Below are 110,000 nucleotides of genomic sequence, written 5' to 3'. Positions count from 1 at the left end.
TGAGAGAGGGAGAGAGAGAGAGAGAGAGAGAGAGAGAGAGAGAGAGAGAGAGAGAGAGGCCATTACAAGGGGTCAAGGTGGTAGCAATGAAGACAGTGAGTAAGGAAGAGGAAGACGTGATGTTGTTGTTGTCGTTTGTCTTCAAGGAGAAAACTTTGACTTGAATCTTCCCTGCGCCCATACCTCCCAAGGTACAACGCCAAGGATCACTGACATTACTATCATTATTATTATTATTATTATTATTATTATTATTATAGTGGTAGGTGGGGGCGCTCACCATCCACTCACTCGATGTAGTGCTGCTCTCGGGTGTCTGCCCTTTCCTCTCTTCCATCCTTCTTTCCTTCCATCCTCTTCTGTCTTTCTTTCCTTCATTCTTTCCTCTTCCTTCTGCCTGTGGGTGACTTTACACTCCCTCTTCTGTCTTTCTTTCCTTCATTCTTTCCTCTTCCTTCTGCCTGTGGGTGACTTTACACTCCCTCTTCTGTCTTTCTTTCCTTCATTCTTTCCTCTTCCTTCTGCCTGTGGGTGACTTTACACTCCCTCTTCTGTCTTTCTTTCCTTCATTCTTTCCTCTTCCTTCTGCCTGTGGGTGACTTTACACTCCCTCTTCTGTCTTTCTTTCCTTCATTCTTTCCTCTTCCTTCTGCCTGTGGGTGACTCTACACTCCCTCTTCTGTCTTTCTTTCCTTCATTCTTTCCTCTTCCTTCTGCCTGTGGGTGACTTTACACTCCCTCTTCTGTCTTTCTTTCCTTCATTCTTTCCTCTTCCTTCTGCCTGTGGGTGACTCTACACTGAGTGACAAGCCAAATGGTTTCCTGTACACCAGGAAATCATTTACTACGCTGGTTGGTAACCATATAACCAAATTATGGCGCCTGGTGGTTTAGTGGGTAATTAAGGCGCTCCAATCGGATTGAGCCGGTGAAGGTTTATATCCAAGGGATGGTTGGGGTTGATTGCTCACGTAATGCCACTCAGGGATGAGTGAGGCTGGTCACTCTCATCTTAAATGTCAGGACCAACTTGCCTAGCCCCGGCCTCTTACGCTCCTCATGGGGCAATGTAGGATTGGATGATGGATGGATGGATGGATTATTATTATTATTATTATTATTACTATTATTATTGTTGTTGTTGTTGTTGCTATTATTATTATTATTAATAGTAGTAGTAGTAGTAGTAGTAGTAATAGTAGTAATAGTAGTAGTAGTAATAGTAGTAGTAGTAGTAGTAGTAGTAGTAGTAATAGTAGTAGTAGTAGTAGTAATAATAGTAGTAGTAATAGTAGTAGTAGTAGTAATAGTAGTAGTAGTAGTAGTAGAATAGTAGTAGTAGGATAGTAGTAGTAGTAGTATATAATATCTCCACTATACAGTACATTAACACTGCCTCTTTTTTTCAGATCTAACATTTCTTCAAGATGGTGGACACGCCCAACACTGATAAACAGGTGGGACAACTCTATTTTCTATATTTATTTTCAAACTTGCTATTGACAGGCGAATTTTGAGTTTTTTTAAATGAAGGAGCTTAGATATAAACTTTTAAAATTCTGTCTATCTATCTATCTATTGCCAGACGCCATAATCCCGTAAGGGGTGGCCATTTGACACTGAGTTAGTTGTTTTACGTGGAGGGGCACTAACCCTCCACCAACCGACTTGTTGACACGTAGGGAGCACGTATGGTTTGGTTATATGGTTACCACCCAGCGTTGTAGATGGTTTCCTGTCTTACAGGAAACCATTTGGCTTGTCACTGAATGTAAAGCCACCTGTAAAGGAAAGAAAAGCAATAAGAAGTGACAGGAAAGATGGGAGAAATAGGAAGAGAGGAGGACAGGCACAGAAAAAGAATGATAAAGGCTAAGGAAGAAGCAGGCAGCACTACATCAAGTGAGTGGATGATGGTGAGAAATAGGAAGAGAGGAGGGCAGGCACAGAAAAAGAATGATAAAGGCTAAGGAAGAAGTAGGCAGCACTACATCAAGTGAGTGGATGATGGTGAGAAATAGGAAGAGAGGAGGGCAGGCACAGAAAAAGAATGATAAAGGCTAAGGAAGAAGTAGGCAGCACTACATCAAGTGAGTGGATGATGGTGAGAAATAGGAAGAGAGAAGGGCAGGCACAGAAAAAGAATGATAAAGGCTAAGGAAGAAGTAGGCAGCACTACATCAAGTGAGTGGATGATGGTGAGAAATAGGAAGAGAGGAGGGCAGGCACAGAAAAAGAATGATAAAGGCTAAGGAAGAAGTAGGCAGCACTACATCAAGTGAGTGGATGATGGTGAGAAATAGGAAGAGAGGAGGGCAGGCACAGAAAAAGAATGATAAAGGCTAAGGAAGAAGTAGGCAGCACTACATCAAGTGAGTGGATGATGATCGCCACCACCTACCACTAAAATTCCGTTGTTTTTATTATTGTGGCTCTAAGTTCGTTTGGATTTGAATTCGGTTGACTGTAGGCTGAATTTGAATCTTCAGCCGTTAACCATTCCCCTTTTGGCGGTTAGGGAGGGACTGAGTTGAGGAATATTGAGAGAGAGAGAGAGAGAGAGAGAGAGAGAGAGAGAGAGAGACGTCTTTTCAAATTTATATCCGTCATATATTAACGATTTTATTTACGACAGAGTGAAAGACTGACGAGGAGAGTGTATGTGAGTGAGGTGGAGGGGGGGGAAGAGGGAGGGGAAGGCCAAGGATGAGATGGAGGGATGGAGTGGAGAGGTATATGAGAGAGGGGATGTGACCTGGGGGGATGGAGAATGTGAGACTGACGAGGAGTGTATGTGAGTGAGGTGGAGGGGGGGGTAGAGGGAGGTGGAGGCCAAGGATGAGATGGAGGGATGGAGTGGAGAGGTATATGAGAGAGGGGGGTGTGAGCTGGGAGGAGGGCAGTGAAATGGCGGGGGGCAGGGCGACATGGAGGCGATTTGTCTGTGGCCACTCCTTACGGGATTAAGGCGTCTGGCAATAGATTGATAGATAGACAGATAGATAGATAGACTTTTTAAAAACGTAAATGAGTTGAAGTTTATAATAAGGAAAACAAATCGCTAAGGAAGTGGTGCTACGGTGCCTCCTAAGCCCACGAGACGCCGCCGAAGGATAGTGAAAGTTGTTCCTCATACACACTGTCCTTCCTCTTCCGCCCTTCCTCCCTTCTTCCTCTCTTCTTCCCCTCCTCCTCCCTTTCTTTCTTCCTCCTCTCTTCTTCTCCCTCCCCCTCCTCCTCTTCTCTTCTTCTCCTCCCCCTCCCTCCTCTTCTTCTCCTTCCCTCTCCTCTTCTCCTCTCCTCTTCTCCTCTCCTCTCTTCTTCCCACTCCTTTCCTCCCCCCCTCCTCCTCCCTCTTCCCTCCTCTCATCCCATCGTCTCCTCTCCTTCCCATTTCCTCCATCCTCTCTTCATCTCCTCTCCTCCTTCCCCTCCCTCTCAACCCTCCCCTCCTCCCTCCTCCCTCTCCCACCCTTCCCTCCCTAACCACGCCCAACATAATAATTCTTTTACCTCATCATACCGAGGCTGTCTTGTTTATGTTAATCTCTCTCTCTCTCTCTCTCTCTCTCTCTCTCTCTCTCTCTGTTGGGGATGGCGAATATACACGTGGAATAAAATGTTTTACGCCTGCTTCCACTGTATATTCGTTGTAGTTTACTTCTCCACCATCCACGCACTTGCTGTAGTTCTACCTGCAGGTGATTCAGCACTGAGTGGCGGGGTAATGGTTTCCAGGCCGGACACCACTGTGGGTACTCTTGTTTGTGGTGAGCCTGGCCTGAGGCGCCTTCACCACATGTGCCACAATAGGGTTGAAGTGTAAAGGAAGGTTGGGATTTAGTTTTGTTTCAACGTAAAATAAGGAGGAACCCAAGGCCAGGAGCCGGCAAATTATCCCCTGCTCAGGGAAGAGAGATTGGTCACTGGTGCCCTAACTACCTGTATTAACTAGCCCAGTCCCATGCCTCTACTTGTATGCTTCTGGAATATATATATATATATATATATATATATATATATATATATATATATATATATAAAAAGAAAATCATTTACTTTATATATATATATATATATATATATATATATATATATATATATATATATATATATATATATATATCAAAGAAAATCATTTGCTTTAAACCATGATTTTTTCAAGTTGACTAAGGCCATCAATCCTGCAGCAACTGTTAAACCCAAACTTGAGAGGACAGTTAGCCTTAGTGAAACACAAACTGGCCTGCATCACATCAGCCAAACACTGCACTGCAATGTGTCTCATGGAATGGCACTGGACTGGAAAACTTGAATATTGCATTACTGGCGTCCCCTGGAAAGTTAGTATTTTCACTTACCTTCCACTTTTCCCTTTTATGGTCAGATCATGACAAATTTTGATGAACTTAAACTGCATGGCACATTTTAGACTGGTTTAGCCCACACAGTCCACGGAACCTGAACTGGACGAGACCAGTTGTGGAAATCATTATGAACCAGACGGCTAGACGCAGATCATGCAAGACTTTCACCACTGGGGGATAGTGGAAGAGCAGGGATTGGTGTGGGTGAGGGAGGCGCTGAGCAGATGGCTAAAAAAATTGAGCTGTTATTAGACACGTTAAATCGCAGTCCATCTTATGCCGCGTGATTTCATGCAGCTGAGAGTGTGTCGCAGGCGCCTGAGAGTGTTAATGAGGTGTTTCTCTTCCTCAGGTGGATGTGGACACTCCAAGGCAAGACATATTACGGAAAACTCCACCAGAAAATTCCTCAAACGGCAACACCAGCTTACAAGACGCATCTACTAATGGCGACGGCAGCTGTCAGGATGGAGTGCGGTGGGGCTCGAGTCCTGTGCAGAAAAGGGCAGTCAAAAAACCCGTGTGTACCTGGTCCTGGGCGTGGAGTCCTACCATGGGCCGCGTCTTAGTCCCTGGAAATAGTTGGTCTTGGAGTCCGGCCCAGCGCCTGCAGTGGAGTCTCTATCAACAAGGAAGATGGTCGTGGAGTCAGGGGCGACTGAATCTTCCATATCGCGGTGCCTATGCCGGATCACCGCTTAATTACATGTACAATTTACCCAGAAGTTCAACCATTAGCCAAAGAAAGCCAACATGGAGGCCAGGACATCACGGTACGGGTGCAGGGAGCCAGACTGAACTCAGTAAACAAGAGGAAGAAGAAGACGCACAGGAAACAGATTGCACGTCCAGGGAGAAACACACCAACACTTCGTTATTACCCTCAGATGAACCAAGCTGCTCTACCACATCCACAGCTTCCAGTTCCGCGGTAAATTCAAACGCCAAGGGAATTTCAAAAGAGGAAACTACAAATACTGAGGTAAATTCAAATGCCGCGATAAATTCAGATGAAGAAATGTCTGAACCCTGCGACCGAGACGTAACTCAAAATACAAACTCCTCCACAAGCAGCAAATTTACAAGATACAATGACAGTCCTGAAAGAGAGAGTGAGCATAGTGACTCTCCACCACCCTCTCCTGTCTGTCCAAACCCAACCACCAGGACAGAAACTCCAGCATTTAAACCAAACAACGTGTCAAGCCCTGAAGACATTGAAAACATTGATAAAGTTAATGGAAGTGTTCAAATGGAATGTATGCGCCCAGAACTAAGACTGGAGGGCGGTTCTAATACCATGCCGAAAGATTTTGAAAAAGATTCGTTAAGTCAGAGTTCAGACGATGACGCAGGCCGAAATACACACTCAAGCGCATCCTCAATGACCAACGATGAAGCTCCCAACAGTCCCATATCAGTAAGTGCAAAAAGTCCCAGAAGTCCAATGTTAGGAAATGAAACTGACCAAGAAATGCAAGATATTCTACCATCGGACTGTGACAACGATCCGTCCAGTCCACCCGAGGAAGATGATTGGGCAAGCTCTCCGTCTCGTCAATCGCAACAAGGGGATGACCAGATGGAAACTAGTGACTCAGAGGAAGCAGAAGGGAAACAAACTTGTGAGGAAAGTATGAAAGAAGATTTATTACTATTGGTTAAAGAAAATCAGTCCAGTCCACCCGAAGAAGATGATTTGGCAAGCTCTCCATCTCGTCACTCGCAACAAGGGGATGATCAGACAGAAACTAGTGACTCAGAGGAACCAGAAGGGAAACAAATTTGTGAGGGAAAGATAAAGGAGGATTTACTACTATTAAAAAAAGATAATCAGTCCATTCCACGCGAGGAAGGAAAGACGTTGAAGGCTGCCGTAAATCCGTCTTGCCACGAACCAGATACGTTAATATCCAGTGGCTCAGACGAAGAAGAAGGCAGCGAGATGTGTGAGAGGCACGTAGAAGAGGATCCATTAGCATCAGATAGAGATACACGTGAAGATCCTCAAGAATTATGTATAGAGGCCTCTGGAAATGCAATGCCAGGGGATGAAAGGGGAAAAGTGGGACAAAAAGATATGGGCAGCGCAACAGTACCAAACTCAGGACTGTCTCGCTCAAAATGTGAAACTGAATTAACGTATGAAGAGGAAGAGGAAAGTGTAGAGGAAGAAGAAAGTGTGCAAGAAGAGGAAGTAGTGCAAAGGCAAACTATAGGAGTAGTAGAAAAGGAAGGTGAAGAAGAAGAAGCAGAAGGAGAAAAGGAATATGAAGAAAGAGAAGTAGTAGGCGTAAAAAGTGATGAAGAAACAGAAGCTGTGGCGGAAACAGATGAAGAGGCAGAAGTAGAAGACAAAGAAGATGGAGAAATTGGAGTGGAATTGGAAGAAGAAGTTGAAGGAAATGAAGTAGGAGGAGAAACAGACAATGAAGAAACAGTAGGCATAGAAAGAGAAGAAGAGAAAGTAGACACAGAAGGAGAAGAAGAAGAGAAAGTAGACACAGAAGGAGAAGAAGAAGAGGAAGTAGACATAGAAGGAGAAAAGGAAGAAAAAGACGATGGGGAAAAAGTAGACACAGAAGGAGAAGAAGAAGTAGAAAGAGAAAGAGAAGAAGAGAAAGTAGACACAGAAAGAGAAGAAAAAGACGATGAAGATAAAGTAGAAACAGATGAAGAAAGAGTAAACGGAAAGGAAGAATATCAAGAAATTCATGTACATAAATACACCATTGATTCATCTAAAAGTATGGAACACGAAATTAGCATAACCAAAAAACGAAGATACGCCGAGGATGATGATTTTGAATATCTGGCGGTTAGCAAAAAGAGGCAACGGTTTTATACTCAATCAACAGAGCCAGATGTATATATTAACAAGCAAAGACCTCTCTACAAAGACTCGGTATTTCGTAAACAACGTACATCTCTCTCCGAAGACTCCAGGCTTGATAGAGTTCTCCCGCAAGATGGTGCACTAGCTGATGATTCTGAAATTTCTGTTGTTGATGAGGAAAATACATGCGTTCGTAAACCAGCAACAGAGATGGATGTAAATGATGAGGAGGATATGCCACTCTCCGAAAACTTTACAGAAGAAGCGCTCCTCTCAAATGAAGAAATAATGGACACCGATTCTGAATTTCCCGTACTTAGAGACCAAAGTGTATGCATTCAAAGGCCATCACCAGAATACGATGCACATTATAAAATGCAAAAGCCTGTCTCTGGTAGCTTACCACAAGGAGAAGTAAACCCAGAAGAAGACATGCAGGATATAACTTCTGAATTACCTGTAGCTGGCGAAAAGGAAAGCATTTGTAAACCAGAAGAGCCTCACGAGAAGACTGTCCATGAAGCCGTTGCACATGACAAAGAAGACATCATGAATTCTGACTCCAGGAATATTTACAAACCAGCATTAGACTCTGAGGACATGCCTTTCTCTGGTGACTTAAAACTTGAAGGAGCTCCCTCAACAGAAGGTATAACAGACGCTACTGACTCTCCTGTGGTCAGTGAGAAAAAGAAGAGAATGCGCATCCGAAAGCCAGTAAAGAGACTCCGCAAGGCTCTACACAGAGGAGTTGGTCCGGGTACTGAAAAGAAGAAGCGTATTCGAAAGCCAACCAAAAAGCTTCGCAAAGATCCAGTACCAGGCTCTGAAGACCTTGCAGATGAAGGTGAAGGCTTCCCGGATGAAGAAGAAATACTGGATAACGCAGAGGCCGAAGCGATGTTGTCGAAGGAAGCCATCTTAGCCTACGTCAAGAATTTTGCCGTCCGCAGTCAAACCAACCAGCTACACAGGGCCCGCATGGAGACCCGCGCCATGACACAGCAGCTGGCCAGACGCACGCCCAACCACGGCTTCGACTATGTGTCTGGAAAGAGGGTAGGGAGATGAGCAAAAATCCTTACTTTGACAGCTTCCAGTAACCATAACATGTCTATAATTTTTGCTACCATTGAGCAGTATTATTATGCGTCCTTTATTTTGTTGCTGCTTGATTGTTTGTTGTCAGATGGCTAATTTATTTTACAACTGCTGTACGGTTTCATTTAGTGCAGTGACATTTTTTATATTCTATTTGTGCTGTTACTAGATGTATTTTGTTGGCTTGAGGGAAACCTGCCTTTGTGAATGAGTGAATCAAAGCTGCAAGTAGCCTATAGAGTAATTAGACTCCTCCAGTTTGAACAGAAAGGAGAGTTTAAGAGAATGATGGATTAATGCTGAGCGCTTGTTTCAGCTTTGTTTTATATGTATTCCTGCTTGTTCAGTTTTTTTTCTCTCTCTCTTACACACTTGTAGCTCATTTCTGCCCACCTCGCTACTACAAGATTTGACCAATACTTTCAGTCGTCCATGTACATATCAGGTTAATTCTGGAACTCTCTTCTTCAGTCTTTTTGTCCATATCGTATACTGTAATCTCAAGTCTTTTTAGTGATGTGTTCAGGCATCTCAGAATGATTGGATCTTGAATCTGACTTTTATTCATGTTCAGTTTCACTTGGAAAGAGTAAGCTTTGCTGATTCTACACCAGTTTTTTCCTGCATCAACTTTACAAGCAAAATAAATCATTAAATAAAATTATCTGCAGGATGAGGTGTTCAAGGCAGCAGAGGAGGGGCTGGTGGAGCGTGTACGTGAACTGGTGCAGGACACGGGTGTGGCCATCAGACACGGCGCTGGTGGTGGTACGCTGTTACACGCTGCGGCAGGACGTGGCCAGCTGGATGTGGTGTTGTCACTGCTGCCCCTCATCAGCCCCAACACAGTGGACCATCTGGGACGCACACCGGCACACGTAGCGGCTCTGGGCGGACACACGCAGGTCCTCAGGCTGCTGCTAGCGGACCAAGACTTTGACCTCACCATCTGCGACAACACTGGCAGGACGTATAAACACCTGGTTAGTCTATTGTACCTCTTGCCCTAAACAGTACACCAATCCCGTATGAGGCAGCCCTAGCATGTATTCAATATGGATGGTGGGTGTTAGCGCCGAAGTGGTGACATGTGGAGGTGTAGGAGGACTACTGGGCCCCAAGGAGAACTACTGGGACTTGGGAATAGGCCCTGAAGTCTTTGCCCAGAGTCGGACACGTAAAAAAAAAAATAATAACTGGGACTCTTAATAAATGATGTGACCAAGAAGCAGCAAAGGCTAATTATTGGATGGTTCAAGAAAAACTATCTTTAAGGTGACTAATGAGGTGGACAGGCATATTTCAGGGGTCAGTGCCACCCCCGCCACTCCATTGACTATGCCACTGCTCTTGCCTCACAGACTTCAGTTAGCTGTTCCCAGTTTTACATTACAAACATTGATCAAATTGTTATTTACCATGATTGTGATGATACTGATGATGACGTTATTATGACTTTTTTATCACTCATTTTTCTACTTATTTTCCAGCTGAGTCGGTCACTGGCAGAGGCCGTTGTGCAGGGACAGAGAGGCCGAGCACTGGAGCTGCTGAGGCTGGGTGCTGACCCTGACAGCCCTGACCTTGACAGTGTGGCTTCCTGTAGTGCTGATGTCGATGGTGCTGATCCAGGCAGTGCACAGGACAGTACTACGGCCAGCCACGGCACCACGCCCCGCCAGATGGCCGAGGTGCTGCAGCAGGAGGCCTTGGTGGACCTGTTTCAGAAGGTGAGGCTCAATGCTGCTCTAGGGACTGTGGTCTTGTGGGTCTGCTCTAGGGGCTGTGGTCTGGTAAGTCTGTTCTAGGGGCTGTGGTCTGGTGGGTCTAGAAGGTTCTCTGTGCAGGTGTTGCTGGGATTTTAAAATGGGATGGCCATACCTACGTAGAGAGGGACCCAGGTGTCATCACCATCATCACCTGCCTGAGTCCGTCCACTGCAGGATACACATTCTCTCCCACATTTTTCCACTGTGACCTACTGGCTGTTAGTTTGTTTCATCCAGGCCGAACAAAGCCCAAAATCTCATACTACTGCTACTACTACTACTACTAGCACTACCACCATCACTATTACTGGTAGCTTACTACTATTACTACTACTACTACCACCACCACTATTACTGGTACTACTACTACTAGTGCTATCTACCTATCTACTGCCAGACGCCTTAATCCCGTAAGGGAAGGCACAAACAAATCGCCCCCATGTCTCCCTGTCCCCCGTCATTTCATTGCCCTCCTTCCAGCTCACCCCCCCCCCTTTCTCATTTACCTCTCCACTCCATCCCTCCATCTCATCCTTGGCCTCCCCTTCCCTCTTCCCCCCCTTCACCTCACTCACATACACTCTCCTCATCAGTCTCTCACTCTCCATCCTCTCCACATGACCAAACCACCTCAGTGTGTTCCTCATAACGCTTCCTATCACATCCACATCCACACCACAACGCTCCTTCACTTCCTGTCAGTCTGTCTCTCCATGTGACTCCATATTTCACCACCACTACTGCTGCTAGTAATAATAATAATACTGTAATAATACTAATACAGTAATAATAATAATCATCATCATAACAACAAAAATAATAATAATGGTAACAACTGCATATTTCAGGTGAAGCCAAGGGACAGGGAAGCCAAAGAACACGAAGAGTCCAGCGAAGGGGTAAATCTTCAGTCCCTTGCCGAAGAAAGAACACACACAAAGGTACGTAAATAAAGACGGCAGAAGCTGTGGGCGTCGGGCTATATATAGACAGACAGATGGATAGACAGATAGAAGCTGTGGCACCCTTGTTCTAACCTGATATAGATCCATCACCCATTTCAGCTCAGATGATTGTGAAGTGTGCATAGATATAACCAGGAAGTTTACTGTGGTCGCGGTGCCAAAATCTGAGGTTGTTATCGTACCTTGGCAACCTACATTCAAAAGCGCATCTGATTTCGTGTGTAATATGAGACGCTTGTGATTCGTGTATAATATATTCGTGTATAATAATGATTCGTGTATAATATGATACGAAATCGGACGCACTTTTGAATGATAGGTTGCCAGGGTACGAAATGCCAAAATCGTGCGCCGCGACTATAGTGCCACCGCGTGAAGGCACCCCTCTCTCCCAACACCCTATGTGTGGTAAATGCCTTGTGGAGATGAATAAATATGGATAACTTATTCAAAATCTCAGTATTAAGAATACTACTGATTTTTCTTCATTTTTTCAAACCATATAGCATTGCAGTCTATTACATCCTACAGACTGTGACTAGCAAACTTACAGCAGTACCATTGTTATTATTATTACACTATTATTATTATTATTATTATTATTATTATTATTATCACTATTGTTATAATTATTATTATTATTATTATTATTATTATTACTCCACAGGTTGAGCCCCCACACTCACCTGCCACAGTGCAGCCCAGTGGGCCTGACGTATACCCCATGACATCTGAACCAAGAGGCTATGTTTGCATCCTTAGCTACGGGACCTTCAAAGATCGGCCGGACCTTCATCTTGGCGGGTCTCGCTACGGGGCGCGGAATCTCGCTGGCCTCTTCTGTGACATGGGGTACACAGGCGAGGCGCATTTTGACCTGACGGCGGAGCAGACGAAGAAAGAACTACTCCACGTCAGAAGCAAAGGAGACCTGGAGGGGGTGAACTGCGCCGTCTTCTACATCTCCAGTCACGGCACATCATCTGGCCAGTTTTTAACGAGCGACAGGAAGGTGGTGAGTAACGACTGGGTATACAACGCGTTCCAAGACTCCTACTGCCCCGGACTGAAGGGTAAGCCGAAGTTGTTTATCTTTGACCTGTGCTATGGCCACTGCAATGGTGAAGGCAGCAGGGAGGACGGTCTGGGAGTGAGGTCGAGAGTAACAGAGCCGCTACGAGACACAGCAGTCCTATATTCAAGCTGCGGCGGCGTCACGTGGTACACCTATAGCGAGTGTGGGAGTATGTTCACAGCCACACTATGCGACACACTGGCTCAATTCGCCCCACACAAGGAACTCTATGACATTTACCGCCACCTAGTGATTCAGTGTACCAGCACAGATCCAACGGCCGCTCCACATCTCCTCAACATTGCCTTCACCAAGAAGTTTTATTTCAGCCCAAAGTACACAACCAAATGATAATATTGGTAAGTTAATAATACTACAGTACTTTGTTCATTCCTGTCAAGGCTACGACAGCACTTAAAAAGGACAGGGTTCCCAGTTTTGTGTCGTATCAAAAGTGAGGATGTAATGTTTGGTATTTTTCGGCTGGTGCTGGAGACGGATGCTTTCGTTAACGGCAAAAATATAATCAGGCAGCACCACTACCCACGTCCATAAATATCCCTCACCTCCTTCCCATCAAAACACTGAAACAGAACAACACTTTGAAACACTAAACAATACATCCATCACAAACATCAACACCGCTGTGCACACTTTCAATACAATCATACAAAACGCTGACAAAAGACACATCCCTAGAGGCAACAGAAAGAGACACAACCCCAACTTCACACCAGAAATTCAAGGCCTCATCAGACAACGGGACACACTGCGACACTCCCCAACACCCCATACACAAGACACCGTACAACAAATACAAGAACTCAACACTCAGATAAACAGTAAAATATCAGAACGACAAATGCTAAACTGGAATAATTGTCTCCAAACACTTGACCACAGAACAAACATCAGCAAACTCCACAAAACACTAAACAGCATCGCACTCTCCAACAGCAACACTACACAATCACACGCTGCCATCACAACAACAGACACCATACCCTCAAACAAACAACAAGCAAACACTCTCATCAATCACTTCTCGCACGTCAGCCATCTAAACCCCCATCGCGACGACCGACGTATCATCCGACGTAAGAGACTGTTCCCCACAGACCTAGACTTCGCACCTTTCACTTACAACCAGACGAAGCACATCATTACCAACCTTAAGCACTCATCTGCCTGTGGACCAGACAACATAAGCAACATTCACCTTAAACACCTAGGACCACAAGGCATACAAGCACTCACCAACATATCAAACTACAGCTACGCACACAACATAATACCCAACATCTGGAAGCATGGCAATATCATCACTATCCCTAAACCCAACAAAAACCCCACGTTACCCTCCTCACATCGCCCCATCACACTCCTCTGCACCCTCTCTAAAGTCACTGAACGACTGGTACTACAACTACTGTAGTCACACCTCACATTCTCCTAGCCCAGTCACAACATGGCTTTAGGCCACTACACTCCACAAACACCCTTCTTACAGCCCTTACACAGAGTTTACGATGGCATGAATTCAGCTAGGCCACCACACAGAACACTCCTAGTCACTCTAGACATTAGCAAAGCTTTTGATGCCATCCCTCGCCACAACCTCACAAACAAAATATTCAACACAAACATGCACAACAACACAAAAAGATGGCTGGCAAACTACTTAGCAGGCAGATGTGCACACGTAACATTTGCCGGTCAGTCTTCTAACATCAGAAACTTCACAAATGGGATCCCCCAAGGATCTGTTTTGTTCCCTACACTCTTTAACCTATACATACACGACATACCCACAGCCCACACACCACAGATACACATAGTTTCCTATGCAGACGACATAACACATGTACACACCAAAACACGAACACTGCTGCACACATCCTCCAACCTTACCTCAACACACTACACGAATGGTTGACCACAAACAGGCTCAAAATAGCCCCAGCGAAATCTACAGTGACCGTTTTCACAAACTGGACAGCAGAACACAGTCACCTTCCGAACGTCACCATAAACAACATTCCCCTACCACACACACACACACACACACACACACACACACACACACACACACACACACACACACAAATCCTTGGTGTAACATACAATACATCAATGTCATTTAAACAACACACCACAAACATTAAAAATAAAATAACACCAAGACTCAATGCCTTGAGGTCACTTGCCCATACAACATTTGGACACAAAAAGAAACCTCCACCACAGTATACAAACAATATATACGTTCACTGATGAATTATGCAAGCCCTGCTTGGGTTCCTAACCTCACTAAAACACACTACAACACTCTACAGACCATACAGAACAAGGCCCTAAAAATAATCACAGGCTGCACAGCTACTACACCCACAGACCACCTACATCAAGAAACCGAAGTCCTCAAAGTCAAGGATCATCTAGACATGAGAGGCATCCAAATGCATGTTGCAGCCTCCACAAACCCATAACATCCACTACACTACATGGCAGCACATCCACCCACACCAAGGAACATCAAAACAACACCCAGCACACGATACCATACACAAATACTGTCATCTTTCCCCCCTCGCCCCCCTCAGACCATCTTCCAGAAACATATCCACACTCAGATTACTCGCCGCTCCATTCAGTCACTTAAAGATAACACACAGCTGCATGCATGGCCTCCTGATATCCACTCTTCTGAATCCTACCTCCCTTGTGAGGACAGGGTCCACCTGGCCAGGCTGAGATATGGGCATCATCCAGCCCTCTTAAGTTACCAGAAGAGGCTGATGCATGTCCAAGATGCAACACAGCACCCCATACTATTAAGTACATTATAGAAGACTGCATTGCACACAATCTGCAACACAGTACCCCATACTATTAAGCACATTATGGAAGACTGCATTGCACACAATGTGCAACACAGCACCCCATACTATTAAGTACATTATGCAAGACTGCACTGCACACAATCTGCAACACAGCACCCCATACTATTAAGTACATTATGCAAGACTGCACTGCACACAATCTGCAACACAGCACCCCATACTATTAAGCACATTATGCAAGACTGCATTGCACACAATCACCTACGCCAACAACACAACATACACTCCTTGAGAGCTCTGTGGGAAAGCCCGGTCTCGGCCATGGCCTTCCTTAGGGACTCGGGGCTGTTCGGCCAGACTGCCTAGGGAACAACTACTACTACTACTAATATTTCAACACAAAAACACCTCATAAACAATCCACTCTGCCAACACTGCAATACACCCACACCACACCACACCACATTCACCACACCACACCACACTATAACGACACAAAATACACCTTACAATCCTCTCTGCCCACACTACAATACACCCACACCACACCACACTCACCATACTATAACAACACAAAATACACCTTACAATCTACTATACTACAATACACCCACACCACACCACACCACACTAACAACACAATATACACCCACACCACACCACACTTACCACATTCACCACACTATAACAACACAAAATACACCTCACAATCCACTATACTACAATACACCCACACCACACCACACCATACCACACCACCACACTTACCACACCACACCACACCACACTTACCACGCCACACCACACCACACTACACCACACCAAGCCACACAACACCACACCACACTCACCACATTCACCACACTATCACCACAAAAAATACACCTCACAATCCACTATACTACAATACACCCACACCACACCACACCACAACACACTTACCACACCACACCACACCACACTTACCACACCACACCACACCACACCACACCACACCACACCACACTCACCACACCACACCACAGTCACCGTATTCACCACACTATCACAATACAAAATACACCTTACTATCCACTATACTACAATACACCCACACCACACCACACCACACCACATCATACCACACCACACTTACCACATTCACCACACTATAACAACACAAAATACACCTTACAATCCACTCTGTCCACGCTGCAATACACCCACACCACACCACACCACACCACACCATACCACACTCACCACACCACACCAGTCCTGACGGACCCAGGTTCGAATCCCGGCTGGGGCAGGGAACAGTTTAAGGATTTGAATTTCATTAAATCAGGCTTTACTGATCTACCAGAAGACCCGCCGACATGTCGTAAAAATACCCCCGCTAATACCAATACACCAGTCCTGCATGAGACAGCCCTAGCATGTATTCAATATGGACGGTGGTGTCGTAAAAATACCCCCGCTAATACCAATACACCAGTCCTGTATGAGACAGCCCTAGCATGTATTCAATATGGACGGTGGTGTCGTAAAAATACCCCCACTAATACCAATACACCAGTCCTGCATGAGACAGCCCTAGCATGTATTCAATATGGACGGTGGGTGTTAGCGCCGAAGTGGTGACATGTAGAGGTGTATGGTATGTAGGAGGACTGCTGGGCCTTGATAGCAGGCTGTAAAGCCTATGCCCAGAGTCAAAAAAAAAAAAAAAATACCACACTATAACAACACGATATACTGTACACCTCACAATCCACTATACCACAATACACCCACACCACACCACACCACACCACACTCACCACACCATGCCACACTCACCACACCACACCACATTCACCACATTATCCATCCATCCATCCATCATCCAATCCTACGTTGCCCCATGAGGAGCGTAGGAACCCGGGGCTAGGCAAGTTAGTCCTGACATTTAAGACGAGAGTGACCAGCCTCACTCTCTCATATACTTTTTCTCCCTGACACACTCTTCATTGGTAACATATAAGAGGATATATAAATGATTTATTTGAGAGGAGCCTGTGGAGTCCCGTGGAGAGATAGGCTGACAAATGAGGAAGTGAAGAAGCGTTGTGGTGTGGATGTGGATGTGATAGGAAGCATTAAGAGAAACACACTGAGGTGGTTTGGCCGTGTGGAGAGGATGGAGAGTGAGAGACTGACGAGGAGAGTGTATGTGAGTGAGGTGGAGGGGGGGAGAGGGAGGGGGAGCCCAAGGATGAGATGGAGGGATGGAGTGGAGAGGTATATGACAGAGGGGGGTGTGAGCTGGGTGCAGGGCGGTGAAATGGCGGGGGACAGGGCGACATGGAGGTGATTTGTTTGTGGCCACCTGTTACGGGATTAAGGTGTCAGGCAATAGATAGACAGAGATACATAAAAGCATTGTGATTAAATTGGTGAATGACAGTGGCCTTCATTTCTTCGTATGTGATAAGGACAAGACTGCAGCCTGAAAATTTTCACGTTTCCAAGCAGTGTTATTTACCGACTTGCTCCTCGTGACAGTCCTATTGAGTCTTTGGTCTCTCTCTTTTTTTTTTTTTTTTAAATGCGAGGAGGAAGGAACCAAAGGCTGAGCCCGTGAAACGTTCCCTCCAAGAAAAAAAACAAAAACAAAACAAAAGAGAGGAGCTGAGGGTGTTGGTACAGATGACTGATGAAGTGGGATGGTGGAGAAAATAAGACGTGCCTAAAGATTTCCCGTTTTTCTTGTAACGCCTCTGAAGACTTTTCGTTTTTCTTGTAATGCCTCTGAACTACCACTTGTTACTGTGCAAATGACCACCAAATGTCCACAAGATCTACTCATATATATATAGTAAAGCTGAGTCGATCTTTTAGTGGTTGGTGGTCTGGCAGTAATGACTCGTAATGGTTCTAAACTACTGCTTGTTACTGTGCAAAGTACCACCAAATGACCACAGGATGTACTCATAAATATAGTAACGTTGAGTCGATCATTTAGTGGTTGATGGTCTGGCAGTAATGACTTGTAATGGTTCTAAACTACCACTTGTTACTGTGCAAAGTATCACCAAAGGACCACAGGATCTACTCATAAATATAGTAACGTTGAGTCGATCATTTAGTGGTTGGTGGTTTGGCAGTAATAAGACTGTCTCCTACACGGAAGGTTCGGGTCTGAATCCGTGAAGGAACGCTGTGCAGTAAACAAGGTGGTGGAAGGCTCGTCAAGGCATAATGTAAACGTTCCTTCGTCTCCTTCAGCTCAATGATGTGAAATGGCAGGGGACAGGGCAACATGAAGGCAATTTGTTTGTGGCCACCCCTTAAATGATTAAAGGCGTCTGGCAATACACAGATAATTCATTCTTCATTCATTCATTCATTCTACCAGATAATTTATTTAACTCAAGAGACGTGTATTTAACCTGCTGAATCCGGTGACCTATTTCTCATTTTATTCTTGCTGTCTCCAGGCATTTTTGTTCAGGAGGTATTTTTGCAGCTGGGAAAATTAGATGTAGGCTTCACTAACCCCTTCACTACCAGGGGCTGTGCCAAGTTGAACAGAATCGTGTGGTGGCACCAAGAATGTACTACAAAAAGACGTCAACCGGCTTCAAGGTGTTAATAGAGTTGCACCAGCAGTGACGGATACTGGACTGAGCCGGATATTGCACTGAGCTGGATATTGCACTGAGCTGGATATTGCAACAACGGATAATTGAGAGTTCACTGTAATGAACACTGTATCCTTCACTGTAATAAATTCTGTATCAAAATGGGTCCAAATCTGAATAGGGCTACAATTACCAAAGACTTGATGGATGAATTATGATAAACAATATTCATTCATAAGGTTATTCAGTATACTATTTTGACTCTAAGCTGGCCTGAAATTACCCTTGTTCCTGAATGATGAGTTACAGTAAATTAAGGCAAGATGATGCTAGTCATGAAGAAGTGCTATGGGAACGATGCAGAACCACAGCACTGTCTATTTCTACTACCAAGTTAAAGAACATAGGCCACAGATGGACGAAAATATTGGACAAGATTCTGGCCAAGTTAGAGTGAAAAGAGTATAGTCATTTTAGCTCCATCATGGCTGAAAATCAAGACCATATGAAGAAACATTAATCTGCAAAGCGAAATACAAGATCGCTATTTTTTTAAATAATTTTTGAATAATTTCTAGTTGTATATGAGGGAGGGGGGAGTGAGCTGGGGGGAAGGCAGTCAAATGGTGGGTGACAGAGCGTCTTGGAGGCGTTTTGTCTGCGGCCACCCTTTGTGGGATTAGGGCGTCAGGCTATAAACAGATAGAATTTCTGAAGCAAGTGAGTTAGATGGAATGTGTTTAGCCTTCCCCTATCACTGCTAACTGCACTCTGTCATGTGGGATGCAGGCTAACCATACCTAATAACCACAGGCGTTCAAAAAATGGCAGTAGAGAATTAGGGGTTTGCGTTCCACTTTGCAGTTTAAGGTTTACACATACAGCCTTCAGTCTTGTGTTGATATGGCATTTAATATTCATGATTTGTTCACAAATAGTCTTGAAATTTGACAAGTTTTAGGAGACACCCTGTAGAACTTCTCCATAAAGGGGTTAACAATGTAAATAAATAAATACATACATAAATAAAATATATATATAAATAGCAGGTACTTCTGATTGTATTTATATTGCTAACTTAAAAAATAAAACCGTTCGCTCTCCCAATGTTGTATTTTTTTACCTACGTCCACAGAGAAATTCATACATACATACATACATAAAGAAATAAATAAATAAATAGCAGGTACTTCTGATTGTATTTATATTGCTAACTTAAAAAATAAAACCGTTCGCTCTCCCAATGTTGTATTTTTTTACCTACGTCCACACAAAGGAATTCATAGCAAATCTGAATCCATCCATCCATCGTCCAATCCTCCTCCTTACTCCTCAGCAGCATGGTGGTCTGAGGGAGGTGGTGGCCAGGTGGTTACAGAATGTGCTTGTGGTCTGGAAGGATGTGGGTTCAAGCTCAAGGTGTTGCTGAGATTGATTTGGTGATCTGGATTTCAATAACACAGACTTAATTCATCTGCCACAATATTCATCAATATGACATGTACAAGGCAGCCCTAGCATGTCTTCAGTATGGTGAGTGGGTATTAGTGCCAAAACAGTGACATGTAAAGGTGTGTGTGGCATGAATCAGAACACACATAAAGGCAGCCGTAGCATGTCTTCATTATGGACAGTGGGTATCAGTGCCAAAACAGTGACATGCAAAGGTGTAAGGGTAACTAGTCCAGATATTTATGGCATGAGTCACCAGCCACTTGTCTTTAAACAACATTAAACAATAAACATCAACCATTCCTTAGAACTAAACCCACATTTGGGAAGAATCCTTTGACCTGCCTCTACACTCACTCCCTCTGATACCAAACACAGACACAGGCATGGACTACTACTACTACTACTACTACTACGAGAGAGAGAGAGAGAGAGAGAGATTGATTATTTTCTATAGGACTGACCAAGGATATGATAACAGACATTTTCATTGCCTTTATTTCCCTTTGTATACAGGCAAGCAATAATAAGGAACATGTTCAACAATTTATAAAGGATGGGAGTGACTGTGACAACAAAGGGGAATGTTCAACAAAAGTTTTCATTATTCTACATATTATAATTTTCACAGTTTGTATGACTACACACACGACCTGACTGTTGTTACCAGGGTTGGCTTGAACTGTTGCCGAAATTATTGTTGCTTAACCCCAGTCTGTCTGGTTGAGCAGACCAGTCAACCACAGGTCAGCAACTGCCTCCGTGGGGTCATTCAACAGATACAGTACAGCACATACACCATGTGGGGATCTGGTGCCCCCCTGTGCCTCACCAGGGTCAGACCTGGGTCTTTCCCATGATGAGATACATGAAAACATAAGGAAGTTTGGCTCCCGGGTGTACGCTGCAAATGCTATCCCCAGAGTGTACCACACCACCAAGTGTAGGCTCCTCATCAGTAGCTGACCTACAAGGCCAACTTGTATCCACATGCTGACATTTACTTCAGTAGTCCAGTACTGTGCCATAATTCATGGCTGTCTCTCTAGCCATCAATTACCGTTGCAGAGTGGCCAGAAGGATGGAGTGGCATTACTGTTGTGGCCCCAGGTTTATCTGGACTGGGACCTGGTGGGCCGCAGAGTGATGATGAGTGACAATTTTATGGTGATGCTTTGATACATGAATTTTCAACTTTTCCCTCCGGCTAAATGTCTTTTCACACTGGTCACATTTGTACTTAAACCCTTCATGAATCAATATGTGCTTCGAGAGGTTACATTTTCTCAAGAACATTTTCCCACATTCTGGACACTCAAATTTCTTTCCTTCAAAATGTATGGCCATGTGCACCACCAAGTTACTCTTGGTTCTGAAAAGCTTATTACAAACATCACACTTATATTTCTTTAACCCAGAATGTATGGTTGAATGTTTGAGCAGGTCACCTTTACTGGTAAAACATCTCCCACATTCCAAACATTCAGCTTTCTTAATCCCGGAATGAATTAAGGAATGCTTGGTTAAATCACTGTTCGTGGCAAACATTTTACCGCAGTCCAAACACTTAAACTTCCTCACTCCCGTATGCACTACTGAATGTCTCGTGAGTTCCCCATTACGCGCAAACAATTTACCACACTCGGAACACTTGAATTTTCTTACTCCTGTGTGGATTATCGAGTGTTTGGTCAGATCGCTGTTCGTAGCAAACTGTTTACCGCATTCCAAACACTCAAACCTCCTGACCTTAGAATGGCTGAGAATATGCTGAGTCATGTTACTCTTTGTCCTAAATTGCTTCCCACACGTATCGCACTTGTATTTTTTAATCGGCGAATGCATGATCGAATGTCTGTTGAGATCGTAGATGCGTGAAAACAACTTTCCACAGTCCGCACACTCAAATGTTTTCTCTCTGGAGTGGGTGAGTGAGTGCTGACTGAGTGCATTTTTTCTTACAAACAGCCTACCACATTCCAAGCACTCCAACTTCCCTCTCGAATGGATCATTGAATGACGAGTGAGGGTGCTTTTATATTCAAATGCCTTGTCGCACTCCACACACACGTATTTCTTTTTCTTCTTTGCCTTCCGTGGATCTGAGTGAGGGACGCCATTATCCTCTCCAATACTATATATTTTTCCAATCTCCTCAGGGCCAGGTATGCCAGCTCTCTCACCCTCTAAACATTTCAGTTTTTCTTTATTTTCTTCCCCACTCACCTCCACCATAACATTTCCTTCTCTCTCAGTCACTGTTAAGTGTGCACTATGATTTTCTTTGATATATACCTTTGCAATATTTTTATAGTCAGCTTTTTCACTACCGGTACTTTCTTCCTCACTCTCCCCACAGTCAAAAATTTCAGCTTTTTCTTCCTGACTCACCTCTGTTTTAACATGTCTTTCTCCCTCACTGACTGTCAAATATTCACCACTATTCTCCCTGATATACACTTTTTCAATCTCTTTACAGTCATGGTTTTCAATCTTTTCTCTCGTCTCAATGTTGGACTTTTCAATTTTTTCTTCCTCATTCACCTCCACCAACACATTTCTTTCTCTCTCAGTAACTACCACACATAAACCATTTTTCTCTCTGATATACAGTCCTTCAGATTCCCCAACTTCCATGCTCTCCTTGCGGTAAGAGTTGTCAATTTCTTCTTCCCCAGTCATCTCCATCACATCAGTTCTTTCTCCCTCAGTGACTCTCAAACATTCATCAATATTTTCGTTTTCAGTCTCTTTACAGTCAGGTCTGCCATCTTTCTTATTTCTCTCATATATAAATTTGTCGGTATTTTCTTCCTCACTCACTTCCACCACTGCATCTCTCTCTCCCTCACTCACTATCAAGCTTACTCTATGATTCACCTTGATATAAACTTTCCAACTCACCTTACAGTCAACTTTGTCAACTGTCTCATTTCTATTACCATCAGATTTTTTCAGTTTTTTCTTCCTCACTCACTCCCATCACAACATTTCCTTCTCTTTTAGTAACTGTCAAAAATACATCTGTTTTTTGCACTACTCCATATCACAGTTTATTGATTCCATTTCTAAAGTTTGTTCACATTCATTTGGCCCACATTTTTATCCTTCTGCTTCTTATTTCACATAGATCAGTGGCACAATGAGGCAATATTACAGGTCTATATCCTTCGCACAGCATTCTTTGTGACGGGAACCATATGTGTTAATCTTTTGTTACAACTTAGCATTCAAGATGGTAAGATGGCAAATTTTAGGCCAAGTTTATGTGGAAAGTACAGCGACATGCCACACTAATCTGCAACAGCTCTGCATTCTAAGATGGCGGGATGGTAATTTTGGTCCAATTTAAAGTGGAGAGAGTATAGTTTCAACACATAGCACACTGTACAATGGTTTCCACAAAGGACGTTACAAAACTTAACCCCTTATTATTATTTTATCCTTGCTGTTTTCCTGATTATTTCATTTACCTTGGGGTATATTTTTCAAACTGGACTTCAAACAGACTTCAATAACCCCTTCACTACTGTAGCATATTTAACCTGTCAAAGATCCCAAACACTTTTAAGGTTGGTTGACGGTGAAAAATGGTCAGAATTATTACATCACTTTGACTAGTAACCAAGGAGACTCATTACCACCACAACACCCAAGCACACTGAGTTTTATGTAACCACAATAGTTTTTCCAGTGTAGGAGTAGCTCAGTTCCCTCAAATGAAAACAAACAGACTATAGCAATGTCTCAAACACAGAATAGCAACACCTGACAGCAGCAAGCATGCCCGGTAATATACATGTGATATACTCTGACTGAACTAGTTATATGACATACCAACTCTCTACTTCCTTGATCAAAACAAACTTAAAAGCACATTGTCTTGCACTGAGTTGTTTTACTGTGTTGTGCTTCACTCTTGTTTTCTGACCATCCATCCATCCATCCATCCATCCATCTGTCTGTCCATCCATCCATCCATCCATCCATCTGTCTGTCCATCCATCCATCCATCGCCCAATCCTTTACTGTCCTGTCGAAAGTGTTAGGGCCTGGGGTAAGATGTGCTTCAGCTAAATGCTTACTATGGTCACTTTACCTTTACTTGGCCCAGATTTTCATCCCTCTGCAGCTTATTTCATGTTGCACTGTCAAGGAAAAGACAACACTGGCTCTACATTCTGTCAATAGCACTTCTTTGTGACTAGCACCAAATTCTAGTTAATCACCTCTTATAACTTGGCATGCAGGAATGAGAGCACTTTTAGGCCAAGTTAGAGTAAAATGAGTATATCATAATATTTCAGTGTTATCTCCTGTTACAAATCAGCTTTCAAGATGGACAGATGGCAATTTTAGACCAAGGTGAAGTGAACAGAATATAGTGTCAATATTGCAAATGTTTCTACCAAGACCACAGTGAAAGTTTAATATCCACATCTTACCTCTAACAAAAGTGACAAAAAAATAAATAAATAAAAATAACAGGTCTTCCACTGACTTGCTTCACTGCACATTTTACCTCAGTCTTGTAGGATGTGGTTCAGTTTAGTGGGTATTGGCGCCACAACTCACTCTGTGGCGTCACTTGCGTATAGATAGTTCCTCCGTGCTGCAGTAGGTCTTGGTACTCACGGATCTGAGATTTCGGATACGTTCTTGAGCTTCGAGTTGTGTGTCATTAGTCTGGCCTGGAATAAAATGAGACATTAGACAGTTACCTCAGCCTCACACTGTGTCAAACTCAGCATATACACACTAAATACAGGTGGGATTCTGTCTATCTATCTATCTACTGCCAAATGCCTTAATCCCGTAACAGGTGGCCACAAACAAAACGTCTCCATGTTGCCCTGTCATCCGCCGTTTCCCTGCCCTGGTCCCAGCTCACACCCCCCTCTCTCATATACCTCTCCACTCCATCCCACCATCTCATCCTTGTCCTCCCCCTCCCTCTCCCCCTGTCCACCTCACTCTCATACACTCTCCTCATCAAAGCTCTCACTCTCCATTCTCATATATACAACTGATTCCCCAGCTGTAACTTGGATACGTTTTTCTGGGATAAACTAGACAGGGAAAGACGTTGCACTCCTCTCCCTGATCTTCCCACAAAGTTATAACCTCCAGTAATTTTCGTCTCACAACTTCTATTTAGGAAGATTGGCAGCCCCTTGTCCTTGCTCTAAATCAAAACAAGAGTTATGACAGGGAATTGAACATAAGTGCGCTTCTGTATCTCCGCCCTGGACAGTACTGTAGTTTACTGTAGTCCCAAGTTCATCTGTAACATGGACCCAGTGGACTGCAGGCTGAAGTTGCCATTTTGTGATAGTCCGCCATCCTCCTTTGTGGGGATAGGGAAGTAGCAGAGGGACATTTGTATAACCATCTGAGCCAACCAGTTATATCAGTGCCACCACATGAAGGCATCCTTCTCCCACACTGGTCCAGGACAGACTGGTTTTCTATCTACCTCTCTATTGCCAGACGCCTAAATCCCGTAAGGGGTGGCCACAAACAAATTGCCTCCATGTCGCCCTGTCCCCCGCCATTTCACTGCCCTGCTCCCAGCTCACACCCACCTCTCTCATATACCTCTCCACTCCATCCCTCCATCTCATCCACCTCACTCACATACACTCTCCTGATCAGTCTCTCACTCTCCACATTGCCAAACCACCTCAACGTGTCCAACAGGGGTACGGAAAGCTGATGTCACATTAAATTGGCCCAGATTTTTTCCTTTTGCTGCTTCTTTCACATAGCTCAGTGCCAGAATGTAATACCGTAGCTCTACATCCTTTCCATAGCACTTCTTTGTGATGAGCATCTATTCTAGTGTTAATTTCTGTATTCAAGAGGGAGAGATGACATCTTTAGGCCAAGCTGAAGTGAACGGAGTATAGCAGCCTATTACCACTAAGGTCTGATGTCTTTTCCAAGCTGACAGTGAGTGAGAACATTCTGAAAGTTACTACTGATGAACTGAGTATTTAACTGATGGTAGCACTTGAAGATTTTATTCACCTGAGTGAGTCATAAGAGCAAAGGTTGCTTTTCTTGTCTGTAAGGTTGCATCCACACGTGTGTTCAAACAAGTGCTGGCAACATGTAAGCAGCACAGTAACAAACACACTGCAAACATACTGGGAACAGCAGCGTCCAGGTCATGTTCGCAACATCATGATGAAGTCTCAGCTGCCTCATATGGACACAATTATTCCATCATCTCTGCTGCCAGTGTTCGAAGCTGCACTGAAACATGTTTGCATACATCTGTCCAAATACTGCTGCAAACATGTTCCTGAACATGTTGCCAGCTGTGTTGCCAACACGTTTGAGTACACGTGTGGACGTGCCGTTACAGAAACTCCCTAACATCTCTTCCTAAGTGATTTTTTTTGCTTACTACACCCTGCTGTCCTCTTCTGTGTTATACTGTATAAATCCTTCAAATATCACCATACTCTACATAAACAATATACAAGGGGATATTAACTAACCATAGCAAATAATAAATTGGTAAGGAAGAGGCGTTAGGGAGCTTCCTTATCATACCAGCCGTAGGAACTAAGCCCACTATTATCATCAGTGCTCCTTTACACCTCTTCTTAAGTTATTTATTTTGCTTACCACACCCTGCTGTCTTCATCTATGTTACACAAATCCTTCCAATATAATCATACTCTGAATAAATAATATACAAAATGATATTAACCAGCCTTATCCAAAAATAAACTGGTAAGGAAGAGGTGTTAGGGAGCTAAGAATACAGGCCTTGGTGATAATACACACTGAAGAAAGGATGTGAATGTGATAGAAAGCATTAGGAGAAATACAATGAGGTAGTTTGGCCATGCGGAGAGGATGGAGAGTGAGAAACTGATGAGGAGAGTGTACAGTATGTGAGTGAGGTGGAAGGAGGGAGAGGGAGGGGGAGGCCGAGGATGAGATGGATGGAATGGAGAGGTATATGAGATAGGGGGGTGTGAGCTGGGAGCAAGGCAGTGAAATGGTGTTGGACAGGGTGACATGTAGGCAATCTGTTTGTGGCCACTCCTTCTGAGATTGAGGTGTCTGGCAATAGATAGATAGACAGATAGACAGTCAGATGGATAGACAGATAGATAAGATAGATAGATAGCTACATAGATAGACAGATAGACAGAGGAAAGCATTAAGTAAAGACATATATCTTGGCTACATTTTATTTTCTCTCTCTGCTTACTACAAAAAATTATGTACAAAAAAGTTGATTCTATATTACCCCCTCTGAGGTATAGGGTGCTGAGGCTAGGCTAGGGTAGACCAGTAGATATAAAGGTAGATGACCAGACTACTTCCCCTGGTGGCATTACATGAGTGAAAAACCCTCCAGTCACCTCTTGAGGCTTCAACCTACGCCAGGCCATCACTCACACTGGGGTATTCCAACCACTATACCACCAGGCACCTATAACAATATTTAATACTGGGCACCCATCATCCACTCACCAAATGTAGTGCTGACTCTCTCTGTCTCTGTCTGTGTGTGTGTGTGTGTCTCTCTCCTGGTACCTCTACACTGAATGACGGGTGATATGGTGTCCTGTAACCCAAGAAACCACTTCCTATGCTGGGTGGTAACCATATAACCAAATGATGCCTGGTGGTTTAGTGGGTGAAGGTGCTCCAGCTGGATGAAGCCAGTATGGGTTCCATCTAAGGGGTAGCTGGGGTTAATCACTCACATAATGCCACTCAGGGAAGGGTGAGGCTGGTCATTGATGCCTTAAATGTCAGGACTGTATCCATGCCCCGGGCCATCTGCTCCTGTTTATATGTTGTTGTAATAACCACAACATAATAATAACATCTTTAACTTTTCACATCGGGTGGCACATCAACGTGCCACTAATCAAGTGTCTGTAACCATCAGGTGGCACGTATGCGTGTTCTGGACTATTTATATTTGTGTGCCAGTCCTGGGGCCCAACAGTGGTTCAGTATCAGCAGATGGCAAGACTGAGGCATTGCCATCATGGGAAGACTATTTCATTGTCTATTATTTTCGTCATGTACCGTAGGTACCGCTATGTTGAGGTGCGCGGTACAAAATGTTTCGCTGCCGCAGCATCCTACTTGAATCTGATGGAAACAATGTCTGATAACTCAGATTATGTTGTCAGATGAAAGTGAGAGTGAAAATAAAAGTCCCATTAAAAACAAAAAACAGCTTTGAGTTTATCATTATACCAAATGGTATACATCTGGCAGTGGTGGAGCTCCAACTTTGCAGGTTTTGACAGGTCCACACAGGTAATAATTATTATTATTTTTTAAACATTATGTTAGACATCATTTTACTCTGGAAATTATGGTCTACTTTTTGGTGTGGAACATTTTATCAAAACAATATCTTTACCGATATACAGTATATCTCAAAACCGCCGTGTGTAAGACATCCAGGGGGGGTGGAAAAAAAAAAAAGAGTGGAAGGACTAATCCCCGCCCCGCTAATTCTTATTAAGCTAATCACCTTCCCTGAGTCATTTTTTTCAAACTTTTTATTTTAATATTAAGTTGAGTTTTGTCATCAGATCAATTGTTTATGAGCTCAAACTCTTCATCAGCCTCGTATTTTTGTAATTTACGCCTTTTGGGTGGGTGTGAAGGCAGATATTAATCACCAGCACTGTGGAAGGTAGATGGGCGTGGTATTTGGCAACTGCGGTGTGGCAGGATCTGGCAACAGCTCTGATATGGAGCAGAGGGAGACTCAATGTTCCCATGGAAACCACTGACACTTCCATGCGCTTGAAATTATGGCGCCGAGACCTTCTGCCTCATACGAGTGATCAGCATGGCCAGGGGTGTACTGCATATCGTGGTGGGGTTAATAGCCTAATATAATTATTGTATATAGTACTTGTCCTGGTCCAATTTAGCAAGTCTAGTGTATTAGAAATAAATACTGTAAATAAGTATATTAAATACTATGGAATCTTATACAGTATTTGTGTCTGATTATCAAAAACTGTCAGCATTTTGTACAGGGGTCTCTCGGTCTCTCTCTCTCTCTCTACAAAAACACTGATAAGGACCCTATTCTTTGAAGTGCTTAGCAACATGAATGGCCAAAGTCTTTTTGGTGGAGAGCCATTTATCACAAACATCACACTTGAACTTCTTAATCCCAGAATGAGTGAGGGAGTGACTGGTGAGGCTCTCCTTACGAGCAAATGCCTTCCCACACTCCAGACAGCTGAATTTTTTGACATCCGAGTGAACCACCGCATGTCGAGTGAGATGACTTTTACTTATGAACATTTTCCCACACTCGTCACACTGGAAGTTTTTCACACCAAGGTGGATTAACGAATGCACTGTGAGGTCTCCATTGCGTAAAAACAGTTTGCCGCATTCTAGACACTCAAAGTTCTTCACCCCCGAGTGGATGACCTGGTGTCTGGCCAATGTTTTCTTATTAATAAATGTCTTGCCGCATTCCAGGCATGTCTGCTCCCCTGGGTGGCTGGAAGAGTGTTTGGAAAGTTCTCCACTTGAGGCAAACAGCTCCCCACACTCCAAACACTCCAAGCTTTTTTTTCTCGAGCACACTCTAACAAGATGCCTCGCCAAGCTATGCTTGTTGATAAAAAGTTTCCCACACTTACAGCACTCAAACTCTCTTTCCCCAGTGTGAGTCACTGAATGTTGGGCCAAGCTCGTCTTTCGGGCAAATCTCTTCCCGCACTCGGAGCACTGGAACTTCTTTATCTTAGCATGACTCCTGATGTGCTGGCTCAGGTTGCTTTTTGTTCCACACAGTTTGTCACAAAGGTCACATTTGTACTTCCTCTCCCCTGAATGGCTTATATAATGTATCTCAAGCTGACTTTTGTACAGGAACCATTTATCACATTCCAAACATTGAAATTTCTTCCCCTTTGCTGCAGGTTCACCTAATTTATCATCCTCTTCCCTGATGCATTCTTTTTCACCGTCTTCACAGTCAAGTATTTCATATTTTTCGTCCTTATCCTCCTTCCTGGTGCATGTCGCTCTATCCTTCTCACAATCAGGCATCTCTTTTTCCTTTCCATTCTCCTTACAATTTAATATTTCATCTTTTTCTTCTTTAATTGATGCCATAATGATGCTTCTGTTTCTTTTAATACACATCAATGCATATCTGTTCTCTGCACATGATTTTTTTTTTTTCACAGCTGAACTACATAATTCTAATTATAATTTCCATTCTCCACGCCCTCACAGCTGACACAAAGATAAACCACATCCCTCACTGTGCTCCACCTTACACTGCCACTAAACAACACTCCTGTGCAAGTCATAAGTACTATGAATCCCATAACTGTTGTATAATCCATGCATGGGATGGACAGAAGGCAGCCCGATGGTGGTGGCAGATAGGGCAACATGAAGTGATGTTTTTGGCCACTCCTTCTGGGATTAAGTCCTCTGTTTACAAATAGGCAGACAGACTAACTTCTGCTTCCCATGAATTTTTTTTGCATTTCTTGCACTGATCTAGTAAGTAGCACTGAGAACATTATGGTCTGTTTCACTCTCTCTCTTGGTCAGCAACGCAGGTGTGACATCACTTGTGTCTGCATAACAGATCCTTTGTGACTGTGTCTAGTAAGGCATCAGCAAAGTGTTTACATGCCTCGGATTGTCTGATCTTTCCTGATGTGTTTAAGTCAGTCCTCACTCTTGACAGCCACCAGTGTCTAGTAAGGCATCATCAATGTGTCAACATGCCTCGGGTGGTCTAATCTTTCACAATGTGTTTAAGCCTTGGGTGGTCTGATCTTTCCTGATGTGTTTAAGTCAGTCCTCACTCTTGACAGCCACCAGTGTCTCGTAAGGCATCATCAATGTGTCAACATGCCTCAGGTGGTCTAATCTTTCACAATGTGTTTAAGCCTTGGGTGGTCTGATCTTTTCTGATGTGTTTAAGTCAGTCCTCACTCTTGACAGCCACCAGTGTCTAGTAAGGCATCATCAACGTGTCAACATGCCTCGGGTGGTCTAATCTTTCACAGTGTGTTTAAGCCTTGGGTGGTCTGATCTTTCCTGATGTGTTTAAGTCAGTCCTCACTCTTGACAGCCACCAGTGTCTAGTAAGGCATCATCAACGTGTCAACATGCCTTGGGTGGTCTAATCTTTCACAGTGTGTTTAAGCCTTGGGTGGTCTGATCTTTCCTGATGTGTTTAAGTCAGTCCTCACTCTTGACAGCCACCAGTGTCTAGTAAGGCATCATCAACGTGTTAACATGCCTCAGGTGGTCTAATCTTTCACAATGTGTTTAAGCCTTGGGTGGTCTGATCTTTCCTGATGTGTTTAAGTCAGTCCTCACTCTTGACAGCCACCAACTTGTTGCTTCTGAGGCATTACTGGTCCTTGTGTGGTCTGCCTTCACTTGGACCTGCAACGAGAGCTGTCATTAGACAATCATTTCAGCCTCGGCACACAATGCAACAATGCACTGTACTGTATTTTATGCAACAATGCACTGTATTGTATTTTATGCAACAATGCACTGTATTGTATTATCATTCTTTTATGTGTATGATTCTACACCACAGACTTTACAGCTCATTCTCTGATGCCCTGCACATCCTCACACGCCATTACTTTGGAGCAAATATCCACTGTCCATACTGAACACAGGCAACATTTCAGATTTTGCACACAATGCAACAATGCACTGTATTGTATTTTATTATTATTCTTTTATGTGTATGATTCTACACCACAGACTTTACAGCCCATTCTCTGATGCCCTGTACATCTTCTCATGCCACTACTCTTGTGCAAATAACCACTGTCCATGCTGAGCACCTGCCGGCTCCCTCAGGGCTGGTGGGACAGAATCTGCAGGGGTGTTTTTATGTCAGCTTGTTGGGTCTTGTGGCAGATCAGTCAAATTTGTTTTAATGACATTCATACCATTACACTTCACTGGGTCAGCCTGGGATTGAATCCACGTAGTTCTGAACATCAAACCACCAGATGGCATACACTTGTCCCATCACCTGCCAACATAATCATTAGGTGCCCACATACAATGCACTCCCACAAACACCGTTACACAGCAAGTCAGCAGAAGTATAAACATTAGGTGCCAAGTACAATGCACTCCCACAAACACCGTTACACAGCAAGTCAGCAGTAGTATAAACATTAGGTGCCAAGTACAATGCACTCCCACAAACACCGTTACACAGCAAGTCAGCAGTAGTATAAACATTAGGTGCCAAGTACAATGCACTCCCACAAACACCGTTACACAGCAAGTCAGCAGTAGTATAAACTTTAGGTGCCAAGTACAATGCACTCCCACAAACACCGTTACACAGCAAGTCAGCAGTAGTATAAACATTAGGTGCCAAGTACAATGCACTCCCACAAACACCGTTACACAGCAAGTCAGCAGTAGTAAGCCAGCAGCAGGTCCACAGCACAAATTTCATGGCTCCACACCATGCTATGAAATTTTACACATTTTTCAAGAAATATTTTGAAATCCGAAGAGAATTCTAATATTTCAACATACATGACAGTTCCTTTCTCCTTTCCAACTGACTTTAACTCCTAAAGTACTATGACTGAAGATTGTCAGTTTGCAAGTTTGCCATGTAGACTCCTATGACTAATGACTGAGGAAGGTCTGTCAAAAACTGCCGAGCATTAAGCCAGAATATTTTATGATGTAAATGGTTCCTACCCAATCAGAACTAGAGGATGAGGTGGTGGGAGGGAAGATCCCACCCCCTCACCAGGTCTGTGGGAGGACCCCCCTCCCAGCCACTTCTCCATCTCCCTCTGGCAGATTGGATACAGCCCACTCTGGCCCCTCCCACCCAAACTACCCACCAATACCACATCTACATCGTATGGTGAGGTGTTTCATGCCTGCTCACCCCTCAAGCTCCCCCACCTCCACCTCCCTCCCTCCCTATCCTTTGACCCGAATGTGACATGGTAATTTCCCTGCCATGATCGGCCTGTGTTTGTCTACTCACAACAAAATTACCCTCACACCACATCTCTCTTTCATTGAGGGTATATCTCATCCCTGCCTGAGACCCCCCAGCCCACCTCCACCTCACTCCCTCCCTAGCCTAGTGTCCCAATTATGACGCTGTAAATTTCCCTGCTATGATCCATTTCTAATCCTTACCAAATGACTCTGACTGATGCCTTGAAAGGTTTGTTATAAGTTTATAATAATATATGTAAGGTTATTGGCTCTCATGCTGACTCCTGCACCTAGTTTCATCAACAGAAAAATATTTTACATTGATTTCATTGATTCTGCTAAGGTTTTCTAGTGAAATTAGGTTTCTGCCAATTCTTTTGGTTTTCTCTTACTGTGAAGGGGGACTTCTATAATCACTGATGGGGGGGGTTTGCGGTAACCATCAGGCCTAGGGGACTGAGACTGGCATTTTCAGGTGTATAAATTCAAGCTCTTCAAATCCTTAAGAAAAAAATTTACCTTGGTAAATGGTGAAAAATTGACCCCCAGTTGCAGCTGGGGTGGAACATAGCCCCAGAAAATGCAGTCTTTAGGGGTTGTGCCCCTTTCACTTTAACTTGGCCTAAAATTGCCATCACTCCATCTTGAATGCTTAGTGGTAACAGATTAACACTAGAATACAGTGCCAGTCATGCAGAGGTGAAATGGAAAGGACACTGAATTGTAGCAGTTGCTTATTTTACCAATGTACTGTGTGAAGTAAGTTGTAAAAGGATGAAAATCTGGGCCATGTAAAGGTGAAAAGATTATAGGTGATTTCAAATGGTAAACTCACATCAATGACAAGTTTCACTCCATTTACCTGGCACCTTTAGGATGTGGGTGTCATACATTTTTTTTTTGCCGCTTAAAACCCCTAAAATTAAGTAAATACTGTGCTGTAAAAATTATGAATATGGAAGGTATAACTCTAATCATCATTATCATCACCATGTTCGTCATCATAATCGTCATCATCATCATCATCCCAACCCTAACTCCCAACAAAGAGATGAGGTGAGGTGGGATCCAATAACAAAGACACAAGAAAGAAACACAAAGAAAGAATTATCATCATCATCACCACCCAAACCTCTTTTTGTCATCGTCATCACTATCCAAACCTCTTTTTGTCATTGTCATCACTATCCAAACCTCTTTTCTCGTCATCATCATCTGAACCATTTTCTCTCATCATAATTATCATCATCATCATCTGAACCCCTCTTCTTCATCTATGTATCAGGAGGGGTAGGGTTCAGAAAGTGAAGGAAGAGAAAACACAATAGGAAAACTAATCAACCGTATGCCAAGTGAAATGGGCACTGGAGACCACCATTGAGGACACTGTGGACCACACTGAACAGCTCATCCCAGGGCTGTAAGGACTAGGACACAGTCAGCTAACCAACAACATCATTGCGCTCCAAGCCTTGCCTCACATCCCACACTGCTGCCAACCAATGTAATGACCGAAATGAAATTTTACAAAATCATCTCTGGTCCTGACCGAGATCCAATCTCAGACTCTTGCGCTCCACACACGCACACATTACCACTGAGCCAAACAGAGAATCCCCGCTTTGCCTCTAAGCAACGCAGGCTTTTATTTATAGACCCCACAACAGGTGAAGGTGCTCCAGCTGGATGAAGCCAGTATGTGTTCCATTTGAGGTATGGTTGGAGTTTATTGGTCACATAATGCCACTCAGGGGCAGGTGAGGCTGGTCACTGATGCCTTAAATGTCAGGACTCAGTATCCATGCCCCGTGCCATCTGCCCCTGTTTATATGTGACAAAATGGAACTGGATGTTGTTGTAATAACCACAACACAACCTATCTATCTATCTACTGCCAGATGCCTTAACCCCATACGGGGTGGCCACAAACAAATTGTCTCCATGTCGCCCTGTCCCCCGCCATTTCACTGCCCTGCTCCCAACTCACACCCCCCTCTCTCATATACCTCTCCACTTCATCCCTCCATCTCATCCTTGGCCTCCCCCTCCCTCTCTCCCCCTCCACCTCACTTACATACACTCTCCTCATCAGTCTCTCACTCTCCATCCTCTCCACATGGCCAAACCACCACAATGTGTTTCTCCTAACGCTACCTATCACATCCACATCCACACCACAACGCTCCTTTACATCCTCATTTGCCAGCCTGTCTCTCCATGACTCCTCTCAAATAACTCATTTCCACTGCTCTCACTCTTGACTTGTGTCCCTCCAACAATGTCCAAGCTTCACTTCCATAAGTTAGAGTTGGTACCACAATACTGTCATGTAGTAACCTTTTCATTTCCATGCTCACTTCCCTGTTTCTTATCACTGCTTTCAAGGAACCAGCAACATAATAATGTCTTTAATACAGTAAAACCTCAATAAGTCAACTCTGCAGAAGGTGGAATTTCCGTTAAGTCAAACTCTGACCAAGGTGTGGCTTAGTGTTTATTCCAAGGGTTACATTTTAGTTTATTATATTCCAAGTGATACATTTTAGATTAAATGATTGTAAAGTGAAGTAAATAAGTGCAGAACTTTATGTAATTAAGTAAGTTACACCCCTCCACTTATGCAACCTCCTATCCTAACCTAGCCTATGACATACACTGAATTGTTCTTATTGTTTATTTCTATTGCTTTATAAATGCTTCTTTAGTGTTCACAAACAAGTAATCATACATAATTTGGCACTACTGAGGGGTAATATACTTTTTTGGCAATTATTTCTGGTAGCTAAGTCGGAAAATCTGGTAAGTCAAAATACCCTTGAGCCACATATAGTTTGACTTATGAAGGGTTTACTATATCCTTATGGAATTATCGTATATACACTCAAACCTCGATTTAAGGGACTAAATGGGGAATCAACTTGTCCCTTACTTGAAAATGTCCATTGTCTTACAACATATAAAGTCAGTCTTATTATGAAATGCAATGATTGTTTCACTTATCCTACTTATTTACATGATTATGAATATTATTTTACAGGTACTGTATAAAGAAACATATTAATGTTTTAAGCAGCCAACTTTTTGAATGGTCCTGTTCGTTTGTCATTTAGAATATGAAGTCCCTTAAATCAGAAATCCCTTAAATGGAGGTCCCTTAAATCGAGGTTTGAGTGTACTTCTCCTGGTCCAATTTATTGAGTCCAGTGTATCAGAAATAACTACCGGTAAACAGAATAAGTAAATACCAAGGAATCTTATAATTGTGTCTGATTATCAACAACTGCCAGCATTTTGTACAGGGGTCTCTCGGTCTCTCTCTCTCTCTCTACAAAAACACTGATAAGGACCCTATTCTTTGAAGTGCTTAGCAACATGAATGGCCAAAGTCTTTTTGGTGGAGAGCCATTTATCACAAACATCACACTTGAACTTCTTAATCCCAGAATGAGTGAGGGAGTGACTGGTGAGGCTCTCCTTACGAGCAAACGCCTTCCCACACTCCAGACAGCTGAATTTTTTGACATCCGAGTGAACCACTGTGTGTCGAGCGAGGTCACCGTTGCGCAGAAACAGTTTGCCGCATTCTAGACACTCAAAGTTCTTCACCCCCGAGTGGACGACCTGGTGTCTGGCCAGTGTTTTCTTATTAATAAACGTCTTGCCGCATTCCAGGCACGTTTGCTCCCCCGGGTGGCTGGAAGAGTGTTTGGAAAGTTCTCCACTTGAGGCAAACAGCTCCCCACACTCCAAACACTCCAAGCTTTTCTTTCTCGAGCACACTCTAACAAGATGCCTCGCCAGATTATGCTTGTTGATAAAAAGCTTCCCGCACTTACAGCACTCAAACTCTCTCTCCTCAGTGTGAGTCGCTGAATGTTCGGCCAAGGTCTTTTTTCGGGCAAATCTCTTCCCGCACTCCAAGCACTGAAATTTCCTTATCTTAGCATGACTCCTGATGTGCTGGCTCAGGTTGCTTTTTGTTCCACACAATTTGCCACAAAGGTCACATTTGTACTTCCTCTCCCCTGAATGGCTTATGGAATGTACCTCAAGCTGACTTTTGTACAGGAACCATTTATCACATTCCAAACACTGAAATTTCTTCCCCTTTGCTGTGTGTTTACCTAATTTATCATCATTTTCCCTAATGCATTCTTTTCCATTGTCCTCACGATCAACTTTTTCATATTTTTTGTCTTTATCCTCCTTCCTTGCGCATGCTGTTCCATCCTTCTCACAATCAGGTACCTCTTTTTCTTTTCTTTCTTCCTTACTATTTAATATTTCATCTTTTTCTTCTCTAACTGATGCCATAATGATGCTTCTGTTTCTTTTAATAAACAACATTACATACCTGTTCTTTCACATGATTTTTTTTTTTTTTTCAACAGCTGAGCTAATTCTAACTATAATTTCCATTCCCCACACCCTCACAGGAAATAGCTATGTCTTTGGCCACCCCTTCTGGGATTAAGTCATCTGTTTACAGATGGGCAGACAGATTAATTTGTGCTTCCCACAAATTGTTTAGCATTTCTTGCACTGATATAGTAAGTACCACTCAAAACATTATGGTCCGTTTCTCTCTCCGTTGCTTAGCAGAGCAGGAGTGACAACACCTGCGTCTACATACCTGGTCCTACGTGACTGTGTCTAGTAACTTTTTATAATTTGTTGCACTGATCTAGTGAGTATCACTGACAACATTACGATCTGTTTCACTCTCTCTCTTGGTTAGCGAAGCAGGTGTGACATCACTTGTGTCTGCATAATAGGTCCTTTGTGACTGTGTCTAGTAATTTTTAAGCATTTCCTGCACTGATCTAGCAAGTACCACTGAGTCTGGTTCACTCTCTCTCTTGGTCAGCAAAGCAGGTGTGACATCACTTGTGTCTGCATAATGGGTCCTTTGTGACTGTGTCTAGTAAGGCATCAGCAAAGTGTTTACATGCCTCGGATTGTCTGATCTTTCCTGATGTGTTTAAGTCAGTCCTCACTCTTGACAGCCACCAGTGTCTCGTAAGGCATCATCAACGTGTCAACATGCCTCGGGTGGTCTAATCTTTCACAATGTGTTTAAGCCTTGGGTGGTCTGATCTTTCCTGATGTGTTTAAGTCAGTTGTCACTCTTGACAGCCACCAGTGTCTAGTAAGGCATCAACAAAGTGTTTACAAGCCTCAGGTGGTCTAATCTTTCACAATGTGTTTAAGCCTTGGGTGGTCTGATCTTTCCTGATGTGTTTAAGTCAGTCCTCACTCTTGACAGCCACCAACTTGTTGCTTCTGAGGCATTACTGGTCCTTGTGTGGTCTGCCTTCACTTGGACCTGCAACGAGAGCTGTCATTAGACAATCATTTCAGCCTCGGCACACAATGCAACAATGCACTGTATTGTATTTTATGCAATAATGCACTGTATTGTATTATCATTCTTTTATGTGTATGATTCTACACCACAGACTTTACAGCTCATTCTCTGATGCCCTGCACATCTTCACACGCCATTACTTTGGTGCAAATATCCACTGTCCATACTGAACACAGGCAATATTTCAGATTTTGCACACAATGCAACAATGCACTGTATTGTATTTTATTATTATTCTTTTATGTGTATGATTCTACACCACAGACTTTACAGCCCATTCTCTGACGCCCTGTACATCTTCTCATGCCACTACTCTCGTGCAAATATCCACTGTCCACACTGAGCACCTGCCAGCTCCCTCAGGGCTGGTGGGACAGAATCTGCAGGGGTGTTTTTATGACAGCTTGTTGGGTCTTGTGGCAGATCAGTCAAGTTTGTTTCAATGACATTCATACCATTACACTTCACTGGGTCAGCCTGGGATTGAATCCACGTAGTTCTGAACATCAAACCACCAGATGGCATACACTTGTCCCATCACCTGCCAACATAATCATTAGGTGCCCACGTACAACGCACTCCCACAAACACCGTTACACACCAAGTCAGCAGAAGTATAAACATTAGGTGCCACGTACAATGCACTCCCACAAACAACGGTACACGCAAGTCAGCAGTAGTATAAACATTAGGTGCCACGTACAACGCACTCCCACAAACACCGTTATAACAGCAAGTCAGCAGTAGTATAAACATTAGGTGCCACGTACAACGCACTCCCACAAACACCGTTACACAGCAAGTCAGCAGTAGTATAAACATTAGGTGCCACGTACAACGCACTCCCACAAACACCGTTACACACCAAGTCAGCAGAAGTATAAACATTAGGTGCCACGTACAATGCACTCCCACAAACATCGTTACACAGCAAGTCAGCAGTAGTAAGCCAGCAGCAGGTCCACAACACAAATTGCATGGCCTTCATGGCATTCTATGAAATTGTACACATTTTTCAAAAAATATTTTGAACTTTGAAGAGAATTCTCATACATTTCTACAGACATGACAGTTCCTTTCTCTTTTCCAACTGACTTTAATCTCTGTGCCCTTTCACTTTAACTTGGCCTAAAATTGCCATCACTCCATCGTGAATGCATAGTGGTAACAGATTTAACACTAGAATATGGTGCTGGTCATACAGAGGTGCAATGAAAAGGATATTGAATTGTAGCTGTATCTTATTTCACCACTGACCTATGTGAAATAAGCTGCAAAAAGACGAAAATAAGGGCCACAATAAGGTGAATGGATTATAGGTGATTTCAAATGGTAAAATCACATCAATCAAGAGTTACATTCCTTTCACCTGGCACCTTCAGGATGTGGGAGTCATATTTACATATATATTTTCTGGCTGCTTAAAACACCTAAAATTGCATAAATATTGTACAGTACTGTACTCAATGGCGGATTCAAGTGGGGTGCGTTGGGAGCAGATGCACCCCCATTTGGGGGGAGAAGAAAAAAAAAAAATTCATTTGGATCAAAAAATATAAAATTGAAAGGTAAATTTCTTGTGGATTTTGGTAATGCTTTCAGTCACACAGACTGCACCAAATGCCACCAAATTGTGTTAAAAATGTGAAAATATTCTTGGGCCCTTAAACGGGACCCAGACCCCCGTCTGCAAGCCTCTGGCCCTTTCACATGCATGATCATGATCAAGGGCCTCCGGCAGCCCTTCAGGCCCTATGGGCCAAAAAAGCACCCACCTCTTCAAAATCCTGGATCTGACACTGGTACTGTAGAACATGATTATGGAAATGAAAGGCATAACACTAACCATCATCATCATCATCATCTGAACTTCTTTTCTCATCATCATCACCATCACCATCATCCCAGCTTCTTTTCTTATTCATCACCATCATCATCATCATCCAAACCTCTTTTTCTCATCATCATCAACTGAACCCCTCCTCTTCATCTAAATATGAGGTGAGGCAGGGTTCAGAAAGTACAGGAAGAGAAAACACAACAGAGAGAGAACTAATCAACAGTTTGACGCGCAAAAAGGGCCACACACTCGTTCACTCACCAATCAAGCCCCTGGAATCCTGACATACCCCTGGGCACCACAGAGAACAATGATGTACAGTACATATCATCCCTGGCTACACCAATACTGTTCCTGTAGCATATTTACAATCTGAATATCACGCTCTCATCGGAAGAATTACATTCAGCTCAGAGGAACATTATTAAAGTGGATGGTTTAGATGTAGCCTTGACTGCCTCCTTCACTGCTACTGACAGACATTTTCCTGTTGTGCCACTAACACCTGCCTGCTTATACAAATGCCTCTCAACCCTTCCCTATCATCCAAAATGAGAATAGTACCACAGGGGACAGACAGCCTTAGCAGGTAGTTCACTGGGTTCAAGATAAGCCCAAGAACACATCATCATCATCATTATACGGACCTCCTTTCCCATCCTAGGGCAGGGTGAGGAGTAGCAGTGTCCTGACAGCCAAAGTCTGCTTAATTCAATGGGCCATGCTTCCATTCACTCATCAATCAAGGCCATGTAATCCTGGCTCCATCTGATGGGCCAAAAAGGTTTCCACCACGTACTGCAGCTTCACATATACCTATACGATCGAGTCAATGGAAAACAACATCATAAAATTAATTCTATGATTACCAGGTTCATCTTTTCATGGTGTATACTTAAGCCTTAAATTGCAGAGTGAAATGCCAACCTCTAATTACTGTAGGTCATTTATGGAACACCTGTGGTTATTAGGTATGGTCGGCCTGCATCCCATATGCGAGAATGCAGCCAGCAACCAGAGAGGGGGGTGTGAGTTGGGAGCAGGGCAGTGAAATGGCGGGGGACAGGGCGACTTGGAGGTGATTTGTTTGTGGCCGCCCCAAACGGGATTGAGGCGTCTGGCAACAGATAGATAGATAGATAGACCCATACAGGATGAAGTTCCATCATTGTCAAATCCTTTAAAAAACTGTAATAAATTTCGGGCTTGCATCCCACTTTACAATTTCAGGTTTACACATGACCCTTATTACACACACACACACACACACACACACACACAAAAGTACAGCAGCAATAAAATAAATACATACGGTACACGAAGAAATGCCGAATCCAAAGGTAGATAAGATGGAGGTCCACACGGCTGTTGATCTGGAAGAGATGGAGATTACTGTAAATGAACCAGCGTATTAGTTTTTGTAAAAGGTGATACAGTTTTAGTCTTGTAATATCTGCTATAATTTCAGTTCTGTAATATATGCTATAATTTTAGTTCTGTGATATTTGCTATAGTGGTAGGTGGTGGTGACCATCATCCACTCACTTAATGTAGTGCTGCCTACTTCTTCCTTAGCCTTTATCATTCTTTTTCTGTGCCTGCCCTCTTCTCTTCCTATTTCTCACCATCATCCACTCACTTGATGTAGTGCTGCCTACTTCTTCCTTAGCCTTTATCATTCTTTTTCTGTGCCTGTCCTCCTCTCTTCCTATTTCTCCCATCTTTCCTGTCACTTCTTATAGGTTTTCTTTCCTTTACAGGTGGCTTTACACAGAGTGACAAACCAAATGGTTTTCTGTAAGCCAAGAAACCATTTCCAACGCTGGGTGGTAACCATATAACCAAACCATATGTGCTCCCTACGTGTCAACAAGTGGGTTGGTGGAGGGTTAGTGCCCCTCCCTGTAAAACAAATAACTCAAAGTCAAATGGACACCCCTTACGGGATTATGGCGTCTGGCAATTGGTAGGTAGGTAATATCTGTTATAATTTTGCCTCTGTAATGTTTGCTATAATTTTAGTTCTGTAATATCTGCTGTAATTTTAGTTCTGTAATATCTGCTATAATTTTAGTTCTGTAATATTTGTTATAATTTTAGTTGTGTAATATCTGCTATAATGTTAGTCATGTAATATCAGCTATAATTTTAGTTGTGTACTATCTGCTATGGATGTAGTTCTGTAATATCAGCTATAGGCCTACTGTAATGGTTCTGTAATATCTGCTACACTCTTAGTTTTGTGCTATCTGCTATGATCTGCAATAATCTTAGCTTTGTTATACTGTATCTACTATAAATCTTAGCTATGTAATATCAGTTATAATTTCACCTTTGTATTATAGGCTACAATAATATTTTAGGTGTGTAATATCTATCAATTTCAGTTTTGTAATTTGTGCTACAGCTTATAGTACAAATCATCAATATATGTCACAGTAAATAAGTACTCCACATATCATTTATTTTTTCCCCAGTACAAATACAGTTTTAGACAAGTGTTTTTGAAGAATTTGCTGCTGGTTAAACAGAAATAAAACACTTCAAACTACCTCTCTCTCTCTCTCTCTCTCTATTTTTTTGATGTGTCTGGCTCTGGGCACTAGCTTAACTGTCCATTCCTTGAGGCCAACCAGTCCTCCTACATACCACACACCTCCACATGTCACCACTTCAGCACTAACACCCACTGTCCATACTGAATACATGCTATTTGCCAGATGCGAGACTGGTGTACTGGTAATAGTGGGGATATTTTTCAAAATGAAATTCAAGGGGAAAGAGGGAGTGGGAGGCCAAGGATGAGATGGAGGGATGGAGTGGAGAGGTATATGAGAGAGGGGGATGTGAGCTGGGACCAGGGCAGTGAAATGGCAGGGGACAGGGCGACATGGAGGTGATTTGTCTATGGCCACCCCTTATGGGATTAAGGTGTCTGGCAATAGATAGAAAGACAGATAGAAATTCAAGTCCTTCAGCTGTTCCCTGCCTTCAGATTTGAACCTGGGTCCACTGAGACTGCAGGCCACCTCTCTACCAAAATGGCCACCTGAACTGCAATTCTGGCCTCTCTTAAACATTTAGCCAAAAAGCCAGTCCAATATTTCTCCCTTTTTCAGGAGTAGGGTCCCGAGGATAGGCTAAGTTAGGATAATGGACTGATACTTCCCCTGAGAGGTATATGAGAGGGGGTGGGGTAAGCTGGGAGCAGGGCAGTGAAATGGTGGGGGGTCAGGGCGACATGGAGGTGATTTGTTTGTGGTCACCCCTTAAGACAGGACTTCCCCTGATGGCATTATAGGACTTAAAAATCTCAAAGCACACCGTGGAAATACGACTGACTATATGAAAGCCAGTCAACCCTTGGAAATAAAATCTTTGCATGGCCATTGCTTGGAGTGGGGGGTCTGAATCACTAAACCACCAGGCGCATCAGAAGGGGAAAAGGGGGCGTAGGTCTAGCTCGCCTTTAATCCTAATTTCGTCGCGAATTTTGATTGGAAAGGCTTCGATACTGAGCATTTGAGAACATATACATAGAAAATCAACTCGAACTGTGATAAAATAACTGAGAAATACCTTATATAAGCACATATATTGGGGAAAAGTGGAGCAACAAAACTATACTCATATTTTGATGATAAAGGCTTGGATATTGAGTATTTAAGATGAGATTATTAGGAAATGTACTTATATACCATCAAATGTTAATAAATACGCTAAAAATACCTTACATACGCAGAAATAGCGGAAAAAGTGGAACCAAGCCAAACGACTCGGGTATTCTCCTTCTTCGTAGTGGAGTTGGTTGCCATATCCAAAGCCATAAATTCCGCTAAATATTCTGTAAAAAGAGAACGCTAATGCTAACAGTCTCCATACAATAGCATGAAAATGGCCTCTGAATACTGGTATATCGCCAATAATGTAGAAATCTCTATAAGGGAGCGAGATTTCTGACCAGCAAGGTGAAAATTTGAGGCTAAAAATTTGTTATAGTAATCCCACTACTTTCACTAATTATAGATCCATACAAAAAAGATGATGATTAATTGAAAATGTTTATTGTATGAGGACTACATATCCAATAAAAGGTACCAAATAGAGCCGTAAGAAGATAGTCACGAAATCATCACTTAGCGGAAGACATCAGGGTAATAACAAACTATTGGTAATTTGAATACGACAATCTCTTATTACCAAAAATAAAATATAAAATACGTTATCGGTAAACTTCATTCGTAAAATTGAGCCGTAAGTGGTTAGTTCCGAAATCGTCAACACGCGGAAAACAATGGCCAGCCTGCCAGAGCGTTTGACCAGCAGTAATTTCAAGCTATTTATTGACAGTTTTGACACGGTTTTGACGGACTGTGACGGTATGTACAGTTAGCAGCCTCTCATAGGTATTACGTCTGTTAATTTAAGCGTTATTCATGACATACATAACGCCATGTGGGCATTCCTAGAACCGGCATTCTAATGACATTCTGAGGTCACGTCATTGTCACCTTCGTTATGTATTTCCCTTGAGTCATGTATTTTATTAATTTATATGTACTGATTCCACACGGCTGTATTAAACCTACAAAACTCACGTATTTCATAACAGATCCTGAGGCAAATAGTGGTGGATGAGGATACTGAGAATACGGAGAATAATGATGATAAGGAAATGGTGATGAACATTTATTTGCAAATGTTTTCCATACTTTATTGCATGGAAGGTGTGTTAATGAGTGGGAAACAGTGATATGGGTTATTATTATGATGGTGATGATGATGATTTTGGTGTGGTGATGGTGATCTATCTATCTATTGCCAGACGCCTCAATCCTGTTCGGGGTGGCCACAAACAAATCGCCTCCACGTTGCCCTGTCCCCCGCCATTTCACTGCTCTGCTCCCAACTCACACCCCCCTCTCTTATATGCCTCTCCACCCCATCCCTCCATCTCATCCTCGGCCTCCCCCTTCCTCTCCCCCTCTCCACCTCACTCACATACACTCTCTTTGTCAGTCATTCACCCTCCATCCTCTCCACATGGCCAAACCACCTCAGTGTGTTCCTCATAACGCTTCCTAAGGTCAGACTCAAATATGAAGTCCGTTTGAGTGGGGCCCGAGAGTGGATTTCCCTCTCTACAGCTCTGCCGCATCAACCCCAGTACCTATCTCTCTCTCTGTCATATGTCAGCTATTTACTATTTGAAATTGTATATTAAATACACTGTACTTATTAAATATATTAAATAAGGCTATATAGTGCTATGAATGTGTCGCTTTTTAGGATAATAGCAATGATTTGTATAAATTCCACACCACGTGACAACGTCGCTTTCCGACGTTGCCAGAGGTCAAGGACACCCACCTCAGACTACAGGTGACTGGTCACTTCCTCCCTGATCCCCACCCACGATGGCAGCTACTCCGACTCGCTCTTGTGTGCTCCACAGTCGAGAGAAAGAACTTATTTACAATGTGAACAAGTATTTTTGAGAAGAAAGATCAGAGAGAGGACTTATGCCTACTGGGGAAACCTCTATAAAAAAAAAAAAAAAAAAGTGCCAAGACTTTTACCTCAGTGGTGATGTGGAAAAAAGGTCGAAACAATATAGAAGAAAACAAAACTTATAAATATATAAAAACTTTCTCAATCAGCTGAGAGAGAGAGAGAGAGAGAGAGAGAGAGAGGAGGTTTGGCAGAGCTGTAGAGAGGGAAATCCTCACGCGGGCCCCACCCAAACGGACTTCATATTTGAGTCTGACCATATCACATCCACATCCACACCACAACGCTCCTTTATATCCTCATTTGTCAGCCTGTCTCTCCATGTGACTCCTCAGGCTCCTCTTAAATAACTCATTTCCACTGCTCTCACTCTTGACTTGTGTCTTTTCAACAATGTCCAAGCTTCACTTCCATACATTAGAGTTGGTATCACAATACTGTCATGTAGTAACTTTTTCACTTCCATGCTCACTTCCCTGTTTCTTATCACTGCTTTCAAAGAACCAGCAACCTTTCTTCCCTGCAGTACCCCTTCAAGCACCTCACCCTCCAAACCTCCATCCTTACTCATCACACTACCCAACTACTTAAACGTACTCACATTTTCCAGTTCCTCACCATCCAACCTTGCTGTACATTCACTGACTTCACCTCTCTCAAAGACCATCACTTTACTCTTCCCTACATTCACCTTTAGATTCTGTTTCCTACACACTCTCCCAAACTCATCCACCAAGCCTTGCAGCTCCCCTTCGTCTTCATTCAACAACCCAGTATCATCTGCAAACAACAGTACAGGGAGTTTCCAAACACTATCCTCTCTCACCAGGGCCACTCCAACATCCACTACCCTACCTTGTACCTCTTTTATTACCCCATCCATGTACAAGTTGAACAACCATGGAGACATGACACATCCCTGTTTCAACCCAACCTTCAAAGAGAAAAATTCACTTAGTTCACCATCCACACGCACTGCAGCCTTAGCACCATCATACATACTCTTCACAGCATTCAACAACTTCCCATCTACTCCATATATTCTTAATACTTTCCACAATCCTTGTCTATCCACCCTGTCATATGCTTTCTCCAAATCCATGAAAGCTGCATACAACTTCTTTCCCTTCTCTAGAAACTTTTCCACTAAAGATCTAAGAATGAATATCTGATCTACACAACTTCTTCCCTTCCTAAAGCCTCCCTGTTCTTCTCCAACTAATTTCTCTGTTCTTTCTCTAACTCTGTCAATAAGTGGTATCCTACCATACACTTTTCCTATTATACTAAGAAAACAAATGCCCCTGTGATTACCACACACTTCTTTTTCCCCTTTTCCTTTGTACAAGGGAATAATTATACCTGACTTCCAATCCTCCGGGACTCTACCTTCCTCCCAGGCCAATCTGCACATCTTCCACATCCATTCTACTACTATCTCTCCCCCATGCTTCAACATTTCACCACACACTCCCTCAATTCCTGGGGCTTTCCCCAATTTAACTTTCTTCATTGCTTCCACAACTTCTATCCTACTGATTTCTTCCTGTCTTCTCACCTCCCTCCTTCTCCCAGCCATTCCCCAGCCACTTATACTCACATCACTTCCATCCTTTATGTTCAACAATTCCTTAAAGTGTTCTCTCCATCTGCTCACTTTTTCTCCCTTCTCCACTAGTAATCTACCATTTTTATCTCTCACTCCCCTGCTAACTTCACTTCCACCCTGTCTTACTCTCTTCACCTCTTTCCAGAACATTTTCTTACAGTCCCTCCACATTACACTCAAATTCCTTCCAAATTCCTCATCCACTCTTTTCTTACTCTCTCTTACTAATCTTTTCACCTCTCTCTTTCTTTCTGCATATAACTCTCTCTTCTGCCTCTCAACTTCTTCCACGCCCCTATTTCTCATCCATTCATTGTATGCTTTCTTCTTTTGTGCCACAGCCTGTCTCACCTCTTCAGTCCACCACACTGTTCCTTGCACCCCCCTCTGTCTTCTCTTCATGGTGATGATAATGATTTTGTATGCTGATGGTGATGATGATGATGATGATTTTGCATGATGTGGTGATGGTGATGATAATGATTTTGTATGGTGATGGTGATGATGTTTATGATGATGATAGTGGTGATGATGATGATGATTATGATGATCTATCTATCTATCTATCTATAGCCCGACGCCCTAATCCCGCAAAGGGTGGCCGCAGACAAAACGCCTCCAAGTCACTCTGTCACCCACCATTTGACTACCCTCCCCCCAACTCACCCCCCCCTCCCTCATATACCTCTCAACTCCATCCCTCCACCTCATCCTCGGTCTGCCCCTCCCTCTCCCTTCCTCCACCTCACCTACATACACCCTCTTAGTCAGGTTTTTATTCTCCATTCTCTCCACATGTCCAAACCACCTCAGTGTATTTCTCCTAATCTTCTCAACCACATCCACATCTACCCCACAATGTTCCTTCACTTCTTCATTCGTCAACCTGTCCCTCCACGTCACTCCACATGCTCCTCTCAAGTAACTCATTTCCACTGCTCTCACTCTTGACTTGTTCCCCTCTTGCAAGGTCCATGCCTCGCTTCCATACGTCAGGGTAGGGATCACAATACCATCATGCAGTGACTTCTTAACTTCCATACTCACCTCCCTATTTCTCATCACTGCTTTCAGTGTACCAACAACCTTCCTTCCCTGCTGTACCCTTTCACGTAATTCATCCCCCAAAGTTCCATCCTTACTCATCACACTACCCAAGTACTTGAATGCACTCACATTCTCCATATCCTCACCATCCAATCTCACTGCACACTCTGTGACTTCATGATACTGGTGATAATTATAATGATGATGATGATGGTGATGGTGATACTGGTGATGATGATGATGATGGTTATACACTGAACCATATCTGTCTGTTTATCAATAGCCAGACGCTTTATCCTTGGAAGGAGTAGCCACAAACAAACTGCCTCCATGTCACTTTTACCACCAACAAGCTGCCCTTCCTCCATACCTCACAACTCAGATTCCTATGCGTCTGCCTCACCACTCCACCTCATCCTCGGTCTCCCTATGCCTTTCAGTCCCACACTCACATACATGGTGGTTATTGTGGTAATGTTGTGTTGTGATGATAATGGTGTGTCATGATGGTGGTGATGTGTTGTGATGGTGATGGTGTGTTGTGGTGGTGATGGTGTGTTGTGGTGGTGATGGTGTGTTGTGATGGTGATGGTGTGTTGTGGTGGTGATGGTGTGTTGTATTTCAGGAGTGATATGGGTTGGCAGCAAATTAATAGGGGAAGCCAATGTCGCCATCAACATGCTTCAGGATCTGGGTAAAAAGGTCTTTTACGTCACCAACAACTCCACCAGGTCGCGTGACGAGTATGTTACGAAGTGCGACACCCTCGGATTCAAGGCATCGAAGGTAAATGCTCGTTGGTGGGCGTCAGGCTCATTGGGAACCCAGTGGACTGCAGGCTGAAGTTGTGCGTCTGCAGGGAGGTAGTTGAGGGATGTTTGTATAACCGGATGGCAGAGCTGCCCAGTTATAAACATGCCACCACATGAAGGCACCCCATTTCACTACCTTTAGCCTGTGTGCTTTGCCTTCATATATGTATGTATGTACTGTATGTCTGTATGTACCAGTATGTATGTATGTATGTTTGTATGTGTATATATACTGGTATGGATGGATGTATGGTATGTACTGTATGTGTATATGTACCCGTATGTATGTATGCATGTATATCTATATGTATATGTTTTGGTATGTATATATGTGTGTGTGTGTGTGTGTGTGTGTTTGTGTGTGTGTAGATAGATAGATAAAGAGATAGACTAATATTCACTGTGCATTCTTGGGTAAAAGTAATTGTAGTTGTGGTGAAACAGTGGTGTGAAATGTTACCAAATCACAGTTTTCTTCTTCTTCTTGGTGATGTGTGTTTCAGGACAACATCGTGAGTTCAGCGTATGTGTTGGCTGAATACCTGAAGCAACAGAATTTCGAGAAGAAGGTGTACATTGTTGGCAGCAGCGGCATCTCGAAGGAACTGGAGCAAGTGGGAGTATCGTATGAGTACAAGGAGGTGAGAACAATACATGGTTGTAATGATGGTGAGGGGGAGGAAGGATTCTGTGGGCTGGAATGATGAGTGAATGAGTGTGTGGCCCATTGCACTGGAGAATGAGGTTAGCACAACACATGCATATATTGATGGTGAGGGGGAGGAAGGATTCTGGGGGCTGGAATGATGAGTGAATGAGTGCATGGCCCATTGCACTGCACAACACACACTTGTATTGATGGTGAGGGGGAGGAAGGATTCTGTGGGCTGGAATGATGAGTGAATGAGTGTGTGGCCCATTGCCCTGGACATTGAGGTTAACACAGCTCACGCATGTATTGGTGGCGAGGGGAAGGAAGGATTATTGTTATATTGTTACAACTCAGCATTCAAGATGGAGAGATGGCAGTTCTAGTACAAATTAGAGTACAGCTATAGAGTGCTATCTATCTTGAATGTAACTGAGTGGTGATAACAAGAGTAAAGTTAACAGTATATTCCCTTTGTATAATCACCTGCTTTAATCTCATCAGGGGTGGCCACAAACAAATCACCTCCATGTTGTTCTGGCTTATACCATTTGGCTGCTCTCCCCCCAACACACACCTCCTTCCCTCATATAATCTCTCCACTTCATCCCTCCATCTCATCCTCCGTCTGTCCCTCCTTCACAGATCTCTCCACTCTGTCCCTCCTTCTTATCCTTCGTCTCTCCCTCATGTTTCTCTCCACTCCGTCCTGCCATCTCATCGTCGGTCTCTCTCTCTCTCTCCCTGACACATCTCTCCACTCCATCCCTCCATCACATCCTTGGTCTCTCCCTCCCTCATGTATCTCTCCACTCAATCTCTCCATCTCATCCCCAGTCAGAGATCTCTCCACTCCATCCTTCCATCTCATCCTCGGTCCGTCCCTCCCCCTTCCTTAACCCAACAGGAAGAGCCGTGCAAGAACATCCTGCAGTTGGTGGATGAGATGAAGCTGGATCCTGAGGTTGGTGCGGTGGCGGTGGGGTTTGACGATCACTTCAATTTCCCCAAGATCATGCGAGCTGCTTCGTACCTGAACAACCCCGACTGCCTCTTCATCGGAACCAACACAGATGAGCAGTTCCCCGTACCCCAGTCGAACCTTGTGTGCCCAGGTTTGCTATTATGGTGCTTTTTATCGGGTGGATTTGCTGGACGCTGGACACTTTAGCAGGATTCACCCAGAGATTTTATGTGGTTTGATTGATGCCTAATATCTTCCTTGCCACTAACACAGATGAGCCATTCCCTGAACAGTATGTAGTTCGGTGAGTTTAGAATAGTTTTTACTCTGAATTGTCGTTGTGGATATCAGCACTGTACACACTGGTCACTTCAGCAGGAGGCACCCAGGGATTTCATGGTAGGTGTTTGTGTATGTTCATCTCATCTTACATGCCAGGACCAACATGCCTTGCCCTGGGCTCCTGTGTTCCTCGTGGGGCAACATAGGATTGGATTATGGATGGATGGATAAAGAAGATATACCAGGTAATTGTTGATGCTGTAAAGTTGGTTTTTGATCAGCACTTCAGCTTCTTCTGCATTCAAATCAGCTGCCTCATACCTCAGTAACTCACACTGTCTCTTCGTTGGCACCAACGCTGACGAGTGATTGGATCTGGTTTGCCCAAGTCTTTCTGTGCAGTGTTTGTTGTTGTTGTTGACATAGTGGACGGCACAACACTGGGTAATCCAACACTGCACACCCGGACAACAATTATTCTCTCTCCATTGGCACAGCTGAGTAAGCCAATCCCCGTGTTGTGTCAGATTTGGTGTGGTCAGGTCAATTGTTATGCTGGTGGTGGGGAGGTGATGGTGTTATGCTGGTGGTGGGGAGGTGATGGTGTTATGCTGGTGGTGGGGAGGTGGTGGTGTTATGCTGGTGGTGGGGAGGTGGTGGTGTTATGCTGGTGGTGGGGAGGTGGTGGTGTTATGCTGGTGGTGGGGAGGTGGTGGTGTTATGCTGGTGGTGGGGAGGTGATGGTGTTATGCTGGTGGTGGGGAGGTGGTGGTGTTATGCTGGTGGTGGGGAGGTGATGGTGTTATGCTGGTGGTGGGGAGGTGATGGTGTTATGCTGGTGGTGGGGAGGTGGTGGTGTTATGCTGGTGGTGGGGAGGTGATGATGTTATGCTGGTGGTGGGGAGGTGGTGGTGTTATGCTGGTGGTGGGGAGGTGATGGTGTTATGCTGGTGGTGGGGAGATGGTGGTGTTATGCTGGTGGTGGGGAGGTGGTGGTGTTATGCTGGTGGTGGTGTTATGCTGGTGGTGGGGAAGTAAAGCCTTCACACACTCTCACCAATACAGTGCAGTATAACTAAACTAAACCATTGTGCTGTCCTGTTATACAAATGTCCTCCTGACTTCCTACCCACTGAATATGGGATGGTGGACTGCAGGAGATGGACAACTTCAGTCTGTAGTGTACCAGGTTCATATTCAAATAAGTCTTCAGTTACAGCTACTATTACAGCCACTATTACTGCAATGTGGTAGGTGGGAGTTACCATCCACTCATTTGATATAGTACATCTTCCTTAGGTATCTCAGGAAACTGTTTACAGTGCTGGGTGGGAACCACAAAACCGAATGACAGGCTGATGTGGAGCCTACTATGGTGCCCCTGTTTTGGTGAAGAGATGCAAATGCAGCATCCATCCAGGAACCAAAACCTTCACATTCTTTCCCATACCTTGCTTTGTGCAGGTGCTGTCTGCATCAGGGAAACACTAGTTTAATGCATGAGACTGCCTTGCAGGGGTGATTGCATGCCATGGCTTGATAGGTCTGGATGTCCAGATGCACTGGGGTTGATATATTACTGCTACTCCTACTGCTACTACTACTACTACTATGGTTACTACTACCACTGTTACTGCTACTACTACTACTATTACTATTACTGTTTTGTGTTGAATGTATTGAAGTACTGGTTATGGTAAGCTGTGATGTACAAGAGCATCCTGTATCTAAATATTCTCCATTTCATCAAAATGTAGTTATTGTATGCATAATTGGTATTAGATAATCTTTTACATGATTAATCTTCACTCTCATCATAAATGTCAGGACCAGCTTGTCTAGCTTCAGGCTGCTACACTCCTCATGGGGCAACACAGAATTAGATGATGGATGGATGGATAATAATTGTTAAAGAACTTATATTACAGCTGTATTAGATCATGGCAAAATTAGAAATGGTACCCAGATGAACTCCATTTGACATATTACCTAGCTGTCTGATCATTACATCCTGACAAGCTAACCTGGCACAGTCTAACCTAACCTGTCAATCTGTCTATACCCAGACACTCTAATCCTTCAAGGAGTGGCTGTTTGTCTTTGAGTTAGTTCTTTTACAGGAGGGGGCACTAACCCTCTGCCAACCCACTTGTTGACACGTAGGGAACACGTATGGGTTGGTTATATGGTTACCACCCAGCACTGTAAATGGTTTCATGGCTTACAGGAAATCATTAGGTTTGTCATTCGTTGTAAAGCCACCTGAAAAGGAAAGAAGAGTAATAAAAAGTGACAGGAAGGATGGGAGAAATAGGAAGAGAGGAGGGCGGACACAGAAACCTAACCTAACCTAACCTAGACCTCCCCGAAAATTATTATTATTATTATTTTTTTTAATGCGTGGAAGAAGAAGCCAAAGGTCAGGAACCTGTAAATTGTTCCCTCCAAAAAAAACAAAAACAAAAATAAGATAACAGAGAGCCAAATTCAAGATCTGTTAAATTCCCAGAGTCAGCGACAGACAGCGTAGATGTTTACACCATCCCAGGTTACCGATACTACAGTTAAGGTGTTTGTTTGCAGGTACGGGGTGTTTGGTGCGCTGTGTGGAGACCGTATCTGAGCGTCCTGCGTTGATCATGGGCAAACCTTCGGAATTGATGTTCTCCGTCATCAGCAAGAAACACAGCCTGGACCCTTCACGTACCCTTATGATTGGTGACAGGTGTGTGTATTGGATTGAGTGTTAAATGGCTGTCTATCTATCTATCTATCTATTTCCAGACGCCATAATGCCGAAAGGGGTAGCCACAAACAGATCGCCTCCATGTCACCCTGTCCCCCACCAGTTCATTGCCCTGCTCCCAGCCCACACCCTCCTCTCTCATATACCTCTCCTCTCCATCTCATCCTTGGCCTCCCCCCTCCACCTCACTCACATACACTCTCCTCATGAGTCTCTCACTCTCCATCCTCTCCACATGGCCAAACCACCTCAATGTGTTTCTCCTAATGCTTCGTATCACATGTTAAATGACATATGAGGCAATATACTTCTTTCACCTTAATATGGCCCAGAATTTTGCCCTTTTGCAGCTTGTTTCATGCAGCTCAGTGGTTGAAATGACAATGCTACAGCTCTCCATTCTTTCCATTGCACTGCTTCATGACTAGCATTTTATTCTATACTCTTTTCACCTTAACTTGGCCCAGATTTTCATCCTTTTGCAGCTTGTTTCATGTAGCTTAGTGGTTGAAAATGACAATGCTATGGCTCTCCATTCTTTCCGTTGCACTTCTTCATGACTAGCACCATATTCTGTACCCTTTCCACCTTGACCTGGGCCAGAATTTTGCCCTTTTGCAGCTTATCTCTCATAGCTCAGATGAAGATGCTGACGATGATGATTGATGATGATTGATGATAATAGATGATGGTGGTGATGATAATGATGATGACAACTAAGACGATGACGATGATTGATGATAATGATGGTGATGATGATGACGATGTCTAATTATTTACCGTTTTTTTTTTTTTTTTTTCCCCAGGTGCAACACTGACATCCTGTTTGGCAAGAACTGTGGTATGAAGACACTGGTGGTGCTCAGCGGTGTCACTCAGCAATCTGACCTGGATACGTGGGCCACCAGCTCTGACCCGAACCATCACCGCCTGCTGGCCGATTATTGCCTGAATGAGATCAGTGAGCTCATCCCTTTGCTTAACTCACTTGGCTCACAGTAAATCCTTCTGTATACCAGCATCACAACACCCACACAAATACCGTCACACCACCCACACCCACACAAAAATCATCACAACACCCAAACAAATACCATCACACCACCCACACAATTACCATTACACCACCCACACAATTACCATCACACCACCCACACAAATACCATCACACCACCCACACAATTACCATTACACCACCCACACAATTACCATCACAACACCCACACAAATACCATTACACCACCCACACAGTTACCATCACACCATCCACACAAGTACCATCACAATACCCACATAATCACAGTCGCAACACCCACACAATTACCATCACAACACCCACACAAATACCATCACACCAGGAGTGTGGCTGGGGTTATGCAAGTGGAATGACAAGGTACACGACCAAGTCCAGGTATAGGCTAGCCCAACACAAGCTCTTTAGGGCATTGAGATACGCTCAGACCTTGATTTAAGGGACTAAATGGGGAATCACTTGTCCTGTACTTGAAAATGTCCCGTACTTGAAAATGTCCTGTACTTGAAAATGTCCCTTGCTTGAAAATGTCCCGTACTTGAAAATGTCCTGTACTTGAAAATGTCCCTTGCTTGAAAATGTCCCTTGCTTGAAAATGTCCCTTGCTTGAAAATGTCCCTTGCTTGAAAATGTCCCTTACTTGAAAATGTCCCTTGCTTGAAAATGTCCCTTGCTTGAAAATGTCCCTTGTTTTACCACATATAAAGACAATCTAATTATGAAATGCAATGATTGTTTCACTTACCTTACTTATTTATATGATTATGAATATTATTTTACGGGTACTGTGTAAAAATCCATACAGTATTAATGTGTATAATCTAGACATTGCGTATCATTACAAAACACCAACGCCATGAAAATATATTGTTGTTGTTTTATATATTGTTGTTGTTTGTCAGGTAGAATATGGAGTCCCTTGAATCCAAAATTCCTTAAATGGAGGTCCCTTAAATCGAGGTTTGAGTGTATATTTACCTGGAAATTTAGGTGGCTGTGAGAATGGTCAGGTGTATTTCACAGGTACACATGGCTAAATAGTTGTGAAAAAAACACCCCTTTGTGTATCCAGTATCCATGGCAGGCGACAAGGATCTGTTTTCATGTTGGTTGAAGAAGCTCCCTAACACCTCTCCCTTACTGATTTATTTTCTGATGTGGCTGGTTAATATTGTTTTGTATGTTACTTATGCAAAGTATGGTGAAGTTAGAATGATTTAAGTAGCACAGAAGTGGATGGTAAGGTGCAATAAGGAAAATAAATAGATGTGGAAGAGGTGTTAGGTAGCTTCCTTAACAGATGAAAATATGTACCAAAATGTGTGGTACATGAGAGGTCTGGTGAGCCTCAGGGAGTTGACTATCAAGCCTGTATCCAGTGTCCAAAATTAAAAATAAATAAAATAGGAATAAATGTGAATCAAAAGTAATTCTGTAGTTACACATCTTCACCAGGGTATTGTGTTGTATACGGTATACCTATACTCATTTTCTTTCTGTCTTTTTTTTTTTTTAATTGTGGCAAAGATGCACTTGACAGGTTGATGATAATTGGCTGAATCCAACATGTCTGAATAACATTTACTAACCCAAATTTCCCCCTCAGATATGTGTTGTCAATTAATAATGCTAACGAGTAAAGAGATTATGAAGTATTGTTGCATCCAGCCTGTCATAACCAGCCTGTCAAGTGCACCTTTATGTCATTAAAAAAAACTGAGTATAGTATTACAAAGTTGTGATATACAGGAAATGAGCAACACTCGTGGGGTCCCGTCTCCATCTCTCAACCAGTCAAACTTTGCCATAAACTCATTCAAATTTTTGGACTGGATGATGTCTTTGCCCAGGCTGTTCCACAGGTCAGTGCATCTATATGGAAAATTGTATTTCTTGATATCCTTCAGGCAATTTCGTCCTTCAATTTCTTATCGTGTCCTTTTGTTGCTTCCCCATCCAATACAAATAGATCATCTTTGTCAGTTTTGTCTACTCCCATCAAGGCCCTGAACACTGCAATCATGTCACCCTTCTCTCTCTCTCTCTCTCTCTTTAAGACAGACCCATCTTTTCTCATCTTTCCATGTACAATAGATCTGCCAGGCTAGGGACCATCTTGATTGCTTCTCTTTGTATTCTCTCAGTCTTGTTTATATCTTTCTTTTTATGTAACGTTTGTAATTGGTGTTACTTAAATATTTGGTAAGACAGTCCCTTTGTGTTACCGGCAGTGCAATATTCACCATTATTGTGTTAACAGCAGTGCAATATTCACCATTATTGTGTTAACAGCAGTGCAATATTAACCATTATTGTGTTAACAGCAGTGCAATATTCACCATTATTGTGTTAACAGCAGTGCAATATTCACCATTATTGTGTTAACAGCAGTGCAATATTCACCATTATTGTGTTAACAGCAGTGCAATATTAACCATTATTGTGTTAACAGCAGTGCAATATTCACCATTATTGTGTTAACAGCAGTGCAATATTCACCATTATTGTGTTAACAGCAGTGCAATATTCACCATTATTGTGTTAACAGCAGTGCAATATTCACCATTATTGTTACCAGCAGTGCAATATTCACCATTATTGTGTTACCAGCAGTGCAATAGTCACCATTATTGTGTTACCGGCAGTGCAATATTCACCACTAAATTATTAAGTATCTCTTGTGTAGTATTATAAGATTCTTTGAACGTTCCCTTCATATCACACTGCATCGCGAAATATAAGTATGGTAAGATGATATTCGGGTCAGAAGAATCTGGCTTTCTTTTTTTTTTTTCTTCTTCTTTTTTTTGTGCAAGGAAGAAGGAACCAAAGGCCAGGAGCCCAGAAACCATTCCCTCCAAGAAAAATAAAAAACAATACAAAGCCAAATTCAGGATCCATTTATTTTGAGATGCCTGGACACACTGCATTTGAAAGACTGGAGATCATAGGCAGTAGGACAGAGGGAGACAGTTCCAGAGTTGGCCTGTTGCATACATGAAGGACTGGGAGTAACGGTTAACTCTTGCATTAGAGAGTTGGACAGAAAAGGGATGAGAGTTTGTTGCTAGATGGGTGCTACATGCCCGTCATGGAGGTGGAGGGATGCAAGCAGACAGTTCAGAGGAGTAGTGTGCGGCAATAGTTAGAATATTGCTGATGGTAGAGTGTTCCCAACCTTCAAAGGGTTTGTGGGGACAGTGGCAGTGCTGTCCAGCCATTATGACCCCCTCTCAGCGGAATTAAATCATCTGGCATTTGTCTGTCCAGAACATGAGCATCCCAACCATCAGAGAGTGTGACGATGGCTGTACCTAACACCACCAGTTTAGAAAGTCTACATGTAGGTGAAGAATATCTGTTTGTTTATGCCCATGTAGTGTTCTTCTTTGTTTTTATGTTTGTTTAATTGTACCATTTTATATATTCTCTGTAGTTATGTTTCATTGTTCCCGTGTAGTGTATTCTTTGTATTTGCTGTCTATTTTTTTTTAATTATGGCCATGTAGTGTATTCTTTGTGTCCATATTTGTATTCCTTTATGTAACTTATATATACAGGCTAGTACATATATTGTGGCCCTCTCCCCTCCCTAACACCTCTTTCTAAGCTATTTATTTCCCATATTACTCCTTACTGTCCTTTTCCTTGTTACATAAATCCCTCCAACATCACCTTACCCTGCATACACAATGTACAAAAGGGTATTAACCAGCCATATCCAAAAATATATCTCTAAGGGAGAGGTGTTAGGGAGCTTCCATAACCAACGAAAGTAAAAGCCTAAGAAAGAATAGATACAGGTAACCCTCGTCATTTTGCAACTTATTTCACGTAGCTCAGTGGCTGAAAAACTGCTACTGCTCTACATTCTTTCCATGTCACTTCTTTGTGACTAACATCATATTCTACACTCCCATCACCTTAACTTGGCCCAGATTTTTGTCTTTCTCCAGCGTATTTCCCATAGAATTTAGGACTTTTTTGTTTTTGTTTTTTTTCTCATTGTGTTCCCTGAGTTTTTGTTTTGATTATTTTGCTTGCTTGATGTTTTTCTTGCTTGTATGTTTGCTGTGATGCCCAAGGGGTGGTTGGGGTTTATTTCTCACGTAATGCCACTTAGGGATGAGTGAGGCTGGTCACTCTCATCTTAAATGTCAGGACCAACTGTCTAGCCACGGGCTCCTACATTCCTCATGGGCCAACACTGGATTAGATGATGAGGATCATTATTATTATTATTATTATTATTATTATTATTATTTATTATTATCATCATCATCATCATCATCATCATCATGTCCTCCTTTCCCACCCTAGGGCTGGGTTTATTATTATTGTTTTATTATTATGAGTTATTTAAGAGGAGCCTCTGGAGTCACATGGAGAGACAGACTGACAAATGAGGAAGTGAAGGAGCATTGTGGTGTGGATGTGGATGTGATAGGAAGCGTTAGGAGAAACACACTGAGGTGGTTTGGCCTTGTGGAGAGGATGGAGGGTGAAAGACTGACGAGGAGAGTGTATGAGTGAGGTGGAGGGAGGGGGGGGCCAAGGATGAGATGGAGGGATGGCATGGAGAGGTATATGAGAGATTGGAATGTGAGCTGGGAGCAGGGCAGTGAAATGGCAGGGGACAGAGTGACATGGAGGCAATTTGTTTGTGGCAACCCCTTACGGGATTAAGGCGTCTGGCTATAGATAGGTAGACAGATTATTATTATTATTATTATTATTATTACAAATCATGAAAAGGGGTGTTGGAGGCAAAAAACAGTGCAGGATAGACACTGGTAACTGACTGAGCCTTCCCCACAACACACGAGGAATGCTGTATATTCAAATCTTGTATATGTAAGTTGTGTATATTTAAATCCTTTATATTCAAATCTTCTATAAGTCTGTTTAAATCCTCCATATTTGTCTTCTGTATTTAAATCCTGAATATTCAAATCCTCTATAAGCCTGATTAAATCCTGTATATTTATATCTTCAGTATTTAAATCCAGTCTATTCAGCTCCCCTATAAGTCTGTTTTAATCCTTTGTATTTGTATGTTCTATATTTAAATTGTGTATATTCAAATCCTCTTGTATTTAAATCATCTATATTTATATCTTCTATATTTAAATCCTTTATATTCAGATCCTTATCTATATGAAAGTCTTCCATATTTCTATCTTCTGTATTTAAATCCAGTACTGTATATTCAAATCCTCTTGTATTTAACTCTTCTTTATTTTAATCTACCATATTTAACTCTTCTATATTTTAATCCTCTATATCCTAATCCTCTATATTTTAAAACCTTTATTTTTTGTAAACTAAAAAAAAAATGTAGTTTCATAAGGTTCATAATTGTGTTGATTACATTTATAAATTGTACTTTATTGAGTCTATCGATTCTCTTTATTGATGCTTAGTTGATTATAATGATGGTCTTTATTGATGCTCTTTATTGATGCTCTGTTGATCCCTGTATTGATGTTCTGTTGATCTCTTTATTGATGTTCTGTTGATCTCTTTATTGATGTTCTGTTGATCTCTTTATTGATGTTCTGTTGATCTCTTTATTGATGCTCTGTTCCTCTTTTATTGATGTTCTGTTGATCTCTTTATTGATGTTCTGTTGATCTCTTTATTGATGTTCTGTTGATCTCTTTATTGATGCTCTGTTCCTCTTTTATTGATGTTCTGTTGATTTCTTTATTGATGTTCTGTTGATCTCTTTATTGATGCTCTGTTCCTCTTTTATTGATGTTCTCTTGATCTCTTTATTGATGTTCTGTGGATCTCTTTATTGATTCTCTGTTCCTCTTTTATTGATGTTCTGTTGATCTCTTTATTGATGTTCTGTGGATCTCTTTATTGATGTTCTGTGGATCTCTTTATTGATGTTCTGTTAATCTCTTTATTGATGTTCTGTTGATCTCTTTATTGATGTTCTGTTGATCTCTTTATTGATGTTCTGTGGATCTCTTTATTGATTCTCTGTTCCTCTTTTATTGATGCCCTGTTGATCCCTGTATTGATGTTCTGTTGATCCCTGTATTGGTGCTTTTTATTGATAATTTTTATTGATTTTCTTTATTGATGCTCTTTATTGATGCTTTATTGATACTTTTTATTGATTCTCTTTATTGATGCACTTTATTGATTCTCTTTATTGATGCCTTTTATTGATTCTCTTTATTGATACTTTTTATTGATACTTTTTATTGATACTCTTTATTGATGCTTTATTGATTCTCTTTATTGATAATTTTTATTGATTTTCTTTATTGATGCTTTCTATTGATGCTCTTTATTGATAATTTTTATTGATTTTCTTTATTGATGCTCTTTATTGATATTCTTTATTGATGCTCTTTATTGATGCTTTATTGATTATCTTTATTGATGCTCTATTGATGCTTTTTATTGATACTTTATTGATACTCTTTATTGATGCTTTATTGATGCTCTTTATTGATTCTCTCTGCTGATGCTTTATTGATCCTCTTTATTGATGTTTTCTCGCCTGTATTTTAAATGTTGTATGTATTTTAAATTTGTATCTCATCATGTCCATTACTCACGATTTTATTTTTTGACAATTTTCTAACTATTAAAACCTAACCTCTTCAGTATGAGGATATGATTTTTTTTTTTTTTTAATTCACAGGTAATCTTTTTATAGTACTTTTGCCTGGTAGTGAAGGGGTGAATAGGAGGTATGTTAATTTTGGCCCCCCTCCCCCTCCATTTGGCCATGTGGAGAGGATGGAGAATGAAAGACTGACTAGGAGAGGTGAGTAGGAGGTTATGTTTACTTAAGAAATGGTATCACTGACTGGTGCTTCATTTTTTTTTTTTTCCAAGGAAGAAGGAACCAAAGGCCAGGAGCCACAATTTGTTCTCTCCAAGGAAAAACAAAAACCTGATAACAGAGAGCCAAATTCTAGAGCCATTCATTTTGACATGCCTGGACACACTGCCTTTGAAGGACTGGAGATCATAGGCAGTAGGAAATAAGAAATAAAGGTTGATATGGTGAAAATGGTTACTTGGTCAATTTTAAACATCTTCTTTTAAAATTATATTAAACATTTTACTACAAGCCATGTTTAAAAGACATTGCAAACACCCCATTAATATTTTATGTACCTGTGTGTGTTTCAAAATATCTTTCTTATCGTATCGTATAATTGTGAGGAGATTAAAGAATACAGTAATCCCTACATCGAAACATACACTCCATTTATTATTATTATTATTATTATTGTTATTATTATTATCATTGCCAGATGCCTTGATCCTGTAAGGAGTGGCCACAAATAAATTGCCTCCATGTCACCCTGCCCCCTGGCACTTCATTGCCCTGCTCCCAGCTCACCTCCCCCTCTCTCATAAATCTCTCCACCCCATCCCTCCATCTCATCCTTGGCCTCCCCCTCCCTCTCCTCCCCTCCACCTCACTCACATACACTCTCCTCGTCAGTCTCTCATTCTCCATCCTCTCCACATGGCCAAACCACCTTAAGTGTGTTTCTCCTAACGCTTCCTATCACATCCACATCCACACCACAACGCTCCTTCACTCTTTACTTTCACCTGGCCTAAAATTTTCATCTCTCCATCTTGAATGCTGAGTTGGGAGAATAGGTTGATGCTACAGTATGATGCTAGTCACGAAGAAGTGCTATGGAGAGCATGTAGAGTGGTAGCATTATTTCTTTCTGCTTACATAAAATAAGCTGCAAAATTATGAAAATCTGGGCCAAGTTAGAGTAAAAACAGTATGGTCTGTTATATTTTTACTTATTATTTAATTATTTATTTTTACTTATTATTTAATTTTGTAATGAAATAGAGTGCAATGTGTATTTTGTGTATGTAATAATCAAGTTGTGTAGTACAGAACAATACTATCTATCTATTACCAGATGCCTAAATCCCATACGAGGTGGCCACAAACAAATCGCCTCCTTGTTGCCCTGTCCCCTGCCATTTCATTGCCCTGCTCCCAACTCACACCCCCCTCTCTCATATACCTCTCCACTCCATCCCTCCTGGATATAACGGACCAATTGGAGGACGGCCTGATCCGATAAAACCGATAGTCTGTTATATCTGATGGTCCTCCTCATGTGGTGGAATTTCAAGTATGTGTTTGAAAATAAATGAGTACAACAGCATATTCTATAGTCACAGCGCACAACTCTGAGGTTCTCATTATCGTACCCTGGCAACCTACTGTTCAAAAGTGCTTCCGATTTTGTATATTATACATGAATGTTATTATACACAAGCATATTATACACGAATCACTTGCGTCTTATGTTATACATGAAATTGGATGCACTTTTGAATAGTAGGTTGCCAGGGTACGATTATGACAACCTCAGAGTCGCCCACCACGACTATAGTACTGCAAATGAAAACTATACCCATTTTACACCAACTTGGCCCATAATTTCACCCTTTTGCAGCTTTTTTCACATCCTTGTCCTAGTGGGCTCCTGGCCTTTGGTTCCTTCTTCTTTGCATTAAAAAAAGAAAATGAAATAAGCTTCAAAAAGGGCAGAAATTTTGACCAGGTTACAAAGAAAAGGATATAGATTTGTAAACCTGGTGCCTCTTACCATAGAATTTTCTGTCACATGTAGTTCTATGTATTTTCAGAGCAATCACTAAAATATATAAAGAATAATAGTGTGTACTTTTAGAGTGACCCCATATCTCAAAAGTGTGGTAAGGAGTGTGATATTCTCTCTCTCTCTCCTACAGCCATGAGAAAAAGTCTGCCAACAGTTTTCCACCCTCTGTGTTGCTAGAAATTATTAAAGGAAGGCTATATGGGTAACAGCACTATGAACAAGTCAGCAAAAAGTATGAGGAGGAAGGATACTGTGTTGTTTGGGAAGGAAATAGGAATGGGGAAGGCAGGACACAGCTCTGGTGGGGGGATTGGCGGCTAACTTTTCCTCCTGGCCATTCATTACCAGCACACTCCATCATAAATGTTGGAATAATTGTGTTTGTGTTGGAAATACAGGTGGTCCGCTACTTACGAACAGTGGTTACAATTTTTTTGATGTTATGAATGTAGAATGTAGTTTGTGGGCTCCTGGCCTTTGGTTCCTTCTCCCCTGCATTATATAAAAAAAAAAAAAAAAAAAAAAAAAAAAAAAAAAAAACTGTGCTTTAAAATTCAATAAATAACATGAGATTTTCAACACTATTTTAAAATAGGCTTTGTGTTAATGATTTTGCCCAGCTGTAGGCTAATGTAATGTTCTAAGCACATGTAATGTAGGCGTGGCTAGGCTTTGATGTTTGGTTGGTTAGTTATATTAAATGCATTTTTGACTTACGAAAAAATCAACTTACGAGCAGTTTCTTGGAACGTAGCCCATTTGTAAGTACGGGACCACCTTGGTTTTGTTTGCCTGTTTTTGATGGCATGTGTTAGTGAAATGTGCTGTTGGTGATTGGATCGGCCAAACTTGGGCTGTCTGGACTTTGCCACTCCTCACCCTGCCCTAGGGTGGGAAAGGAGGTCTGCATGATGATGATGATGAGAAATAAACCAGTAAGGAAGAGGTGCTAGTAATCTTCCTAACCGTACAAGAATGCCAGTCTTGGTTTACCCTACAGTCCATAGAAAACATCATCTGTATCATGGCCAGTCTCAGTATTGGGATTTCTCACAAAGGAACATGGTGTTCTTTTATGTTATGTTATGGCTATAGTTCCTTCTGTAGAATTAAGTTTCATTCCAGTGATGATGAAAATGATTATGATGATAATTTTATAGATGGGGCACTCAACATCCACTCGCTTAATGTAATACTGCCTTCAGGTGATTCTGCACTGAATGACAAACCAAATGGTTTCTTGTAGCCCAGGAAACCATTTACTGCATTAGATGGTAAGCATATAACCACAATGATGCCTGGTGGTGTAGTGGATTTAGGTGCTCCAGCCAGATGTGTCTTGTGTTGAATTGGTGAGAAAAACCATGATTTTTTTTGTCTTTGTTTTAATGCAAGGAAGAAGGAACCAAAGGCCAGGAGCCCACAAATTGTTCCCTCCAAGAAAAAACAATAACAAGATAACAGAGTGCCAAATTCATAATCTGTTCATTACAAGTTGATTCAGTTATAATTAAAAATACGTGACATTACTTGATTATTGACTCATGTCCAAAAAAATATGATAAATATAGAATAATTATTTTGAATAAAAGTGTTGAATAAAGATGATAAACAAAGACTTAATATGTTGCATGAATAATAAAGATGTTGAATGAAATATTACTTTTTAAAACTGTCCTTTTTTACTCAGCCTTTCCTGTTCATTGACTTTTTTTTTTTTTTTTTTTTTTTTACACCAGACAACTTTATTTTCAGAATGAAAGTCTCTTGAACTGAAGTTAGACACAGCCTTTGTTAATGAATTCTATAGTCCTTTTGCCTTAACTTGGCCCAGATATTTATCCTGTCGCAGCATACAGTAGAAGTCCGATTTTTCGGCATCTATGGGACCAGGCAAGTACCGAAAAATCAAAATTGCCGAATTATCAAAAACCCTACCCACTCAGTACCTTATATGTTTCGGTGAACACTATCATCACTACTCATATCATTACAAATGTGTTTGGAGAGAGTACTGTATACTGTTGGATACTGTACAATACTGTAATGAATACAGTACTATACATGAATATGAAAAATAAAGAAATTAGTGAGCATACTGTATATAAATGTAATGGTACAGTAGGCCTACATGTTCACATGCGCTTACCTAAACTTATAGTAGGTTCCTTATTTACATATGTACAATAGAAGGGGTTGATTGGACTCTGCTACTGCTGGAAGAAGTCCCCAGGAGTAGAAGGTCCTGCAACAGGCTCTAAGGACTCATGGAGAAGTTCAAGACTGACGAAGAAAATCGGAAACTCTGCCGAATGATCAGAGATTTTCATAAATGGGACTATTTCTCAAAACTGCTGAAATATCAGATTTGCCGGGGAATTGGATGCCGAAGAACTGGACTTTTACTGTATTTCACATAGATGCAGAATACCACAATACTATGGCTCTGTATCCATTCCACAGCACTTCTTCATGATTAGCAGCATATTCTATGTGTTAATCTACTTTCACAGCTCAGCATTTGAAGTGGAGAGAGGCAATTTTAGGCCAAGTTAAATTAAAAATGAGAATATTGGCAATAAAATAACAGACACATCAAAAATTCAATATGGATAGATAGACAGTAAACATGGTGGTTCTTAGATGGTCCCTCGGTCATATATATTGGGGAAATTTTTGACCCTTTAACTCCTCCTGCAACAACAAAAAAAAATCTGATAATCATCCATGTGATTGAGTTTTATTGAGAGAGAGAGAGAGAGTGCCCCGAATAGCATTTATGTTATCTTTTAGGTCATTGACTCCCTCTTCTTTTTATCAGTGTCCTCATTACTTGTTTTAATCTGTCAGTCTCGTCTCCAAATCTCTATCTGTTGGTATCTCTTGCTGTCTGTCTCTGTTGGTGTCTTTCTATCTGTTGGTATCTCTTGCTGTCTGTCTCTGTTGATGTCTTTCTATCTGTTTGTATCAATATCTATCTCTATCATTCTGTTTGTCTATCCATCTACAGTATTTATCAATCAAGCAATCAATCTTCCTATCTATCTATCCATCAATATCGAATCAGTCTTTCTATCAATCAATCAGTCTTTCTATCAATCAATCAGTCTTTCTATCAATCAATCAGTCTTTCTATCAGTCAATCAGTCCTTCTATCAATCAATCATTCTTTCTATCAGTCAATCAGTCTTTCTATCAATCAATCAGTCTTTCTATCTAAGTTTTCCATCTCTGTCTACACATATTTCCTGTCCGTCTATCAATCCATCGCCTCTATATCCAGTCTAATCACACTTTGGCTGCTATGACTTACGCTCAGCTGAATGAAATAATCCGATATGAACAGGATGGAATGAATACTAGATTTGTTCCAGTGTTGTGAGGAGTTTTCAGTTTGTTTTGTTTGCAGTGTGTTTAAGTTCGTGTAAACTGGAATGGATGTGTGTTTGATGGATTGATTTGAATGTTTATTGTTATTAAGTACCCTCGGATTGTCCTGATGAGTAGACCCATCAACCACAGGAAAGCCAGCAACCACCCCTGCCATACCGTCCCATGCAGTGAACTGATGCTTTCCTTGTGGTGGGATTTGGTTCCTGGATGGACGCCACATACCATAGTAGGTTCCACATCACCCTGTTCTTTGGTTATATGGTTACCACCCAGCAGCATAAATGGTTTCCTAGGTTACAGGAGATCATTAAGCTTGTCATTCAGTGCAGAGTCACCTGAAGTGGAAAGAAGAGTAGTAAAAGTGACAGGAAGGATGGGAGAATTAAACTGGATGAGGGAAGGACAGACATAGATAAAGAGTGATAAAGGTGAAGGAAGAAGTGGATGATGATTACCACCACATATACAACAAGAAAGGTGGTGGTCTTGCCACAAGCCTCCTTCAGCAAATGGAGATCCAGATGCATGGAGTCAGAAGTTACTTGCAAAACAAAGGATTCTTTATGTATTTTACCTACACAATAAATAAAAATAGCAGCAGAATATTATAAAAGTATAAGCTGGGAGAGACAGAGCAGTTAACAGAATAAAAAGGATACATTTCCATGACTCAACCAAGCTAAGTAAATCCATCGGTTGCCATGACCCAGCAACACAGGGGTCACTCTAATCTTGGTACAAAGATGAAATATTTACTGAAATGTGTAATTAACACAATATTTAAATCAGCAACCAACTTTATGTTTAACTACAAGTAATGAATATAGGGCTTTCTACAACCTTAGTGCCGATTCACAGTATTCATGATGAAGTGAAATTAAGATATCAAATAACTAAGAAATTTGCTCAGAGCACTGTATTGTTGGTTCCTATATTTTGCAATTAAGGGACATTCCAGAATATAGTGATGCAGGGTGTGTGATATTGGTGCATTATAAACTAAACCAGGCTAGAACAGGTGCCACCCACCACCAAAGCAACAATATTTTCTTTATTGTTAGCAGTGGTGGCAGATGGTGCAGAGGAAATTTCAGGAGAAAATTGCCAAAAAATTCAGTAGATATAGGTAAAAATTCGGTAGACACACACCAGTATATATATGCACCATATTGGTACTTAACATATATATTTCTGGAATCAATTTAATGAAATTAAGGAGAAGCTTTTTATATATTTAATATCTTATTACAATAGTTGGTGAAATATTACAAAATATAATTATCTTCACAAACTAAAAATTACAAAATCATTCTTTTATAAGCAAATCAGAAGGAACCAAAGGCTAAGGATCCCACAATTTTGCTCTCACTTAGGGTCTGGTTAGTACTTGGATGGGTGACCGCCTGGGAACACCAGATGCTGTTGGCATCCCTATGTGTCAAGTGGGGTTGGTGGAGGATTAGTGCCCCTCCCTGTAAAACAATTAACTCTAAGCCCTTGGCCACCCCGTTTGGGATACATGGCGTCTGGCAATGAATGAATGAATGATGAAATAATTATTAATCACCATCATTTTGTTCACACAAAAAAATGAATATAATGAATATCGAGTAGCTTTTTAACGACCGTAAATGACAGTAATTCGGACATCTAGTTGTTTTTTTTTTTTCAGAAAAAATGAACTGATAAACTAAGTCAGTATAGGCCATCGTTTACTTTAAAATATCCCCAAAACATATTATGATCTATTAAAACTTCTCACCTTTCAATTATGGCGAGGCACAACTGGGTACTTGTAAGATTTGCTGCACTAATGTCTATCTCCCTGCATGTCGTCTCGTCCTCAGCGCAACTGCCAACTGTAGTGCCGAATTTCTGACTGACTAGGAAAAGCAGGGCTGCCAAATATTATGTCAAGGCACTATACCGGTATTTACAAATAAAAAGCAATAGAAAAGCGTTGGATTCGATATTGGCATAGTTGACCTTACAAACATAACATCCAAATAAATCAACAAATATTTTGAGCCTTTAGGCCATTATATTAGGTCTTGTGGATGTGTGTTCCTCATTGTCTTCAACTCATCCCCGAGCGTTCAGTTTCGTCGCCTTCCTGTACACACCAACGTGTTTAATACGAACGGGTGGCAGTCGGCAGTGGCACACGTATAGAAAACGTCACAACACCGGCCATCCAGTCCTTCCTCACTCCTCCCCTGGGCCTCTGCCTCTCTCTCTCTCTCTCTCTCTCTCTCTCTCTCATATTTAGCTTTTAAGGATTTTCAGCTGCCGGGAAGCAAAATTTCTGTAGATTTTCTGGAGAACCTTTCAAAATTCAGTAGATTAGAGCAGTAATTCGGTATTTCTTGAGATCCATCAGAAATTCAGTAGATCTCACGATATTTCGGTAGATCTGGCAACACTGATTGTTAGTATTTCTCTCACTTCAGAAAATTCTCTTGAATTTAACTTGAATGAATACCCAAATAAAAGTTTTAATTGAAGTTTCCGGGTTAAATCCACAGACCGGTTAAATCCCGTCGAAGGCTTAAAGCAGGATTTAAAAGTACCGCCACCTTCCTTGACTGCATTCTGGAGCAGCTGAAAAGGTACATTTTAATTACGAGGAAATTATCGTCAGCTTTACTTATAAATCTATTTCTTAATTCATTTATTCATAATTTTTTTGCAGAAAGAACAGAGGAGGAAGTACTGTATGTAAATTTAAATCGCCTGTTATTTAAATCTCCCTCCCCCAGCCTGTCGGCCATATTGGAACAGCTGTTACCCACCATAACAACAACAATGGCCGAAGCTGTGGCAGAGGAGAGCCAGCCACTCAAATATTCCATCCATAAATACTCCACCTTCTCCTCAAGTTATATCCCCGAGTGAGTATATTATTGATGCTATAGGTGGTGCGATATGTGAGGTAAATTTTGGTGGTATATTAAATGGCGGAAGTCGGTATATGAGGGAAGTTGGTATGTGGAACTCGTGTCTTGTGATATTTTGGTCTCGTATTCACTTCATGAGTATTGCACCATTTGTATATTTATTTTCCTGAACAAGTGGATTATGGACAGTATAGATGGTGTGATATATGGGTAAATTGGCTTGATATATTACTGGGCCAGGGTGGGTTTATGGAATTTGTGTGTTGTGGGATATTGGTTGTTACGGTAATATACTTTAGTTACTGTTTTGTGTATTTGTTTTGTTAATTATTACATTTTGTCGAATTTAGAAAAATAAAGTTGAAGTTTTGGAGTGCCAGCATGGAACAGTTAAGAGCTTTGAGCCATGTTGTGATTGGTGTAAGGGAGGTGAGCATGGAAGTGAAAAAGTTATTATATGACAGTATTGTGATACCAACTCTAACGTATGGAAGTGAAGCTTGGACGTTGTTGGAAGGACACAAGTCAAGAGTGAGAGCAGTGGAAATGAGTTATTTAAGAGGAGCCTGTGGAGTCACATGGAGAGACAGGCTGACGAATGAGGATATAAAGGAGCGTTGTGGTGTTGATGTGGATGTGATAGGAAGCGTTAGGAGGAACACACTGAGGTGGTTTGGCCATGTGGAGAGGATGGAGGGTGAAAGACTGATGAAGAGAGTGTATGTGAGTGAGGTGGAGGGGGGAAGAGGGAGGGGGAGGCTGAGGATGAGATGGAGGGATGGGGTGGAGAGGTATATGAGAGAGGGGGGTGTGAGTTGGGAGCAGGGCAGTGAAATGGCGGGGGACAGGGTGACATGGAGGCGATTTGTTTGTGGCCACCCCTTACGGGATTAAGGCGTCTGGCAATAGATAGACAGATAGAGATAGTAAGTGTTGCTGTAAATATGCATAGCTGTGCAGAAAGTAAGGTATGCTTGTGGAAGACATGCGACCACTTAATTTTGCAGTTGCTTCAGTTCTTTTCATTGCCTAAGCTGTTCATGTGATTCTTTGAGTATTTTCTGAGTGTGCTTTCAAGTTTTGACATTTTTATTTCTTTGGTAAGTGGTGAATAGCGTTTGAAAAGCATTCATTGCTTACCATCCCCAGTGGTGCTGAGACAGACGGATGCCATCTTGTGGTGCACCAAAGACAAACGGATGCCATCTTAGAACACTATTTTTGACACATAATTACCCTTGTCAGTGCCGATTTATCCTAACCTGATGTACGGTCTTGCATCTTATCCCAGACTATGGTCCGTCTATTTTATGAAGAGTGTTTGGGCGTTGTCCCTCTTGGGGAGTCCCCGTCCCACAGTGTTACCATACTTTGTACTGGGCAACTTAATCGGATTAGAAACAAGGCGCTAAATGACAACTCTCCCTCCCAGCACACCACTCTCTCTCCTCTCTCTCTCTCTCTCTCTCTCTGCATATAGAAATTGCATTTTTAAAAAATTTTCTCTAAAGAGTGTATACCGGGTACACTTTTATGAATTTTTAGAATTTGAGGAAAAGCCTCCAGACTGACTGTCTGTCTGTCTTGTTGCACTCTTATTCATTCCCTTTCTCCATGACCTTTCCCCCTACTCTCTGTTTCTGTCTGTCTGTCTGTCTCTCTTTCTAACATTATTTTTTATTATGACTGTGATTTTCTCCTTAAAGTGTGAGGTTTATTTGTGGTTTATAATTTCGATTTATTTTCCACACCACCTGTGAGGTTGAGGAAAAGCCTCCTGACTGTTTTGTTGCGCTCCTATTCAATTCCACCACATTCCCTCCCTCCCTCCCTCCGTCTTGCCTTTTCTCCCTTATCTCCGGCCTCTCCAACCTCTCTCCCTCACTATCCGCCTATCCCCTTTATCTCCATTCCCTTTCGCTTCTCTCTCTCTCTTTTACTGTCTATCTGTGAACATTATGGTTTTCTTATGAATGTGATACTTTCCATCAAGTATAATTTTTTATTTGTTGTCTGTAATTTCGACTTTTTTTCCACACCACCTTTGAGGTAAAAGTCAAGACGCGTTTTTTTTTTTTTTTATAGAGGTTTTCCCCAGGTGGCCTAATCAACAGCTTTTGAGGAAACAATTATAGGTTCTCTGTTTGCCTTCTCTTCTAAAAAATACTTATTTACATTGTAAATAAGTTCTTTTTCTCTATTGTGGCACACACGAGAGCGAGTAGCAGGAGTAAGAGCATCCATCTCAGGTGGCAGCTAGTGTGGATATGACCTGGATTAACACGGTCACTCTGCCCTTATAAGTGTGGCAACGTTGCCAAGTGTTGTGGTATTTATAAAAAGTCATTGTTTTTAAAAGAAAAAAAGAGGCATTTATAACACTATACAGTATAGCCTTATTAAAGAATTAAATATATATATACTGTAAATAAACTTCATTTAGAAGTAGTAAATAGCTGACATGAGACAGACAGTTGTACACATTTGGCAGAGAGGCGGCCTAGGATATTCCCAAGAGGGACAACGCCCAAACGCTCTTCATAAAATAGACGGACCATTATTTATCCAAGCCTAATCTTATGTGACCTAATTAGTCATATTCTATTTTATGCTAACCAGACCAAAACCGGTCCCTCATATAATCATATTTTCTCTAAGTTACCAGTGGATTAACTTCATACTTAAAAACACATTTCTGTACACTGTAAAACACTCTGAATCAGTGCAAAGTTAGGTACCGTACCGTAAAAACTTTTGTTACCATAACACTTAAAGAGGTATATAGTCCCCACATCTTGAGGTGACAGTACACCCAAACTACTGGTAACGTACGCCAACCCAGTGTAGTCGAATCTAATGTAACCTAAATGTAGTGGTACTGGTATGTGTATGGTGCTGGGTGGGTTTGAGTCTGGTAGAACTAAACCAGAACTGATGTATTACGGTACTAAGTCACCATTGCTTTACAGTTGACCATCATGTGATTATTTGCTTGGCTCTATGAGCTTAACTTCTTAGCACTCCTTTGTATTTATATATATATATATATTTATAAATACTGGTATATAAATATCTGTATATGATTGCCAGTTTTCCTTATACTGGTACGATCAGATAGGAATGCTTGGTATCCGTCAGATTGGTCTTCCATGATGTAACCTGATCATATAGCAGGGCTGACCTGTACAGTGGAGTCTTGCATCTGACGTTGTGTGCATCTGGTGAATACTTGTCTGACGACAACATTCACTGTCTGTCCAGTTTGTCTATCTACAGCCAGACACCACAGTCACATGAGGGATGGCTGTTTGTCACTGAGTTCATTATTCTACAGGGAGGGACACTAACCCTCTGCCAACGCACTTGTTGACACACAGGGAACATGTATGGGTTGGTTATATGGTTACCACACAGCATTGTGAATGGTTTCCTGGCTTACAGGAAACCATTAGTCTTGTCAGTCAATGTAAAGCCACCTGTAAAGGAAATAAAAGTAATAAAAGTGACAGGAAAGATGGGAGGAATAGGAAGAGAGGAGGACAGGCACAGAAAAAGAATGATAAAGGTGAAGGAATAAGTAGGCAGCACTACATCAAGTGAGTGGATGATGGTGAGAAACAGGAAGAGAGGAGGGTAGACAGAAAAGGAATGATAAAGGTGAAGGAATAAGTAGGCAGCACTACATCAAGTGAGTGGATGATGGTGAGAAACAGGAAGAGAGGAGGGTAGACAGAAGAAGAATGATAACATTGAAGGAGTAAGTAGGCAGCACTACATCAAGTGAGTGGATGAAAGTTGCCACCACATACCACAAATAATAAAAATAATACCGGTAATAAAAAAGACTAATAATAGGGATAATAATAATGATAAACCATATTGTGTTTTCTTTGCAGGAACATTCTAGAAGATAAACCAAACGACCAGGCATCAAGATGGTCCTCAGACTCCAACAACCCCCCCCAGGTAAACAAACACCCGTTGCCATGGTAACCCCCCTGAGGCCATCACCCTCTGTGGGAGTGGCTAAGGTGGTGATTAGATAGGGTAAACGGTTTGAAAAGATGCTGGGAATGATAGTGATGAAGCTGATAATGAGGTTAGTTCTAATTTTTTGCATACCATTTTTAAATTTCTGGGTCTTGTCTCATCTGGTGGGAATTAGAGACTAGAAAACGATGTTGATGATGATGATGATGATGTTAATACAGTAATAATAATAATAATAATAATAATAATAATTATTATTATTATTAATAATAATAATAGTGATGATACTCCTCATCCTACCCTAGGGTGGGAAAGGAGGTCTGGATGATGATGATGATGATGAAGATGATAATAATAATAATAATGTTAATAATAGCAGTAGCAACAATAGCAATAATAATAATGATAATACTGTAGTAATAATAATAATAATATAATAATGATAATAATAATAATGATAATAATAATAATAATAATAATAATAATAATTCCTCCCCCACAGTTCCTAATCCTGAAGTTAGAGCGGCCGGCTGTGTTGAAGACGATAACGTTTGGAAAGTACGAAAAAACGCACGTGTGTAACATCAAGAAGTTTCGCGTGTATGGAGGCCTCTCAGATGATAATATGGTGCTGCTGCTGGAGAGGTGAGCCGGAAGAGAGAGAGAGAGAGAGAGGATTGTAATAACACAGAAGGGTACAATTGACATACAGAAGAATGCAGTATATGTGCTGTGTGTGTTGAGAGAGAGAGAGAGAACTAGCACCACAGTTACAACATATGTATCTGTCTTTCTTTCTGTCAATCTATTTATCTGTGTCTTATCAATCTATCTGTCTATCAGTCATTCTGTATATTTGTCTATCTATCTATCCATGTGTCTATCTCTCTATGTATCCGTCTTTTTGTATGTATGTGTGTATGTATGTATGTGTCTGTCTGTTTTCAATCAGTCTACCTGTCTATCAATTCATCCATCCATCTATATACCATTTTCTCAACAAATCCAGACACACAATGTTGCCAATACAGACCTAACAGCTGGTCTCTCCGTCTCTCTTTCGCAGTGGTCTGAAGAACGACACAGTGCCAGAGACCTTTCTGCTCAAACACACGGTCTCGGGCCATCAGTTCCCCGTCAGATTCGTCAAGATCGTTCCTCTGCAGGTGGGTCTCTGTACGTTTTTCTCCCATACTTCATCCAGCTTTTTTTCATGTTTCTGTGGCGTATTTCACATAGTGCATTGGCAGAAAAAGATGGTGCTGCAGAATGACGACGATGATGCTAATAATAATACAGTCATCCCTTAACATCCACAGTTTTAACATACACGGTTTTGAATATCCATGGATGGCTACAGAAAAAAAAAAAATATCTCGTTAAACTCTGCTGACACTAACATTATCCCAGACACAGTTCGTGGCTGTTTTAGTACAGTAATGGCATTATCCAATGAATGAAATATACTGTAACACTCTTCCTTTTGGAGAGAGCTGGGATGAGCACAGTAGTCAGAAGAGGCCATGCAGGAGTACACTATTCATTATTTTTAAGTTTTAGTGTTGTTATAATAAATAATGTAGTTGTTTAATGTTCTTGTATTAAATAAAGTGGTTGTTAACATGCACATAGGGTTTTTCTTTAGTTATATAGGGAAATGCGGGGTCCAGAGGCGTTTTTAAGGGGGGGCAACAGATATCCGCAGATTTTTAACATTCGCGGGTGTCTCTGTTACCTAACCCCAGCGGATGTCAAGGGATGACTGTAATAATACCAGTAATAATCATCATCATCATCATCATCATCATTGTTATCATCATTGTTATCATCATTATTATCATCATTATTATCATCATTATTATCATCATCATCATCATCATCATTATCATCATTGTTATCATCATTATTATCATCATCATCATCATCATCATCATCATCATCATCATCATCATCACTATCATCATCATCATCATCATCATCATCTAATCCTGTGTTTCCCCATGAGCCGTGTAGGAGCCTGGGGCTAGGTGAGTTGGTCCTGACATTTAAGATGCGAGTGACCAGCCTCACTCATCTCTGAGTGGCATTACGTGAGCAATAAACCCCAACCATCCCTTGGATATAAACCTTCACCGGCTTAATCCGATTGGAGTGCCATAATTACCCACTAAACCACCAGGCTCCATAATTTGGTTATATGGTTACCACCCAGCGTAGTAAATGGTTTCTCGGTGTACAGGAAACCATTTGGCTTGTCACTCGGTGTTGAGTCACCCACAGGCAGAAGGAAGAGGAAAGAATGAAGGACAGAAAGACAAAAGAGGGAGTGTAAAGTCATCTGTAGGCTAATAATAATAATAATAATAATAATAATAAATAATAATCCATCTGTCTATCATCCAGTCCTACATTGCCCCATGAGGAGTGTAGGAGCCCGGGGCTAGGCAAGTTGGTCCTGACATTTAAGATGAGAGTGAAATAATAATAATAATAATAATAATAATAATAATACGAGTAACCCCAATGCTAATCCCGTGCTTTGTGTTTTCAGTCGTGGGGTTCAACATTCAACTTCAGCATTTGGCACGTTGCGTTGAGAGGCTGTCAAGACTGGCCTCTGGTTCAGAAGTGTATTAACTGGTACACCACAGTAAGTATCCACCCACTGTAAGTCCTTTAGTGCATTTGTTGCCATCTGCCAGATATCTGCAACCAGTCCTTTATTTATGCAACAGGACAACTCTGGAACTGTCTCTCTCTGTCTGTATTTCCTACTTCCTATGATCTTCAGTCTTTCAAATGCAGTGTGTCCAGGCATCTCGAAATGAATGGATCTTGTATTTGGCCGTCTTTTGTGTTGCTTTTTATTTTTTTCTTGGTAGGAACAGTTTGCGGGCTCCTGGCCTTTGGTTCCTTCGTCCTTGAGTCTCTTTTCAGTTGATGGCCACCTATAGGCAGACTGTATGCTTGATTTGACTCCAGTTTGTTCACCTTGACTTGGCCCAGATTTTCATCCCTTTGCAGCCTTTTTCACATAGCTCAGTGGCAGAAAAACAATACTATGGCTCCACATCCTTTCCATAGCACTTCTTCATGACTAGCATCATATTCTAGTGGTAATAAGACAATACTACGGTTCTACATCCTTTCCATAGCACTTCTTCATGACTAGCGTCATATTCTAGTGTTAATAAGACAATACTACGGCTATACATCCTTTCCATAGCACTTCTTCGTGACTAGCTTCATATTCTAGTGTTAATAAGACAATACTACGGCTCTACATCCTTTCCATAGCACTTCTTCGTGACTAGCATCATATTCTAGTGTTAATAAGACAATATTACAGCTCTACATCCTTTCCATAGCACTTCTTTGTGACTAGCATCATATTCTAGCATTAGTAAGACAATACTATGGTTCTACATCCTTTCCCTAGCACTTCTTCGTGACTAGCATCATATTCTAGTGTTAATAAGACAATACTATGGCTGTACATCCTTTCCACAGCACTTCTTCGTGACTAGCATCATATTCTAGTGTTAATAACACAATACTACGGCTCTACATCCTTTCCATGGCACTTCTTCATGACTAGCATCATATTCTAATGTTAATAAGACAATACAGTACTGTGACTCTACATCCTTTCCATAGCACTTCTTCATGACTAGCATCATATTCTAGCGTTAATCTTCTGTTACAACAGAGCATTCAAGATGGAAGGATGGCAGTTTTAGGCCAAGCTAGTGTGAGAGAGTGAAAATTGAGCGCTGATTTTTTGTGTGCTTTTTTCTTGCCTGTATCAGAAGCACAACATAATAAATAGACTTTAAGTGAGATAACTTTAAATGAGAACTAGCTCTGCCTTCCTGAAATGTACTTAATGTTTTTTTTTTCTTAATCCTTTTCTCACTTTCTTACACATTTTCTCACTTTCTCCCACCAGTATCGGGAACGCGAGGCCATCCAACTCTGCCTGAAGCATTTCCGTCAACACAACTACACCCACACTTTCTCATTTTCTCACTTTCTTACGCATTTTCCCACTTTCTTACCCATTTTCTCATTTTTTTACCCATTTTTCTTACTTTCTCCTGCCAGTATCGGGAACGCGAGGCCATCCGACTGTGCCTGAAGCATTTCCGTCAACACAACTACACCGAGGCCTTCGAGTCCTTGGAGAAACGCACCCGAGTCACCCTTGAGGACCCCCAGTTGACGAGGCTACACAAGCTGCTGGTGGAGGACGGAGACTTCGACGGCTGTGAGCGGCTGATTAGTGAGGCCGCACAGGGTGGGTAGCAGAGAGAGAGAGAGAGAGAGAAAGAGAAGGAAAGAGATGATGATGATGATGATGTCAGGCAACGCAGTATTGTATGTGTGTGTGTGTGTAGGGGTGGGGGTGTGGTGTGATGTGGGGGGATATGTGGTAGCAGAGAGAGAGAGGGAGAATGATGATGATAATGATGATGGGCAACACAGTTTTAGTCCCTGATTGTGTGTTTGTGTGGAGGGGTGGGGGGTGAAGAGGTGTAGGGGGTGGGGTGGAGTGTGTGTGTGTGTGTGTGTGTGTGTGTGTGTGTGTGTGTGTGTGTGTGTGTATTATAGTGTAGTGTGGTGTGGTATGGTGGTGGGTGTAGTGTATTATCTAGAGTTATTTGTGTCAGTAAAAAGCAGTGAGGAGTTAAAATATGGAATGGGGTCCAGAGAAGGGTGGCAGGTCAGGGAAATTATCACACACAGCATAGGAAACAGCCATCAGATGGGAGGAGGTGGGGGAGGAGGTGAAACTAGTGGAGGTGGGGGGAGGAGGGGAAACTAACCCAACCCAAGCCTTACAAACTCTCTGTGTTGGTAGATTGAATTGGTTATGGCCATTGAAGCATCCTGTAATACACACAAAATCTACTGACAGCTCTCATTATAAGTTAGGGATTTGCTTTAGTCTTTTTTTTTTTTTCATTGTCTTGGTGCTGTGAATAAGTGACATGGAGGTGATCTGTTTGTGGCCACCCCTTGTGGGATTAAGGTGTCTGGCAATAGATAGAGATAGAACTGGAAGAAATGCATAGTAGTACCAATGGATGTTTAATATGACAGATTTTCTCTATCCTGCCCAGTCTAAAAATGTGTGTAAGACGTGGGAGTTCTGTATATCCATCTATCTGTTTCCCGATGCCTTAATCCCGGAAGAGGTGGCCACAAACAAATCACCTCCATGTCGCCCTGCTCCCCACCATTTCACTGCCCTGCTCCCAGCTCACACACCCCTCTCTTATAAACCTCTCTGGTCATCTGCTCTTTAATTGCAGTAGATTAGCCATGAGGAGAGGATGGAGAGTGAGAGACTGATGAGGAGAGTGTATGTGAGTGAGGTGGAGGAGGGGAGAGGGAGGGGGGAAGCCAAGGATGAGATGGAGGGATGAAGTGGAGAGGTATATGAGAGAGGGGGATGTGACCTGGGGGGATGGAGAGTGAGTGACTAATGAGGAGAGTGTATGTGAGTGAGGTGGAGGGGAGGAGAGGGAGGGGGAGGCCAAGGATGAGATGGAGGGATGGAGTGGAGAGGTATATGAGAGAGGGGGGTGTGAGCTGGGAGCAGGGCAGTGAAATGGTGGGGGACAGGGCGACACGGAGGCGATTTGTTTGGAGCCACCCCTTATGGGATTAAGGTGTCTGCCAATAAATAGATAGATAGATGGATAGATAGATAGATAGATATCTCAGAACTAAAATGCAGTGTTGTTCGGCAGAGGGTATGTTCCAGCAGTACATCAGCCAGCAGGAGTACAAGCCACAGTGGAGTCCGATCATACCGCACGCAGGGCCGTCCGTGTCAGGGGCGCAGCGGCCGGGGATGAGGGGCGGCCACCAGATGTGTATCGATACCAACACACAGGTGAGAGAGAGAGAGTCACCAACACACAGGTGAGAGAGAGAGAGTCACCAACACACAGGTGAGAGAGAGAGAGTCACCAACACACAGGTGAGAGAGAGAGAGTCACCAACACACAGGTGAGAGAGAGAGAGTCACCAACACACAGGTGAGAGAGAGAGAGTCACCAACACACAGGTTACTTATACAACCCAAATTTTTCATATTCACATTTGATATATGTTATGAAAATACAATATGTGAAATTATACCAGACATAATTTTGGATGAAAAATAGCATAGTAAAAGCAAGACATGAAAAATAATAGCGTGCGTAAAATGTATAATTTATATCCCACCATTTGGAGGGAATATTTGTGCATGTCTGGCGTGTTTACCAGATTGTTGTGCCATGTATTTGAGCCACGAAAAATCGCTGAAAAACAAAATTATGCTCCACCATGTCATCGGTGTGGAATCGGTTGGCCAACAAACGACATGTTGGCGCGTCATGGCCCAAAATAGAATATGTGTAATGCTTCATATTAAAAAAGTGTCCGAAGGTGAGCACCATCGCCAGAAGTTAGCCAACGGATGTCACCAGATCCGAGAAATTAACCCCTACACGCCGGGTTTTCCGATGTCACACGCTTCTCCCTACGAGGGATATCCGTGACAGAAAAAATACCTTTATTCCAAACCCTAACATCTACCAAACTATAACAGCTAGAGAAAAAATTAAAGATACATAAGACTCACTAACTCTTCCTCTTTCAAATGAAAGTATCCCCACGTCTCCAGGTGGTCCCGTCAATGAGTAAGGATAAGTTAAAGTTCAAAGGGTGGCTGGAAGTCGCAGCTATACACGTCAACCGGCATTGCTCCCCACCCAAAATTGTGGCGGTTATACACATAGGGGTTAAGCGTGAGATAATCAGTCATGCCCTACTCACCACGCCACAATGCTTGTTGAACCTCATGCTGTTTTTTCTCTCCTACAGACGATCTACTTATTTGGTGGTTGGGATGGGATGCAAGACCTAAGCGATCTCTGGTCCTACAGCATACCAACGCAAGAGTGGACCTGCATCACACGCGACACTTACGCTGAGGTGGGTTGTGAGAGAGAGAGAGAGGGAGGGAGGGGTAGGGGAGAAGGAGAGGGAGGGAGAGAGGGGGAGGGAGATGGGGAGATTGATAGAGAGAGAGAGAGAGGAAGGAAGGAAGGAAGGAAGCAAGGGAGGGAGGGAGAGAGAGGATTGGGGGAGAAGGAGAAAGAGAGAGAGAGAGAGGTAGAGAGGAGTGAGGGAGAAGGGGAGAGAGAAAAAAAAAAACGCTATGTCTGCAAGAGGGAGACAGAGAGCCATAACCCAGTAACTCTCAGTCCTCTCTTTTTGAACCAAGTATTCTGTAATTAATATGGGGCTGAGATGTGAATGAATGTGTGTGTGTGAATGAGTAAATTGGGAGTGTGTCGTCCTGTCTTGGCTACCTCTGTCTCTCTGGGGGGAAGCAGCCTCAGTATATTGATAGATAGATAGGTAGATAGAGTCATGCAGAGAGATGGCCTTGCATGAGTTTGATCTCGGGAGGTGAAGGGAGGTTTTACGGCTGTTGGCTGAGCTGTTCAAGTACTTCAGGAGTAGGGTTGGATTATGAAACTCAGCTCGATAGAAGGACCATACATTTATTTAAGCATAATTTTTCCTTCTATGTAAGCACCTGTACATAGAACGAGGCGAGAAATTTGTGTATGATTTTGCTTTTACATTTTCCACTAAGCTATCTATCTATTGCCAGACACCTTAATCCCATAAGGGGTGGCCACAAACAAATTGCCTACATGTCGCCCTGTCCCCCACCATTTCACTGCCCTGCTCCCAGCTCACACCCCCCTCTCTCATATACTGTACCTTTCCACTCCATCTCTCCATCTCATCCTTGGCCTCCCCCTCCACCTCACTCACATACACTCTCCTCATCAGTCTCTCACTCTCCTTCCCCCCTGGTCACACTCCCCTCTCTCTTATACCTCCCCATCCCTCCATCTCATCCTTGGCTTCTCCCTCCCTCTACCCCCCTCCACCTCACACACATACACTCCCCTCATCAGTCTCTCACTCTCCATCCTCTTCACATGGCCAAAAAAAATGAAAAATAAAAATAAAAAATAAAAATAAAAAACACCTTCTTGGCCACACCCAGGGGGGTCCCAGCGCCAGGTCGTGCCATAAGATGTGTTTGGATCCGGAAAGACGGCAGATCTTCACCTTGGGACGGTACTTGGATTCAGCCCTCAGACTGCCGGAGAACCTTAAGGTGGGTTCAGGGTTTTAGTGTTGCAGTACAGTACACTCAAACCTCGATTTAAGGGACCTCCATTTAAGGGTTTTCGGATTTAAGAGACTCCATATTCTACCTGACAAGCAGACAAGACCATTCAAAAATCAAATGTAATGTCTAGGTTATACACATTAATATGTTTCTGTATACAGTACCCGTAAAATAATATTCATAATCATATAAATAAGTAGGATAAGTGAAACAATCATTGCATTTCATAATAAGATTGTCTTTATATGTGGTAAAACAAGGGACATTTGAAGTAAGGGACAAGTTGATTCCCCATTTAGTCTCTTAAGTTGATGTTTGAGTGTATTATTGATGATCGTGTCTCAGCATCCTGTGTCTTGAACAGCATTAATAATAAAGTTGTAACATTGCAATGAAAGTGATGTAGAAATTATTTTACACCTATAGTAAGTCCTCATTTTAACACTGTGGCCAGCCCTGCATGTACACCTTGCTACACCCCAAAGTCAGCCAGGGGTTGCCAGGCAGTGAATAGTTGCTTGCTGTCTTTCTATCTGTTGCCAGGCACCTCAATCCTGTAAGGGGTGGACACAAACAAATTGCCTCCGTGTTGCCCTGTCCCCTGCCATTTCATTGCCCTGCTCCCAGCTCACACCCCCCTCTCTCATATACCTCCCCACTCCCTCCTTCCATCTCATCCTTGGCCTCCCCCTCCACTGGCAAATGTAGTTACTGGCAGATGTTTATATTGTTTTCTTATTTCTGACCTTATTTTTCGTGCTACATTATTCATTTTAGTGTCAAATTGTTTGCCGTTGACTTTTCTGTAAAGACAAATGCATATATGGTTGAATACCGGAATACCAGTACTATAACAGAATGTGCAACAATGTGTGAAAAAAAGTAGGCAGTTTGCATAAATATTCTTACTCTTTCTTTATTTTCAACTTTATATTTTGTGCTGTTTTATTCATATGATGATGATGATGATAGTCTCCATGTTCACAAATGTTTTTTCTACAAAAGTATATGTGTAAAATAATGAGCAAGCAACCAACATCACTATTATTGACGCTGTAAAAATGACGTGAAAAAAAGTAGGCAGTTTATGTAATTGTTTATACTGTACGCTTTCTTTATTTCCAACATTCTTTAGTGTGCTATTTTACTCATTTTAGTCTCTCTTTGTTCACAAGTGTTTGTTCCGCAATAGTAAATGTATAAATTAACAAGCAAATAACTAACATCACTGTTACTAACACTGTAAGTAAAGCCAGGCTTGCTACATCATCGTGCCGTCTTGTAAATATTTATACTCATGTTTTATTTTATTTCTGATGATAGTTTGAATGCTGCTTTATTCATTTTAGTCTCTAATTGTTCATACAAGTTTGTTTTGCAGTAACATTTGCATTCAAGAATGAATAGAACTCGAATTCACTATTACTAACACAGTATATACAGCAAATAGATAAATATACTGTATATGCATACATTAAAAAAAATCCGTCCATCCATCCATCATCCAATCGTATGTTGCCCCATGAGGAGTGTAGGAGCCCAGGGCTAGAGAAGTTGGTCCTGATATTAGAGAGAGAGTGACCAGCCTCATTCATCCCTGAGTAGCGTTATGTGAGCAATAAACCCCAACCACCCCTTGGATGTAAACCTACACAGGCTCAATCAGACTGGAACGCCTTAATTACCCACTAAACCACCAGGCACCATAATTTGGTTATATGGTTACTACCCAGCACAGTAAATGGTTTCCTGGTGTACAGGAAACCACTTGGCTTGTCATTCAGTGTAGAGTCACTCATAGGCAGAAGGAAGAGAAATGAATGAAGGAAAGAAAGACAGAAGAGGGAGTGTAAATTCACCCACAGGCAGAAGGATGAGGAAAGAATGAAGAGGATGGAAGGAAGAGAGGAAAGGGCAGACACCCAAAGTAGCATTACATCGAGTGAGTGGATGGTAAGCAGCCCCACCTACCACATAATGATAATACTGTAATAATAATAATAATAATAATAATAATAATAATAATAATATGACTGAACCCCTAAATTATGTGCATGTGTTAGTGACATTTATTTTACTAGGAAAATTAGTAGATGGTTGTAACAGTCAGATAGTTGGAAACAGTCTTGAATAACTTGTGCTTAAAACTTTCCATCAGACAACTATTTAAATGTTTTATGGTGTGATTTGAGTCATACTTTGCATTTGGCAGAGATTGGAGTATGGTGCAAGTCAGATATGGTGCTAACCGGTGGTGCGTCCTTGAATGTGAGGCCTGGAGGAGCTAGGTTTACAATGGAAGAGTTGAGAGGAAGGACGGGACTGGAGTATATTTGTGCTGTGATGAGAAGAGGTAGATTGATATGGTTTGGGGATGTGGAGAGGATGGGGGATGATAATTGGGTGCAGAAAGTGTGAAGTATTAACGAAAGGGGTACGGTTGCACGAGGCTGACTGAAAAAGACCTGGGATGAGGTCATAGAGTGTTAGGGATAAGGGACTGAGTAGGGAGGCTGGCAGAGATCGAGCAGCATTGAGAGTCGCCATTAGGTGATCAAGACCAGCACATGCATTGGAGCCTTCATAAATGAAGCGAATGATTGATAATAATAATGACTGATTTCTCCCCCCACAGAGTGACTTCTACATGTACGACATAGAGAACAACAAATGGACGCAGGTAACAGAGGACACGGCATCCCTTGGTGGTCCCCGCCTCATCTTTGACCACCAGATGGTTATGGACGTGGAGAAGCGCATCATTTATGTGTTTGGAGGCAGGGTGTTGACGCCGTCGCGATGGGAGGGATGTGTCGGAGGGTAGGTGCATGGTGGAGTGTGTTTTGGAGGCTTGGTGTGTGAGACACACCCTACTCTCCCCATACATCTCAGCTGCACAGGTCAATCAAATAGGGTATAGTCCCACACATCATCCCTTTTCTGCCCAGCCGTCTGGTACAAGAGTCAGTTGGTATCTCTCTTTTATGTAGCAGATCTGATCTGAAACTCTTCTAGTCTGTCTTTCCCATTGCCTCTTATCTCCGGTCATATTACATAAGTCCAGGAATCTTGAAATAGCCAGTCTTGACATTGGCTTTAATATTTTATTCAGTTTTATTGGTAAAGAACAAGTTTTGAGGCTCTAAAGCTTGACATCTTTCTTTTCTGCTTAAAAAAGGGGGGGGGGGGATGTCTAACTCATCGCAATCCTTTAACCTAACCTAACTAAATTAAACTGAACTGAACTAAATTAAGTTAAACTGAACTAAACTGAACTGAACTGAACCAAACTAAACCAAACTAAACCAAACCAAACCAAACCAAACCAAACCAAAACAAACTAAACTAAACCAAACCATACCAAACCAAACCAAACTAAACCAAACCAAACCAAACCAAAAACCATACAAAACCAAACCAAACTAAATCAAACCAAACTAAACCAAACCAAACTAAACCAAACCAAACCAAACCGAACCAAACCTTCATGACCCACCCTAATCACCTTGTCCGACCGCACAGCTTGGGTCTGGATGACGTCCGGGCCTCCAACTACACCCCAAGCGAGGCCATCTTCTCCGGTCTCTACGCCTATCACGTGGCCACAAACACATGGACGAAACTGCGGGAGGACGGGACGGGGGCCAGCAATGGATCCCAGGATATCAAGAGCCGCATCGGACACTCCATGCTGTTCCATAGTGTGAGTATGTGAGAGAGAGAGAGAGACAGACAGAGAGAGAGAGAGACAGACAGACAGACAGACAGACAGAGACAGAGAGAGAGGGAGGGAGGGAGGGAGAGATGGAGGGAAGGAGAGATGAATGTAGTGGTAAAGTAAGTGAGAACATAAGTAGAAGAACCGGTAGTGGATGAGAAAGAGAGAGAGAGAGAGAGAGATCGTATTTCATCATTCAAAACACTTTCACTTTACATGTTTTTCACTCTAAAACTATTCATTACCATACATCAGGATCTTCAGTGAATGGTCAGGATTGAAACACCTCACACTTACTTCTATATCAGTACAGTTTGGTCACATTGAGGTGGTTTGGCCATGTGGAGAGGATGGAGAGCGAGAGACTGATAAGGAGAGTGTATATGAGTGAGGTGGAGGGAGGGAGAGGGAGGGGGAGGCCAAGGTTGAGGTGGAGGGATGGAGTGGAGAGGTATTTGAGAGAGGGGGATATGAGCTGGGGGGATGTTGACTGAGAGACTGATGAGGAGAGTGTATGTGAGCGAGGTGGAGGGAGGGAGAAGGAGGGGGAGGCCAAGGTTGAAATGGAGGGATGGAGTGGAGAGGTATATGAGAGAGGGGAATGTTGAGTGAGAGACTGACGAAGAGAGTGTATGTGAGTGAAGTGGAGGGAGGGAGAGGGAGGGGGAGGCCAGGGATCAGATGGAGGGATGGAGTGGAGAGGTATATGAGAGAGAGGTGTGTGAGCTGGGGGGATGTTGAGTGAGAGACTGACAAGGAGAGTGTATGTGAGCAAGGTGAAGGTGTGGAGAGGGATGGGGAGGCCAAGGATCAGATGGAGGGATGGGGTGGAGAGGTATATGAGAAAGGGGTGTGTGAGCTAGGGGGATGTTGAGTGAGAGACTGATGAGGAGAGTGTATATGAGCAAGGTGGAGGGGGGGAGAGGGAGGGGGAGGCCAAGGTTGAGATGGAGGGATGGAGTGGAGAGGTACTGGTACGGTATATGAGAGACAGGGAGTGTGAGCTGGGAGCAGGGCAGTGAAATGGTGGGGGACAGGGCAACATGGTGGCGATTTGTTTGTGGCCACCCAGTACGGGATTAAGGCATCTGGCAATAGATAGATAGATAGATAGATAGACAGTCAGGTCTCGCTGTATGATTGTGTCAAGTAGAAACCTCTCGCATAACAGTTTATCGCGCAGTGAAATTATTATGTCATGGGTTATCGTGTGGTGAGATTATTATGTCGTGGGTTATTGTGTGGTGAGATTATTATGACATGAGTTGTGGGGTTAGGAAGGCTGCCCTCGACTGCATAGCCTAAAATCTGAAGAACCTTACCCCTATAGGCATGTCCTCAGCGCCCCTCAGTAGTACCGTACCACGCTTTCCATTAGGGGTAGCATTTCCCATTTATCTGTCTATTACCAGACGCCCCAATCCCGTAAGGGGTGGCCACAAACAAATTGCCTGCATGTCGCCCTGTCCCCTGTCATTTCACTGCCCTGCTCCCAGCTCACACCCCCCTCTCTCATATACCTCTCCACTCCATCCCACCATCTCATCCTTGGCCTCCCCTTCCCTCTCTCCCTCTCCTCATCAGTTTCCCACTCTCCATCCTCTCCACATGGCCAAACCACCTTACTGTGTTTCTCCTAATGCTTCCTATCACATCCACATCCACACCACAAAGCTCCTTCACTTCCTCATTTGTCAGTCTGTCTCTCCACATAACTCCGCACACTCATACACTCTCCTCATCAGTCTGTCACTCTCCATCCTCTCCACATGGCCAAACCACCTCGCTGTGTATTTCCTAACGCTTCCTATCACATCCATATCCACACCACAACGCACCTTCACTTCCTCATTTGTCAGTCTGTCTTTCCATGTGAGGCCTGAGGGGGCTAAGTTAACATGATTCTGAAAAAGGATATAACTTGAATTTTCATTATAGTGATTAATTATACACCAAACAGTTGTATAGCGAGACCAGATTGTATATATATTTTTTTAAAGTATTTTTGAATGTAATACAGTACACACTCAAATTTGAAAGCCCACATCCCAAAAACACCTCTTTCCGATTCATTTTTTCATGCTGTAGGGAATGTTATGTATATGTTTAGTGTATATGAGTGTGTTTGTGAGTATGTGGATATGTTTTTTGTCTTGATACAGATGGTGACAATTTCTCAGTGTCATCATCATCATTGTTATCATCATCATCATCATCATCATCGTCCTCATCCTCATTCTCATCGTTATGATCATCATCATCATCATCATCATCACTACCACCTTCCCCACCTTAGGATGTGTAGAATTAGGGTCGAGAGAGCAACAAAACAATAATAAAAGGAGATCTAACCATAAGCCTCTCAAGTGGGCCAGACACTCACTCACCCACCAATCAAGCTTATGGAATCCTGACTCCACTCAATAGACACACACACGCTTTCTTCACACCACTGTTAGCCAGAATCGATCCTTAGTTCAAATTTCAGTCTTTGATCTATCTACTGTATCTATCTATAGCCAGACACCATAATCGCGTAAGGGGTGGCTGTTTGAGTTAGTGGTTTGACATTGAGGGGAACTAACCCTCCGCCAACCCACTCAGTCCTCTGATAGCACACGTTTCCCCCACAGGGTAGTCGGCGGTTGTTTATCCTAGCGGGTCAGCGGAATAAGGAGTACTTGACGGACTTCTTCATGTACAACATTGACTCAGACACGGTTACCTACATCAGCGACGGAACGCGCAAGGATTCATCGTCTGTCCCTGCCGCGGGATTTACACAGAAGGCCACCATTGACCCCCACCAGAATGAAATACACGTGTTGTCGGTAGGTGGAGGGAGAGAGAAATATCTTATTGTTTTATCAGTCTATCTATCTATTGCCAGACACCTTAATCCCATAATGCGTGGCCACAAACACCTCCATGTCACCCTGTCCACCGCCATTTCATTGTCCTGCTCCCAGCTCACATCCCCCTCTTTCATATACCTCTCCACTCCATCTCATCCTTACTGTTGTATATTGTTTATAAAGGCTCCAACATACTCATATGCATATGCTTTGGTCACCTAATGGCAGCTCTCCACTCTGCACGATCTCTGACAGCCTCCCTATTCAGTCCCCTTATCCCTGAGGTCACACTCTTATGACCTCATTGCAGGTCTTTTTGAGTTTGCCTCTCACAACCCTACTCCCATCGTTTACACTTCTCACTTTCTGCACGCAATCGTTGGCCTCCATCCTCTCCACATGCCCAAACCATCTCACTCTACCCCTCCTCATCACAACACCAATACACGCCAGTCCCATCCTTCATCATGTAAACCTAGTCCCCCCAGGCCTCACATTCATGAACGCACTGCACATCCACCCAGTCATTGTCATTTCTGTACGTTTGAGCCTATGAATATCCTCTTCCATTACTGCCCAGGTCTCACTACCATACAGCATTACACTCCCAACACACACACACACACACGCACACGCACACGCACACACACACGGCATGGCACTCCTAACACATGCCGCATACAATCCTTGGCACGGAGGGAGAGCCCTTTCAATTGTCAGGAGAGGCAACAGCTCCCTGAATTTGAATGTACACAGAAAGATACCTCAGACCCACACCATAGAGAGATATTTGTGCTGTCTGTTAGAGAGAGAGAGAGAGAGAGCAAATAACTAACACATTTCTCTCTCTTTCAGGGTCTCAGTAAGGATAAAGAAAAACGCGATGAAAACGTGCGCAATTCTTTCTGGGTGTACGACATCTCTCAGAACAAGTGGTGAGTTTGTTTATGTATTATTGGTGATGATCTGTGTTGTATATTGTTGCTTGGGTGGTGGTGGTGGTGGTGGTGGTGGTGGTGATGATGATGACGATGATGATGATGATGATGATGATGATGATGATGATGATGATGATGATGATGATGATGAACGGTCCTGTATCTACTGCAGTGAATGCTAAATAAATGATGATAGTAGTCATTCTAGTAGTAGTAGTGATAATAGCAGTAGTAGTAGTAACAGTAGCAGTAGTAGTAGTGATTATAGTAGTAGTAGTATTAGCAGTAGTAGTAATAATAATAATAATAATAATAATAATAATAATAATAGTAATAATAATAATAATAATATTTTCCCCCCAGGTCATGCATTTATCGCAATGAACAGACAGGCGAATCGTACTGGAGCAAAATGCAGCACGTGGAGCCTTGTCCCAGATTTGCACATCAGTTGGTGTACGATGATATGAAGAAGGTGAGAGAGAGAGAGAGAGAGAGAGAGTGTGAAAGTAGTGGGTAAAGTAAGTGAAAACATAAGTGGAAAAATTCGTTGTGGATTAGAGAGAGAGAGAAAAAGAGAGAGAGAGAGAGAGAGAGAGGTGGGTAAAGTGAAAGTGAAAGCATAAGTGGAGAAAATGATTGTGGATTAGAGAGAGAGAGAAAGAGAGAGAGAGAGAGCGAGAGAGAAGCATTTGGTCCCTCTCTCTCTATTATACACATTTGACACCCTTTTTAAAACACCATCAGCCTAATTATGCATTTTTTTATGATACAGTGCAATTTGATACAATTATTTTCACAGTTCAGGGATTTATCAAGACTCCCAAGATGTTTAAGACTTCAAACTTAAGACCTCTAAGACTTCTAACTTAAGACTTTGAAGACATCTAATTTACAACTTCTAAGACTTCTAACTTAAGACTTTTAAGACTTCTAATTTACAATTTCTAAGACTTCTGACTTAAGACTTCTAACTTAAGACTTGTGAGACTTCTAACAAGACTTCTATGACTTCTAACTTGAGACTTCTAAGACTTATAAATTAAGAGTTCATAGACTTCTAACATAAGACTTCTAAGACTTATAACTTAAGATTTCATAGACTTCTAAGACTTCTAACTTAAGACTTCTAAGACTTCTAACTTAAGACTTCCAAGACTTCTAACTTAAGACTTCTAAGACTTCTAACTTAAGACTTCTAATACTTCTAACTTAAGACTTCCAAGACTTCTAACTTAAGACTTCTAATACTTCTAACTTAAGACTTCCAAGACTTCTAACTTAAGACTTCCAAGACTTCTAACTTAAGACTTCCAAGACTCCTAAGCTGAAGAGACATTGTTAGGAAGCAAGAAAGCAGTGTGATTATTAATATATTAGTCTGAATTAATGTATATATATCTTATCACATGTAGACTGTCTCACTTATCTCTTATCACTGTCTCACTATTTCATCACTATCTCACTATCTTATCACTACCTCACTATCTTATCACTACCTCACTATCTTATCACTACCTCACTATCTTATCACTACCTCACTATCTTATCACTATCTCACATATATCACTATCTCACTAACTCTTATCACTGTCTCTCTCTTATCACTATCTCACTATCTCTTATCACTGTCTCACTTATATCACTATCTCACATATCTCTTATCACTATCTCACTATCTCATATCACTATCTCTATCTCTTATCACTGTCTCACTTATATCACTATCTCACTATCTCTTATCACTATCTCACTATCTCATATCACTATCTCATATCACTATCTCACTATCTCTTATCACTATCTCACTATCTCTTATCACTGTCTCACTATCTCTTATCACTATCTCACTATCTCTTATCACTATCTCACTATCTCTTATCACTATCTCACTATCTCTTATCACTATCTCACTATCTCTTATCACTATCTCACTATTTCTCATCACTATCTCACTATCTCTTATCACTATCTCACTATCTCTTATCACTATCTCTATTTCTTATCACTATCTCACTATCTCTTATCACTATCTCACTATCTCTTATCACTATCTCTATCTCTTATCACTATCTCACTATCTCTTATCGCTGTCTCACTTATCTCTCATCGCAGGTGCACTATCTCTTTGGCGGTAACCCAGGGAAGGCGTCTCTGCCTAAGATGCGTTTGGATGATTTCTGGTCGCTGCGTTTGTGTCGGCCTTCCACACAGCAGCTCCTACACACCTGCGTCCTCCTCATACGCAAACATAGGTATGGTATTCTCTCTCTCATCCGTGTGTCACTCTCTACGCTTACATTAGGTTGCGGAAGGTGAGAAGTGTGAATGTCGAGGGTGGGGTTGTGAAAGGCAGACCAATAAAGACCTGGGGTGAGGTGGGTGTGACCTCAGGGGTAAGGGACTGAATATGGAGGCTGCCAGAGTCTGAGCAGCGTGGAGAGCCGCCATTAGGTGACCAAGGCTGGCATATGCAAGGATGTTGGAGCCTTTGAGTGTGACCTCAGGGGTAAGGGACTGGATAGGGAGGTTGCCAGAGATTGAGCAGTGGTGAGAGCTCCATTAGGTGACCAAGGCTGATGTATGCAAGGATGTTGGAGCCTTTATGAATGTTATGTACAGGAGAAAAGGGTGGCTGCCAGAGATTGAGCAGCATGGAGAGGTGTTTTTACGTGATCAAGACTGACGTATGGATGTTGGAGCCTTTATAAACAATATATATGAGACCTGTACCCCTAGTATGTGTAGGTGTTTTCACGTAAATCTCCGGGCACCGCCATCTTGATTCGCTGCCTTACTCAGTCTCCCATCCCTCTGATCTCCACACAGGACTTCTTCCCTTGTCTTTTTTGGTCTGCCTTTGGTCATTCATCCCTCCTTATTCATGCCTGTGACCCTCCTGGGCTAGTTGCCTTCATCCTTCTTCTCATCCTGGCCACTCTATCATGGCCTTCCAGTTGCATTGCTTTTCTATCTATCTACTATCTATCTATCTATTGCCAGACGCCTAAATCCCGTAAGGGGTGGCCACAAACCAATCGCCTCCACATCGCCCTGTCCTCCGCCATTTCACTGCCCTGCTCCCAGCTCACACCCCCCTCTCTCATATATTGCTTCTCTACTATGTGTTAATGCCCAGTCCTGTTACCGATGCCATCCTTCTCAACAATATCATTTCAGTGTATTCCAGTCTGCATGTCCCCCCTTCTTTCACAGCCAGTCTCCCTGCCGCACAACACATCACTTATCACATAGTTTATAGACAGAACCCTTTGCACAAGAGGAGAGTGTGTTGCAGCTTCCATCTCCACTGTACTCCTTTCTCTTTAACTTGGCCCAGAGTTTCCTCCTTTTACATCTACGCAGACCAAAGTAAAGCAACAGCAGCAACAACAATATATTCATTCTCTCCTTTTGAGGGACGCCTGAACATCTTGGAAGTGATACAGTATTACCAAACAACATCTTTTAAGTGATTCATTATTACCAAGCAGCTCGTGTGGCTGGTTTACCGTCTCTCAACTCCCTCCATGCCCCTGAAAGAAGGATGTTAGACTGCAGGAGAAAGCCAGTTTAAGCCTGCACTCCACTGGGTTCACATTTGAGATGAACCTGGGGATACAACGACTACTGCTTCTCCTCCTCCTCCTTCTTGTCCTCCTCCTCCTCCTCCTCCTCATCATCATCATCATCATCATCATCATCATCATCATCATCATCGTTGTCGTCATCGTCGTCGTCATCAATCATCATCATCATCATCGTCATTGTCATCATCATCCGGACCTCCTTTCCCACCCTTGGGCAGGGTGAGGAGTAGCAGTGTCCAGACAGCCCAAATTTGGCCTATCTGATGGGCCACGCTTCCATTCACTCACAGTTCAAGCCCCCGGAATCCTGACTCTATCTGATACGCCAAAAACGTTCACCACATTCTGTAGCTTCACATAAACGTATCCGGTAGAGTCAGTCGGGACGCTGCCATTTTAAAAAGGGGTGCCAAATCCCTGATCATGCACTTCTCCCCACAACATTCATCCAGCCAGCTCGATCTCTTGTCAGTTCCCTAGCCTCACCGACTTCCCAACCTCTCTTCCTCACACACTGCTCCTGACAACAATAATTATTTTCAGATTCACCGAACTAGCGCGGGACAACTCAGTCCAGGCGCTAAAGTACCTGCAGACCAAACTGTACAGTGCGGTGGACCACAGTGACGCTCAGGAGGTGCAGGAGTTCCAGAGCCTGGCCACCACCATCTTCCAGCCACACTCGGACTTCTTGCCGGATGACCCCAGGGCTGTGGATGTCCTCTATGGTTCCACCGACGATGAAACGGTGGCGGATGAGGAAATGGCAGCGAAGAAGAGGACGATGCACACGGGGGAAGGTGGGGTTACAACACACACTAGAGAAAGCAGTGGGATGAAAACAGAATCAGACGAAGGGATGGCACCAGCTGGGGAGGACATTGGGGGTGGGGCAGTGTCGGATTGGAAGCACGCCAGTCGGTCGCGGTTGTTCGACCAGCTGACGCAGTTCTTCCCCGAGTGTATGACACAGCCCCGCGCCAACCTCATAGACCTCATACCTTACTGATTGGCACAGGATTGGTTAGACATTGACTGAACATTGGCTACAGAAAAACAACTACAGGTTAATGGGGTAATTTAACTTGAGGGCAAATTGATGCTGATCATGATGAAGATATTTGCCCAGACCCAGCTTGGTGTAAATTTTATGTTAACAAAAATTAAATGAGACATTGGACAGAACTGGGCAACTTGACCTGTTTTTAGTGATTTCCCCACAGAGGTTGATGAAGTATTTTGTTATTTGATACTTGCAGAATTGTAATAAGTGACATTTAACTGAATTGTATCATAATTAATTAGACTGCATATGAGCTGAAAATATTAATTTTGGGAGATTTTCTCAAGGTCAACTTTTAAAAAAATAATAACAAGAATTATGTACATACATATATATATATATATATATATATATATATATATATATATATATATATGTATATATATATATATATATATATATATATATATATATATATATATATATATATATATATACAGTATATGTAAATATGTGATGGTGTTATGGTAAACAGTCATGGCACTGTCAACAAAGTGTGTAGTTGTATGTTGGCCACAATGAAATGCACACACCACTGGCACTGAAATTACCTGGTGAGATTAAGCAGGTTTAAAGAATGTATGAAAAGTCAGTTGTTTGTGTGTGTTAATGAGAGGAGGATGGAGTAAAGACTGACATGAAGTTCTTTTCAGCCAGGAAGTTATAGTGTTTTTATAATAATTACCTTGACAATGGACAGAGTATTTAGCATATTTTTTTCTAAGCATATAAATAAAAAAAACATTGAATTTAACCAAGACATTTAACAGTTCTGAAAGGCATCCAGAGCCAAATTTTCCCCCTATTTTCAGCAAGAATAATATCAAAAGGCCTTTAATTTAAGCACATAATTTACCCCATATTTAAAGAATTACGCCTGAGTTTACAATGTTTGTGTATTTTGCCCATGCACGTCAGAATAAATCATCATACGTTTGCCCTCTCAACACAGCTACACGCTTCTTTGTAAGTTAATCCCTCCCAGACAATTTTGTTCAGTTTACTAGACGTTTTCTGAACTGCTTGGGGTAGATACAGCCTTCATTGAGCCTTCCACTACGAGAGGCACTGACGAGGAGCCTATGTGTGGTGATGCTGTTGTTCCTTGGAGTGAAGCAACTGCGGCATACACCCAGGAGTCAGACCTCTCATTCCCCTGCACCTCACAATGGGAAGGACTGTAATTGGACCCTGGTGAGGCGCTGTCTGGGGTGCCGGCTCCCTAAACGATGCATGTACGACACCACAGGACCAGTTATTTACATGTAGTTGATGGGTTTGCTCAGCTAGACATACAGGGGATAAGCAGCAAGAACAACAGCAACTCCTAGATATCCTTCAGCTAGTATAAACCAAAAAAGAAAAGGACGCCGCGCACACACTCGTCCTTAATTCCCCTCCAGAGGACAGTGTTTATGTTTTTAAGTAGCGGGAGAATTATTATTACGTTCATCCTTTCACCCTGGCATCATAGTAATTTTCGTAAGTTAACCCTTTGGATCTATGGGTGTATGGCAACCCTCAGAGGCTGGGGGTCGCGTAGTAATTCCTTTTCATTCTGTTTCCACTCTCTAGACCATATTTTTTTATCGAAGGGGAGATGGTTTGAGTTGAGGGGGGTGGCATATTCATTTTCATTGTATTTCCACTCCCTACACCGTTTACTTTATCGTAGGGGAGGTATTTTGAGTTGGGGGCTTTGGTATGGCTTTCACGTACCCCTTCTCAATGGGACTTTTTTTGAAAATTGATGAAAAATATCGCTCTGCCCTAGGGTGGGAAAGGAGGTCCGAATGATGATGATGATGATGGTGATGATGGTGATGATGATGATGGTGATGATGGTGATGATGATAATGTAAATAAAGTCAGAGGTGATTTTACTATGAATGTTGTAACGATGATGATGATGATGGTGATGATGATAATGTTGGTGAAAGTGATGATCATGATGATGGTGGTGATAGTGAAAGTGATGGTGATAATGGTGGAAGTGATGATGGTAATGTTGGCAAGTGATGATAATGATGGTGAAAATGATAATGATGATGATGATGATGGTGATGATGATAGTGAAAGTGCAGTGATAATGATTAAAGTGATGATGATGGTGAAAGTGATGGTGATGATGATGATGATGATGATGGCAAAAGTGATAATGATGATGATGATGATGACAGTGATGGTAATATTGGTGAAAGTGATGATGATGATGGTGATGATGTTGACAGTGATGATGATGGTAAAAGTGATGATGATGATAATGATGATGATGATGGTGAAAGTGATGCTAATAATGATGATGATAATGATGATGATGATGGTGAAAGTGATGATGATGATGATGATGATGATGATGGTGAAAGTGATGATGATGATAATGATGATGATGATGGTGAAAGTGATGTTGATGATGATAATAATGATGAAAGTGATGATAATAATGATGATGATGAAAGTGATAATGATGATAGTGATGATAATAGTGAAAGTGATAATAATAATGATGATGATGAAAGTGATAATGATGATGATGATAGTGATGATAATATTGAAAGTGATAATAATAATGATGATGATGAAAGTGATAATGATGATGATGATAGTGATGATAATAGTGAAAGTGATAATAATAATGATGATGAAAGTGATAATGATGATGATGATAATGATGATAATAGTGAAAGTGATAATAATAATGATGATGATGAAAGTGATAATGATGATGATGATAATGATGATAATAGTGAAAGTGATAATAATAATGATGATGATGAAAGTGATAATGATAGTGATGATAATAGTGAAAGTGATAATAATAATGATGATGATGAAAGTGATAATGATGATGATGATAATGATGATAATAGTGAAAGTGATAATAATAATGATGATGATGAAAGTGATAATGATAATGATGATAATAGTGAAAGTGATAATAATAATGATGATGATGAAAGTGATAATGATGATGATGATAGTGATGATAATAGTGAAAGTGATAATAATAATGATGATGATGAAAGTGATAATGATGATGATGATAATGATGATAATAGTGAAAGTGATAATAATAATGATGATGAAAGTGATAATGATAGTGATGATAATAGTGAAAGTGATAATGATGATAGTGATGATAATAGTGAAAGTGATAATGATGATAGTGATGATGATGATTTTTTACACACCTACCGTTAACCTCTTCACTGCATTGTTTGTCATGACACTAGCTATATTTTCAAATTAGCCAGACCACTGTGATCATTTTTGCATATCACAGCCAAAAGATCGGACGAAAGTGACCTAGGAAAGTGAGAGAGAGAGAGAGAATTCTAGCATTGTGTACAGGGTGTCTCAAGAGTTGGTGTATGGATTTAGGGAGGTGACTCTGAGGCTGGTATTGTCTGTCTATCTATCTATCTTTTGCCAGACGCCTTAATCCCATAAGGGGTGGCCACAAACAAATCGCCTCCATGTAATACTGTATATCCAATTTCCTGATCGTTTGTTGGATTTATGGTTGTGGGGTGATTGTTTTGTTTTTGTTTTGTTTGTATAGACTCCAGTTTGCCTGTATGAGTCAGCTTTGGTCACTTACTCGCGGCTGTCCATGCTGCTTGATCTCTGGCAGCCTCCCTCTCAGTCTCTTATCCCTGAACACGGTATAACCTCGTTCCGGGTCTTTTTTTTTTTTGGCCCTGGCTCTCCATGCTGTTCGATCTCTGGCAGCCTCCCTCCTCAGTCCCTTATCCCTGAGGTCACACTCTATAACCTCGTCCCAGGTTGTTTTTAGCCCTGGCTTTCCACGCTGCTCAATCTCTGGCAGCCTCCCTCCTCAGTCCCTTATCCATGGGGTCACACTCTATTACCTCGCCCTAGGTCTTTTTTTGGCCCACCTCTCATAACCCTTCCCTCGATGTTCACAATTGTCACTTGCTGCACCCAGTAACGAGACAAGTAAACAAATCCACTATGAATGAAGCAAACGCATAAAGGAATGAAAGGTATAATAATAATAATAGTAATAATAAAAATAATAATAATAATAGTAATCCATCCATCCATCCATCATCTAATCCTATGTTGCCCCATGAGGAGCGTAGGAGCCCCGGGCTAGGCAAGTTAGTCCTGGCATTTAAGATGAGTGAAAATAATAGTAATAATGATAATAATAATAATAATAATAATAATAATAATAAAAATAAAGCAGTAAAGGATATGAAAGAGGCTGGGAAGGAGGTGTGGCGATGGATAATTTCTCCCTTTACTGCCATTCAAATTTAAACACCCTTCACTTCCTAACTGTCATGTATCCGACCTTTTCATACATGCGGCTGATCCGTTGCGACAAGTGGACAGAGTTGGAGAGAGAGAGAGACAAAAAATACAGCTTGATTTTTGTATTTCCTCTAATATTTCAGGGTATAGGATTTGAAATATTGGAGAGCTGTGTATTTTTTGTATATATATGAAAGATTTTTGTATTTTCTCAATTGTCTTGGCTACAGGACTAGAAATATTATAGAATTTTGTATTTTTTCTGTTTCCGACTACAAAGAGCCAGAAACATTGACGAACTCTGTATTCTTTGTAACATCAGGCTGCACACAAGTAAATATGAAGGATTTTTGTTTTTTCTGTAATTTTTTGGCTACTGGATTTGAAATATGAGAGAATTTTGTAGTTTCTCTGTTTCAGGCTACAAAGAACCTGAAACATTGATGAACTCTGTATTTCCTGTAATATTTTAGTCTGCACACAGGTAAATATGGAAGATTTTTGTTTTTTCTGTAATTCTTTGGCTACAGGAGGGGGGCGCGGTGGCACAGTGGTAGTGCGCTGGACTCGTAATCGGGGGATTGCGAGTTCAAGCCTCGCCCGCGCTGCCGTGCTGGGAGTGGTAGCTCGCTCCTGTAACCCTAGCGGGGCTATATAGTCCAATACAGGGCATAGCTCGGGGGAACTCCATTTCTCTCATTTGGCTACAGGATTTGAAATATGAGAGAATTTTGTATTTTCTTCGTTTTCAGTTCCAAAGGATGTGAAGTATAAGAGAAGGTAAGGAATTCCATCTCTCTCCTGTGTAATCCACCCACCCAGTTTGTCCATAGAGCATTCTCGTCTTTAAGTAACTCTATGGCTGATATTTGGGTGTGGTTAGGAAGCGTACTAACACCTCTCCCTTACTGATTTATTCCTATCTGTCTATCTATCTATTGCCAGATGCCTTAATCCCATAAGGGGTGGCCACAAACAAATTGCCTCTATGTCACCCTGTCCCCTGTCATATCACTGCCCTGCTCCCTACTCACACCTCTCACTCTCATATACCTCTCCACTCCATCCCTCCATCTCATCCTTGGCCTTCCCCTCCCTCTCCTCCCCTCCACTTCTGATTCTGTTATATGGCTATGGCTGAGGAAACATACTAACACCTCTTCCTGAGTGGTTTATTCCTGATTCTGCCAAATGACAATGGCTGATATTTTGGGTGTGGTTAGGAAGCATACAAACACCTCTTCTTTACTGATTTATTCCTGATTCTGCTAAATTACTATGGCCGAGGAAGTGTAGTAACACCTCTTCCTTACTGATTTATTCCTGATTCTGCTAAATAACTCTATGGCAGATATTTTGGGTGAGGTTAGGAAGCAGACAAACACCTCTTCTTGACTGATTTGTTCCTGATTCTGCTCCGTCAGTATATTCTCGTATGTCATATATATTAAAAAGATACGAGAAGCAAAAAAGATGATATCGATGGGTAGTTTGGAAAATAAATCAGTAAGGGGATGGTGTTAGGGAGACTCCTTACCCGACGGAAATACAGCGTCTGGACTCACCTTGTAAAATTCATATGTTAATTCCTCTGACACCTTGTATAATACATTTGTACATATATACATACATATACTTAGGCTTATGTCTTGCATATTATCATTATTATTATTATTATTATTATTATAATTATTATTATTATTATTATTATTACTTACTACGAGCACTGCTACTCTGTGTATGAATATGGTACTGTATTATCATTATTATTATTATTATTATTATTATTACTATGAACACTGCTACTGTGTGTATGAATATGGTACTGTATTGTTATTGTTATTATTATTATTATTATTTTTATTATAATAAGTACAGCTGTTCTGGTTATTATTATTATTGTTATTATTGTTTTGGGCACCCACACGAGCTTATATTTCATTTACACGTACCTTTTCCTGTTTCTCACCATCCTATCCCATTGATGTAGGAGAAACAGATTGATGGTGATGATGATTATGGTGATAACGATGATTATTAACTGCAAATGCTTTTTTTTTTTTTTTCCAGGATGAGTGTATAAATATATTTTCATAGAATAATCAATGTGTTTTATTTATTGCAACCCTTGTGTTAGGAATCTGTCTCCTTAATTCTGTAAGGGGTGGCCACAAACATATCGCCTCCACGTCGCCCTGTCCCCCGCCATTTCACTGCCCTGCTCCCAGCTCACACCCCCCTCTCCCATATACCTCTTTACTCCATCCCTCCATCTCATCCTCGGCCTCCCCTCCCTCTCCCCCCCCTCCACCTCGATGGCTGTTAGTTCAGGAGACGGAGGCCTTTGTGTGGTGGCACTGATATAAATGGGCGGTGGAGCTGCCTAATTATTCAAACATCTTTTCCTCCCTCCCTATCCCGTATAAGGAGGATGCTGGGCTGTAGGAGGGACAGTTTCAGCCTGCAGTCCACTGGGTCCACATCAACAATAGTAGAATTTGGATAGAGTCTTAAATGGAGTGACATTTCAAGATTGATTCTTCCCTACTTCTGATGATTTATTCAGTGTAGAGTATCTTTCATTGGTTGTTGTGGTAAACTGGGGCATTCATCATCCATTCACTCGATGTAGTGCTGCTTTTTGGTGAGTGTCTTTTCCTCTCATCCTTCTGTCTTTTGTTCTTTCCTTTTCTGTCTTTCTTTCCTCTTCCTTCTGCCTGTGGGTGACTCTACACTGAGTGACACGTCAAATGGTTTCCTGTACACCAGGAAACCATTTACTACGCTGGGTGGTAACCATATAGCCAAATTATGGCGCCTGGTGGTTTAGTGGGTAATTATGGCACTTCAATCGGATTGAGCCGGTGAAGGTTTATATCCAAGGGATGGTTGGGGTTTATTGCTCACGTAATGCCACTCAGGGATGAGTGAGGCTGGTCACTCTCATCTTAAAAGTCAGGACCAACTGCCTAGCCCCGGGCTCCTACGCTCCTCATGGGGCAACACCGCATTACATGATATATGTATGTTGTTGCTGTTGTTGTTGTTGATAATGCTGTTCTTGTTGATGCTGTTGTTATTGTTGTTATTGCTGCTGTGTCCCCAGCTCATTTGAACCTGCACCCAGTGGACTGCCAGCTGAAACTCCCCACCACCTGCGATCCACCATCTTCCTTTTAGGGGATAGGGAGATAACTGAGGGGCGTTTGAATGGCCAGGTGGTTCAGCTGGCCGGTTATATCAGTGCCACCACGTGAAGGTGTCGCCTCAGCCAGGAGGAGACACTGAGAGAGAGAGAGAGAGAGAGAATGCTTTACAAAGAGTTAGATTTTGGTAGGTAGGGAGGCAGAGAGAGAGAGAGTAGTAGTAGTAGTAGCGGCAGTAGCAGTCAGCCTATGGAAGTGCCTTTCACAACATAAGCTAAGACATCAGTGTTACGTCAATCCTTCTCCTGTTGTTGTTGTTGTGAAGATATTTCCACCTGACATTGTCACAGTGGAAGCGGGCCTAGTGTGTGAGGCCCGCCAGTGAATAGCAGGTGGTATGAGGCAGCTGGTGCCAGGCGGAAATGGAGTAAGGCATTATGGTGGTGGGAAGCTGAGGCCGAGCAGGCGCGACTTGGAGAGGTGCAGCTGAGCCGATCGGCGATTGCGTGGCCGGGAAGGAAGTCCAAGGAGAGTGGCGGGAGGTCGGCGTCGGCAGGAGGTGGGCTCCTGGGCGTGAGGTCGTCGGTGTCTTGAGGTACGGCAGGGCGTTTGGTGGTAAGCGGCTTCTCTGTCGTCTTCCCCTTCTTCCTCGGTGGTGGTGGGGTGGGCGAAGGGCAAGGGCGCACCTCCTGGTTGGACTGGAGGTGTTCAGCTGGTGGCACATCGTCAGCAATGGGTGTTGGTGATGAAGAGTCTTCTACGTCCTGGATGATGGGCGGGACGGGAGAGGCGGCTGGCGGTGAGTGGTGCAGGTCGCTGTCAGGGTGGGCGTGATCGGTGTCCATGAGTTGAGCAGGGGCGGCGGTGGTGGTTGTAGTCGGTAGTTCTGTCCCCATACTGTACCTTCATTATGTAGCGAGGGGTGGGGGGGGGCTCACCGCTCAAAAAATAATGCCAAAAAAATGTATATACTAAAACAATATCAAAAACCACACGAACTGATCTAAGAAGGTCCGTCCAAATCCATTTTTTTGGATCACTTTTTTTTTCCGATAGGGGGCTGGGCCACTGGAGGGGTGACTCTCCCCGAATATCGCATTACCGATGGGTCACCTGTAAACCTGTGCTAAGGTATTTCAAGCCGCATATGTCACCCTTTCGTTATTTCAAAGATTTTTAAATTTGAAAATAAACGTTTGGAAAGTTGTTGGTGGTAGACCTTTGGTGTGAACAGACGAACTCAGTTCGGAAGATTTATTGGAATATACATACACAGACAGAAACACACACACACACACACACACACACACACACACACACACACACACACACACACACACAGACACAGGAAATGGAAGGTATCTAAATACTTATGCTCATGATACCCGCGCAGCAGGGTGAACCAGACACCATCACCCCAGGAGGAGAGAACGGGGGGGGGGGGCGATACCCACCCTACCAGGAGATGACAGGGAGGCTGGTTCACCTGTCATACCTTCAAAGCAAGAGCGTCTTATCTCCCTCACGACCCGACGCCCCTCTTCTCCGCAGCCAGACCACCCGGCAGTGTACAGGAAAAGTACACTACACTCCGCCAGAATCGGGGTGGGACTTGCAGAGGCAAGATCCAAAGCAAACCCTCGGACGCCGAGTCCCCTGGATCGGCCTCCTTTTTAAAAGAGGACTCAGGAGGAGCCTCAAGGGTTGCTATTCCCCCAAAGGAGCAGCGGCACATTATCACCTGTTGGGTATACTGTGGGTGGAAGGACCGTCGGTGTGCCACCCTCTGCCAACCACCTTCGGGTGCTGTCTCCGGGACAGAAGTCCCAGACCCTGTGGCTGGGGTGCAGCCTCCGTTGGAGCTGGGGCAATAGCCGGGCGTATCCATCGGGCGCATTCTCCCCACTACCAGGGTCTGTAGTGCCCAGAGGAGCCTCCCCCCACTCCTCTTGCCCTCCTGTCCCCCGTAGGAGCCCAGGCAGTGCCCAACGGGGCTGCCTGACAGAGGGAAAGTCCCCTGGACCTCCCCCGTCTAGCCCAGATCGGAGTTCTGGCGGGGCCTCCCCGCCCCGCCAAGTAGGAGAGTCGGCCCTCGGCTGCTTTCCTTCCACCCGTCCCCAGGCTCTTGTAGAGGAAGGTATCTCTTGCTGCATCCATCACTCCAGTGGCAAAGTAAGGTGTCCCTCTCCCCGCTCCTCTATACGAGAGAGCGTTTTCTGCTCCTTTTCAGGGACCCCACCTGAGACCAGTGTAGGCGTGATGTCCCCGAGGCCCGGTGTTCTGTCCCCGCAGCCCCAGGTGTTGTCGGACTCCACCAGGACGAGAGGCCGCAGCTCACCCCTGCCGGAGTCCTCCCGACGGCGAGACCACAGCCCCCGGAGTCAGCAGGCCTCCCTCGGTGCCTGTTGCAGTAACCAAGACTTCCTCAGTGACGGCGGCTGCAGACCCTCCCTGACGGCCGCCTCTGCAGGACGAGGCGGCAGCACAGCCCGAGCACCGCCCTCCCCACGCCTGACCCCAGTCCCAGGCTGCCCCAGGTCCTCTCCTAGGACCCCGACGACGACTAAGTGCCAGGTCCAGCGCCGAGCAGAGCGCCTCCTGGCCCTCTTCGGTCCTAGCCTGGAGAGCCCTGCCTCCTGCCGGGCCGTTGCAGCTAGGGAGCCGCTCAACACACCACCCGCCCACTCCTCCAGGACTTTTGGCAACCACACGGACCACTCTCCCCTGTATTACTCGCCGGACGACCCACCTCCCACGCCTGGCCGGCATCTGAAGCTCCCAGAATAGGCCCTCCCGCCCCGTGGTCCGCGCCTTCCATTCCACCAGAATCGTGAGTACTAGACCCCATGGTTGTGCACTCCCCAGTGTTGGTGAACCCCGGCAGTGAATCAGCCTCTGTGACTCCCCCCTATACCGTGGTGCCTCTCCCCCAGTGTTGATCAACCCTTCCCCCGTGCTCTATTCTCTCTCCCCCCCCCCGGGCAGCCTCGGTGTCCCCCCCCCCCAGTGTGCCATAGTGAGATCTACTACTTGTGATCTAGCGCGCGGAGTGGTCGACGCCCACACAGGGGTCGGTTTTCCGACAGTGACAACCCTCCCCCAGTGTCGCCCTACAGGACACTATACGTCAGTGTGACCCTCCCCAGTGCACCCTCCTCCCCCCCCAGGCCCCCACTCCCGGCCCCCACGTGAATAGACCCACCCTAGACTCACTATTACGCCCTTCCCCCTCCTCCCCTCCCCCGACCAGTGCAAGATATTATATACTCTCGTCCTGTGTAACGCGTACATAGCATAAGGTTAGCCAGGGTATCGTCTATGTCACGCTGATGTATTTCATTAGCTGGGAATCCGTCTATGTCACGCGAACACCTAGACTGAAGGCCTTGAATATAGTATTACCGTCCATGTCACGTGCATGTCATATTGGGTATACTGCACTATATTGTCTGTGTGTACTGAACATAATGTACCTGACACATCTGTGAAATATTGTGACACTGTGTGGACATCAGTCTATATCAGGGAAGGTGTAACTCCGTGTACAGGTCAGACTTGCTGATCTAGGTGGAAAGTGATTGTTGTAAACACTATGTCGAGTCATTGTAAGTTCCTCAGTTTTGCTCATTGAATGTGTGTGTATTTGTCTTTCGGTAATATATAAGTGTGCCTCTTGACCACTGGTGTTTGTGTTTTCCTTCCTGGCCTGTATTGACCCAGTCGGGAACAAAGAACCCAGAACCGCACCGTGTCTGTGACCGAGAAGTCGGGACTCAGGACACGCTGCTTAACACAAAGGAGAATTACTAACACAGATTCTTGCATAGAGCTACAAGAAGAATTAAATAAACTTCATGAATGGAGTAGTACATGGCAAATGGAATTCAATGTGGACAAGTGTCATGTAATCAAGTTTGGTAAAAGTGGAAAAAGACCTGATTGGGATTATAAGTTAGGAAATAAAACCCTATACACATCAGAAAGAGAGAAAGACCTAGGTGTGATTATCAATAACAGACTATCTCCGGCTGACCACATCAGCGAGAAGGTACGGAACATGTATACACTGCTTGCAAATATGAGAATAGCATTCACATACATAAATGAAGACATGCTAAGAAGGATAATAACATCATTCATTAGACCAACCCTGGAATATGCATCAGTAGTCTGGGGTCCTCATCTCAAAAAGCACATAGACAAGATTGAAAAAGTTCAAAGGGCCGCTACAAGATGGATACCAAGCTTAAGGGACCTAAGCTACGAAGAAAGACTAAATAAACTGAATCTACCAACACTACAGGAGAGAAGGAAAAGAGGTGACATGATAATGCTATATAAGTGCATATCAGGAAAGGAGAAAATAGACATAAATGATTACTTAACATATGGAGAAGCATCAGCAAGAGGACACTGCAAAAAACTGCATAAGAAGAGAGGTGATAAAGACGTAAGGAAATTCAGTTTCCCAAACAGAGCAATTGATCAATGGAATGCACTACCGAATGAAATAGTGTGTGCCAAAACAATTCACAAATTTAAGGATATGTACGATAAATATGGTTTAAGACACGGGACAGTACGAGCTGGACTCATTCCTGTAAAGATACAATTAGGTAAGAACAATTAGGTAGATAAGATCACACACACACGCATACACACAGCTTCATCATCATCATCATCATCATCATCTTAATTCTTCTTCTTCCTTTTTCCTCCTCCTCCTCCTTCTCCTCCTTCTCTTCTTCTTCTTCCTCCTCCTCCTTCTCTTCTTCTTCTTCTTCCTCCTCCTCCTCTTCCTCTTCCTCTTCTTCCTCTCATCTCCTTGGGGTCGCTTCTTCTCCGGATCCTCTCGCCTTTGCCACCTTCGTCATTGATATAGTTACCCCCCTGGAATAATAATAATAATAATAATAATAATAATAAAAATAATAATAATAATAATAATAATAGCAGCAGCAGTAGTAGTAGTAGTAGTGATAAAATAATAATAATAATATTAATAATAATAATAGTAATAGCAGTAGTAGTAGTAGTAGTAGTAGTAGTGATAAAAATAATAATAATAATAATAATAATAATAATAATAATGATAATAATAATAATAATAATAATAATAATAATAATAATAATAATAATAATAATAATAATAATGGTAGTAGTAGTAGTAGTAGTAGTAGTAGTAGTAGTTTTAGTGGTGGTGGTAGTAGTAGTGGCGGTGGTAGTAGTAGTAATGGTAGTAGTAATGGCAGTGGTAGTAGTAGCAGTAGTAGTAGTAGTAGTAGTGGTAGTGGTAGTAATAGTGGTAGTAGTAGTAGTAGTAGTAGTAGTAGTAGTAGTAGTAGTAGTGGTAGTAATAATAATAATAATAATAATAATAATAATAATAATAATAATAATAATAAATGGATTCCACAACAATAACTTTTAAAATATAACAGACAGACAGACAGACAGACAGGCGTGATCATCCAGCTTAAATGAGCTCACTTAATTCCTAGCACGAGAATAAATCACAATGGGAAAGGTGTTGCGAAGCGTCCCAGATAACTCACAGGAGAAGGAGTGTGAGGATGAGATCGAAGGCTGCTGATAAGACGTAGAAGAGAGATGGGTGTGTGAAGACCGTAGAGTTGTAGACGGCGGTGTAGAGAGGAGCTGCAGCCAAAGACACTAGCACCTCACCCATGGCCATTACCGCGAAGACCTGACCTGTAGGTGGGTTAGGTGGGTTAGGTGGGTTAGGTGGGGTTAGGTGGGTTAGGTGGGTTAGGTGGGGTTAGGTGGGTTAGGTGGGGTTAGGTGGGTTAGGTGGGTTAGGTGGGTTAGGTCGTGTTAGGTGGGTTAGGTGGGGTTAGGTGGGGTTAGGTGGGTTAGGTGGGGTTAGGTGGGTTAGGTGCGTTAGGTGGGTTTGGTGGTGTTAGGTGGGTTGGGTGGGGTTAGGTGGGGTCAGGTGGGTTAGGTGGGTTAGGTGGGGTTAGGTGGGTTAGTGGGTTAGGTGGGTTAGTGGGTTAGGTGGATTAGGTGGGGTTAGGTGGGTTAGATGGGGTTAGGTGGGTTAGGTGGGCTAGGTGGGGTTAGATGGGGTTAGGTGGGTTAGGTGGGTTAAGTGGGGTTAGGTGGGTTAGGTGGGTTAAGTGGGGTTAGGTGGGTTAGGTGGGGTTAGGTGGGGTTAGGTGGGTTAGGTGGGTTGGGTGGGGTTAGGTGGGTTAGGTGGGGTTAGGTGGGTTAGGTGGGTTAGGTGGGGTTAGATGGGGTTAGGTGGGTTAGGTGGGTTAAGTGGGGTTAGGTGGGTTAGGTGGATTAGGTGGGTTGGGTGGGGTTAGGTGGGTTACGTGAGTTAGGTGGGTTAGCTGGGGTTAGGTGGGTTAGGTGGGTTAGCTGGGGTTAGGTGGAGTTAGTGGGTTAGGTGGGGTCAGGTGGGTTAGGTGGGGTTAGGTGGGGTCAGGTGGAGTTAGTGGGTTAGGTGGGGTTAGGTGGGGTCAGGTGGGTTAGGTGGATGAGTTTAGGAGAGTGTGTAAGAAACGGAATCTAAAGGTGAATGTACGTAGGGAAGAGTAAAGTGATGGTCTTTGAGAGAGGTGAAGTCAGTGAATGTACAGCGAGGTTGGATGGTGAGGAATTGGAAAATGTGAGTACGTTTAAGTACTTGGGTAGTGTGATGAGTAAGGATGGAGGTTTGGAGGGTGAAGTGCTTGAAAGGGTACAGCAGGGAAGAAAGGTTGCTGGTTCTTTGAAAGCAGTGATAAGAAACAGGGAAGTGAGCATGGAAGTGAAAAAGTTACTATATGACAGTATTGTGATACCAACTCTAACGTATGGAAGTGAAGCTTGGACGTTGTTGGAAGGACACAAGTCAAGAGTGAGAGCAGTGGAAATGAGTTATTTAAGAGGAGCCTGTGGAGTCACATGGAGAGACAGGCTGACAAATGATGTAAAGGAGCGTTGTGGTGTGGATGTGGATGTGATAGGAAGCGTTATGAGGAACACACTGAGGTGGTTTGGCCATGTGGAGAGGATGGAGAGTGAGAGACTAACAAGGAGAGTGTGTGTGAGTGAGGTGGAGGGGGGGAGAGGGAGAGGGAGGCCAAAGATTAGATGGAGGGATGGAGTGGAGAGGTATATGAGAGAGGGGGGTGTGAGCTGGGAGCAGGGCAATGAAATGGCGGGGGACAGGGCGACATGGAGGCGATTTGTTTGTGGTCACCCCTTACAAGATTAAAGCGTCTGGCAATAGACAGATAGATAGCGTTAGGTTGAGTTGGAACTCTCTCTCTCTCTCTCTCTCTCTCTCTCACCTGTCTCCTGCGGCCCTGCTAATTGAGAGAGCAGGGAGCGTATTGCCACGGGCGCCATGTTTTTCCCACTGGCTACGACCGCCCCTAAAAATTAAAATAAAATATATATTAATAAGAAAATAAATAAATGAATAAAGACAACTATATTTTGTTCTTTTAAAAATTCAAAAGTTGCCATATCTAAAGTTGCCATAACCACAATTGCCATAGTTAAAATTGCCATAGTTAAAATTGCCATGACTAAAATTGCCATAGTTAAAATTGCCATACCTAAAATTGCCATAACCACAATTGCCATAGTTAAAATTGCCATGACTAAAATTGCCATAGTTAAAATTGCCATAACCACAATTGCCATAGTTAAAATTGCCATAGTTAAAATTGCCATAACCACAATTGCCATAGTTAAAATTGCCATACCTAAAATTGCCATAGTTAAAATTGCCATAACCACAATTGCCATAGTTAAAATTGCCATACCTAAAATTGCCATAGTTAAAATTGCCATAACCACAATTGCCATAGTTAAAATTGCTATAGTTAAAATTGCCATAACTAAAATTGCTATGACTGAAATTGCCATAACTAAAATTGCCATAGCTAAAAATTGACGTAGCTAAATTTTAACGTAAGTAAATTTAACGTAAGTAAATTTAACGAAGCCTAATTTAAATCTTACTGAAATACCAGCATCGGGAAGGACAGCCCCAAGGAGAACCCACAGGGAGGGGCGGGAAGGGCCCGAGCCAAAAGGGCATAAGTCCCCCGTCACCAGGCGTCCCCCTTCCCCTAAACGGAGCCCGCTGGGAGGACGCCACCCCACCGCACTGCTCTCGGGCCAGACCAGTACTCGCCAGGATTGGGATGGGACTTGCATTTCACCAGACCCAGGTAGAACCGCGACAACGGCCACCATCCGCATCAAGAAGTTGGCCACCGTACGCTTCTCACCTACCACCCTCTGCAGGACTGTGGCGACGGCCACCGTCTGCACCAAGGAAGGATTGGTCCTCCCTTCGTCTGCCACCCCCACAGGGAACAGAACCACGGCGACGGTCACCGTCCGTGCCAGGGAGGGATCGGCCACCGTCCTTCCCTCGTCTGCTACCCCA

The 110,000-nt window shown here is 42.6% G+C and overlaps 3 protein-coding genes and 1 non-coding gene across 4 annotated transcripts in view; 3 read left to right on the top strand and 1 right to left on the bottom strand.

Annotated features, from left to right (window-relative positions):
• Nucleotides 1-44,507: 44,507 nt before the first annotated feature.
• Nucleotides 44,508-54,837, top strand: LOC145402016 (glycerol-3-phosphate phosphatase-like). Its single transcript, XM_080274115.1, has 6 exons — nucleotides 44,508-44,593; nucleotides 49,008-49,168; nucleotides 49,698-49,835; nucleotides 50,751-50,958; nucleotides 53,673-53,814; nucleotides 54,642-54,837. The coding sequence occupies exons 1-6, from the start codon at nucleotides 44,509-44,511 to the stop codon at nucleotides 54,835-54,837; spliced, it is 930 nt and encodes a 309-aa protein (XP_080130241.1). The 5' UTR covers nucleotide 44,508.
• A 14,868-nt stretch (nucleotides 54,838-69,705) lies between these two features.
• Nucleotides 69,706-94,311, top strand: muskelin (muskelin 1). The gene is made up of 17 exons (XM_080274267.1): nucleotides 69,706-69,791; nucleotides 73,694-73,763; nucleotides 74,290-74,432; nucleotides 74,854-74,953; nucleotides 76,339-76,437; nucleotides 77,892-78,084; nucleotides 79,544-79,689; nucleotides 80,667-80,777; nucleotides 81,871-81,984; nucleotides 84,635-84,819; nucleotides 85,522-85,702; nucleotides 88,351-88,548; nucleotides 89,428-89,507; nucleotides 89,874-89,985; nucleotides 91,626-91,765; nucleotides 93,644-93,790; nucleotides 93,905-94,311. The coding sequence occupies exons 1-17, from the start codon at nucleotides 69,706-69,708 to the stop codon at nucleotides 94,107-94,109; spliced, it is 2,310 nt and encodes a 769-aa protein (XP_080130393.1). The 3' UTR covers nucleotides 94,110-94,311.
• Nucleotides 94,312-98,980: 4,669 nt separating this feature from the next.
• On the top strand, nucleotides 98,981-99,052 carry TRNAT-CGU (transfer RNA threonine (anticodon CGU)). The gene has a single exon. It is a non-coding gene; the product is annotated as a tRNA-Thr (tRNA).
• A 7,355-nt stretch (nucleotides 99,053-106,407) lies between these two features.
• The window catches only part of LOC145402015 (lysosomal proton-coupled steroid conjugate and bile acid symporter SLC46A3-like), a 10,251-nt gene continuing 6,658 nt past the window's right edge, over nucleotides 106,408-110,000 (bottom strand). Inside the window, exons 8-10 of the mRNA XM_080274113.1 lie at nucleotides 108,889-108,972; nucleotides 107,146-107,302; nucleotides 106,408-106,480 (exon numbers count right to left, since the gene is read on the bottom strand). Coding sequence (XP_080130239.1) covers nucleotides 106,408-106,480; nucleotides 107,146-107,302; nucleotides 108,889-108,972 — 314 coding nt within the window. The remainder of the gene's footprint in view (nucleotides 106,481-107,145; nucleotides 107,303-108,888; nucleotides 108,973-110,000) is intronic.

Source organism: Coenobita brevimanus, chromosome 57 (genome assembly GCF_032717465.1).
Source record: "Coenobita brevimanus isolate Jiangsu-jjx chromosome 57, ASM3271746v2, whole genome shotgun sequence".
Classification (NCBI taxonomy): domain Eukaryota; kingdom Metazoa; phylum Arthropoda; class Malacostraca; order Decapoda; family Coenobitidae; genus Coenobita; species Coenobita brevimanus.
The sequence above is the reverse complement of the archived record's forward strand: the minus strand, read 5'-3'. Positions and strand labels throughout refer to the sequence as shown.

What these genes read in the sequence shown, in the direction of transcription:
- LOC145402016 (XM_080274115.1), top strand. Translation starts at nt 44,509, where the DNA reads ATGGCCAGCCTGCCAGAGCGTTTGACCAGCAGTAATTTCAAGCTATTT. An exon ending in TCGGATTCAAGGCATCGAAG is followed by an intron (nt 49,169 to 49,697) that starts GTAAATGCTCGT and finishes TGTGTGTTTCAG; the next exon opens with GACAACATCGTGAGTTCAGC. An exon ending in ACCCTTATGATTGGTGACAG is followed by an intron (nt 53,815 to 54,641) that starts GTGTGTGTATTG and finishes TTTTTTCCCCAG; the next exon opens with GTGCAACACTGACATCCTGT.
- muskelin (XM_080274267.1), top strand. Translation starts at nt 69,706, where the DNA reads ATGGCCGAAGCTGTGGCAGAGGAGAGCCAGCCACTCAAATATTCCATC. An exon ending in TCCTCAAGTTATATCCCCGA is followed by an intron (nt 69,792 to 73,693) that starts GTGAGTATATTA and finishes TTTTCTTTGCAG; the next exon opens with GAACATTCTAGAAGATAAAC. An exon ending in GATTAGTGAGGCCGCACAGG is followed by an intron (nt 78,085 to 79,543) that starts GTGGGTAGCAGA and finishes GTTGTTCGGCAG; the next exon opens with AGGGTATGTTCCAGCAGTAC.